Genomic DNA, 115652 nt, shown 5'->3' on the forward strand with positions numbered 1-115652 from the left:
CGCACCCTCTGTTTGCTCAAGGTTTTGTGCGAGTGGAGAGTGTTTTGGGTTTGGCACCGCTTAAAAAAGATACTACAATAACAGGCTCTTGAGCAGGAGTTATTATGTGCTTGGGTGAGAGTGGGAGCTCGTGTTGCAGGGATGGAGTGTTGGCTGCTTCCCAGCATTGTTTGGGGCTTGTTAGTCGCCGCTTACCATAAAGGGTTCCCTAAGTCTAGTTCCTATTTAGAAACTGCTTTTTGCTGCGTCACTCTTAGAAGTGGTGTCACGGGTCAGCTCCGCCAGCTCTCCTGGCAGAAGATGTGTCGGCACTGTGGATCCGTGAAAACAAGCGAGCGTAGTAGAAGATCAGTTCCAGGTTGACTGCATGTGCGCAAGTTTGCCGTATTCTTGTGCAAGATGTATCTCTAATCTTCCCGCGTGTCTGTCTCCGCCTCTGGTCTGGTACGGGCCTCTATTAGAAGCACGCCGATCCGCATCAGAAGCTGCGTGACGGCGTATGGACCTGAGTGACGTCTGATGTATGTGGAACTCCTCTTTGCGTCTCTCATTCATGTGGCGAGGGCAGGATTAAGACTTGATCCAGCCAAGGAGCAAGACCCGGGTCAGGTCTGTCTTGAGTTAAGCCCTGTGTTGCAGCAGGAATAATACGTCCTCCCCCTCCCTAAAAAACCCCTATAAAACTACTGAGGGCAGTGTGTCTGCATGTGTGTGTTTGTTTGCGAAACCAAACCGCCAGTCTGGTGTCCTTTACAGAGATGCAGTGGTCTCTGTTGATGGTTCAAACACAGCTCAGGGCCCCCAGCTTCAAAAGGCGCCCCAATCATCGCACCCACTTACAGCCAACGGCGCATGTCACTTAATGTGGACCACGCTATTCATCAATTATGGTGAGCTCAGGGGGCCGTCCAGCGCCCGCACCGCAGCTCCACAAGGAGAGAGTTGTCTCCTGCTCTGACTGAAGCCCCTCCTCCCCCTCTCCTGGAGACCTCAAAGCCCATCTGTCGCAGGAGGTGCACCATGAGGCAGCTAACTCCTCTGAGCTGACACAGTAATAGAGCTCGAGCTTTCCCTGTTTCTTTCATGCTGCGTTATCTCACCGCAACTCAGAAAAGATTGGGCCTCTTTTTAAATATAGCCTCCTGCAGAGAGCATTAAGCAGCGTGATAGTGCACTTTATCCCCTCTTAATGTGATTGTCATCCCTTATGCGCATCATGCAGATCCCTCTACATTTTCATGCCATTGCTTTGAAGTAGCCTGGTAAAAAGCAACTTCTTGATCTGCGCTATTTGCTTCATCCAGAGTGTCTGGACTCTTGGCTATTGAGAAATGATTGCTTCCTGAAGCCGTGCAGTCTTCTGAAGTTTTACATTTTACCAAGTCGCTAACGTTTGGCCATGACATATGTGTGTGAAAGAATAGACATTAGACATAATTACAACTCCCTCTTTTAATTTATTTAATTTCAATTGAAGACTGTTCTGTGTTGCATGAAAATTATTCATCAAGCTGCATTTCCGCTATTGAGACTGAGGGCGGCAGTAAGCATGTAGTTGCAGCAGTTTGCCTACAGAGGGCATATCGAACAAAGTGAGTAGTCCCGACTCAGCAAGCCAATAGCTGTTGATCAATGGCTGTTGATCAATTTCCGTTGAGCAACAGCCATTGTTGCTCTCATAACTGTCTGCAGACAGTTGTCTGCAATAAAGAAACCCGCAAATTGACACTGGTCCATTATTTACTGTGCAACATTCGTAATGCACCAGTTTGAGGCTGTGCAGCTCACCGGAAATTGCCTGCACTGTGAAGAGAGAAGTGTTGAGCTGAACCGAGAGACTGCTAATGTAAGTTCAATATTTGGAAGCGTGGCCATCACGGTCAGAATGATTTTGCTAATGTTCTCCGCTGCCATTGCTAAAAAGGCAGACTAAAACAGCACAGAAAATCAGAGAGACAGCTAGCTCAATTTGCGGCAGCTAGTAATGGCACCTCCAGTGGCTGGTGGCTGGTTTGCGTAAACGCGTCAGTGATATTGCCTGTTAGTAAATAATTATTTTTGAAATTATGATATTGATTATTAAATCCGTTTAAGACCTGTAATATTTTGACTGTATTTACTTGATGGAAAGTGGAAGTTTCCGGTGGCCGCCATGGCTTCGGTAGCAGCTGACGGCAATAAATTTGGCAATGAAATTTAATGGCAGTGAAGTGATTCTGGCTCAAATTTTTTTTTTTTAATAAGGCGTTACAAGCAGCATGTAGAAAAATCAGATTAAGACTCTGTGGCCTTTAACAGGCTCTTGCTATGGAAAATAAAAATATCATTATTTGAACCTCTTTTTATTCTGGTTAATTTTAAAATGTGTTTGAAGCATTTCGACGTGACAAAAAACAAAAAAGTAGAAGAAATCTATAACGTGGGCAAGTACTTTTTCACGGCATCATATAATTTAATGACCTAATCCTCGTCCTCCTCCTCCGTGTTTATCAGAGTTTGAATTTATTTACTGTCATCCAATTCATGCATGTTACTATGATGTGTGTATTATTGGAGCCCAACTATCCAAGTGACAGGACGTTCGTTCAAGGGAAGATTAATGACAAAGATGTGGCGGCCATACTTTCTTTTGAAACAAACACGATGGCGGCGGCGAGTACAAACATCAACAACCAGACTCCTCGACATTATCCAAGTCTATTCTCTCTCGCCAGCCTCTGTTCAGAAGGAGATGTGCTCACTAACATCTGGATCTGCCTCAGGCGCAAGTCATGGACGTTTGTGGTCAGCGCTCGAGTCGAGCCTCTCCCATTTCTTTAAGCTCTTCAGCTGCAGTTACAGAAGACGCTGTGTTTCTGACGAGTGTGTCATAAACACAGCAGCTCTGTGGGATTTCACATCCATATTGTCTGGAGGGATTTTCAACTCTTTCCTGTTTATGCTTGCACCTTGTCAGTGGAGACTCTAATCCTGCCAATACCAAGTCCCAGCCTGATACTTCATTAATATCAGGAGTTTGAAAAGTCGGTAGCTTTGAAGTCCAGTAAAATATCAGATAACAGTCTTTACTAAAAAGCTCATTGTGTTCAACCTTAACTTGTCAATTTGGAAGAAGCCGTTACTCAAAAGACAAGAGAAAGATTTCAATCTGTAGATGTTAGAAAATGATTCAAATCAATTTGAATTATAAATTGAGCTTAATGTACTGTTGCAGAGCCAGGAAACAGTACATTTCCTGGAAATGAGATTGAACTGAAATGACTTATACAAAGATGTACATTTTTGGATATAGTTTGATGAAACTAAAACTAAAGTTTCCAAAATGATTGTCGTTATATTTGAAAGCATAAACTTAACTATGCAACACCATCCAAACTGTGAAGTACGGGGGTGGGAACCTCATTCTGTGGGAGTTTTACTGGAGAAGGGACTGGTGCACTTCACAAAGCAGGTGTCATTAAGAGGAAATAAACATAATGTTGAAATGTGAAAGTTATATTTTAAGACCTTATGTGGGGCATAAAGGACTGGGACAAACTAGTGAAAGGAGGCACAAAACATTCGACCAAAGTCAGATCATTCAAAAGCAATGCTACCAAAATGCAATTTAGGAAAAAATAACATTTCTCTCAATATTCTCAGACTGGGGAACAATTTAGGAAATCCTATCTAGTCTAAAACACAAAACCTTTATTGAGAACTAGTGTCGGTCTTCAAGAAATTCTTAATGTTCAACAGCATTGTTAGCTGCGGGGCTAAGCTAACGTAAGATGTTAATTCTGTTTTGATCGGATCTGCTGATAATTCAGCGTATAGCAGAAATCATGTTCGGCCAAATAAAACTCAAATCTTATCATGACTTCCACTCATTCTTCTTTGCATTTTATTAGCTAATCATAAAGCCATTTTAGTTTCGTGGAGCTTTTTTTTGCGGCTTGTTTTTTTTTCAGATAGAGTTAACTGTATATGCGCAGTGAACAGTTTCTGTCTAGATAAAAGCATAAAAACAAGCATAAATTAGTGACATTATTCATCTGTAGACGTCGGGTACATGCTGCATTTATGAAGCCATCAGCATCAACATGTGAGATAAATCCAGTTTGCAGCTGGACCAAGTTTCTGAACATAATATTTAGATCCTTTCGCACACACTTTGCACTCCTTTTCGTGCAGAATTAAAGGAAACTCTCAGATGTCGGACTTTAACTTATGTCACATCCTGTGTAAATCTGTTGCAAAGTATGCGCTGGATACACAGGATGGGGGAATAAGCTGCTTCATAAACAACACACACACCGCCGCTCACACTGGGAGGGCGCTTAAATACAGCACTAATAGGAAAAAGATGAGAGGGATCGCAGAGAGCGCTCCAGGAGAGGAAGAGGAGGAGGAGGAGGAGGAGAGCGATGTCGGCTCACACCAACAGCTCCGGGATCAGATAAACAATTTCCCAAAAGTTGTCTATTATCACTGCTGGGTTTCATTTTTGTCCTCTTCCACTTGTGTGATTTTTAAAATACTTTGACTAAATTTACACTTGCGTGCAATAAATGTAGTTCAGAAAGTTAAAAACTTTATTATCGCTAAAAACGATTCCAACCAAAGTGGAGGCTTGAGAAAACTCTGTAGGCTATTTGTGTTTGCGTGTGTAGATGGGAAAATCAAGATTTATGAGCCCTCGCATTACAATTTGTGACAAAAACATACAACTATCTATCCACATACTTGCTTTGATTCTCAATCAACATTGTCTTGTGTTGTATTAACTTTATATTCTAATTTGCTATTAAAAAGTTCTTCAACCTGTATGTCCATCGACACCAATGAACATCCTGGCGCCATGTTTAATTTTTAACAGGAAATTGTTGGTTGTTTTGATGCAATTTGATTGGTCGATGTAGGTTTTAGCCTTGCACTACACCGCCCCCTATGGGAGTGGCATGTTTAAAGCAACCCTCAGGGGCAGGTTTGTGCAGGTTCATGTGGATGAAAACTTTTCTAAAATCCCAGTTTAACGATTTTTTAACTTTTTTTTTTTTTTACAACATAGAGGAGACGTTAGTTTTTATAAAGGCCCAACTACTTGGGTACAAAACGTGACATTTTGTACCCATTATGACTAATAATATACTTTCGCTTATTCAGATTTGTGTCTGTCAATTTCAATTTTTAAGTCTTACCGCAAATTCTTAGTTGCATTTAGGTCTTGATTTGATTTTATCTAAAGTTTAAATGTGCGGTATATCAGCATTAACATAATTTTTTGCCAGCGTTTTAAATTTTTCTGAATTCAATCCTCCATAATAGCACTTGATAGTTTAGGCCCAAACTGTTGCTTTTTGATTTATGTTATTAAATAAGCAAATTTCAGCAGCTTTTCTGTGTATTAAAGAAGAAACATTGTTCAGTCATTTTTTTTCTTTTCTTGTCATTCAGTCACAAACTATATGCTTTTTTTTCATAACAATATTGCATTAATCTAATGTTCTGTGCAAGAAAAGTCACACCTCTCTTTGTAAAAGTATTTTTCTTTGCCCTACAGCCAAATCTTAGCTACAAATGTTGCTTCTTCAACAATAATGAAATGTTATTAAATAGATGATTTCAGAGTGTAAGTGTGCGCTGGATTTTATCTTGGGGCATCAAAGTAAAGAGGGCTGAGCACAGATACATGCTCACTTAGGCTAATTTAAAGGCACTACTTTCTGTTCCCTTTAAATTTCTCTACAGCTGCTCTTATTTTCAATGCATTTTTTTTGTGGCTCTATTTAAAAAAGAAAAATCTCTCATGCTTATGCTTTTAGTTGCTTCTCTATCCAAACTCAACCTTTCAGTCAAATACAAAGAGAAACATCAGAACAGTGTGCCAGCCTCATCCCCGTCGCAGTGATACAGTAACATTTCTGTGGAACAGCAATTCAGAACCGCCTGGCGCGCCTCGGGAAAAAGTGTGTCATCATGTTTGTTTCTTTCCCTACGCTTTGCTGTCTGCGCAATAATAAAATTAAAAAATAAAAAATAAAAAAAATACCGCGGTGGCCGACATCTCCCGCCGGACGAGCCCGCGCGCAAAAACACCGAGCAAAAATCGGGGAACCGTGGCGCGAGTGAGAGGAAGAGGAGGAGGAGGAAGTTATATGGTGTGAGTTAATGCTCGCTCCCTCGAGTGTTTGTGCAGATTTCGGCTCCGATTATGTACACAAACACAAATTAAGTCATAGCCCTCATCCCTGGTGGGTTCCTGTGTCCCAGAGGTGCCGCTGGCAGCCGGCCTTCATTTCTGCTACTTTCCCCTTTACAAACAAAAAACCTCCAATGATCCCGACTCCGTCTCTCTTTCTCTCTCTCCATCTTCTTCCTGATGTGCATCTGCTCAGACTGAATATTTGGACAGGTGTTCTCTCATATACGTTCACTTCAAGAGGTTCTGGTTCGGTTCGCTTGCAAGGGAAAACAAAGCAGTGGATCCTGACGGGTATGGACTCTGCTGCACGTGTAATCCCCGACAATAAAAAACTGTTTAGCACCAATTTTCCTTTACTTTTAAGACATTCTCTCTTCTCCCTCCCGCCACCCAGCCCCGCTGCAGACAAGAGGAGGCCACATCTGGAAGACAGATGTATTCCCATTCACTCACTCACTCTCTCTTTCTCCCATCCCTCCCCTCCCCTCCCCTCCCTCTGCCTCCGCTCTCTTTTCTGGGGGGGAAACATGAGAGCTGAGCTAATTCTCTCCCTCCCGCCCGGACCGGACCACCCACATTCGGAAACGCCTAGCTGTTCTTGAGGCGGAGGCCGCCCGGCAGCTCGCAGAGGCCCCGGGCGAACAAGAAAGATGTAAAGGACGGCTTGTGACGGAGGGTTTTTAGCAGAGTATCAATTACGTCAGTGTCAAGGCTGTAAGTCATCGCGGTGGAAGAGGGAGAGAGTCTGGGAGGCAGCAGGGATACTTTTAGTTTGGCGCTGCTAGCTGTGTTTGTACATATATGATGGGTTTTTTCTTAAAACGTACAACCTGATAAAAAGAAAAGAAAGAAATCAAAGGTAACCACAGAGTCATAGTCGAGTTGTTAAAACAGCAGCTTTTTATTTGCTTGGTAAGTAGTAAACAATCACAGTGAACGCACACGTAAAGATCAACGCCGCCATCTTGTGGATCATTCTTGGTATCGCCTCCTAATGAAGGCGTCGGTTTCAATGTGCCCTAAACAGTACGACGGCGTGTTAGACCCACTGCAGACACAAAAATGGAGTCAATTTCCGCCAGAAAATTTAGAAATTTGGAGAAAAATCTCAGAACTTTCCTTAAAAAAATAAAAAATAAATAAAATAAAATAAAAACTTGGGACATTTCTGTGCTCCAAATGTCAAACATTTTCAACTTGTCGACTTTTGGAGCTCAAAGATGTCAATTTTTCTAGAAAATTTCTGAGGCCAATTTTAAAACTTTTTTTTTTTGCCGAAGATTTGCTACTTTCCCTTCTCTATCTGGAATAGCGCCAATGTGTGAATGTATAGCGAAGCATTCATTTACGTAGAACATTTTTTTCCATGCTTCAACCACTGTCTAAATTGCAGAGGGATGTAGATTGTAACTTTCTCACTATAAGGAATATCAAAACCTACTCAAAGTTGAGGCAGAATAATAACAAAGGGGTTGAATACTTTTCTCAAGTGAACAGAGAGTGTTTGAACAGCAGTAAACAAAGCAGTTTAAGGCACAGCAGTTGAGAAAAATTAGTGATATTTGGGCAAATTATAGCCAAAAATAACTTCCAGTATGTGATCTTTTCGTCCAGCCCAGTTTCAACGTATGTGTTTATTATTCCTAAACTAACAGCAAAACAGCAAATATCATCCCATCTGAGCTTAGCTGTAAGGATGAAATGACATCTTTAATAGATGCAAACATCCTGAGCAGAAACGAACAGCTGGGAATGTACCAGGAGAAGACGTTCTTTTATCTAGATGTCTTCTGTTTAAATTTGATTTTTGACAGTCAGTATTTACAGAAATAAATTTAGGATGCGTACTTCGAAGGGTTCTGGGTCATAGTGAGAAAAACCCTAAGAGAAATGTAGCTCTGAATGGGAATGAGGATTTTTTCCCCCAGGTTTAATACCAGCAGTCTGTCAAACAAAGACGTTATTTTAAACAATGAACTGCAGTGGGATTTGTTTAAAGCTAAATTGTTCGCTGGGTTGACAGTGATTGGGGTTGAAACATACTAAAGTATTTCGTAAATATGAACTAGTATCTTGTCACATCTCCACAAAAGCAGCTGAGTTATAAATAACCAAGAGTGACGATACTTGGTTCGCTTATTTTCTGAAGATATTGATGCAAATGGCGCCTCATAGAAAGAATTCAGACCTCCAGAACTTTTCCACATCGTCACGTTGCGAAAAAGGTCGGCGACAAGTCAGAAAACTGCGATCAGTGCACCGCTACCGATCACCCACAATTAAGGATATTCATGCATCTTACTGTCCACTGATCTGTCATCAAGCTGGAAAATTGGCTGTTCAAAGGCGTTGAGTCTCCAGATGTCGAGACTTTTTATGATTTGCAGCTACATTCCTTAACACAGTTGTCCCCGTTTGGATTCCCAGTCCCAAGATCCCCGTCTGTCCAGGTACTAATTAATAAAGGCCTCCTGTGCCACCAAACCCAAACCATGACACCTCTAACCATAATCTGATGTGAAACTAGATTTTAGATCATATTTATGCAGAAACCCCTTTTCACGCGTCCCTGTGAAGCCGAGTCTTTTAACACGTGTTGCCCAGCAACACAGAGCTACAAATAACTGAACTGCCAAAACGCTCAATCTAACCAAGAATGTTTGGTTTAGTTTCTAGTCCAAATATCTTAATACGCTTGAAATAAGACAAGACTAAATTCCAAGTACGTTTTCGGCAAGATGCGGTTTGTTTTAAGCCAATAGTTTTTTAATATTGTTGAAAAGAACCAGTTCCACTGGCAGATTATTTCACTAATAAGACAATTTCCCCATGTTAGAAGTGACACAATGTGCAAGTGGAACTAGAACTGTTCATCACCTTTAAGAAATTATTGACTTAAAAAAAACTTTTATATATTGATACTAAGTTACTTGCAAGTTCATTTTGTTTTATTTCAAGTAAGATTTTGTGTTTTTGCAGTTCAGCTATTTGTACCTCTGTTAGCAGGGAATTTGCATATTTGTTTTAAAAGTGCTCCTCATTTAGTTTTTTCTGTTTTCCTTCTGCTCACTTCGGTAGCCACTGACCCCACAGTGGCCCCCACCGTGCCGCCCATGGGCCCCCCAACGAACAGGCCCACCAGGGACCCGAGCAGAGCCTCCACTCTCACCAGACTGGACAGCCACCTGACCCAGTCCACCAGCTTCTCCCATAAGCCCCGCAGAAGCGACGGAGGGGCAGAGGAGGGCGAGACGCTCTTCCCATCAGAGGGGAAAATATCATCCAGATTCAAATCGAAATCGCCGGCGCTCCTCTCCGCCTCTTCTCTGACCGCTTCCATTCCTTCCTCCATCACTTCCTGTTGCGAGTTCGAAGCCGAAGAGTTGGCGCTCCGCTGCAGGATGATCTCCGTCTGCCGCTGCCTCACCCGGTCCTCGGCCTCCCGGTACAGAGGGCAGCTCAGGTGTTTGCCTCCGTTCTCCTTCACCACCTGCTCCACCTTCTCCAGCAGCTCCTCCACGGCCCGGCCCTCCTCCGCCGCTCCGCCGCCGCTCTCCAGCGTGTGGTAGCGGTCGCCACACCTCTCCACCAGCTGCTGGAGGTCTTTGCGCCACGTGACGACGTACTGCTCCAGGGTCTCGTCCTCTCCCAGCTCCTCCGTGTGCGTGAAGAGGACGACGGTGTGTCCGCTGACGGCGGCGGGGCCGAACAGCTTCGCCAGGGCGTCTAGCGCCATCGACTCATCGCGAGCGGGCTCGTTCAACGGGACGCAGAGCAGGAAGGCGTGGGGCCCGGGGCTGGACGAGGCAATGAGGGAGGAAATGTGGGTCTTACGCTCGTCTGGGCTGCAGGCGGAGTCGTACCAGGCTGGACTGGAGACCACAACGACCTACGGGGAGGCAGAGAGAGAGAGAGAGTGGCAGCACGGTGGTTCTGCAGCTAAACAGCAGGCAGTTATATGGGAGTCATAGTTATGTCCCGGCAATAAGCTACATTACCAGGACATTAAAATATCCCAGTAAAATATGCAGTGTTTTATTGGGATATTAGGAAACAAATACAGACCACACTACAAAAACAATATTTCACCAAACAATTTCAGTCTGGTTTCTGGTGCAAATATTTTCTAGGCAAAAGAATAATGTAAAAGTATCTTTTCGGCAAGATACAGGAGCTCATTTTGAGTCAATAGTTCTTGAATATAAATAAAACAGTTGCAGTACAGAGGTCTACAAAAAGAAGACTGTATTGCACTAAAAGTGAAAGAGCTGGCTATGCCAAAAATATCGATACCAAGTCTGTATCAGTATCGAATCGATACTGGCTTGATAGGATCAATACTTTAGCTTCAGATTCTCTCATGAAATTTTATGTTATTTCTGTAAGAGTTTCTCGACTCTCCTATAAATAAAAATTTGATTTGGCAACAAAATTTATGTTTGGACTTTATTTAGAATACAATGTACACAAATACGCAGTACTGCACACCTCCACTAAAAATATCTACATACAAGTCTTTAAAATATGAAATTGTCTCCATTCAGTCCTACCTGCCTGCCAGCAGCTTCTCCTCTGTGTTTGGTACATTCCTGAGCTTCGGCGTCCCGCTGGCTCTCTTCCAGGCCCAGGATGGAGCAGACTGCGGTTCTGTTCCCCGGCTTGATCGGGCCCAGAACCACCAGCCTCAGCTCTGCAAAGAAATGGCCGACACCCACGTTTTATTATAACGCTGTTTATGATAAGAGCATGAGCTCTTATTAAGTTTCTCTTGACTCACTTTGACCGAATTGCCACATGCAGGCCGACAATAACACAAGACAATCTGTTGTTTATCTTTGCGCTGGGTGTGTTTCTATATAGTGTGCGTGTGTGTGTGCGCGTGCGTGCGTGCGTGTGTGTGTGTGTGTGTGTGTGTGTGTGTGCGTGCGCGTGTCAACAACTCGTCTGCTCAGAATGACGCTGAATTTTCCAAGAAGTGGCAGCGTCCTTTGCAAGGCGCCCTCTTGTCTCGTCAAGTATCGCAAAAACACCGAAAACACGCAGCGCGAGCTACAGCAAGCCGCGCCCACCGCCTCACTCTTCCGCTGTTGTTATTATTCATATATTTCACTGCTACAGCACCGTCTGAAACGGCAGGGCGCTCTGCCTTACCGGATTGTGTTCCGGATGCTGCCATCTCTGCTCCTCCTCGCCGCTGTGCCAGCGTTGGATCACACTTCCTGATTCCTGCCTGCTGACTCAGCCTGGACTCCAGAAATGAGCAGCAGCTCCATCCAGGGGAGGCGCCAGAGCTCTGCTCAAATAAACCTGAATATGACCGCAAAGTTCGGTTATTTTAGTGATTCCGTTCGAAATGTGAAACTATACGTACATTTGTATCCAGGCAAAGAAAAAGCTAGCATGGGGCCTTGAGCAGAATTTGATCCGGGTAGGACCACCTTCCTTCCCCCCAACTTCAAGATTTACCCAAGATTTAATTGGCGATTATTATCTGTGATAGATTGGGGAAAACATCACTTTAACGTAAGAAATGTATGACGGTCTATTAGGGCCATAAAACATCAGGGGAAAATGTAAATTCTGCCAAAAAACTCAAATTTTGAAATTAATTTCAGAAATGTTCAAGAAAATTTTTTTGGGAAATTTCTGAGCTGGAAAAGTGAAAAAAGAAAAAAAATTGCTTGGAAAAAAGAATTATAAATTAATTTCAGAAAATTTCTAGAAAATACTTGGAAATTGGTGAGATTCAAAACGCCAGAATTTGCCACTTTTAGAAACTTGATTTTCTAAAAGTCCAACCTTTTTCCCTTTTGAAACTCAGGAATTTCCAAGCTCTTATTAGGAGACCTCAGATTCATCTCAAAATGTTCGTTTTTGTCTCACAAATTTTGGACTTTTCAAACTCAATAACATCCTTGTTTTTTATAGAAGTTTCTGGTATTAGTCTGAGGTTTTTCCCCCCCCCTCTGTCAACAATGACCCTAATATGTCATCATAGAAATGTGAGACCATATCTATTTTTTATGAATAAAAGTTTCTTTTTATTTAAATGCTTGTAATAATGTAGTCAAATCATATTTTTGAGTAAGTTTATATATTTAAATGACTGTTAGATGAGCATATATTGGATATCAGTCGGAGAATCGAGATATGAAATCGTATCATGACAGACTTCTGTGATTTTGAGATCGTCTAAACAAATGAATATTTTTATATAGACAAATTTGTACTAAAAGCTAAAGTTTTCATTAGTCTTATTTAATATCAATAATTTTCAAAGAAATCAAAGTTTGAGTTTTTATCAGCTTTAGGCCATAATCATCAAAATGAGCAGCAATAAACAATATGCATTACTCTGCACAATAAATATGAATATCCTGGAAAATATATTTTTTTTTAATATGTTTTGCATATTTTGATCTCTGGACAGTATTTCAAAAGTAAGCGACTCAAAAACATCCCTGTGTCACTGAAACAGTTTAATGTTGCTCAGTTTTAAACTGAAAACGCTGGAGGAGCTCTTCACTTGGGTGAAGTTGCACCAAGAGTTGCGTTTTTGTCCAACATTTCCTCAAAACACAGTGAAAACCTAAAAGCTGCACACACTTTTAAAATGACATCAGTATAAAACAAGTACTTTAAACACAGTCACTATTCACACGTGGGAAATATTTCCTAGTGAGGAGCAGATAACACACAATAAAATTTTTACACGAATAAGTAAGAAAAAAAAAAAGAAAAAAACACAATCATACAACTGGAATCCTATTACGATGAGAAAATGCTCCCTTTCATTCCACACAACACGTTTCATTCAAGCTCTCATAAAACCGACAGCAAAACATGTACAATAAAAAGGTCTTGTTTAAAAACAGCATTTACAAAATTAGGAGACATCGTCTAAAAAAATACTCTTTTAAAAACACGTCGAAACTAGAAATATCTAGATTTCCCGATGCCAAGCAGTGGCTTAAGTTAAACTTTGAGGGTTTCTACAGGACCGGAGTCCGGCTGCTCCGGTTCTGGACCCTCACAGTCCGGGCATGATGTAGGCGATGTTGTCCAAGGTGTTTGACTGACAGGGGGTGGAGAGAAGAAGAAAAGAGTTTAGAAAGCAGAACACTTATATTTATCAACCTTAAATCTGACACCCCTAAATAAAATCTAGTCCTACCAAGTGCCTTAAGGAATCATCTAATTACTAAACAGAAAAACTCCAGACACAATATCTAATTTTGAAAGTATTGTGATAAATGATAATATTGTCGATTTGAGACCCATTTTCAACAAACATAATGATGTAATGGCACTGGGATTTAGAAAAAGAGAAATTCCATGACTTTTCCATGAGTCTCCATGACCTTCGATATAATTTTCCATGACCCATGTACGACAGGTTCAGAAAGAAAAGTGTATGACTGAGAAACCAACCCCACCAGGTTGGACTACAGTAAACATGTAAAAGTGTAGTGCAGGCAGATATTGAGGAAACATAAATGGCAGGTATGAATTGAAAAATGTCAATATATTGACTGAGGAATCATATGATGGTAATGCCGATACATAAACAAGAACACGTTGAAGTAATGAAAACACAAGATGGTACATGTATGTAGAAGTTTGCTTTTACAAAAGTTGAGAACAGACACATAGTTTATGTAAATTAATATTCTTTTCTGTGTTCTGTTCTTGGGGTTAAATCAGAAAGATTTGATCATTTTGGTTATAAAAATAGGGAGTAAATTATGCATCACCAGTCACAATTTGACATAGTTGCCATTGCCAATAGGGGGCAGTATCGCTCCACCAATGATAAAGATGACCGTTGCCAGTTGCTAAGACGGATGTTTGCTTCTAATTGAGTTATTTTGTGTTGCAGAATAAAAGACGCTGCTGTTACACACCAAACGACGTCTCTGCGTCTCCGATTCAGGATGCTGGTGACGCTCCGTGACGCGTGAAGCTAAGAAGCTTCTCCGTCTGAGAGCATTTAGTTTTATCGGTTCACAACACGTAACAGCTGCACAGGAGCACACACACACCGCAACACCACTAGTCTTCTTCAACCGGAGGTTCATTTGACAATTAAATATATATGTATAGATATATGTGTGGGCTTGGGCGCGGGATACAAGTGCTGCTGGATAGAAATACTGGAGCGGATTAAGTGGTGGCGCAGAGAGTTTCCATCCTAGATTTTGGATGAAGGCTGATATAATCTGATACTCGCTTTTTGGTTGATATCGGAACAATTTCCGTTATCGGATAAGGACGCCCCTATGCATATACGCACGTGAACTAAATAAATCGAATAAATAAACCGAATATTCATTATTTTAAATAAATAAATAAAAAAATTCTTACCAGGACGTTTCGGGGGCATCCGTTTAGCTGCGGTATCTGCGCTGTGAGGCACGTCAACGGGCCGAGCGCGCACAAGATGGAGTCCAGCAGAACGGACAAACTCCCAGACACTGCCACCATCCCCTACAAACAACACACCGTCACTCACAGGCTTTATTGGTCTCCAATTGCGCGTTTAGATTTTTCTTCCATGGTTAATAATTTGCGACCCGGAAGCTCACCTCTGTTTCTTGCAGCCGATGGCCGATGAGCGACAGGGACTCCCCCAGCAGCTGCAGGTGAGCCGCCGCGTCGATGGGGTCGACGTCTGGCACCCGGGCCGGGGACAGCGACATGGTACCGGGCGCCCTGGTTGGCGACACCAGCCCCGCCGCCGTTCCTACGACTGACGGCGAAAACCGCAACTTAGACACAAGAGCAACTAGATCGCACAGTGAGGAAGAAAAACAGAAATGCATTTCCTGCATAGATGTAGCAGGAATGCTACAGGCTGGATGTCTCTGCTGAAACAAAAAGAAATATTAGAAAAGCAAAAATCTGCTTGAAAAACAGCTTGAGCAGATTGGATTAACAGGTTTAGATGTCAACAAAGTACCAGTAACCTTTTAATCAAACTGACTAAGAAGCGGGTCCAGAAGATGTTTGTACGCTCAAAGAGGAAACTTCTTGTTTTCACCATTCTTGTTCTAAAGCACCAAGCATGGTTGTTCCAGGTCTTTGGACCCGTTTCATTGAGACTTTAAAGCCAAAATTACAAATTTCTCCTCATTGTTCCACTGACAAAACTAATGTAATGTCTTACAGCCAGGTGTCTCATGTTGGAAACACTCTGAACTGAAGCAAAAACAGAAAAAAACTAAACAAAAACATAAAAAGAACAAGTGGATAAATACTCCAAAATTAGAAAAGTTGAAAATAGCAGAAATGAAAGCTGGAAGAAAGAGCGGAGTCTTTTACAGAATTTCTGCAGGTTTCACCAACACAAGTTAAGACTTTTTAAGACCATTAAGAATGAAATTTAAGCCAGAAATGTATAAATGATAATTGGGTATTTTATAAAGCAGTCAACAGCGAAGACCAACACTGTCCAGCCAGCTGGTGACAAATTTACACTTTGACCATGATAGATGTACTAAAGCTAGCTAGCTAGTAAGGGTATATTAGCAGCTAGTTAGCGGTAGCCACACCTACCTCGAGTCATAGAAAGAAATTATCATCTATACACAAGATAATTACAGACAGAAAAGTCCCATAAGAATAAAATAACATGAGATTAAATAGTTCGGCTACGACTAAATTTAAGACCTGTAATTACGTACTTAAGGCCAACTTGCACAAATTTAAGACATTTTAAGACTTTAACTTTAGATGAGTGCATTTAAGAGTTTTTAAGGATGCACTGACACTTTGTTTTTTAACTATTTGAATAGTTGAAACAGCCCCAAAAATGGCAGAAGCTACAGAATATTTAGCAGCATCCCCCCCGTTAGCTATCAGGCAAAGCGCCCAGGTACCTTTGGTTTTGCTGTCGCTGGAGGACTTCTGCTTCACAGTGGTGGCCTCGGCTTTGTTCTGTTTGTGTTGCAGATACTGGGCCTTCTGCCTCCACACCTGAGAATGAAGCAGAACCGGGAAACAGTCCGTCAGAATTCAGGACCGACCCACATTTCCCCAGATTTCACTCACCCGTTTTAAAAAAACAGACATCATTCATTTATGGCATTGAAATGAAACTTTGAAACTAAATATTTAAATCGAACAGTTAATTAATACTTGTCCAGACCTGAAAAATGCTTCAGTTTACCTCACATTACGTTCAAAAACTCACTAGTTTGTCTTTCTCGGGCATTGCCTTCCACACCTCTGCCAGCTTCTTGCTCAGTTCTCCAAAATCTGCAGACACACACACACACACACACACACACACACACAGCGTTGCTACGAGAGCTTTAGGTCAACATGAGCGAATAATGTTCGCTAACCCACCTAAACCTGGATGCTCTGCATTTATGTTCACCCTGTACTCTTTACAAAACACCTGATACGCTGTTGTTGTCTTCTTCTTGGTCTACAAGAGGGGAAAAAATAACAAAGGGACCAATAAGAGGACAGGAAGCTGAAAAAAAAAAAACAACCCTAAGAAATAAAAACTGAAATGAAACCTTTTCTTTCTCCTTCTCGTGTTTGTCTCTGTCTTTGTCCTCTTTCTTCTTCTTCTTTTCCGTCGTTCCGTCATGGCCTTGGTGGTGGGGAGTGACGGGTTTGCTCATGGCATACATTGGCCCGACGGCACTATGGCTGACAGTGGGATGGGAGTGACTGTGGCTTCTTGACGATTCTGGGGGAAATGGCACAAAGAGGAAGACATGACAGGGCTTTAAGACGGACCACATCTCACACTTTTCTTTTTCCTTTTGGTCAGCCATGAAGTATGAATGTTTATCAAGCGTTTCCATAGCAAACAGTAACCAGGGCAGCTGCAGTCAGATAGGAAAGTATTGCGTTTTGTTGCTCTGCTGCATTTGCATCAGAACTGAGAAGATATTCCAGGACAGGAAGTGATTCACAGGATTGAGTGTTTTTGAGCGTTTGCTCACCTGTCAATGTCTTTCCTAGTAGCTGCCATTTCTTACCATAGCTGGTCAATGTTTAACACTGGAATGCTGTACATGACGTCACTTATGGCTGTTTTTATTGGTGGAATGGAGGCATTCCAGCATGAGAAACGTGAGACACAATCACAAAATCAGAAACAGAGAGAGTGAACAGAGGACTCACCTCCAAAACTTTTGCTGTGCTTCTTGTCCTTCCCACTTTTGTCCTTATCTCTGTCCTTCTCCTTGTCTTTCTTCTTCTTGCTCTTCTTGCTCTTCTTCTTCTTTTTGGACATGTGCGTATATGAATCGTCTATGATCAGTTCCCCAGCCTCCAGTTCTCCACCAGATGAAGAGCTGTCGTCTCCCACGCCTCCTCCGTAATGACCTGATGAGGAGAGGAATCAGCATTTAGAAGAAAACTAAATATAGCAACGACTGCATACCGCAGACTAGATGGAGCAGATTTGAGTTAATATCATATCTGGGACGCGCCGATCTGCTTTTTTCCATTTCCGATACCCGATATCTGAGGTTTGGTATCAGCCAATTCCGATACAATACAGAATTTGGTGCTGAATTGACTTAAAACGTTTCTTTTTATAAACACCAAGATAAATGTACTGAATAACACATTTATTTGATGACTCTGCACCAGTACAGTTAGGAGTACAATAGCTAATGTAAAAAATAAATAAATAACAAAACTGATGAAAACAATGTTGACCATTTTGGTGAAACATCAAAAATAAAACTACCACAAACCTTCTTCAAATTGTTCAGAAAGTATGATTAGGAATTCTAAATATGATGTAAAATAAATAATAAACTGTAGAATTAGCCTGAAGAGCAAAGATGAAAATCTTTCAGTGTCTAGAGATTCGATTCTGATTTTTGGGGTCATGACTTCATAGTGAAATCATTTCTCTATTGAAACGGTCTTGCCTGAAAAGAGGAAACTACAGTGTAAACAGAACATTTAAACCAAAGTTCTGCACCGTAATACAAGCAGCAAATACGTTCGACTTAAACGTATTTTGAAATCGATTCTGGAGGATTCTGAATCAAATCAGAATTTCCAAGATAAGGAATTACGATTCTTTATAGAATTAATTTGTTTTGCACCTGGACTCTCTGGAGCTGCCCATGGTTCAGGCTCATTGCTGTGCAATTTGTTCCCAACATGCAGACCGATGCAGGTATTACTCTGAGATCGGTAAATCTGGAAACATTTACGTTTTGTTTTTTTACCTTCCACCTCCACCTCTTTCCCCACCACGGGCAGCGGCTCTCTGCTCTGCGCCGCCTTCTTCTTGGGCGACTTGGACGGCTGCATCCTGTCTCTGTCCTTCTCCTTCTTCACGCTGACCTTGGACGGGTGCGGCGTCACCGGGAAGCTCTCGGGCTCCTCCTTCTCCGGCGACATGATGAGCTTCATCTTCAGCCCGTCGGCCTCGCGCAGCGTCAGCGGCTCCTCTTTGGGAGCGCCGCCGTGGAACAGGGACGACTTGGAGGAGGAGGAGGACGAGGAAGAGGAGTGCTTCTTGAACGACGACGACAGAGACATGGGGCGGGAGTGCGACGAAGAGTGGCTCCCTTTGCTTCCGCCGCCGCCGCTGCCCTCGCGTTTGCGGTCCTTGGAGGAATGCGAGGAGAACGTCGGGTAGGAGGGCTTCTTGTGCAGGTGGGGGCTGGGGTCGGAGCCCGTCGCCATGGGGGAGGTGATGGCCTGCAGGAGGCCCATCGCCGTGTCCGCCGGGTGCGACGAGGACGGGGAGGAAAGAGGCGGAGAGCGCTCTACTGACTTGTGCTTCTTCTTATGAGGAGGCGGGCCTAAACCGTCGTGATCTGACGGAGACGATGGAATGACAGTTATTCAAGACACTTGCAAAAGTGAATCATTATTTTGTGTTTTCCAGCCACATAATGTCGTTTCCCAGCACAATCAAGTAACTATGGTAACGTCAGTTGTAAAAAAAAAAAAATGCTATTCCTTATCAAATATGACCTAAAAGAATTTTGACTTTGTAATTTAAACACCTTGAAATTGGGCCTCTGTCTCTTTAAGAAGCTCCTGCTCTTTCTGAAACTCCACCTTCAGGAAGTCGTCACGACACGGCTCCTCTTTTAACCCGTTAAGGTTTTAACCAGCGCTGCACCAAAATGTAGACATTATAAGAAGATCGGAAACGGCAGGAGGAACTTCGTCCTGGAAGGCGGAGCCAGAACCACCCGGGTGTTTTGCACAGCTAAATGGTTGCCATGGAAAATAAAAGGATTTCTCATTCAAGGCAGCCCCCCTTTAGCCTGTTTTTGTGAGGGAATAACATCATAACATAACATAAAGCTCAAAAAATTGGTTTTACACAATACTGCCCCTTTAATTATCACATAAAACCACAAAAGTATTCACACTGATGAATAATACCAGTTGGTTGCCTTACAAAATCAAAGTTTAATGTCGCTTTGGAGGGAAATTTATATATAGATATATTAACACAAAATAGTGCATAATTGTGGGGATTGATGAAAATCATACATAGCTTTCTTTCTTTTTTTTTTTACCAATAAAAATCTAAAAAGTGCTGCACCCTTTAGAAGTTACTACGGTGATGGCAGTAGCATGCTGTGGGGACGCTGACAGAAGAAAAACTAAACATTCCGCATTTTCCAGTCTATAAGTCACACTTTTGTCACAGTTTGGCTGAAAAAAATGACTTATATGATTTGTTTTCCTCTTCATGAGGCTTTTTTTTTTGACTGATGTGACTTATAGTCTGGAAAATACTGTAATTTTAATTAGACGTAAGATAATATAGCAGAAATTCTCAACCGCCCTAAACACACAACCAAGGCTACAATCAGAGGATTTAGATGGTAATGAGCATGTGTTGGAATGGCCCAGTCAAAGTCCTAAATCCCTAAATCCAATTAAAATCTACGTGAGGTTCAAAGAGGCCTTCAAGTCATTTTGCATGAGCTTGTATCATTTTGCAAACCAGAAAGCAATAAATAAAATAAAATAAAAATCCTTATTTATCAAAGTTTTAGCCTCTCACCTCGGTAATAGTGGTCGTCACTGTGCTTCTTCTTCTTCTTGTGCAGATCTCCTCCCAGCATGAAAAGCTCTGAATCCTAATTTGAACAAATGCAACACATTTTACACCACTGTAATCAGCATTAGCATTGACTTACAGTGTGTGAAGACAAATCCCATACTTTTGGGCGTTTCTTGGAGGACTTTCGTACTTCTGCAGCGATCTCTTCTTCCTCTCGTAACAGATCCTTGTAGGATCTCCTCTTCTCCCTCTGACTCCGTCCAGCAACGAGGCCCCCGTCTGCCCCCATCTCTAAAATATGACATTTGTCCAAAAATGCTTTAGAAAAGGCAGAATTCCCATCATTGCTTAAGACATTCTTCTACAGCATGATGCTGCTGCCATTACATCTGAAACACAATGGGGAGTGACATAACCAATAATTTCTTTACCCTTTAACTCCTCATATGCCATGGCTTCCTCTTGGTCAGCTCTTTTTCTTGTTTTGGGATGTAGGCAGCCCTGAAATTAGCATAAGGTCCTGTCAAACAAACAAAAAAGATGGAGCCCAAAGTCAACTTAAAGAACAAGTGAGACCAGTTCAGAGTGGAAAAAGGTTCTCTCATTACCTTGCGTGAATTCTAGACAGACTCCAACCAGGACGATCAGGGAAACAGACTCAAAGTGCGACTAACTGCGGAAAATTATTAGCATTGGGATTGTAAATGAAACGTCCGTCATTCATTAAGCCGGTAACGAACTGTGAGCTAAACTAATTCCCGCCTCCTTTCGTTAAGATACACAAACACACCCCCTTCCTTTTCACTTAGACTCTCCACAGCCAGCGCATTCCAGTCTTGCGTCTCTCTGCGCCAGTTTGCAGCCAACTGACCGCTGAAGGCGACTCAGGAAACACTGAGGCTTTGCCTAAAAGCTAGGCCGTACTCGCTGGAAAGTGGACTACAAAACGGGGCGGACATGCATTCACCCCTTTTATGCTTTTATAATCTGTTGCTCAGTAATATATGTACATTACAAGCGCTGAAACGTGAAAAAACCCGCGTTTGTTCAATTTTACTACCTCAATGGAGACCTCCAATTTACGCGGGTCCATTCGCCATCTTTATTGTTGGCAAAACAATTCGTCTGAAAGAGGCGTGGCTTTTGCTGACGCAGCCAATAAGCGTGGGAGAAAAGTGAAACTTTTACATTTACGTCCGCTAATGTTCCGTTGCTACTTTTTGACAGTAATGAGTGACACCGTAGTGTTTTCGTTTATTACCCCGGCAACAAAATATTCTCAGATGAATATCAGTTTGAATAAAGCTGTCAAAGATAGAAACAAACAATCATAGCCAACGTACTGATTTATTGGTTCATACCGACTTTCAAATATTCTTTACAACACAGTTCACAGAGTCATTATGTACAGTAAAAAAAACAAAAGAAATAAGGCAATAAAACAAAGACACTTTGACAAGAAAATAAAAGTTACACCAGTTAAACTGTCAAACCATTATGTACTGTAATTATCACAGTATATTTATTGAGTTAGGCAAAAAGAAACATGTAAATCAGTCCACACAGTAAAGTCATAGTTCCACCAGACTTTAGGGGTTTTGTTGCCCGTTGTTTAAAAGTTGAACGACATTTTCTCAAAGATGCACCAAAAACTGGTGACCAGAACTGACAAGACGAGTCCAGCCAAGCATTACGACCAAACTGAAAATCAAACTTTTTTTTTTCCTGATCAATTAGCCGACCATGCCAAAAGGTCATGCTATCGACCCTCTTCGGTGTAGTAGCCGTTATTGAGAGAAGGTTCAGAGTTACTCTTTTGAAGAGTCTAGCGCTGAAATTTAGAAATGTTAGTTGTCTTCAGAAAATCTTACTTAAGATCACAGCAAGCATCATCCAAGAAATACACAGAGATTGATCGCGTTAGAAATGCTAACCGCACTAACTACTGGCGTAGGATGTGAAAACGACTTAAAACATTGTATTTTTTAAACAATAATGGCTTCCTGTTTTACTGCAGAGCTGAGTGACACCACTGCTCTCTCCGTCTCTCTCACACACAGACCTAATGCGATTGTTGGTCCGGTTCTAACAGAACTGCGTAATGATTGACTTCTTGAGAGTCCTGTACATAGTTGCCGTAAATGTATAAATAATTTAATAATTTGCCATATCTGGCATTTAATTAAAGTTTTTCTTCCTCATTCAAACACTACGTTGGAAACAGCTGCTATTTATACCGAATGCAGATTCCTTGCGGGGATAAAATAATATCTTTCATTGCAACTTCGACATATATTTTGAAGTGTGCTTAAAAAAAGTGAGTTATCACATATGCAGAAGAATTTGGCTGTATTCAGAGTGTTTCTTTACTTTACAATAAACATTTTACGCGGACGGATATATTTTTAATTTATTCAAACCTTGTAATAAATATAGTACTAGATAGTAATACTTATTGTAATGGTAGGTCAGAGCTTTGGAAAAAATCTGACGTGTGTATCTCTGATACTTATCAATACTTTTTTTCTTTTTTGCCTTGGTGAAAATAAAAAGCTGATGTCCGCAGCAGTCCCTTCAATAAATACTGACAGCCAATCCCAGTGCGGCGTTTGGACCTGTGGCCTCCTGGCCTAATACAGACAATTTGAGGCTCTGCATATTTAAAAAGGAGCTGCATGTCGGCTCTGTGTGCAGTCAATCTTCTACCTAGTATCCAGGTTCTGCTTCTGTAGACTAAGCGATGTGAAACTGGCCAGTAAATCAGTCACTTCGTCCACCTGAGAGAGAAAACAGAAAAGTAAACCTTTCTAAAAGTTTCATTGTGAATAGAGTTGAATGGAAAAACACCTGACGACTGTCCAGCTCACCTGCTCTCTGGTGCGTGTGTGCTGCAGCTGTGTTGAAATGTGCTCCAGTCTTTCTTTGGCCTCACTTTGGCCCATTAGGTTCAGGTACTCTCTGAGCATCTGGATAATCTGCAGGGGGGACAAAACGGCAGGTGAAACCGCAGCAGTCGCTATTGGCGACGCGTTGGGAGCGACGTGAGCGAGCCGAGGCCCCGAGCTGATTTTGTACCTGGGTGACTTCCCCTCGGAGGGTCTCCAGGCTGCGCGATTCTCCTTCCTGCAGAATGTTGAGCTTGGAGCGCGCCAGGTGCAGCGGGGTCCGTCCTGCGCGGTCGAGGGCGTCCACGCGAGCTCCTGAAGAAAAACGACAAAGAAGGAAAACCCTTCTAATTTCAGGCATAAAAAGAATTTGATCAACTTACTTTGAAAATCCACCTACATTTTGACAAACATTTTACAGTCTTTCTATTACCTGAAATGTAATTTTAGCTGGATGAGACTACATGTTTGACGAAAAACAATTAAAAAGTTTAGAACAAGCAGTAGCAAAACTTAACAGTATTATGTGTTTTCCAGGCGTATAGTGCTATTTTATATCACAATCAACCAACTGTGGCAACTTCAGTTGTTATAAAAAAGGTATATATTATGAAATAAACTACAGTAAAAGAAATTTGACTTCATATCTTAACACCTTGAAATTGGGCCTCTGTCTCTTTAAGAAATTCCTGCTCTTTCTGAAACTCCGCCTTCAGGAAGTCATCACAACATGGCTCCTCTGTTAACCGTCTAACAATGTTTAACTAGCTCGTATAATGAGCTCAGCAGATGCGCAGTTCCACCAGGTCTTTGCTAATTCCTGCGGACTAGTCTGAAGGAGCTGAGCAGAGGAGGGCTGCTCTGTGAGGCAGAACCTTAGAAACTGGAGGAGGAGCTTCGCTCAGGAAGGCGGGGCTAGATCCATCAAGGCGTTTAAAGGATTTCTCAAGCAGACATGGAAAAAAAAAAACAAAAAAAAACACGGCAACATTCCAGGGATGGTGTTGATGAGGGAATAACATGATGTAAAGCTACAAAAAAAAGTTGATTTTACATAACACTGGCCCTTTAAATAGAGTTTTCCAAGTTGGTGAAAATGATTATTGATTATTGCTTACTCTTGTTTGTTCATTTTTTGCTGTTTTAGTGTTTGACAGTTATTCAGTTTTCATTTTAGCTAGTAGTTCAGTTGAATGCTACTAGTCTAGTCAGTTTATTTATTAATGTACTTTAACTGGAAGGACAAATCATTTTTGAAAATGAGCTGTTTTATTTTGCATGTACAACTCGCTGTTCAAAGATCATCTGTGCTGAACTTGAATCCTTCATCTATTGTATTCAATAGCTAAGCCTCATCAGGCAGGTATTCATTCTTTAGTAATACTCATCCAAGTTACTAACTTTGTTAATAATCGCCTACGGCGTTTATAAATAGCTACTGATAAGCAAACGTATTGCTGTGAAAATAATAAAGTCAAAACTCAAGCATGTAAGTTTTCTACAAACAGTCTCACCTGATCTCAGCAGGGTGGTGATTACAGGCACGTGGTTGGTGCAGGCCGCTGCAGGGACACACCATGAAAATTATAAAACAATGCTACGAAATACGTAAGGTTTACAGAAATATAACTGAAGTATTATTGCTTTGGGCGTTTCTGTGCAGGTTGACCTTTAAGAAAAGCAGCTTAGTAAAAACCAGAGTCAGGCATTTTGTCCTGACCAGTTTTCACAGGTCAGGAGGACGCAGAGGTCTTACCCAGGTGCAGAGGGGTATTTCCCAGGCTGTCTCTCTGGTTGGGGTCGGCGCCATAACTCAACAACAGCTGCACTAAAGCAAGACAAGAATATCTGACATTAAACGTTCACAAGGAGGACGGCATATAAGGACTAATGTAGACAGGCAAAAAAAGGAGAGGAAATTTCCACCAAAAAACTTGAGATTAATCTCACAAATTTGAGAAAAAAAGAGGAAATGTCTGAGCTTGAAAAGTCAGATTTTTTTTTTTACTTTTGAAACTCAGTATTTTACACTTTTTCTTTTGTTAATTTCTAAGAGTAATTTCAACGTTTTTTTTTATTCTTACAGCAAGTTTTTGACTTTGCAAACTCAGAAAAGCCCAAGTTTTGTTTTGTTTTTTTCTAGAAAATTTCTAAGATTAATCCAAAAAAAAAAAAAGTTTGTTTTTTTTTAGCAAGTTTTTGACTTTTCAAAATTAAGTATCTCCACATTTCTTTTTCAAGAAAAATTCTTAAGATTAATCTCAAAATTTTAAAGATTTTTCTAGCAAATCTTTCGCTTGTCAAACTAAAAAATGTCAATTTTTTTTTTAGTAAATTCCTGAGATTAATATCAAAACTTTGTTTTTTTTTTCTTCCCAGAAAATTTTTTACATTTTTTTTTCTATCTAGCCCTATCATGTCGTCGTGGTTACCAGCTGCCAGTAACATACCGATGCTGTCGTTGCCATTGCAGGACGAGAAGTGAAGAGCCGTCCGGCCCTTGTCATCTGCAGCACACGGGTCGACGTCATCCTGCAGGAGCTTTCGCACTTAAAAAAAAAAACAAAAATAAAAGATACACAGAGAAAAAAAACTTAATTATTTATTTTGGTTCCGAACCTTTGAACTGTGTCACCTCGTCACGCGTACCTGTGTCTATGTCGTTGCTGTTGGCAGCTTCCCTCAGTCTTTTAGCAGCTGTGGAAAAAGATGGACAGGATTATGATTTCACCAACAGCCAATGTTACAATAGATAATGTTATTTAGGTAGATATAAATGTAAATTAATGCAATAATAAACACATTTAAAAAAAATAAAGTTTTTAAATTTATTTCCAAGCAACATTTTTACTTCTTAAAAATGTATTTGGTACAGATACAGTGCTAATTACTTTTATCTCCAATGTAATCGTTTTCAGGTTTAATACTAATTTGTAGCGTAAATTTTTGACATGGGTAATATGGCTCTCTGCCCCGGGTGGCGACGTATGAGGGGCCAATGACAAAAAATGAATAAGATATTTTCTGCCATTTTACACCGTGGCAAAGGTTTCTGTTACTGACTTTCACACTCAGCCCATATTTCTACTGCAAACCACGTGTGGCTGAAGTTAGTGTCTGATTCACACCATTAAAGGGCTATTTCAATGTTTTTGAATGTATTTATACATAAATCTTACATATATTCGCTGGTTAAACTTGAACTAAGTAGCTCAACATTAAACCCAGTCAATTTAAGCTTAAGAAAACTTTTATTCTTAATGGAGCAACACAAAACATTGATACTTAAACCTTTAAGTACCAACTTTGGTACTTAAATTATGCATTGTATCTTCTTATTGCCAGTATTATTTATTATTCTGTTGCTTCCTTGTTTTGGATTATTTAAGATGATTATTTTCTGATTTTTTAAGCTCTCAAATGAACAAAAATAAAAAAAAATTGTCCCTGTACACTAATATTACAAAGTGACAGCTGATTGGATTTGTTCAGTCTGAATGTGTCGTCTGGCATTTATTGCATGATTTATAGATTTTTGTTATGTGGATTCTAATTATTTTGGATATACATTTTTAACACGACGGTCCTTCTTACCGTAAATGTCTTTTCCAATGGGACCCAGGTTCCTTACGGCTCTCTGGTGCCTCCTGGCCCTGCTCCCCGCTATCTTCCCCAGCCTGCTCGATTCGGCGACCGGCTCGAACTCACCTCGCCCCGGCTCCCACAAAAGGTGCAGGTACTTGAGCTCTTTGTCGTCTCTCGATCCGACTCGACCCAATACCATTTTGCCTTCCCCTGTCCCACTGATCCCGAACCCCACAGATGCTGCTGCCGCTTCTGCGCCCAAGTCCTCCATCCTTTCTGCGGAGCTCCGCGGCTCCGCTTCCCGGCTCTCACCCCCGGCTACGTATCCTAGCATGCATTCCCCGTCGGAGATGGCTCGGTTATTTTCCGAAACGACAGAGCTCCATCCGTCCATGTTTTTTTCCCCCTTACATAGGTAGCTCAGTTTATAATCGTGTGTCCTTACAAGTTCTACCAGCCAGGAAACACGGCTCTCAATAGAATTTGGAGGCAGCCATTAACGTACCGTCACTAATACGTCTGAGAGAGATTGCATGAAGAGTCATGAACTCTCTTACAAAAGCAGTCCCGTCATATCTTAAGTTCAACTATTAAAACAAAACCTTCAACCAAGATGTCAGCTATTTTACAATTTACATGTTGTTGTGTCAAAGTAGTTACAGAGACAGCTATTGGACAATGATTAGTTTAAAAAAACTAACAACCAATCAGAATTTATGATATTTACACGTTACTCTCCACTAGCGTCAACCCAACAAAACAGCCAATCAAAAGGTACCAGTGGAGGACCAATCAGCGTCCAACAGCCGCTGAAAATACGGTAGCGAGATAAAAGTCTGTACGTCAATGTCGCCGCCATGTTGTGGGTGACGTTTTAGTTGAAACGTGCAAAAAACAAAACAAAACAAAAAAACAAAACATTCTTACTATTCAGGAAAAGGGAAATAATAGGAAAGATTTTGTATTAAAATTCAACACAGTTTATTTAGGTTACACCAGTGTGGCACTGATATTTGGTTCTGGAGGGTACCGTCATGTGAAGGTGAAAAAGACAATAAAAACACAGACAAATTTAGTAAAAAAGGTTTTAGAGGGGGCAATAACAGCTATAATTCCTTTTGGTAAAGGGGACAGGAAATTAAGAGTAAAGACACAAATATGGCAACAACAAAGAGGATTGAAGATAAGAAAGAAAGGAGTTTATATAAAATGCACAACTCAATGTTAGTCAAAAGTAGAAGGAAAGAAATAATGATGAATTTAAGAGTAGGTCATATCTTTTTAAATGACATTTTATGTCTAATTGGGAGAAATACTCACGATTAATGTGAAGGATGTGGGGAGAAAGAAAACAAAAACATGATGAATTGTACAACATGTGAGCCTGAAAGGGAGAAACTGAGAAAAAGAGGAAGAAGGACAGGGCAGGAACTGAGTATGAAATGAATGTTGGGAACTGAAGGAAACATAGTGGATATTTGGAGATTAAGCAAAGCATTATTTATCTAAAAAATAGAATTTAATGAAAAAGTTGAATTAAATCGATGGAGTGTTGCTACACACTCATGTACAGTAGGTGGTGGTATGCGCCTGAAAGTTGCATGTGAAACGCAATAAAAGAAAAGAAGAAAGACATGCATGTACCTGTGTATGTACAGTCCTTAATGTTATAAAACAAACAAAAAAAACATTGTAACTGGCTTTTGTAAAGGTGATTCTGCCTCTCACTGACTGGTTGACAATACTGAAAAAGCATTATAATATACCGTATTATGTATGTAAAACCCAGGTAAAATATGAATAAAACATTTGTGAAACTCAATTATATAAAATAAATATTTTAACATAATAATTGATCTTTGAAGTAACAAGTAACATCTTCCAGTGACTTTGCAACCAGCAGGTTATGACTAAAATAAAAAAACTTGCAAAAGCAAGGCTTCAATGGAAAACCACTTTTGTTGTAGTCTAACATTGCCTAAAAATTAAGGAAAAAAAAAAAAAGAAAGTTTTGAGCTGAAAAAAATTGCCCATGGTGGCAATAAAGATAAATTTCTCTAGCATAAGGATAAAAATATTTGATCTTCCTGAGAAAATGAGAAAAGCTCAATGGCATTTTCCGGCCGCTGTAGACAGGGGGGGAAAAAAAGGGAAGAGTAAATTTCCTCCAAGAAACTCAGAAATTTTGAGATTAAGAAAATTGTACATTTCAGAATTTTTTTCTCGCAAGTTTTTAACTTTTCAAACACATACATTTCCAAATGTTTTTTTTGTCTGGAAAATTTCTGAGATTACTCCCAAAATTTCAGAGTTTTTTTTTTTTTTTTTTTTTTGCAGAAATTTACCCTCTGTTTTATTTTTTACATGCCGTCTACAACGGCTATAATCCGCCGTCGTACAGAACATTATTTTGCGGGTAATACAATCAGAGGTCAGGCGTCCAGAGGACACGGATGCTCCAGCTGATCCCAGATGGCTTGGAAAAGCCGGGTTTGCTCCTGTTCCGGCGGCGATTTGCCCGGCTGGCACCCGGTGGACGCTGCGCTGTGCGACGCCCTACCGAGTCAAATATCCCTGCTGACAAAACAGCGGCGGCTTACGGTGCGTGAGAGCTGAGCGGAAACAGTTTTCTGGAACGCAAGAAGAGACACAAACAAAGATGAGGAACTTATAAAGAGGATTAAAGAGAAACTGAACTGAGGAATTTGCCTTTGGAAGGTTTGGTTCAGAAATCTGAACTGAATGTTAATACAAGACCAGGAAGATGTGCTTTGAACCACTGTGGCGGCAGCGTCAACAAATCCAGGCCATCAGCTGAGCTTCCTTAGAGGGAAAAGGTCTTTACTGGGTGACATCCAAAACTGCCACTGTGTTCTGTTACGACTACTGCAAAACTGGAATTTGCAGTTTTGAGCGACAGAATAAAGCATCTGTATCTAAACTGGATCCATATGATGGCCAGTGTAGAGAGAAAAGAAGGAGTCAATATCTGCCCAAAAAAAAAAATCTCTTTTTTTTTTAGAAAAAAAAAACAACTTGGAAATTTTTTTACTTTAGAAACTCAGAAATTTCCTTGTTCTCTTTTTTGTAGAACATTTCGGTGTTCTCTAGAAAAGTTCTGAAATTAATCTCAAATTTCCTGAGTTTTTTGGTAGAAATGTCTTCCTCCTCCTCCCCTCCATCAGCCCCGCTACACCGTTGTAGTCTTCTGAAGTCCACTTTTTTTTTTTTTGTCAATCCACTCTTACATGAAACTGTATGAAACTGAATGCACACAAGCACATAAAGAAATAATACATGTTCTGCCTTTTCACCATCTGAGCCTTGAAATATGTGCATCTTTTTTATTATTGTTACCGCTTTTCTTGTCTTCCAGATTCACACTTAGAATTATTATTTTTTTTTAATTATATCTTTATTGGTTCTCGAGAAAGTATCATTTACATGACAATAGGCATCACCAAACTAACTTCAACATTAGAAATAAGATTAACATATAAACCATTGCCTTATAACAGTCAAATCAAAAATGTAACTACACTTCTCTGAGAAAGATTTTAAAGTGATTATAAAGAAAAGAAAGTGTGAAAGAAAAAAAACTAAGGAAGAAGAAAGAGAAAAAAAAAAGAAAAAAAAAAGGGGAATACAGTAACAAAACAATATAATATAAAATAATTATAAAGCGTGGCTATTCTAGGAGAGTGGATTGCTGAGGAAGTTTAACAAGTTTGGTCTTTAAAAATGAAATCAGGTCTTTTAGGTTTTACATAGTCTACCCAAATCTTCCAACACTGATCAAATTGTTCAGTCCTGTGATTGAGAGGCTGTTATTTTTCCCATTTCATAGATGTTGAATGTTATGTTAATCCAGTCGTCTAATGTTGGTTTGTCATGTGATAACCATTTTCTTGTAATGTTTTTCTTACTTGCTGTTAATAAAATAGTCATCAGATATTTGTTTCTTTTTATGGCGTCTTGAGGAATTATACCTAAATACATAAGCTTGAACTCCAAAGGAATGTTTTCTTGTAGAGCACTTTTTATCTCTTTCCAGTAATGTTTTATAATTGGGCAGTCCCAGAAGACATGATAATGGTTCGCATTTTGATTTCTACATTTTCTCCAACATGCAGGAGGATTTCCATCATAGTGACATTTCTGAGCAGGTGTGATAAAGAATCTTACCAAATTTTTCCATCCAAATTCTTGCCATTGTAGTGATTTATTATATGTCCATTGATATCTCCATATTATTGTCCATTCCTCCTCTGTTATTGTCAAATTGCCCTCTCTCTCCCATCTTGTTTTGATTTGTAGGGTTGAATTGTTTTTTAGGTCTATAAGGTTTTTATAAATAAGCGAGATAATTTTCCCTTTAATTTTTGATTTATAGGCGTTAATAAAAATTTCCATTAAGTTCATCTTCTTGTCAGTGATTGGTTTAATTTTAAAGCTAACAAAATTCCTTATTTGCAAATATCGATAAAAGTCCTGTTTGTCCAAAGAATATTTTCTTTTGAGTGTTTCGAAATCATTTAAGATGTTGTTGTTCATTATTGTGCACAGAGCAGTGATTCCCTTGGATGTCCATTCCTTAAATCTGGCATCCAGTTTGTTTGGTGTGAAGTCTGAATCATATGCGATCCATTTTATGATTGTCAAGTCGTTCTCAAGTGCATTTTCTTTAACAATAGTCTTCCATGCTCTAAGGGTTGTTTTCATCCATTGGTTATCTATATTATTTATGAAACCCTGTAGATTTGCATCAGCTAGAATTGCCTGCACAGGAATGGGTGTCGCCTTTGTTTCAATAGTTTTCCATTGAGCATTATATGTTGGGTCGCAACAGTATATCAATGTTCTTGCTTGTGCTGCTAAATAATAATCTCTAAAGGAAGGCAAACCCCAGCCTCCCATTTTCTTTTCCAGTTGCAATACCTTATATCCAATTCTAGGTCTTTTACCTTGCCAAATATATCTTGATAGTAGTTTGTCCCATTCATGAAAAACTTTTGGATTTATTTCAATTGGCAAAGTTTGGAATAAATATAACAATCTGGGCAGTATGTTCATCTTAATCGAGTTAATTCTTGAGCCAAAACTTAGAAAAGGAGTAAGATTCCATCTTGTGATATCTTCTTTAATTCTTTTTGTATGGGGACATAATTATATTCAAATAGTTTTCAAAGGTCCTTTGGTATAGTAATGCCTAGATATTTAAAGTGGTCAGTGTGCCAGGTTAAGGGGTACTTGTTTTGGATTTCCTGAGTTGGAGTATAATTATAAGACAGTAACTGAGTTTTGTTAATATTAATTTTGTATCCTGATAGTTGACCAAATTGTTCGAATAATTGCAGCTTAGAAATTTTTAATAACTCGGCATATTGAGGACATTTCTGTTCTAAGGTAAAAGAAAAGATCTTGGTTTCCACTCAAGTGATTCTACCACAACAAGTTGTGATTTTAATATGTTGTTAAATATTGTTCTACCCAGAGGAGTTCTGGGTAGAAAATTTTTTACAGACAAGATTTTCTTTCCATCTTAAATGTAAAATTTCTATGAATTTTTTTGCAAATATTTGGCTTAATTACTTCTGAGTGTCTTGTTCTTTCAGTAAATGGCCTTTTCTCGAGTCCACTTAACGATTAATCGGTTATTAAATTAGTTGACGATTAATTAAAAAAATTGATTAATCAGCATTAATTCGATTAATCGTTTCAGCCCAAGGAGGACAAAAAGCAAAATAGTTTAAATATCGCTCAGCCGTTTGTAAAAGATTTCCTTACTTTTTGGTGCTTGGTGATCAGCCAGTGCTTAGACGTTGAACCTATTTCATCTAGCGATATTATCTACTAATATGTCTACATATGTGCGATAAACAATAGTCACCCCACGGTTGATAACTTAGCAACTTTGTCGTTACTTTCAGCGACTTTTTACACCAAACAAATCTGTATCGGCTTTTTCAAGATCAACGATCGGCCGGAATACTACAATCGGCGTGCCCCTAATATTTTCACTCAACTAAATAGTAGGAATGGTAATTTTGATCACACCAGGAAAAGTTAGGGGTAAATCATACGCTCTGTAAATCATACAGGTCTACCTGTGCTGAAGGCCCTCAGGTCAGAGTGGACACAGTGCTCCAGGAAGCGCCGCAGAGGCTGGATGTGAGACAGCGGAGTGTCCCACTCTGCGAGGAAGTCCTCAACCATGTGATGAATCGCCTTCGGCCTCGGCAAAGGCCAGCCGTGGGGACGCGTCTTCATGTCCTGCTCTGTAAGAGAGACAAAAATAAACAACAATAAACCCAAATTCCTGAACCACAAAGCCTTATCACGACGGCAGCATCTATACCTGTAGGGAGCGAGTCGTAGTAGTATAAAACAGGGTGGAGGAAGTTGGATTTCCAAGCCTCGGTCCAGTCGGTTTCGGACCTGCCGAGCCCCAGGTAGTCTATCTTCCTCTTCCCGTACTGCATGACCAGAACTATCAGTCCCTGACTGGACACGTCATGGCCGGAGAGAGAGGGGAACCGGGGCAAAGCCTGGAGCAGAAACTCTTCCACGTACTCACAGTGGGAGCTAAAAGGCGAGGAAACCAGGCGACACGTGCAAACAGTGCAGAAAGGAGTCACGTTAAATACATGCCATTCGTTTTAGTCTGAAAAATAAAGAGTATGAACGTTTGAAACAGGAACATTTGTAGGAAGCAGGGCTGTAACTAATGATTATTTTAGTTATTGCTTATCGTCACCTTAATAAAACAATGGCCTAAGGATTTTTTTTTTTTTTTTTTTTTTTTTTTAACCAAAAGATTATTTAGGCAAAAAACAAAAAAACACTTGGGCTGTTATGTTAGGAAGGTGACATTATTCTGACGATTTTTCTGAAGATTAATCGATTAATCGGATAAAAATATGGCCACATTTGGCAGATTTTTCATTGAACCTTTTTTAATGTTAGAAATACATTAAAATACGGAAATAAATAACTCAATTCCTTTTTTAAAAAAGCAAATAAACATTTTGTTTTCCAAACTACAATAGCAGTTTTCCATAAGTGAACATGTGACAAGCAGAAAGTTTAGAACTGATCTGTTGATTTTATTTTATTTTTTTGCATTAACTGATTAATAATTAAGTAGAAAAAGGTCCTTAGTAGGAGAATTTTTTTTTTTTTACATATTTTCAAACCTGGTGAAACTAAAACTGCCACATGAGGAGCTCTGGGTGAAACATATACAGACAAATATATATATCTTTTTTCTTTTCATCTTAAATGTAAAATATATCCATTCTTTCCACAGTTTTTTCTGAGTAAAGTTCTTCTTTCAGCAAATGGCCTTTTTTGGAGTCTTTATACTCCAGTTAGTGGTAGATTGGTTGGTGATTATTTCAGTAATTGATTAATCAGACTAATCGTTTCAACCCCAGTTGCATGAATAGCAAAATACAAGCAAAAGTATCCATAAACTCCTGAACTGTTTTCAAGTCATTGGTCAATTCTGACCTCTTCTTCCCTGTTTGCCATGTCCGCTCCATGGCTAACCTCCAAAATGGCCGCCGAGTAAACAACGATTCCAAAGCTCAAGACATCAGAGAATCGTCTCCTCACCCTCGGAGAAGAATAACGTCCCCAAGCGTCTCGAACATCTGGTACGGTCCGGAGGCCTCCCCGACCCGCTTCAGGATCCAGGACATCAGCTGCGTTGTCATAAGTCTGGTCGATGGCCACGTGTTGCCGTGGTGACGGTATTCCAGCACACGGTGAACGGCTCGGGCTGAGGCAGAGAGGTCGAGGGGCATATTTGAACATTTAAATGACGTGAAGGGACGGAAGTGTGGCAGCTGGGCGCTACCAACCACCGTCGCTCGCTTCTACAAATTGGAATCAACGTTCCGAACCGGGCTTTCATCGTATCGTTTATCATTTATTCCAAGACATTTCTTATCCTGATAAGGTTTTGGATTTGTCGCTGTCACAATAAACTCCAATCAATTAATGGTTTTTGTCGTTATCACAATAGGACCACAAATTGTTGTGATAAAAATGTTTCTGAACCTTTTTCTGACCTGTGTAACGGAATCCGTGGACGAAGCCCCCAGCAGAGGATCGGTAGTCTCTGGAGTGGGAGGCAGTTCCCAACAGGAACAAACCGGGGGTGTTCTTCCCCTCGTACCACGCCGTCACACCCGGCAGTCTCCCTTTCGCGTTTTCGCTGGGCGGCGGCCGTGCCGAGCTGAGGAGATTGACGTGAAGAAGCAGAAGAAGAAGAAGAAGAACAAAAGACGTTCTTTAGGAATGAGTCGACAGGTACTCCAGGAAGCTCGGTTCTGCTGATCCATACCTGTCGAAAATGCTGAAGTTGAACCTGAAGCCAAGGCAGCGGATCACCCGGTCGTAGGGTTTGCGCAGAGAGAAGTTGTCGATGTGGTCCGGAAGCTCGTCCCGAGGTTCGTCGGAACCTTTCCCCTCGTCACCGTTCTGCTTGAACTGCCTTAAGTTTAGATAGAACTTGTCTCTCGTCTCTGGATTCGTTCTTCCTGACCTCTTCCTGCCCCTTTCCTCCTGCTTGGTGATGACTACGTCCTCCAAGCGAGCCTCTGCCAGACCGTCAAGAGATTTCAACTGGTACGTGTCTAATACCTCGTTATTAACAGCCCTGGAAAGAATAAATGAAGCAAAAGTAGGTTTTCTCCCAGTCATGTAAAAAACACAATAGTAAATAGTCCTTATCGTCACGTTTATTGTTGTCACCACAGTACCACATCGCCCCCGCCTTAACTCTGAGCCGATTTATCGGTGCAGCCCTACTTTCCTGTGTTTACGCCTTTCTTTACCTGAGGTCTCCAACGTAATGCGTCTGCCAGGCCAGCCGGACGGTGCTGGAGCTGAGCATATGCACCCGGCTCGCTCTCCCCAAGATGCTCTGGGCGGTTTCGAAGGCGGAGTTTCCTTTCCCCAGGATCAGCACGGCCTGGTCCTTGTAGTCGTCAGGGTTGGTGGAGATGGACTCGTAGCCCTCGGCCAGGTCCGACCCGGCAAACTCTACCTCCTGAGGAACCCACAGGCCCGTGGCTACCAGGAGGACGCTGGAGCAGAAATGAACAACTTTAAGATTTTCATTTGAAAAGAAAATTGAGTTCCAGCATCGCTATTCTTAGAAAATACATTCCCTACATGTTGACTTTGAAAACATGTGAGAAAGTTCAATTTGTCTTGTTCTTATGAGTTACCGGCATGAGTAATCTGCTGCGTGTTGATCGGTGAGGACGTAGCTCCTTCCTGTGGCTGACCGCACCGACCTGATCCGGCCGACGTCCACGCCGTATTTCACCTTCAACCCCAACTCCCTCTCAAACGTCGACAGATAGAGAGGAAAGGCGTCGGCCGGCGGGTAGAACTCCCCACTCACCCTTTTGAACAGCAGGTCCGGCTTATCGCTCAGCAGAGAGTTCCAGTCGTGCCGCAGGTTGAACTCTGCGTTGTGTCTTCCTGTGTGGATTTTGTTAATGCTAATCAGCTTCCTGTGCCTGGGATATCTTTAAACACAGAAAACAAGAGAGAGAAAGAGAGAAACAAAACAAAACAATGACTTGCTTTAGAATATGACACCTTCTCATGGATTAAAGGATCTCATAAGGTTTCCCACTTGTTGAAGAAGCTGCCCGGACCGGAGTTCCTCTCCAGGATGATGTAGTCCCGTCTTGCCTTGGAGAGAAAGAACCCCATCTGCAGGCCAGCAGGTCCGGCTCCGAGCACACAGTAGTGGTAGTGGCTGGTGCCATTGTGGAGATAATCGTTGAGGGAGGTTAGGACAAGGCCGACCAAGGTAAAAAGGATGAAACACAGAAGGTTTGCCTCCATAACCTAATGGGATAGGAAGAAGAGTGGCAATGAGAAAATGTGTGATGCGGGTGGGGTATAACGAAGGATAAGGCTTGAATGCAAAATTTCAGTTTAAACTTTAACTGCACAAATTTGTGTACTAATGCAATATTAACAATGTTAACAGAATTCACTTGACACCATATACAGTCATATTCAACAAATTAGAATATCCGTTCTGATAATGCTGCTTTGTCAGGCACAAACCTGGGCTCCGCTAACTAAAATGTTAGCTGTGCTGCTAATCTTAATCATAAACATTAGTTCTGCTAGCACTAAAGCGATACACCAACACGGTATTAAGCGGGAGCTAATGCTAAGGCGCTAACTTCAATTCTAATTACATCTGCCTGTAAAGTCTATAACCTTTCAGCATCAATTTAGCTTTGATATTTTAATTTACATGTTCTACTCTCCCCTTATATATTGTATTTATGTATTTATTTTTTTCACTACTGTCAGGTGTTTATTTTGTTCCTGTATGCTTCTTGTTTTAAGATAATAGGAAAAGAAAAGAAAGCGAACAAAAGAATAGGAAACGGAAATGCTGTGTAAATGCTCTTCACTTCAAAATAAGAGCATGGATATAAACATGTAACTACTTGAAGAAATCAGTCAATAAAACTTCAAAACACACGTTTGACTTTATTCAGCTGAGAGTTAACAAAAACAGCCAGATACATAAAAACAAAAATGTATCCATAAACATTAATTTAGGAGAAGCTAATGTTTTCAAAGTTAGCAAAAGTGCTAACTGGAAAATGAGCAGAAATGCTAAATCTGGTCAGATTAATAGCACCGTTTTAAAAATAGCAACCTTTAAACAGATACTAAGCACATTTTTCATTAAGCTCACATTTATTAAAAGGTTTTTTTTATTAGTCTGATGTGACATTCCAATCTTATATCACATGTTTTTATACATTTAATTAAATAATCAATAACAAACCGGAATAATACTATTCCTGTCTTTATTTGTTTGCTGACACTTGTTTACATGTTTGAAACACAGATTTTATCATCGTTATTAGCTGTATGCGCACAATAATGAAACTTAAAAACATGAGTGATGTGGATAATTAATCTATAAAGTATGCACTCATAGGGAACTAAATTACAAAACTAAATTTAACTTTTCAGTAATATTCAAATTCAATATGACTGTATATGCTGATACTTAACATGTACTAAAATGTTAAGATATATTTTGTGTGGTTTTTTTTTTGTTTGTTTTGTTTTTTTAGAAACTGGCTGAACAGTCAGACAATAGAAAGACCCTTTCATACAAGTGGGGTTGGTTTTGTTTTGTTTTGTGTGATATTTTTAGTGCTCAATAAACGACAGCTTTCTGTGGACCAGTATCCCCCCAGCTCTCCATGAACTCCTTAGCCTCGTTTCCCCCAACCCTGGTCCTCAAGGCACACTGCCCTGCCTCTTTTAGATGTTTCCCTGCTTCAACGCACCCCATTCAGACGTTTTCAATTCAACAAAACCCTGTTAATTAGCCAACAATTCAATTAATGTGTGTTGAAGCAAAAGAAAGCCTAAAACAAGCAGGACAGTGAGCCTTGAAGACCAGGGTTGGGAAACACTGCCGTAGCAGATGCTACGTCTCCCTGCTGGGGATGCGGAGCAGATGAGACGCCGCTGTTAGCGCCACATATCAATCAAAGATGGAGGATTAACGAAAAGAGCGTCACCTTCTACATGAGTTGGCGCCTCTCTCGCCACATCAGATATGTTGAAACGGCAGCATGTTTGCTATCATAAGGCCTTTACAAGCGCGCTGACAGTGCAGTCCTCGGTAAATTTCCACCAGCAGCCGTCTTCCACCCCGGGCCATGAAAACCGGTGGAAACCAATGAGAGCTGCCTGCTAAAGGGGGCGTAGTCAGAGGAAAACCATAGAAAACAGTGGAGCGAGTCATATTTCAAATTCGCTTAAAGAGACCCTTTATACAAAATATCTGACATGTAACAAGCAAGTTGGAGTAATATATAAAAAAAATAATACTGTCGCTTCAGATTTTATTCCATCAACACTCCAGATATACGCTATATGACATGTTGAATAAATCTTTTACATTTTGATGGACTCCCTTTGCTACGGAAGAGGATTAGGGCCATGTATTGTGAAGTTAATTGTTGCGATAACTGAAGGTAATAAAACCACCACTAGAGAATTGTAGTGATAGTTAAACTGTGATTAGTGACTAACAGAGAGAAGAAGCGTGAGAAACACCCATTGTGAGGATATTTGTGCTGAGCAACAATAAAGTAAAAGAGTTTTGTTAGAAGTTTAGCTATGGAGCTTCTGTAAACAATAACAGCACTATACGTGTCAAAATTCCCGTGACGGCTAAATCAGACAATGTGGTCATCAAGACAACATTGAAGAACTACGGCAGACTAAAAGTGAAATAATGTTAAATCTTATGTCTGGTTAGGAACTTACATAGAAAATGTAGTTTTATCACTGCACAAACTTACATATATAATCCATCCATCCATCCATCCATTTTCTTTACACCCTTCTTCCCTAATGGGGTCGGGAGTGTTGCTGGTTTCAATCTCCAGCTACGTCCCGGGCGAGAGGCGGGGTTCACCCTGGACAGGTCGCCAGTCTGTCGCAGGGCAACACAAAGACATACAGGACAAACAACCATTCACACACACACTCACACCTAGGGAGAATTTAGAGAGCCCAATTAACCTGACAATCATGTTTTTGGACTGTGGGAGGAAGCCGGAGAACCCGGAGAGAACCCACCATGCACAGGGAGAACATGCAAACTCCATGCAGAAAGACCCCGGGCCGGGAATCGAACCCAGGACCTTCTTGCTGCAAGGCAACAGCTCTACCAACTGCGCCACTGTGCAGCCCCCACATATATAATCTAAAAGTTTAAATAGGACGTCTTTTATGGGGTTCTATATGTGTCAAAAGTATATTCATGTGCTTTTGTAATGGACACTACATTTGTATGGGGTTCCATTTGTGCTAAAAAAAAAGAACCCCTGAATACTTTTGCCTGTCTTTTGACAATGTATTTCTTCATCAGACTTTTTTTTTGATGTATCAGAGTAAAAAGATTGAGTACATATGCAAGTCATACCTTTTTACAATTCTTGTTTGTGAAAAATGTTTCAAACAAAGTATGCTTTGACTTCCTAACTGTGCTCCGTGTTACTCTGTCTCATAAAATTCCCCCCCAAAAAAACGAGCGACTCCAAACATCCCTCCTTTGAGTTTTGCCTCGTCATGTTTCACAATTTTTGCCGGCTTGTATTTAAGTCTGCCTTGTCACGTTAAGCTGCTGCTGGCTCAGAAACGCGACACAGCACTCACACTTCCCATTTGACTCAGCAGCAACGACACCAGGATGCTATAAAAGAGGCGGCAGGGAACCGAGAGGTCAGACTGGAGCCTTCACAAGAAGAGACAACTTCCACTTATACACGTAGGACTACAGATTACCAAACGTAAGTACAATCTGTTCAACCGATTGCCGTTGCTTTAATGTTGCTTTGAACAAGCACCATAAAGAGTTTAATGTCATCTGCGTAGATGGAGATGCTGAAGAGCGCAAGGAAAGACAACTCGGGTGAAGCCGGCAGGTAGATTGCTTGACAAGATTTTGAAAAATGTTGGGGGTTTTTCCAGCGTGTAGTGAAAAAGATTATTTTTTTTTAAAATTGCATTTTGTTTGCCGGCTGTCTTCAGCGACTTATCCGACCAAATCAAAGCCGCCACTAAGGAAAACCACGTCAGAGCTGAAAACACACAGCTGATGCTTAGCTACCAGAAGGGACAGATTACTCTGCAACAATACAAGGTATGGTGATTCTACTCACCGTATCTTTTATTCATTTTCCTCCCCCCACATCAACTTTAAAACGTGCGTATCCCTCTAATGTACCACGCTAGGTCCTGTTGTTTTCCCTCTACGAGATCTACAAAGCTCTAGAAGAGGAGCTGGACAGGAATTCCTCTCATCCCGCCGTGGCTCCCATCTACTTCCCTCAGGAGCTGGCTCGCTTGGAATCGCTGGAAAGTGATCTGGAGTATTTTTTTGGCCAGGACTGGGAGAAGAGAGTGATTGTCCCCGCAGCCACGCAAAGATACAAACAGAGACTGAGAACGGTGGGTGAAAATGTTCTCTGGTCAGTGGCGGTTCGAGCTTGAACGGTGCCTCCCTTCAGCCCCCCTGTCCGTATTTATTTTGACAAACATGATAAAGGTGGGGTTTTTTTGTAATCTGAGTATGGTAGTGCTGAGGTGAGCAGTCTATAAATTGTTGCTTTCATGTTTAAATAATGTTTAGGAGGCGCCAGAGTTTCACTAATACCATGAAGGTTTCGTAAATGTTAAAGCTCATAAAACTTAAAAATTAGCATAATTAGCATTATTAACAAAATATTGAAAAAGTTTTGGACACATTTGTAATGGAAATGCAGCCACAGTCCACAACCGTGTGTGTTCACGGAGTGAATGATGAATTTTTTTTCTTCTTTTTCACTGGTGGCCAAGTCAACAAACTGGTTTTCCAAAATCAAAACGTGCTACTAAGCTAACTAAAACAACAAACATGTCTTGTCTACTTTACAAACAGACAACAAAAAAAGTTAAAGAAATCTTTTATTTTTTGATTTTACAATGTGAGGCCCCCTAATTTGTGCCGCCCCTTGCAGAGAACCACATGAACCAATATTGAGAAAAGAAACACACTATTATCTGCATTCTCAACAAACTGACTTTAGAAACACTTCTTTGGGTCATTTTTCAGATCGGCCAGGAGAACCCCGAGCTGCTCGTCGCCCACGCCTACACCCGCTACCTCGGCGACCTGTCGGGGGGTCAGGTGTTGGGAAAAATTACCCAGAAATCTCTGGGGCTGAGCAGCAAAGAGGGACTGTCGTTCTTCTCCTTCCCCGGCGTGAGCAGCCCCAACCGCTTCAAGCAGCTGTACAGGAGCCGCATGAACAGCGTGGAGCTGACCGAGGAGGAGAAGGCGGCCGTGCTGGAGGAGGCGGTGGACGCTTTCGAGCTGAACATCCAGGTGAGGGAACAAGATTCCGGGTTAGAGGTCAGTGACCGCCCGTGTCAGCCGAAACAGGAACTGAAACTGTGTGTTCGCAGAGCAAGCGTGTTGAAACTTGGTGATTTGACCAAAACATTTTTTTTTTTTACTTCTTCTCCCGATTAGGTTTTTGATGACTTGCAGAAAATGCTGAGCGTCGCCACAGAAACGGATCAATCAAGAAGCGGCGCGGGAGCCGCCAGGTTCGCAGCGTCTCCCGTCCTGCAGCTCGCGGTGGGGCTGTGTGTTGCCCTGGCAACTGTTGGGGCTGCAATGTATGGGATGTAGAGATGTGGATTTTATAGTCAGCATGCACGTAGAGCACTTTACACACTACATCAAGGGTGTTCAAAGTGTGGCTCGGGGGCCACTTTTGGCCCTTAAAATGATTTTGTTTGGGCCCTGACCAAAAGATTCGACCCCCACAAATCTGGAATTTTTTTTCCCTCTTTTATTAAGGCCCTTTTTATGTTTTGGATCTATAAAGATATACCGATTTCATACAAATTTTGTTCATTGTTAAGCAGGTAAAAAAAATAAAAATTGCAAGAACATTTTCTCAGTTTTAATTTAATGTATTTTGTCGCCCCTCTGGTAGTTCAGCCATTTTTTTTTTGCCTCTTAGCAAAAAGTTTGGAGACAACTGCACTAAATAATTCATTAAGATGGAAGTCTTTACTTGACTTAAACAGAAGAAACAGAAACTTCTTTCCATGTACAATATACTTTACAAAGGTTGATTCTTTCAAACTTTAAATTTGTCTTCTTGTAAATAAACTTTAATGTTTTGGTTTTTTTAGGTGGTTTTATTGTAGTTAATCAACAAAGAAGTGTATAATTGTGAAACGTAATAAGAAATGATTTATGGTTTTGAAATTAGTTTAAAATAAAATTATTTTTTTTTTAAATAAAAATGGTGTTCTGACCGTACTTTTTACTGCACTAATTGACCAGCACTACCAGCACTACCAGCACTAATTGGCTGGACCTCTATTGATTTAACTGAGTTTTATTAGCTATGAATATTTTTGAACTTATTTTACACTATGAATTTTTTATTCATCATTATGTGGCAAAAATCTCTTTTTTTCAAAAAAATTATTTTGTCAAAAATTTTGTTTGTTTTATATAAACAATAAAAAAAAAAAAACAATGGCTTGAATGCTATTGAAAGTCCAATTAAATTCACTGACGTTTCTGGTTCAATGTGAAACTCTCAATGAAAGATGTTTCTACGGAAATGCATGCAGTAATTTGATAATTTCCCAAAAAAACAAACAAATCGGTGCCGTTGGATCGTGTGGTTACGACTTTTTATTTATTTGAACAGAATCTTCACCTCAACAGCGACACCTTTAATCCATTATCTCGGTTCTAAATTGTGACAAAAGTCATTTTCAGAATCCATCCTCAATTACCCGAAAAACAACGCAGACCAAAAACTATTTACAAAAACAAACAAACAGGGCAGAGGCTCCTCTACTTGACCCGGTAGAGGACCTTCCTCTGCATGCGGTGCTGCAGCTCGCCCCTCCGCAGCATCAGGTGGAGGACCTTGTAGATGGCGTGCTCCGGATACTTCTGCAAAAGCGAGAGAGAAGACTGAGCGGCGGGGGATTTGGAAAAGACAAAAATACATTCGTTACGCGGTTCTCAAAAGGTTTTAGCAATTTTGTTGCAGTTAAAAAAACAAAAAAACAAATGACTGATTTTGTGAGTTTTTGTTTTTTTTGTCTTCTGGCTTCATTATAAATTATTATTATTTTTTTTTTAAACAAGCAGTTAGCATTTAGATTCTCTCTCATGGTTGTTTTGACCAAGACGCTGCTACTTGCTGCAGTTCTCAAAATGTACGTTTTTGGAAATCAATTTATTATTTCTTACCATTAGATTTTTTTTTTCTGCCTAACTGAATAAATGCATAAAAATAACTAGTTGAAGTTTTCTCAATCCTACTGCAGTGAATAAAATTAGCTTTTTACTAGGAATGCACCGATTTGAAAACTTGGGCCGATACTGATGTCACGGCCAATAACCGATATTTCAACCCATTCTCTCTCCCGACTTGTCACATATTGACGCATGGAGTTTTACCATATGCCTTACCGTACTTTTTGCCCTAAACCTAACCAAATCGTGGGGTTTTAAAGGTTCGGCGGTGTTTGCGAGAACCCTTCGCGTCAATAATCCACGTAAAACATGCAACCTTCCCAAATCGTCAAAATGCGACGCTGAAGGAACCTGCCCAAGTCGTCAAATATTGAGGCGAGGGCGGTACCCTTCGCCTCAATATGTGACGCATTGTCCAAATATGTGTTGGAAATTTACAATGTACTGGGGAAAAAAAAAAAAGAGAGAGAGAGGGAGAGAGAGAGAGAGAAAGAAAAATGACTACTCTGATGACATCATTCCTTCACTGAAACTCCCCACAATCCTTTGCTGCAAGAATATTATGTCACATGATCAAACAAATAGCACATAACCAGCATCAAGTTGGTGATAAATATCGGTTGTCAATATTGGCCTAGTTTTGTTTATTGGACCGACATGTTAAAAAGGGACAAAAATTTAAATAAAAAAAAATCAGCCGATACCGATGTTGTTGTCGATATGTCGTACATTTCTAAAGCGTGTATAAACAAAACTGAAAATTATTTTATCAATTTTTGTCATTTAACAGCTCTGTTGTACAGAAAATGACTGTCAGTCGAGGACGATGTAAGAGCCGACCTATCGTGCATCTCAACTTTTCCATAATTTGCTGGTAGCGAGTCGGAAATCGCGTCAATTCGTGCGTTTTGGACTCTGGCTGACCTGCTTGGTGAAGTCCTGGACGATGCTGTGCTCAGACACCTGGGAGCCGATGGCGAAGCGCCTCTTGAGCTGCTTCTCCACGCGGGACAGCATTTCCTGGTCTTCCTGCGAGGTGAATCCCTCCACTCCTGGACTCAACAGCGAGAAAACGTTTCAAACAATCCGTCTTGATGAAGAACAACGACCGAACTGCGTGAACGTCCGGCTCCGTAGGTCTCACCGGAGAGGCTGCCGGACAGCGCCGCGTCCAGCGTGGACACCTGGAAGAGCCTCAGGGCCTCGTCCACTTCTTCTTCTCCTGCCACGGCCTGCAGCTTCATCTTAGCCAGAGACTCGGCGATGCGGACGATGGCCTCCAGCTGCCTGGTGGGTAAAACAATCGGGAGAATGTCACCAAAAGATATTTTTAAAAACAGAATGCGCGACACTATAGAGGCCACGCACCTGATGGTGATGGGGATGGAGGGCCGCTTGGTCGACTCCCTCTCGTGGTCCCTCGCGCCGCTCCTCATCACCACGTATCGGTTCTTCAGCTTCTCAGCAGCCGCCGCCGACAGCCGAGGGCCGCATTTACTGCCAAACACACACAGACACCAACACTTTACGTTCCCCCCCTGTGGCTGGGAGCAGCTCAACTCAGACAGACGGGTTGCAGGGAGCGCTCACGTTCTGGCGTAGGCGATGTACTTCTTGAACGTGGCGAGAGGAATCTCGCCCTCCACGCCTTCCGTCTGCGTCTGGGCGCTCAGGTGGACATTCATGACGTGGCGAGCCAGAGTCTGCGGTCAAAGTCAGAGCGAGACTGACGGTGAGGGCCGGGTCAGAGGCTTACATTCACTTTGGCATGAATGACAATCATCTGAGTGTCTACGGTGACACGGTGAAACGGGTCTAATACCGCAACTGTTAGCAAATATGGCTGCATCTCCGTTGACCGTGGAACTGAATAAACTGAAATTACGAAAATGAATTTGCTTAATAGAATCACGGCAATTTTATTTTTGCAATATGACGAGGTGTTTACTTTTTTTTCCTTTTTGGCCATATTAAAATATATTAACTGCGCAAATCTTTTTTCATATCTCACTAGTCTGTAACCGGACGTTACTACTGGAGGAAATGATGAAGAAGACAACAGGAAGATGATGGATTTTTAATGACTTATTGCGTGAACAAACTTATTCACGTTAGGTTTTAGTTGTGTTTGTTATTTAAGGGAAACAGCACAACTGCAAAATTGTGCAGTTTTTTTCCCCACATTAGCGGGATATCGGACATTTGTAAAGGAAACGCAGCTCCTGACAACCATTTATAGGTCAAGCTGCTCTCTTTTCCTTGACTCGCAGCACAAAACGGCTGCCTTTCCGTTGACTGTAGGACTGCGCGAATGCAAAATCTGAAGATGAATTTGCTTAATGGAAACGAGAATTTTGAGAAATTGGAACCGGAACGTCTGCGACAGACTGGCGACCTGTCCAGGGTGAACCCGCCTCTCACCCGGAACGTAGCTGGAGATAGGCACCAGCAACCCTCCCGACCCCAATAGGGACAAGAGTGAACAGAAGATGGATAGATGGACGGACGGAACCAGAACATTGGATCTGTGATCTTTGAGAAGATTGGCTAGAAAATGGCTGTCGTTGTGCCCCAACAGAGAACTGAACCAAATTCCTGAATTTTCATCAAACTTGTTGAATCATCAACATCAAACCGAGCATTTATAAAAAAAAAAAAAAGCTGAATAAAACCCTAAAATGACGCAGCGCTGATGGCGCTCACCATGTCCCTCTGCTGGTCGTGCTGGTCCTTGATGATGAAGATCATGTCGAAGCGCGACAGGATGGTGGGCATGAAGTCGATGTTGTCCTCGCCCTTTGTGTCGTCCCAGCGACCAAACACAGAGTTGGCGGCGGCGAGCACCGAGCAGCGCGAGTTCAGGGTGGTGGTGATGCCGGCCTGGGAGGAGCACAGATGTTGCGGTTACCACGGCAACCCTCTCAACGGTGGTTTTGTATTCCAACCCATAGTCTCCGATAAACACCTTAGCGATGGAGATGGTCTGCTGCTCCATGGCCTCGTGGATCGCCACTCGGTCGTCTTCTCTCATCTGGGAGACAAAAACAGAACTTTCACTTCTCCTAAACACTGGAGGTCAGAAAACGACTTCATGGAAACAGTAAGCGATTGCCGTTGTGGAGTAAAGCAGCATACGATGTGCAGTGGGGGATGATTCGCCGGCCGATCCTCAATGTGACATGAGACTTTTTCACAAACACTTTAGCGCAATAGAAAACGGGTAAAGATAAAAGAAATAAATGAATACAAAAAGAAAAAGCCACAGCTTATTTAAATTAAGCACCAATCATATTTACTTAACAAAAAAAACATCCTACATCTATGGAAGAGGATTAGGGCCACTATCAGGAGAAAAAACAAGAATTCTGACTTTAATCTGAGATCAAGTCAGAATTACGAGTCAAAAAACATCAGAATCTGAGATTGAAGTCATTTTTTCTCAGTGGCTCTAATCTGTAATCTCTAATCTGTATGAATCCACTTACTTTATTCTATTAAACTTACAGTTGCTAAGCTACACTAAAACATCCACTAGGCTTGGTTTTATTGAGCGCTAGAGAAACCTTCACCAAGTCAGCTGATCATCAACCAACTATCTCAATTGGAAAAAAAAAAAAAAAAAAAAAGTTTGATGAAAGTAAGTTTCCCGTTTTGCTCCATTCTGGCTCAAACACAAGAACCCCACCAGAACTCGGTTCCCGCCTTACCTTGTCGAACTCGTCGATGCAGACGACTCCTCCGTCGGCCAGCACCATGGCGCCGCCCTCCATGATGAATCCTCGGGTGGCGGGGTCCCTCATCACGGAGGCCGTCAGCCCGGCGGCGCTGCTGCCTTTCCCGGACGTGTAAACCTGCGGGGAGGCCACAGAGATGCAGAGGCTCAGTCTCGCGTCGCTCCGCCTTCCCGGTGCTGCTGCGGCGCCGCGGAGACGATGACAGCTACCCCGATCGGCGCGCATCTCTCCACGAACTTCAGCAGCTGTGACTTGGCCGTGCCGGGGTCTCCCAGCATCAGCAGGTTGATGTCGCCCCTGCGAGTCAGGCCGTCGGGCAGCCTGGAGGAGACGACACCGAGACGGTCAAACGCGGAGAGAAGCCGGACCCCGAGGCAAAGCGGGGAGGACGGGGTCGGGCTGCCCACCTCTTCCTGGAGCCGCCGAACAGCAGGCAGGTGATGGCCTTCTTCAGGTCGTCGCTGCCGTAGATGGACGGAGCCACGGAGCTCGCCAGGGAGCCGTAGACGCCGGGAGAGGCGGCGAGCAACCGGAGCTGCTCCTCCTCCTGTGGAGACACCGAGCCGGTGGCGCCACGGCCTGGAGCGGGCGGAGAGGGGGACGGAAATAAAAGAAGACCTGATTACTGAGGGGGCAAAACAAGAAAAGGATGACCTGGTATGCAGAAATTGATCCAAAGCATTTCAACCGTTTCGTAAATCAGAGGAACCGATTCCGATTGTTGCCAATGCCAATTTTTATTTTTATTTTGTTTTTCCCGCAACTTTGCCAAGTTGGCAATAGTTTGAGGAATGTGGGTGGAGGGGGGAGAGCGCCGTCACTGAGATCCAGAGGGAACAGTGGCTGATTTCCAGAGCTTTGCAGCGGTCGATAAAATCGGTTTCTCGCCAAAGTGTCGGCCGATGGCCAATCTCCCAAAAATGAAGGAAACCTGGGCCGATTTAATTGGTGCCGTCCTATTGAAAATCCTCCAACATTTACTTTTTCAAAGCTTGCAACCACAGATTTCAGTGCATTTTTATTGGGATTTGTTGCACATAAAGCCGTTTACTGGCTGAGGATAAACTTATGAGGCTTTAGGAATAATAAACATTCAAAAATAAAATTAAATAAAATGTTCTTCCCAAGATTTCCAGCATCTAGCAAATAGAAATAATTTTGGCAATTGTAGAAAAGTTTAGTCTGATTTCACTTCAGAGGGTGAGGAATGTGTTTGTGTATTTTTATTATGCTATCAGGTGTAATGACTCCTTTATTAAATTAATCAAACACTTTATCGCAAAAGTGTGCAGTTTGAATTTTCAAGCACTTTCAAGGACTTTATAAAGAAATCCAAACTCTGACAAACACCAAATTGAAACTTGAGCATTTCAAGCACCAATGGGAAACCTGTATGTAGACCCGGAAGGGACAAAATAATTTGGAAAAAAGCAAATATCCCAAAATGAATAAATAAACCATTACGATTGCGATTAAATAAACCATAGCGATTACCTTCTACTCATTTTAACAAGATAAATTCATTTAAAAATACATGCAATTTTAAATAGAGAGAGAATATGTATCTTTTGGGGGTCGCCTGTGGATTCGGGAGTTTGGTAGCTGCAGGCGGAAATGTTTGGGATTGAAACGCGTGTGGCTGGTGGTTGCCGCGGCGATGTACTCGCCTGCTCCCTCCGTGTCCATCTGAATGCCGACCACTCGCAGGTAGGACGAGCGAATCCCCACGCCGACGCCCTTCTCTCTGCCGGCCTTCTTGGCAGCCGCCACCTTTTTGATGGAGTAGATCCCCATGATGGTCACCCTGTTGCCGGGCACCACGCGGTCGCACAGATACCTGGGAGGAAACGAGGAGCGAAAAAAAGACAAAGAACATAGAACCTGTGTCTGCAGAACATGTCGCCACAGCGGAAAGCCGGCGGCGCCCACCTACCGGTCGCAGTACAGCTGCATGTGACGGGGCATCTCCCCGTGCGGCACGGCGTCTGGCGACTCCTGCAGGCGCAGCGTCTGGAAGTCCACGCAGACGCAGCGGTCTGGGATGATGAAGTACGGGTCCATGGGGCAGTTCATCCTGCCGGTGTTCCCACTGAGCAGAGACACAGACAGAGAAATAGAGAGGGAGAGAACGTAGCGACGTTTAGCACGAGGCGCAGCTGGAAGGCGCCTCTCTCTCTCTCTCTCTTGCCCCCCAACCCTGAACTCACCTGTTGCACTTGCGCGGCAGAGCGTAGCCCTGCAGGCCCGGCGGCAGCGGGATGTCGGTCAGGACGCCGCGGCAACCGCGGCACTGCAGGCACACCTTGGTGGCCTTCGCCTTGACTGCCGTGGCCGAGATGACGATGCCGTGCACCTTCACCAGGCGGGACACCTGCTCCGACTGACACGGGAGGATTCCATGATTAAACTCTGCGTTTTCCACGATCTTACTGAGTTGATGCAATTGCGCTAAGAAGAATGTTAGTTTCAATAAACGGTGTCTCTATGAACTCTTAAGGGGACAGTATGTTGTGTTTTCCATCATATCAGTTTACAGCACAGTCCAGTAACTATGTTACATTCAGCAGTTATAAAAACTGCTGTGTATGTCAAATGTGACTTAACAGAAATTTGAACTTGTAATTTAACGCCTTCAAATTGGGCCTCTGTCTCTTTAAAAACGCCTACTCTTTCTGAAACTCCGCCTTCAGGAAGTCATCGCAACATGGCTCCTCTGTTAACCCTTTAACAACAGTTCACTGAGATGTAACCCGTATAATTAGATTAAAAAAACCAAAAAAACACCTTCAGGTTGCGAATTGAAGCATGATGGGCGTCGCTCTTCAGCATGACCTGGATGTCCTGCACCGTCTCCTCGCCAACGGGCCGGGGACGGGTCACCTCGTCCGCTACCTCTTTGGCAGCTTCCTCCAGCTGCAATTTAAAATAAACAATAAAAAAATAATTAATTAATCAATGTGAGGAGAAATAAATCACTGTGATTTAAAAAAAAAAACTGAAAAAAAAAAGAAAGGTGAACTGACCAGGGGCAGGTTCTCGGTGGGCAGCTTGTAGAGGCAGTCGGACAAATCTTCGTCGAAGCTGGCGAGGTCCTCCATCTCCACCTCCACCCAGAACTCCCCCAGGGTGTAGTGCCGCTTCAGCTCATCCCTGGTTTATGAAGTCCATTAAAAACACTCAGGATTATTTCTGTTGTGAAGCAGTGTTTCTATAACAACCACTCCAAGCATTCTACCACGTTTCCACAAAATGCTTTCTGCCTTTAAAGAAGTCCAGATTCAATGACTTCACAATCAATAGCGGTTCTGAAAGTGGCTTTAGGTATTTGGAAAAAACTACCCCCTGCTGAAAATGATGCTGAAGTTTGCTTCTGATTGTAACTAAAGGCCCATTCCACCTAGTTTTTCAATACCTCAAGAGTATTCAATGTGTTCTAGTTTAAAAACTGAAAGACTCAGACACAAAAATCCTATACTAAATTAATTCTAAACTGATAGAGGAATATTTAAAACAAAGTTTTATTTTTGGCACCTTTGTTTGATTTGTGAAACGTCAATAGAGGGCGATTCCAGCTATTTTTATGCATCTGGACCACTTTACAAATGCTCCAGCTCCAAAACTGCCACATCTTGAAATCAGATCATAAAGGTTTCACATATCACACACCAGGTATTGGATACTCTACTATTATTACAGAATAATTAAGTCCAGGTTTGTAGTATCTAGATGTTGTAGTTTTGCAGCGTTTCTAATGTGGGCCGGATGCATAAAAAGTGCTGAAATTGCCCTCTTGTTAAAATTTTCACAAACTTTGTTTTACGCATTCCCCTACGAGTGTAGAATAACGTAGACCAGGTTTGAAGTGTGTCAGTATTTCAGTTGTTAAACTAGAACAGATTAAAGACACTCCAGGGAGCGAAAAGTAGCTTTTTAGTTGCAATCGGAAGCCAACTTCGGCTTCGTCTGCTGAAGTGGATCAAAAACAGATTAATTTTTTTCTTCCTTTTGTCCTGATCCGGAACAGATCGGGAGCAAAAAAAAAAAAAAAAAAAAAAACGCCTCTCAATACCTTCTTAAATCAAATTTCTTCACCTAAACATCCAACAACACCTAACTTTGTAAGTTTACAATAAATATTCTCAGAAAAGTGCGATTGGATTATTGTTATTTTTTTCTGGTTTGCTTGGCTACACTAAATTCCGTTATTCACCTGTATTTGTACGAAAAGCCGGTCCGGTCGGTTCCCACTCGGAACTGGCGCAGGAACTCGCGGAACCTCTTCTTGATCTGGACGCGCTTCTGTCCGCCTTCGTCCCCGCCGGGAGCCTCTCCTCCTCCGAAGTTGTCGCTGTAGTAAACCCCGGGGTCGTCGAAGCCAGACATCCTGCGGTGAGCTCGGTGAACGGCGACAGTAAAATACAGTTAAGAAATAATAATCCGACGAGAGGAACCGAAGCCGGCGACCAAGCTGGACAGATCTGGGAGTTTCGCGGGAAACAAATGACTGACTTCCTGTCTAATTTCCCGCGAACCGCTCCCCCCACCCCTTCCACAACGTGCCGCCGCTGCCCGCTGATTGGTGGTAGCGAACGGCGCCTTTTTCTATTGGTTAAAAAAAGGTGCACAGGAAGGCGCGTCACGAGACGGGAGGAGGAGTTTAAACAAGAATGGCGCGAAATAGACAACGAAAGGGGCGGAGCTACAGACCAGCACGCGCTGCAGGAGATGCACGTGGAAAAAGAACCGAGTTAACTTTTAGTTCATGCATTTATGTCTGGTCTTGCCTCTTCTCTTCACAATTTTGGAAATGTCTTTTTTTTTTTTTTTTTTTTTTGCTTTTTGACTTCTACGTGTATTGAACCACGTCTCTCCCTTTGCTTTGAACTTATATTGTTTGGTTTCACTGACAACAGAAAAACTATTTTAAATTATTTAAATTTAGCCAAATTAAATAATCACAAATGCCGATCCACTAATCGAAGATCACTTGTTTCCATTTTTTTTTAAAAATAACTGATGTCAAACAATGTATAAAAACTATTAGATATTCCACTAAATATTTAAGCCATTAAGTATTGAGCGCTAGTAAGTATTATTAAGTATTATTAAGCTTTTTTCATAAAAACTGACTGGGTGTCTCACAAAGATAGAATTCTTTCTCCACCTTTCTGTCTCACACACGACAGTTAGCAGAGGATTGATTAGCATAGCAACGGAACACAGGAGGGGATTGGCTGCTGGTTAAGACTACAAATACGCATCACTGTAGTTCTAACACTCAGTTAACACTCGGTTAAAACAGAGGGCTGAGCTGCCATTTATAGGAAGAGTATGGACCTTACCAGAGGGGCCGCTTTTCATTGGCTGATGCCCATTCTACGTGGTTACGTGCGTGGCCGTCTCACAAACACGCTTCATTCTGAGATTGAAGTCAGAATTCTGACTTTAATCTCAGAATTCTTTTATTTATTTATTTTTTTTTTGTGGCCCTAGTCCTCCTCCGTACATTTAGAACTACGGGCTGTTCTGGCCAGTATTTAACTGATTTTACCCAAACACTGTTACTCATAGGATTAGTGTAGCCCCTTAAAATAAAGCTTACTAAAAATTTCAAAATAAAAACCTGAATATTCCTCTTAGGCCTTTCAGACAAACTAACGTCTTCAAACAGTATTTAGTCTCTCCCTGTGTGTTTCACTCACATGTCAGTTGAGCTGCTCTTTAGAACTACAAAGACGGAAGGTTAGAACTACAACATGGCGGAACTGTCAATTACTACAGAGGAGGACTGAGCTGGCCTTTAGAACTACTTGTGTTTTGAGCATTATAGAAATGATTTAACCCAACCACTGTTACACATGGGGTTTTTACTGAAGAGCAAACTTCCCCAGAGGTTTGCTCTTCAGTAAAACTAGCAGAATCCTCTGAAAACTCTCTACAAACTACTGCTGCATCTTCTCCAGCTGGAGAATCCAAGGAATCCTCCTCTGGATTCCCAGCTGGAGGAGAAACGGTGCACTCGTTCTCAGAGCTGATGTTATCCTCAGAGCAAACTTCTCCAGCTGGAGAAGGTCTGAAAAGATATTCATCAAACTCCTCGTATTCGATGCACTCGTCCCTATAATTATTTGTCTCAAATTTTACGTGAGGAAGCAGATGGTTAACTACCTTCCTCACTCCGGTGGTGATCAAATAACCAGTAGCAAAACTCAATGGGAAGAAAAACGTTGCTAAAACTTTCTACATGGTAAAAATCACAGTGTTATCTCTTAAGGAGCTGCTAGTCTAGTGCCTGATGTTTAGAGATGAAAGCATTTATAACTCTAGATGTCATGGCAACAATGACGTCACTGTAGTTCTGGGGGAATGTCCTGCTTCTGGTCGTTGCTATGGAAACGGTCAGGTCAGTCCTTCATGACTCAAACTATTAACCCTTTGCAATTGAGTCACTTAATCATTGGAGGCGAACGATTAATCATGACGGACGTTGGAAGTTTATATTTCATGAGTCTGGAGATTAAAACGGATTTAATAGTTAAATATTAAGTTTAGATTGACAATGGTTTATTAAAACCATTAAGTTAAGTAGGTTTTTCATCATTCTATCAGGCTTAAAACTTTGAATCATACTTGACTTAAAAAGATCTTAAAAGTCAAATTAAATGTAACTTACAAGCATTTGCTGCTGCTGTTGCTGTAAAATGTGACGAGAAATGTTGCCTGCTTGGAGAAGAGCTACAAATAAATGATTTTGGTTTAATAACTTTATAACTCTGTTACTACAGAGGAGGGCTGAGTCAGCAGATAAAAAACTACAATGATGGAGGAACTCTGAGTTTCTCCAGAAGGAGGCTGAATGTTAGAATTACAGAACATCTGGGCATTTTATAACTGATTTAACCCAACCACTGTTACACATGGGATTAGTTTGGACCTTTGACATGAAGCTTACTGAAAATTTCAAAATAAAAGCCTTAACATTTTTTACATCAAGTAATTGCTATTTTGGGTTTATGTGACTGGTTTAAACAAACCACTGTTAGACATTGGATTAGTCAATCAATCAATCAAACTTTATTTGTATAGCACATTTCAGCAGCAAGGCATTTCAAAGTGCTTTACATCAAATCAAACACAAAATACAATGCAACATAGAATCAACAATAAAAACACAACATCAATAAATTTGCAATTGATTACGTTTCGAATACAACTCTAAACAGGTGGGTTTTTAGTTGAGATTTAAAGGAAGTCAGTGTTTCAGCTGTTTTACAGTTTTCTGGAAGTTTGTTCCAGATTTTTGGTGCATAGATGCTAAATGCCGCTTCTCCTCGTTTGGTTCTGGTTCTGGGGATGCAGAGCAGACCAGAACCAGAAGACCTGAGAGTTCTGGAAGGTTGATACAACAGCAGCAGATCTTTAATGTATTGTGGTGCTAAACCATTCAGTGATTTATAAACTAACAACAGTATTTTAAAGTCTATTCTTTGAGCTACAGGGAGCCAGTGGAGAGACTTTAAAACTGGTGTTATGTGCTCTATCTTCCTGGTTTTAGTGAGAACACGAGCAGCAGCATTCTGGATCAGCTGCAGCTGTCTAATTGATTTGTTGGACAGACCTGTGAAGACGCCGTTACAATAATCAATACGACTGAAGATAAACGCATGGATGAGTTTCTCTAGATCTGGCTGAGACATTAGTCCTTTAATCCTGGAAATGTTCTTCAGGTGATAGAAGGCCGTCTTTGTGACTGTCTTTACGTGGCTCTGAATGTTCAGGTCAGAGTCCATCACTACTCCCAGGTTTCTGGCCTGATCACTGGTTTTTAGTTGTAATAACTGAAGCTGTGCACTGACTCTAGATCGTTCCTCTGTAGGTCCAAAAATAATAACTTCAGTTTTGTTTTTGTTCAGCTGGAGGAAGTTTTGGCACATCCACACATTTATCTGTTCTAAGCATCTGTTCAGCGATTGGATGGGTTCTGAGTCTCCTGGTGACATCGTAATGTAGAGCTGTGTGTCATCTGCATAGTTATGGTAGCTAATATTATTTCCTGTTATAACCTGAGCTAGTGGAAGCATATAGATATTGAATAAGAGGGGTCCTAGGATTGAACCTTGGGGTACCCCACATGTGACCTTTGACCTCTTTGATGAGAAGTTTCCAATTGAAACAAAGAAATCCCTGTTCTTTATGTACGATTCAAACCAGTTAAGCACTGGACCGGAGAGTCCAACCCAACTCTCCAGTCGATTCAGTAAGATGTCATGGTCAACAGTGTCAAAAGCTGCACTGAGGTCCAACAGAACCAGCACTGTGGTTCTCCCACAGTCCGTATTTATATGGATGTCATTGAACACTTTTACGAGGGCAGTTTCTGTGCTGTGGTGAGACTGGAAACCAGATTGGAAGGAGTCAAAGCGGTTGGTTATCGTTAGGAAGCTATTTAACTGTTTACACACAACTTTTTCAATAACTTTGCTGATGAATGGGAGGTTGGAGATCGGCCTGTAATTCTGCAGTAGTGATTTGTCTAGATTGTTCTTTTTTATCAGTGGTTTGATTACTGTCGTTTTCAAAGCCTGGGGGAAAACGCCTGATGAGAGTGATGAGTTTACTATTTGGATCAGATCAGTAGCAACAACAGGCAGAACTTTCTTAAAGAAATGTGTGGGTAGAACATCCAGACAGCAAGAACTGGAGCTGAGTTGACTTATAATTTCCTCTAGGGTTTTATAATTAAGTAGTTGAAATTGGGTCATTTTTTCTGTATTTGTTTTGTTTGGGCACAGCGTTGGTACTGACTTTATAGTGGATGTGCAGATTAATCCTCTGATTTTTTGAATTTTCTCTGAAAAGAAACTGGAAAACTGGTTGCAGGCAGCAATAGACTGAAATTCAGGTGGTAACGTGATAGGAGGATTTGTGAGCCTGTCAACTGTTGCAAATAAAGCTCGAGCATTGTTAATGTTTTTGTTTATGACATCTGCAAAGAAGGCCTGTCTTGCATGTTTGAGTGTTAAATGATAGTAACGTAGTTTTTCTTTATAGATGTCATAATGAACGTGAAGTTGAGTTTTACGCCATTTTCGTTCTGCCCTACGGCAGAGTTGTCTTGCAGATCGAACTGTTTGTGCATTTCTCCAACTGGATTTATCATGTTTTGTGTGTTATTTTTGATTGTTTGTTTTGGATTTTAACTTGTATGTAGCCACGAGTTTCATGAATGTAGTGTGGCCATTTAATATGAAGCTTACGGTTTTTAAAAAATAAAAGCCTCAATATTCCTTTAAGGTTAGTGGTGGTGCAATATTAGCTTGTATTATCTTTTTCTCTCAGGTTAGGGAACAGTTCATTAGCATTAGCCTGTTACCTTAAATAAGCTTTTAGCTATTTTATTACTTACTAGCCATGTTTAGTAAACTGAATGGACTAAGTAAAATACAAACAACATGCTAGCAATGCCCCACATGCAACTGACATCATTCATGCTAACATTAGTATTTTGGTTAATTTCAGCTGATACACTTACTTTAAAATACTCAATGGCAGTGTTGGAGAAAGTACTAAATAAATATACTTAAGTAAAAGTACAAATACACAGACAAAAATGTAACCTAGTGGAAATAAAAGTCCCACATTAACGTTGTTACTTGAGTAAAAGTAAAAAAGTACTGGCTTTTAAAAATACTTAAGTATTAAAAGTAAAAGTACTTTCTGAATGCATTACTTAATCTCTAATACAATATCATTAAGTGGACCTATCGTATTTAATTTTAATACATGAAATATGTTCCATTTTAATGAACAATGCAACAGATAAATCATGTTTTTATTGTGTTTACTCTCTGTGACAGTTTAGATTTAGATTTGTGATTCTATGCATCATAATTTCAGGGATGGAAACATCTTGTCTCCTGTCCTCACATAGCATGAACTTCATCTTTTTGCCACTAATGGCATTTATTCTGAAAGAAATCCAACAGAAAGGGGATGGAAAGAAGGTGGATGAGGGAGAACATGCAACCAAGGAGCCACGTAGCAGTTTTGTAGTCAAGACCATCTAACCTGAGACCAAGACCAGCACCCCGCGCTACATGACACAATAAAATTAAATGCACCTTTCTAAATTGTTTCTCAAATTGATTTGAAAAATCCACATTCCCATAAAAACACCGATATTAAATACTTAGAGCTAAATAAATGTAACCAGTATCATTATCAATTCAAACTCTTCTTCATTTTGCTTTGCTTCCATCTCTGTGGCACAATCTGCAGTCGTTTCCTACCAACCCTAAAAGATACCGCCCTGGACATTCGCCCATATCACCCATGTCAGAAACCACAACTGTCTGCTCCATTAAACAGAGAAATTAAGGCAAAGCACCAATGGTAAACAACGCTCAACTATGAATACTGTCCAAGGTGCAATAAGCAAGAAGTAACCAAGTGGAAGGAGCACCGTGACTGTTCTCACCCTGTTCTTAACTCCTTCACTTTTTAACCAAAACAAAATGCAATGCGACTTGGATGTAACGACTAACGCGACGGTTTTGTAGAAATATAATGAAGTACAAAGTACAGATACTTACAGTAAAATGTAGTGGAGTAAAAGTCGAAAGTATCCATCATTAAATATACTTAAGTAAAGTACAGATCCATGAAGATTGTACTAAAGTACAGTAACGAAGTAACGAAGAACTTGTACTTTGTTTCTTCCCACCACTGATCGAATGTGCACAAAATCTTTTTTTTACTTTGGGAGGAAGCCGGAGTACCCGGAGAGAACCCATTCAATAACACGGAGAACTAAACCTGCCATGTTAAAAATCTGCAGCATGACAAAAGTAACAGGCTGTGACCTAAAATAAAATGCAGCATTTTTTCTTATCCAGACGTCTACGCTGACTTTTTGTCATTTGTGCGCGACGTCTTTTCTCCTCATTACAGAGGTCACAGCGTGGTGACGTTTCACCACCGGTATATTTCAAATGTTTTGCAAGCCGTTGCAGTTCAGCCGTAGTTAAATTGTGGTGCTGAACTGTCGGATTATGAGAGCAAACTTCCCCAGCCGGGGAAGTTTGCTCTTCACTACTACTAGAAGAATATTCAGAAATAGTATAATATACTGCTGCATCTTCTCCAGCCGGAGAAGTTTGCTCTTCGCTACAACAAGAAGAATATTCAGAAATCGTATAATATACTGTTGCATCTTCTCCAGCCGGAGAAGTTTCCTCTTCACTAACACTAGGAGAATCCTCAGAAAACTCTCTGCAATGTAATGCTGCATCTTCTCCAGCTGGACAATCCAGGGAATCCTCCTCTGGATTCCCAGCTGGAGGAGAGACGGTGCACTCGTTCTCAGAGTTGATGCAATCCTCAGAGTGACCTTCTCCAGCCGGAGAAGGTCTGAAAAGATAGTCATCAAACTCGTCGTAGTCTGTGCACTCGTCCCTATAACTATTTGGTTCAAATTTTATGTGAGGAAGGAGATGATTAACTGCCTTCCTCACTCCGGTGGTGATCAAATATCCCGTTGCAAAACCTAGCGGTAAGAAAAACGTTGCTAAAACACTCTCCATGGTAGAAATTGCTGTAAAACAAGTTATCTCTTAAGGAGCTTCTAGTCAAATGCCTGATGTGTAAAGATGAAAGCATTCAAAACGCTAGATGTTCTTTGATCTATGACATATATCTATGTCATAGATGATGTCATAGCAACAATGACCTCACTGTCGTTCTGGGGGAATGTCCTGCTTCTGGTCGTTGCTATGGAAACAGTCAGGTCAGTCCTGCATGACTCAAACTATTAACCCTTTATAGCTGAGTCACTTAATCATTGGAGGCGAATGATTAATCATGACGGATCCATGATTAATCTCAAGATCCCCCTCAGGTTAGTGCACCGCTGTAGGTGCTACAATAATATTAGCCTGTATTATCTTTACCTCTTTCGCAGAACGTTTGAAAACAAAGAAACACCTAAAAGGCCAGAAGTTTGTGACAAGCGTACGTAATAAAAAGTATATTCATGTCACTGATATTTGATACTGATATCAAGTATTTGGTACTTGATTTCAGACAAATACAAAAGTACGCAGAATCACAAACCTCTGCTTGATAATTCAATGATATGTTTTCCCCTATTTAAGCAGAAGCAGCTAAAAAAAAAAAATAATTTTTTTTTAAATTCAAAAGAAAAGTTTATTGTTTTGGCATAAAACAACCTATGAAATCATTATTATATTAGTTGTCAAACATCACTAACGATCGCACAAAAATCACATTCATGGATCCCAGAGAAACATCCTCTCTCTTATAAGACATAATGCAGCAGAAGTTGGATTTTCAGCCCTTACTGTTACAAATATAAACACCTACGCTCCGGCAGAAACACCAAAATGTAACATTCATTCTCATCGACCTACAGGCGTAACTAATGTTTCCGTCTCTGCTCTTCATCAGTAACAGGCAGCGTGAGCGGTTAGCTCCTCTTCCTCCTTCAGGAGACGACGCCGTGTTTCCTTCCCGTCTGGATGAAAGCGTCCACGCAGTGGTCGATGTCGTCGTCTGTGTGGGCCGCCGAAATCTGAACCCGGATTCTGGCTTTGCCCTTCGGCACCACCGGGTAGGAGAAGCCGATCACGTAGATCCCTGTTGGAGGAGGAGGAGGAGGAAGAAGACGGGTCGTCAGCCGAGGTTCTGCGTCAGGACCCACCCGTCGAGGGTTTCGCCCCGGGCGTTTCCGCTCACCGTGCTGCAGCATGTCGTCGGCCATCAGAGAGGCCAGCCGGGCGTCGCCCAGCATCACAGGGCAAATGGGGTGGGAGGAGCCTGCGATGGTGAAGCCCGCCTGCGTCATCTTGTTCCGGAACCTGATTGGACGATGTTCAGAAGAGATTAAAACAAAACACAAAAAAACCCACAAAGAAATGTGTTGGGTAGATCGATGGGCTTCGATTTTCTTAATTGGGCTGATGACATGTCAACCTTCAGACATGAAAATCAGCCAATGTTCCCTTTTTGCTGACAATACTCACCCCAATGCTGCCATTGAGCAACTTTTCAGCCGAAAAAATATAGTAAAAAATTAGTAATGCAAAAATTGGAATCATCTGGTTAGGGCTGGGCGATAAATCGATTTTAGTGATTAATTGAATTTTTGGGTTTCAATCTTTTTTTTAATTTTTGGGGGGGAAAATTTAAATTTTAAATCTTTTTTTTCCATTAATGCTTTCCTTGTGTTTCCATAGTTCAGAGTGATGTCAGTAGGCCTGTCACGATTACATTTTCTGGACAATATATTGGCCCAGACGTTACTGCGATACACGATAATATTGTTGTTTTGAGGCAATTTCCAAGTCAAAATAAAACAAGAATGAAGTCAAAATAATATTAATGGGAGAAACAAATTGTTTCATGAGAACTCAAACAAAAAAAATATTTTCTTACTGAATGGAATCAACAACGTTTTTCCGACATTAACGGAATACCGACAAAGTTTTTGCTCACACGCAGCTAAAAATGGAGGAAAAGTTGGCATGACGTCTGCAGGGCAAAACGCACCTCATGGTTTTGGCCGTCATGCTCTGCGCGATCTCGTTGGAGGCGAGCAGCAACTCCACGGCGCGGGTGGCACAGCCCACCACGGGGGGCGGGAGGGCGTTGGAGAACAGGTAGGGCCGGGACCGCTGCCGGAGCAAGTCAATGAGGGGCTTGGGGCCAACTGTGTAGCCACCTGAGCGAGAAGACATGGCAAAAGAGATTTATTTAGAATTTCTGTCCACGAAAATTCACACAAAAAACCCCCAAAACAACCGATCCACGTGTTATTTAAGCTAATAGGTTCAAGTGATGCCAACTCCCGCCAGCAGGAGGCAGCGGATCTTATTTTTACAACACCAATGAGGGAGCCTCATTTGATGTTTGAGCTCAGATTGAATTGTGGCCTCAGCCTCCAGGGTTCCCACTTCTCCACACATTTAAACTAAATCCGTTGGAGTCTTCATGCAGTCGAGTCATTTAGACGTAGACAGTGGAAGCAGACGTACCTGCTGCTCCTCCCAAAGCTTTTCCCAGAGTGGAGTTCACAATCTGGACTCTGTCCATCACTCCCAGGAGCTCGTCTGTCCCTCTGCACACCAAAACATGGACATTTAGACGTAGAAAGGGGGTTTCAGTGGGTTGTCGTCACTGAAAGGCGACAGTCAAAAAAAAAAAAAAAGGCTCAAATCCTCAATATTTCCTTTTTTATTTTTGATTCCAAGTGTCCAAATCTTCAGCAGCTGCACATCTCAGTTGTTCTTTGCCTGTATTTGTGCCTCACCTGCCCCGAGGCCCCAGGAAGCCGGTGGCGTGGCATTCGTCTATGAACACCATGGCCCCGTAGCGCTCGGCCAGGTCGCAGATTCCTCGCAGCGGAGCCACGTCGCCGTCCATGGAGAAGACGCCGTCTGTCACCACCAGGCGCATCCGAGAAGACTGAGGAGGGAAAACACACGAGAGCCTCGGCATCACGTGTCAAAGTCGAGGCTGGAGGGCCAGATGCGGCCTGCCGCAGCGTTTTACGTGGCCCCTCCGGACTCCACAGGTCGTCGGTCGCTTTGGTTTTTCACAATTCTGCAACCGTGGAAATTCACGCAAAATCTCCACATTTTTTCACGTTAATGCATAACAGACTTTTTTTTTGTTGTTTGAGTTTTTATCCATCATCTCAAGCACACTTGAGTTAACAAGCTGCAATATCAGTGGGGGGGAAAAAAAACCCCACACACAAAAAGTGAAATTCGATAATTACACAAGTTCAGGTCTGACATAATTCAGCCATTTTGATCAATAGTTTTGAAAAACTACCACTTGTGACTTCAGTCTAAAGGTCATTCATTCCTTTATGAAAATATATCCAATCAATCTTGAACCGTTTTTGAGTTATGGCTTCTTTTGGCCACCACCAACACTGCACTAAGTAGATATTCATCTTTTTGTTTCTAGTCCAAGTTGATCAAAGTTACCAAGGTAACATAACTAAGTTTGTTGCACTTTTTTTTCTTGCAAAAATGGTAAAAACTTTGGGCGTAAGTAATGCCAACTCCCGCCTACAGGTGGCAGTGTTTCTTTTACAATACTTCTGCCTCAATCTCACTTATTGTCAAGTTATAGTCATGGTGTTTGACACAAAGTCACATCTAATGCCATAAAATAAGTGCAAATATCACAAAATTCCTCATGAATATTTAGAAATCAGCATAAAATTTGTGATTTTTGATTGAAAAAAATAAAAAAGACAATTTAAAAAAAACAAACAATTTTGAAATCCTGGAGGGACTGATCAGTGCAAAAGATACTCAATATTATTTTAAGAACTACTTATCAAAATTGGAGACAGCCATCTATTCATATTTGAACTGTTCGTTAAAGGGTTTTATCAATATATTCGGGCACCTTAGGAGCATAACACACACACACACACACACACACACCTGAGCCTCTTTGAGCTTGACCTCCAGGTCACTGAGGTCCATGTGTTTGTAGCGCAGCCTCTTGGCCCGGCACAGGCGGATCCCGTCGATGATGGAGGCGTGATTGAGCTCATCTGACAGCACGGCGTCGTCTGGGCCCAGCAGGACCTGCGAAAGGTTGGTTCACGCTTTACTGACCACAGCGGGCGATGCTTCTTTTTGCCCCGCCCCTACCCGGCGAGTATCGATAGACATACTTCAAACAGCCCGGCGTTGGCGTCGAAACAGCTGGCGTACAGGATGCAGTCCTCCCGCTCATGAAACTCGGCCAGCTTCTGCTCCAGATTCTTATGCAGATTCTTGAAAAAAAAAAAGAGAAAAAAGAGAGACCAAAAAAAAAAAAGCTGCTTTACAGTTATGAAACCAAACGGCGACCTGGCAAAATATTAACTACAAACCTAAACACAACATAGGGATTTGCCAAATTTGGTATAAAAATATAAATCAACAAATAATAAATGTATTGCTTGATGAAGTAATGAATGTGCCAAATGTTGATTGCGTAAAGAAAGATTTTACATAAAATCAAGAAAATTATGGACATCCCTGAGCTTAATGAGGCTGTTAAAGAAAAAAAAACCAGAGTGTGTTCAGTCAGAGGCTTCTTCAGATTCGTTGTAATACAGACTGCTACAGGATATTCCTTTCCAAAGATTATTGCATCACCATCTGCTATAACTAAGAATCTGGAATTAAAATTAGCAACAAAATTGAATTTCTATGTCAAATCTATAACATATTTTGGAATTTGAATCCAAAAACTTTGATTATACAGCACAACACGAATCAATATAAATAAGTTTTTTCAACAGTATTAATAAGCATAAATTTCCATTTTATTTCCAGTCTTGTTTTATTATTTATTGTTTATATTTTCCTTATTTGCATCTTCTGTATTAATTTAATCTTACAAAAAAAATGTCTTAACTGTCACATTTTATTTCGGAACTTTTTTTTCATATTCTGTATTTAATTTTATGTTTACAGTCACTGAAAAAAACCCCATTATGCACTGATTCATTTTCCTTAATATTTTCTCTTTGCAGTTTCTCCCTTGCTTATTTACAGATTTTGTTATTGTTATTATTATTATTTCTATCTTCACTTTGGAAGGTGTAAAATTAAACAAGGGGAAGGGAGCAAAGACAAAATAATGAGATTAGTAAGAAAACAGAAAATGAAATAATGTTGAAAATGACAAACATTATTTCATGTCACAACAAATAATAAAATAAGTTGGAAATGCTCTTATTTTTATGAAATCTTTATTTAACGAGGAAGTGAAAAATTTATATATATATATATATATATATATATATATATATATATATATATATATATATATATATATATAAATGTAAAACCGATCCACGATCCACATATATATATGTAAAAACTCATCTAAAGAGTCTCTTTATGTTTTTTGGATGCAATATTTGGCACATTAATTACTTCATCATGCCATTTATTTCCTGAGAATTTTGGCAACATTAGTCCTCCATATTGAATTTCGTTTTCAGCTGGATACCAAGATAAATGTGCACTTTTCACATCACTCAAAATGATGCATCAATGGCCTCCCACTTCACAATCGTGCACGTTTTTATGTTGCTCTATGAATCCCAGAAAAGATATAAGAATTTAAGGCTTTTCTGGCTCTGAACGCATTAAGCACCGCCTTACCTGCGTCCCACAGATGAACCTCACAGAGCTCAGTCCAGCGCCGTGCGTCTTCAGCGCGTCTATTCCAGCCTGCACCACTTCCGGGTGGCTGGACAGGCCCAGGTAGTTGTTGGCGCAGAAGTTCAATATACCTAAAACACAACGTTTTTCAAATTAAAAAATGAAAAAGAGGAATAAATAATTTCACAATGAATGAAAGAATCTGGACGTTTCCCACGTGTGACAGTTTTGCGCATGTCGGGTCATGACCTTTAACAAGCGGGGGTCAATGTCTGGGAAGGGGGTCAACGCAGAAATGTCAGCAACGCCACAGTGGGTCTGCCTCGCTAGCAGGACGGCAACAAGGCAGAGATTAGAGCTGCTGTCATGGAAACTGAGCATTTTATAAACGGTTCCGCGTCACACAAAACAAAAAGGAAAAATCTGCGACAGTGGCGTCAATTAATAAGTCAAAGAAATCATATTATGTAAAGCTACACTAGACATTTTCACAAAAATCAAATAAATTCATAAACATCATAGCTGTCAGTTTTTCCTATTCATTTTGCTTTGTTTCAAAATGTTTGTCCAAAAACAAATTATATTGTCTTTAAAAAGTGTTTTCACGCACATGCCGCTGATGACATCACAGAAGGCAACTTTTTTATGGACATAAATTGTCATAAAAATGTTAAAACCTGACAAGCAAATTTAATTCAGTAATTGCATAATTTTTATCTAGTGTAAACGTGTTCTGCTTCTGATCATCTTCTGGTCTACTCCTAGAAAATATGGCGTAATATCAAAATTACCTTATCAAAAATAAAATAACTAGTCATTAGCAACATGTATCCATATTATAAAACAACAAATATACAAAAATTACTTAAAACAAGGAAAACTCAGGTACAGAAATCAAAAGGTGCAAAATGGTAAAATAGCCACCCCATGAATTGTAGTGCCTCTTGTGATGTCATCAACTCATAATACAAACAAAGCACTCAGCATTTTTTTCCTGCAGTGTTCCTACTTAAAAAGACATTTATGCTATGTTAATACATACAGTATTTCATAATCTAATTGGTTTTATTAGATTTGTATACCTGTTATTGAACAGAAAATACACCATTACAAAAAAAACCCCTTAATTTTTCCCCAAGAAAAATAAACAAATAGGTCTAGAGTTTACACAAAAGATGTAATAACAATACTATTAAAAACAATAATGTGTGCACTGCTTTTAATGCAGTCAGCTGCAGATTTTAGGAGCTTCTTGCATGGAAATGCAAAACTAAATTAAACTAAATTAAATTAAAACTTATAGGATATTTTTTAGACACTTTAGATATCTTTTTATTAGCTCTTCGTCATGTTTGGCTAAATTATAATTCCATTTTATCTTTAAACAGTTTGTGAAGCCCCCCGGTGACGGCGTACAAAAATAAACTACTAAAACAGAAGTAGTGCTCGTGTTGCTGCGCAATCTTGAGTACTTTGCTCAAGTAAATCTACTTTTCGAGAAGGCTCATATGACGGAAGCAGGACTTTTAAATGGTGTAGAACTGGATTGAATTTGACTTGTGAAACTTACTAAAGCTGAGTACAGCCCCCTTCATTTGGGCCGGGGTTTTTCGGGTTGCTACTTTATATAACTTGTGGATGTTGTAACCAGAAAGCACTCACTGCCACGGCTGCCTTCCACGTTGATTTGTGGACCCTGCTTGGAGGTAATGATCCTCTCCGCTTTCCACGTGCCCGCGGCTCGGATGGAGTCCAGCTCGTGCTCCAGTACTGCTTTGGCCTCAGCGACAGCCGCGTAGCTCCGTTTCAGAGCCGGTTCCGAGGACGCCAGGAGCCCCCGGGCCGGTTTTATCAAACTCCGAAACGCTGTGCCGAGAGACATGTCGCTCCTTTGCTGTCACGCAGCACTACCGTTGAGATTCTAGGCCTGCGCGATTGCGTCACCTAATGCTGATGGGTGTATTTGCTCTGGACCAATTATATGTCGCAGAAGAATAGCAGGTGGGTCTTTTCGTCCAATCAGACTCAGAGCTTTTTGAGTACGTTATGCTACGCTAGCCGGGCGTTTGTGAGATAAACTACAGCAGTAATAATTCATTTATCATGAAAATAATTCAGAGTTTTTTTTATTATTATTATCGTTTACTATAAAAACGCACAGTAATAACTTTTAGCGCGAGGTGTTGGTAATAATAACAATGTTCGGTGCATCTTCCTTATTAGCCTAACACGTAAACATAAACATGAACTCACGGTGACCCTTAAGAGCAAAAATGTTAGGCTTAAAGCATTTGCTTTACTACGTCATATTCATGGTTCCTAAGATATAACACTTTGTGAAATACTTTCATTTTTAGAAGATCGATGGAACAGTAAAATTAGTTTTTAATGTATCAGAAAAAGGCAGTTTCTAATTACTTGTTCATTTGCGGGGGAATAAAATGCTATCCAATGGCAAAATAACACAAAACTGATTCATACTTTTAGGGGAAAAAACACAGAGAGAAATAAATAACCTTTGTTCGTGTGTATATATACAGTATATGTATTATTCCCTCTGGTTTTGGATGCTGGGCAGATGGAAGAATCTTCAATCCAACATTTTTGTTTTTGGACAGTTGCTATGACGTGTAACCATTCATTTTTTCTTTGGGAAAATTGAATTGGACTGAATTTCTTTTCTTCTCTTTTTCTTGACCCAACTTCTACCTTTTTGAAGCATGCTCAGATTTCACAACCACTATTTCATAGTAAACAATGTGAACCGCAGAATAATAAATTGTAAGATGAAAATAACAGTGACAGTTTGGATTTGGAGGGAAAAAAAGGAAGACAAGACAGTTCTGATGTCCAGTTAATAGCTTTAGTTTAATATCTGGCAGCAATCTGTCATGAATTTCTGTCATTATGCGGAAAAGCTGGAAGTACAAAATCTGGAATTTTTCCACATCCAACAAGAAAAATAGTGAAGCATTAAACAATAACAGTATGTTACATCAGAGCTTCACTTACAAGTTTACAGTGTTTTTTTAAAATTATTTTTTAAACTGTATTTTTACCTTTCATGTTACCAATATATATATATATGTATTCATATATACATTTCACAGCAGTATAATACATAATACATCCTGCAAAGTGTTTCTTTGTAACATTATCTTTTTTCCCCCTCTGAATGCCAGGAATGTAACCATATAGAAAATGTGCAAAAGTTTGCTCGCATACAAACCCCTCAAGTAAAAACATTCCTTCACCAGCATGGTTTTCATCCAGTTCCCAGCTCATTTTCTCGTCCAGCGTTGTCCCTCGAGTGTCACTTCCACGTAACGACCCTCCACTCAGTGATAAGTAGGGACGTTCCGGCCGGTGGCGCCGGGGGGGAGGCGAGGGATGGAGGTGGCCCACCGAATGGCTTTAGGACTCGGAGTAGCTGGCGTCCTGTGAGGAGCCTCGCAGGGATGGCAGGCGCTCCGCCACTTTTGCTCTTTCTGCCAGGAACCTGTCGAACTCTGCCGAGAGCCAAAAAAAAAAAAAAAAAAACACGATTCAGGGTTTGAGTCATGGCTGACAGCTCCAGGTTAACTGGAGAGGAACATTAAAAAACAACAACACATAGAATATAGAGAAGGTTCGTCCTGATTACTTAATAATTCTAAATCCTGCTGGAAAGCGCCATCTGCTGGTGAAATGCATGAAACGGAGAAAGAACGAACTGTAATTGTGTGATGAATTAAAACAATATAAATAATTTCCACTCACATGATTTATTGTTTCTCTCTTTTCTGTCTCTCTGGATGACAAAAGTCTTCAGGTTTTGAGCTTTGGTCTCAACTAGACCTTTTTTTGAAAGACAATTTTGTTTACAGAGACTTCATCATTTATTTTATTAGTTGTTTCTGTTGTTTTGTTTATTTACTTTCCAGTTCCTGTATTAAATGTTCAGTAGAATTTAAAATTTATTGATCTTTGAGAATTACATTACTGAAAAATGGTCCAAAACAACAATATTATCGTTTATCGTGATAACGTTTGGGAGAGTTTATCGTCCAGCAACGTTTGTTATTGTGACCAGGCACGTTCAATATTTCTATAAAACAGAAAACAAACCAGACTGCGCCCACTGCTTTAAAAATAACAGTTTCATACATTAGCATCAGAGAATGTTTTCTATCTAATGGTTCCACTGGTAACCATGGCAGCCGAATAAAATGCTAGCTGGAATCAGTGAGTCATTCAGCAGGACTTAATGTTTTCATCCTCACCTTCACTGGTCACACCCTCCGAGTCTTCATAGTCGTCGTACTGCATTGCAGAAAAACACACCCACACAAAGTAAACATTTTCATTCACTTACATTGCTGTAGTGTTTTGTCAAAGTGCTGGCAAAATGATTTCAAATAAATCCCTTTTTTGTTAATTGCAGCATCATTAATATACAGTGAAAGTGAAAGAAAATTCCAGCTTTCACATTCTACTGTTATTCCTGGAGTGTCAGAAAGAGCAGAAGCTTCTTAAAGAGACAGAGGCCCAATTTCAAATGGTCAGATTGTGAAGTCAAATTTTTTTCAGAGTCAAGTTTGATGTTTATGCAGCATTTTTATAATAACTGAAGGTAACATAGTTACTTGATTGTGCTATAAAATACCATTATATGCCTGGAGAATACATACAATTGCTCCTTTAATTTGAGTATATTTCTTTAGTTGAGGGGTGAAAATGATCTCTCATTAAAATATAATTGGTTTGGCCATAGGTTTTAGTTGCCAGAGGCTTTGGAGGAGCATATTCATCCTTTGCTCCACATCAAACCAACTTGGAGAGTTAGATTGGTGAAAAAATCAAATCAAATCTGGAACATCATCCAAATGTACAGCAGAAAAACAGAAGTAATGGGTTATCAAATTAAAGTTCTTAGACACTTTCATTTGCAGAAAATTTAATTAAAATGCCTAAAATGTTGTATTTATTCCAGAGGGATTGTTGTGAGTAATTGGTGATTTTGTTAAAAAAGAAATTATTTCCTAACAGGTTTTTTTTTTCCTTCACCCTGAAAAAATTTGCTCAAACTAAATACAATATCCTGCTGTTTTCTAGCTGCATAAGTTATTGTACAATAAAAATCTTTCTCAGAAAAACCAACTAAAAGTTTCTCCAGAAGTCGGCTTGTTTCAACAGTGTCTGCAGTTTTACAAATGTAGAATTTTTCGAGAAGACTGTGTCTTTAATATTTAAACTACAATAAAATAGGTGTAACACGTCAATTGGAACTTAAACTAATCAGCTTCATAAGATCTGGTCGCTGACCTCGTCTTCCAGCTCAAGCCATTTCTCGACATCGTCCATGACATTGGACTGGTTGATGGGAATCTGAGGAGGAAAAGTAGAGCAAAGGGTCAGAGGAGCCAGAAGTGAAACAGCAGACTCATCATGCCACCAAACCACCGAACACAAATCGAAAGCGAAAAGGACAATAGACTCAAACGGCATCGCCAACCAAAACAAGGAACGGAGAAAAATCAAGAAGTGAGGAAAAATGTCGACACGTCCCAAACAATGAGGTCGTGCCCTCGGAATCAAACACCAGCATGCAGACCATTGGGACTGACCTCAAAAGAAAAGAAAAAAAACCAATTAAATAAATAAAAATATGGTTATAAACAGAAACAAAAGTCACCCACAAGACGAGCGAATACAGGGACAAAAAGCAAGCGTTTGCACGCTGGCTGAGCATTCAGACCCACCATTCCCCTTTTAATCATCCAATCTAACTTTGGTGAAGAGCTGCGGGTCGAGGCTGGACTCTCATCCTTCTCGCACGCACGCACACACACACACGCACACACACACACACACAGAGTTCATTGAAAAGGAAACACTTAGAGAGACATAACTATTCCCCCCAAACTCACCACTGTGTTCATAGCACAGACTCTATGAACACCCCGTTTAAAACCTAACTTGACCCATTTGACTTTTTATTTATTTATTTTTTTTAACCATTTTAAGCTGCATTCACCTTAATGTGCTTAAATGTCCCATGACAGACAACAAGTTTAGTCTTGTGACTCTCAAATCTGTAGGAATCCCAAATGCCACTGTGTTTTTTTTTGTTTTCTTCTTCTTCTTACCAATCGGGAGTTTTGTAAACTGCTGCCCTGAGCTCGAGCCAGATCGTCCGCTGTCACTTCATTCGCATCACTGAAAACAAACGTTTTGTACATTAATTAACTGCAATTAGAGTCATTTACATAAGAACAAGGCAAACCGGGTGAAAAGTTTTCAGCAGAAAACGCAACTTGCCACAAACAGGAAGAATTACGGAATTTGATTCACTTTTATCTGCAACTAAAGGGTCTTGCATCGTGCGCTTACAACATTTTTCTCACATGGTTGGAGTGATGCGGTTATGCCGGATGTGCATTAAGACAAGTTTGGATCCTTTGGATTCTTCTGGCCAAACAAATCAAGAAGCTTTCCATCTCTAAGTTGCAGGATAACAAGATGACTTACATGATCGATATCTGATATTTGATATTAATATTGCTCCTCTAACTGATATATTCATTTCTTATATACATTTGCCTACACTTCCAGTGTTTTGCAGAAGCCGCTCTGCTTCAGCTAACCTCATCCCTCCAGAAACACATACGAAAGCAGCAACAAGATGGAAATTAATATTGTTTATGAATATGGACCCAGTTTTATTTATCTGATATGCTAAAAAAACATGAACACCACTGGCAAATACAGATGTTTGATGCAGATATGTCATGTATCCCTAGTTTTAATATTTGGATTTATTTCTATGCAGTGGGGGGTGCTGATAACTAAAGCAGTAGGCTAATTAAACATTTTCAAAGTTAGCAAAAATGTTAAAGCACAAAACCTAAAAGAAAATTGCTCTGCTTTTAGTGGATGAACACACATGTGCCCACCACTGTTGGCATGCTAAGAAGAAAGTTACTTGTGCTAATCTTATGGCACTAATAATACATTAGTTCTGCTTCTGCTAACACAAAAGCACCACAACCAACACAGTCTGGAAAAAAGAACTTAGGGCAAGATAATTGGGTTAGCCGTTCTCAAAGCTAGCAAACGTGCTAAAGCGTTAAGGACATTTTGTTTCCCCACCGTTAGCCCACCGCTGCTGCTCGGCATTGCAACTTGTCAACTTTATCTTCAATCTTGTTAAGATGCGCAGCAAAGTAATTGGCAGTTTCACTGCTGGATCTGGGAATGTCTTGAAAATCCTAGAGTGAAGATGAACGACTGCTTTATGCTCACAAACTCTGCTGTTTAGGTGCTGCTAGCCGTGCTAACATTGCCCATTCTGCTAATATAAAATGCTAAACACAATAAAAACTGTTCATTCTAAGGTCATTTCGCCTTTGTTTTAAAACAACGTCACTACTTATAAAATATAAATAAGAGAAATTCAAATCAGCTAAAATCAGTAATAAGCAGATAAAAAATAACGAGAAATTGGAAACAAAATACTGTTCAGTGCGCTGCTGGTTTGAGCCTTTTAGAATTGATTTCTAATTTTTTTTTTTGTTTACCTTGTTAGTTGCTGACTTGAGATGTTTATTTTCTGCGATAACATGTCGTCTGATTCGCTTGTACCTGAATATGAAAAAAGAACAGGAAGCGATGTAAACACGACGGTACAACAATGTAAAAAGAATTAATGGTAAAACCTTTAAATAAAATATTCAACTGAAAATGGTACAAAAACAACATGTTTCATATTCATACAGAAGAGAAATACATAGCTCTCCACATTTATTACCTATGTAAAAAGATAAACAAATAAATCTATGTTTTTATTAAAGCAACATATTACACTTAAACAGGCACATGAATTCAATGAGAAACAATATTTCCAAATTAAGAATTGTACTGACTTGACTTAATTGATTTGTGTAATTAAAAAAAACCTAACACAAACTTAAACAACTAGATGATGCTCTACATCAAACACCCGGCAACATTTTCAGCAGGTGCTACAGGCAGAATATAAATGTCACTCCATAATATATGTATAAAAAAGCCCACAATATTTCAGTTTTATCACTTTATGACTCATCTTTGCACCATTTATAGCTATGAGCGAGTTAACAGAAAGCGAGCTGCGATTCAGACGCAGTGAGAAATGCGGCACTTACTCAGCTTGGCCATCAGGCTGTACAAACTGTCTGGCTTGGACAGACTGAGGGAGCTGTCGCTTTTAACTGAGGCGATCCCTGATTGGCTGACGGGTGAATAAAGGTCGGACAGGTTCATATAGTTGTCGCTCTGCAAGAAATCAAAAGAAAAGTGTAAAGTCCAACTGATACACGACACTAATATGAGGGTAATGCTGCTCTTTACCTTCTGCTCTGTGCTTTGACCGTTCGTTAATCTTCTTTCAAACCTGCAAATGGCAAAACAACCAATCAGGATTAAAAAGCCTTATTGAAGAGTTTAATAATAATCATAATGTAGTCACCTGTGGAAGCGAGTGAAGGCAGTGTTCATTTCATCGTTGGTGGCCAGTAATTCCTCGATCAGCTTCTCCTCGCTGAGTCTGGGGATGATCTTCACAATCCTGTCTTGCATTTCCTTACATACAGTGTACAACTGCTAATGACACAACCAGACAGAGCATGTGTGGGTGGGGTGGGGGGGGGGATTGAAGGGCCAGATGTAGCACGGAGCGCATGAAGCACTAGATCAGTTAAGGGTACCGCAGCGTCGTCAAGCGACAGGAGAGGGAGGAAATCCACAGTGACGCAGCGAGGAGCGCATTCAGCTCCGGGACGGATCCATTTTTACCTCCAGCAGCTCCATGTCTGCCTGCTTCGCCGTGACCGGATCCAGCTGGCTCATCATGTCCGACATGGTGGACAGGTTGCTGCGCACCACGCCCAGCTCCGTCTTCAGCATCTTCACCTGCAACGACACGGCGAGTGAGTCGAAGAGTGCAGCGACAATCCAAGATGCGCTGAGAAATCGGTTGGCGACGGCCAACCTAGGGACGCACCGATCCACTTTTTTTCACTTCCGATACCGATATCTGAGGTTTGATATCGGCCGATTCCGATCCGATACAGGAAAACAAGGCCATGTTGACCTAAAATATTTCTATTTTTTGGAAACGCAGACATAAATGTACTGAATACAACAGTGGCTTCACAAGCATGGTCAAAGAAATGAACATAACACAACTTTGATTTGTTCAGTCAGTGAATTTAGGAGTAGAACAGCCAATAAGGTAGAAACTGAAATTGAGAAAAACAATAGATTGGTAAAACATATAAAAAAAATAAACTTTGTTTCCAGTGGGTCAGTGGGTATAATTCAGAATTCTAAATATAATGTAAAATAAATAATAAAGCTTGACGTGGCTCAGAGCACAAAGCATAGAGTTACACTGATTTAATCTAGAAATTTTTGTTTTGATAACAGGACGATACAGATATTAGTATCGGATCGGTGCATCTCTGGACTAAAAGGTTGAAAACAACTAATTACTTTTTCAAGCAGTGACTCTACCGTAGCTAAGCACTACATTACTTTGCAGCCACACTTTTCAGTGTGGAAGTAGGAACTGTAGAAACAAGACTCAAAGTTAGTGAGGTGACTTAACAGGAAGTGAGGCTGCTGCTTTTAACTTGGGGTGAGATTTCAGGAGTGAACCGGAAGCTGAACGTTTTAAAGTTTTCCTTTTCAACAACTTTATCCACCGTAGATTACGCTGGATTAGGAAGTCTTGGGAGTTTTAGAAGTCTCTGATCTTAATATGAAAGTAAAGTAAATCCACAGATACTAGTGCTAATTGTGCTAATCATGCTAATCAGATTAAAATTTCAGATCTGTGATCACTTGTCTTTGTTTCAAAATAGCAGTGGAATGGTGCATATCTGCAGAGCTGTGTAACACAGACTGCTCACTCACACGCACAGTGTGACGTCGCCTCTGCTCCAAGTGTAATTCAACAATCATCTGTCAGTGTGGAGTTTCAGAAGAAGGAGATTTTAAAGAAACAGAAGCCCAATTTAAAGGCATTAAATTAGGAAGACAAATGACTTTTAAGTCATATTTAACACGTATAGCATTTTTGTAACAACTGAAGTTAACATAGCTACTTTGTTATGCGAGAAAATGCCAGGAAAATACTGTCCCTTCAGAAAGGTACATTTTCTATGTTTTTGTTTAAAACCCCTAAATAGAAATTAGCTAATTAGCTAAAACTTGTTGGAAGGTCAGAGCTTCACAGACCTTATCAGCCACAGACACTCCTGCTGGTTGAGTGACTCAATTCGTAGTGAAAGGAAGGATGAAGGTTAAAGGCCAAAGCAAGAAATAGAAATAATAAGCAATTGTTAAACCACCATAGCATCACCTTCCTGAAATAATGTCATTTTATCCCCCCAAATTTTTGGCAAAAAAAATAATTTGGCAAGCTGTTTCTGTCAAATTTTAGAAGAAAAAAAAATGACTCGGGCGGTTATTTTAGGAAGGTGATGACAGGAGAAACTGAACTTGTCAGAGCGCGGTGACAGTCGGCTGTTGTCTTCCGGCTGCATCACCTGGCTGGGAGTGAAGGCACCGGTTCCCTCCAGGGCCAGTCTGAGCTCAGAGGTGTGAGCAGGGATGAGAGGTTTAGAGGGCAGGCGCACAGCAGATAGAGCAGTGACAGCAGGCCCGTTCGCAGGTAAAGTCTGCCGCGCGCAGAGGCAGCGAGAAGACAAGAGAAAAAGGAATGAGCAAAAGACAAGAGGAGGCAGATCGGAAGCACAGCAACGGCGCCTGCACCTTCTTCGGAGCCTGAGCCGCCGGGTAGCCGTCGAGCTGAGCCGCCGGGAACTCCAGTCCCTTCCGCCGCAGGTCTTCGTACACCGACACCACGCCCGTCAGGTCGGGCGAGCTGCGGAATGCGTCGGCCCACGCCTTGTTGAGGGAAGAAACCGCAAGTTACTGTCAGGCAATGATGCGAATAAGACCGGCTCCAGCCTGGGCTCTTTGTTTCACCTCAGCTCCACCTGCAGAACCTGGCACCTAACAGTGGCACTAGTTCAACATATTTTACTTAAGTGAAAAGTCACAAGTAGTTGTCTAAGAAATTACTCAAGTGACAGTGGAATAGTCTCGAGTAGTAACTGATAAAAAAATAAAAAAAATAAATCATTTAATGCTTAAAAATTACAACATCAAACTGAAGCTATGTGGAAATTTTCAGATTTTAAGGACCTAAAGGTTCTAAATAACATATTTACAAAATAGCAAAATCAGGCGAAAGGAAAAAAGAGAATCCAAATCTGTTTATATCAACATAAAATTTTAGGTGTGTATCTGTGTCTGGTGAGATTTTGGTAAAAATTAAATAAAATAAAATAAAATAAAATAAAAAACATAAAAAATTATGATTTTGTTATTTTGTATTGATTTTCATATTAGTCATTAAAACAAACTAAATTTCCACATACTGTAAGTTTATATTTATTATTTTGTAATTCTCTTATTTAGATAAATTACTTTCTTTTTTATTCCTTAAAATACCAAAATTTGCTCAGAACTTTCTATTCTGACAAACTGAATGACGTCAGCCATCAAAATGCAAAGTTATGCGGAAAAGTTGGTATTTTAAGGACTGAAATTAAAATTAATCTAAATTACATGATTACAACCAAATCACCTCTCTGTTTTGTGTTTTACCACAAATTCACCAAACAAAGATGCACACCTAAAATTTTTAATTAAAGTTTGACATTGAAAGAAATTGATTTGGATTTCCTCCCTCCCCCATATTTACTATTTTGCAATTCTCTTCTTAAGATGAATTGTTTTCTTTTTGATTCCTTAAAACACTAACAGGTACACATAACTTTACATTTTGACAAACCAAATGACGTCACACACTAAAGCATAAAGTCACGTGGAAATTTAGGTTTGTTTATTTTTCCCCCACCAGAGGGTCTTTTTGTGGGCTCTAGTGTCCCTTATATGACAGTAAGCCTACAGGAAAGGGGGAAGGAGAGGGGAGAAGACATGCGGCAAATGTCGGTCGGGTCCGGGAATCGAACCCACGACGGCCGCGTCGAGGACTCAAGGCCTCCAAATGTGGGTTGCGCTATCCCCTACTACGCCACCTCAGCACTTTGAATTGAGGTATTTTAAGGATATGACAATAATTCATCTAAACAATATGATTACACACACACACAAAAAAAATTCAGGCAAAAGAAAAAACAAATATTCAAGATTAGTTTCTTTCAAAATAAAACTTCCAGAAGTTAGCGACACTTCACAATAAAGTCCCTCAATTAAAAGCAAAGCGTAGTAAAAATTCTCCCTAAGAGAACATATTTCCCAAAAAGTTTACCCAAGTAAATGTAACCAGTTACCACCGAACTCGGCTCACCTGAATAATGCCGAGGACTCGGTCATGTACGATCTGCGGCGGGTTGTTCCTGGGGATGATGGAGCGCACCAGAACGCCCTCGATGAAGTCGCGCGTCGTCACCGAGATGTGAAACCTGTAGCCGCAGTTCTTCACACACGTCTCGAGGACCTGCGCTCGGAAAGAGGGTGAAGTGGGAAATCCAACAGAAAACAAACCGAAAGATACCAAGCTGCTTCAATTCCAAGATTTCGCACGACGAGAAACGGAACCGGCGCTCACAGTAAGAGCCAACATGACCTCCTTGAAGTTCTTGTTCGCCACAATCCGTTTCTTTATGGCTCTGACTGCGTCTCTGGGCCTGGAAGTCAGAGAGGTGGCGACGGTTAGACGCATGGAAGCTCGAGGGAAGGGCATGTTTCTGATGATGACAGATAACACGCGCACACGGAAACACACCCTTCTTCTGAGCTGTTGATTATGTCACAGATTTCCATGTTGAGTTCCCAGTCTTCAGATGGTAAACTGGAGTTAGTGGCACGCTCTGTAAAAACACCCCAAAAAGTCAAGAGACGTAAAACAGCCTGTTAATGCTAATGCTAATAACAACAAATACGACATTAATCCATATTTATGCGTCACATTTTTTTTAGTATACCCTTAGCAGCTGGTCATTTTTTTTTATTCTTTAGCTTAAACATTTAGCTACAGTTCTGGACATTTTGAAATGAGAAACTGTACATGAGCAATGCACCGACAGGAATATTAGTTAGCGAATATTAGTTTAATGTTATAATTATATTATAAAATTAATTCTTTTCAAAGGGGAATGCACTCAAACGTGCTGAAATGAAAGGATAAAATACTGATGTGAAAAGAAACGGCAACGTAGCATCAAGCTAGCTAATACATTTAACTCAGTAGTACTTCGTGTATAATCTGCATGGTGGGCGTGGTTTACTTCAGGAGGCGAGCGCCATTGTGGAGACCCACATCTTCATTATGTGGGGATATTTATAGCTCCTGGCTGCCTGGATGAAGGATAAACGATTTCCTGTTTGACCCAAAAAACCTGGAAGAATCATCTACAGCTCCGAAGAGACGGCCTGGATCAGATAAGTCTGATGAACACTAATCAGTGACGACCACAGGAAACCTAAATGTGCGCAGCTATGTGAACACATACATTCTTCTTTGGAGCAGCACACTCCTAGAAAAAAACAAACAAACAAACAAACAAACAAAAACAAAAAAACAGTAAAAACTACCACAATTAATGTGGAAAAATTAGTGTGTCAATTTCCTTTTTTTGAGTGACAATAGAATAGAACAGCCCTTTGTTTATCACTAAGATGGGAAATTCCCAGTATAGTAGCTTGATTGATAGATAAATTGAGAGTGGGGGGTTTCTAGACCAATTTTGCCAGGAGAGGGCTTCAGGGCGGGTGTGTCTTCAATGGGACACAGAACAAAAGAATAAAAAAATACGTAAATAAAAAAGGGGCAGTATTTCATTGTTTAATATTTTAAATCAGCCACATTTCGCAGGTTGCAGACACCTGATATAGGAAGTGAAAACTGGGATCGTATCTCAATTATAGATGCAACGATCCAATATTAATATCAGATATCGGCCAATATTGAAAAAATTTTCTACATTGGGTTTTGGTGATGATCCATAAGGGCAGATCTATAACGTCTAATTCTTTGCCTTGTGCTCTGAGTGTCGTCATTGTTTGTTGTTTATTTTACATTATATTCAGGATTACTAATTTTGCTTTCTGATCCAATTGAAAGATTTGTTGCAAATTATTTTTATATGCTTCACCAAGGTAGACAACCTATTGTTTTTTTTTTTTGTAGCAGTTACAGTTTCTTTGCTTTTTAAATTGGCTATTATACTCCTAATTGAACTGACTGAACAAATTAAACTTGTGTTGATTTTGCATGTTTGACCGAGCTTGTGAAGTTACTGGTGTATTTAAGTTTGCCGTGCAGGTGCAGAAAAAAATCAATTGATTTTTTAGTAATTCAGTACATCTATGTCTGTGTTTGAAAAAAGAAAAGTTTTACGTGAATTCAACAGATGGATCGGTATCTAAACCTCAAATATCGGTACTGGTATCGGTAGTGAAAAAAAGTGGATCAGTGTATCGCTAATCCCAATAAAGCTGAAGGGTAAAAGTGATTTTTTTTTAAATTCAATGTTAAAAAATAGCTTCAAGGATAACAGTTGAAATTGGTCAAAAGTAGCACTTAAGATCAACAACAATAATAACATTTTCATAAACAATTGAAAGAAATCCACGATGTATCAGAAACTTGAAACCCCCAAGTTGACAGGCTTACAGAAAGATGAAAACAGGCCCACTAATAATGCTTTAGCATGTTGTTTGGACGGAAAACCCCACCTGTTTACCCTTAGCATTGTTTACAGGCGTTACATTAGAAAATGTCAATATAGGTGTATGCGCTTCCTGGTTCCCAAGGTTACCACTGTCTCTTTAATAAATGAAAACGAGCTCCTTAATCGTTGATATTAGAGCAATAATAATGATGATGATGATGTTTGAAGCCGTCAGTTTGCGTATACTAGTGAGTGAGTAGCACAGAAAAGCCAGTGTGATGTAAATGTGCTGCAGCCTGCTCTCATTTGGGTCAGATGGGGTGGGGGTAGGTGGGGGTGGGATGTCCGGCTCAGCTCGGTGCAGGTTAAAAACGGAGCCAACGGGGACCGATCGGTCTCCCAACACCTCCCCCGCCTAATCATTGTCTTCTCAGGGCGTCAATCACGCCGTAAACCGCCGCGCCTCCATCTGTTTTCAAGCGTTTAAGTTGTTGTTTCCCCCTCCGTGGTGAAACGCACCAGGTCTCGGAATAAAATAAAATAAACAAATAAATAAATAAATAGAAAACAGGTTACAGAACGGAGTAAATGGCAGCTCGGTGGAGCCTGGGCGGAACGCTTGAGCAAAGCCAGTGATCGGGTTAAAGCGCTTTAATTTTTTTTTCCCTCTCTTTTTTTGTTGCGTTGAGAGCTCACCGATTAACTGGCCCACCGGCGAGCTGAACGGATTCCCCAGCAGAAACTCCATGATGGTGGACGGTGAGAGGGTCCAGCGAAGCGCCGACGTCTCCGGGCCCCCGCTGCTGCTGCTGCTGCTGCTGCCGCCGCCGCCGCTGCTGCTGCTTTCTCCAAAGTGGAGCACCGAGTGCGTCAGGCTTTAAAGGGAAAGCAGCCTGCTACTTATCAGATGCTCGCTGTTACAAGGTCGGTACGCTGTAACTGCGCCCCGCAGCGGCTGCTTGGACGTCTGCTCCATTAAAAAAATAAGTAATTAAATAACAGAAGAACATATTTGCATTTACATTAGCATACAGTAACTGTCCGAGCTTGCAGTTACTGCATGCTAACAGTATGCAGTTATGTATACTGTACAATATACATACATAACTGTATACGGTATACAGTTATGTATGTATATTGTATGCTAACAGTATACTGTATGCTAACTGTGTTAAAAAAACCCCTCTGAGGATCATTTGCAGATCCTCACAACCGAAAGAAAAAACTAGAAAAGAAACTATTTACTAAAAAATGATGGTTTGTAGTGCATAATAGAACGACGGAGTATTGGACCATACTAGGAAAAATTTTGTTAAAAAATGCAATCCATAATTTCTGAAAACTACCTCCCATTTTACAATCATACGACGGAGTATTAGGGCCACGGGAAACAATTTAAAAAAAATACAATTACGAGATTAAATTAATAAAATTACGATAATAAAATCGAAATAATAAAAGAAAACAAAAATAATCACATTTCGAGAATAAAGTCATATGTCTAGTACAAAGTCATAATATGAAAATAAAGTTTTAACAGTATTAATAAAGTAATTTTTAAAGTAACAAAAGTAATTTTCTCTCGGAATACTACTTCATTGTTGTATATACGACTTTATTCTCGTAATTTTATCTTTAAAAAAAAAAAAATTCGTGGCTCTGATATTGATATAGTCGTAAAATGAAAGTGGTTTTCAGAAAGTGTGGACTGCGTTTTTATTCAGTCCCCATGGTGGAAATTTTGTACCTTTTTTTTCCTGTGCAAAATAAGTTGCCACATAGTGTGAAGCTCTGATCTTGTCACGTGTCTTAGATAACTTTGAATTAATCGTGATTTGATCACGGTAAGTGTACGCTCATGGAGGGAGTTGCTGAAGAAACTGTTTTACTTTGAGACGTCAGATCGGACAGAATTGATTTTTAATCACAGGAATTGTGATTTTCTGGAATGTGTCACATCGATGTGTATTGGCGATTGTTTCACTTTGTGGGGCATGTTTGGTAAAATATGCCCCAAATAAAGAAATATGAGAAATAAAGAACGTTCCAAATGAAAAAGTGAAAACTTAGCTGAGGCAAAGTTCTCACTCAAAGCAGCAGGGGGACAAACAAGAAATGAGTGAGCAGAATATTCCAGATTGAAATGTTTTTGAATACTTAACATCAGGTTAACGCCATAAATCAGTTCAGTCTGTAAAACCCAAACATGGACGGCGTTGGTGTCAGCATGACTGCTTCGATACGGAGAAGAACTGGTGGGTTTGTTGTGTTTCACCACACGGAGTGTAGCTGTGACTCAGAAACGCTTACTGCCGATGCACTTCACTGCCATCACCAGCAGGTGACGCAGTTGTACACGTTTAGAAGACCTGTTCAGCTGCTTTCTATATCTTCTAATTATCATCTATGGGACGTCCATCATTTCTTACTAATTATTGTCATTTTATTGTGACAAAAAGGATACTCTGGGATCTTTAGTGAGATTATTGTGGAAACATGATAGATTAAAAACTTCTGTGTGGCGGATTAGGGCCGCACTAGCCTATATTGAAGCTGCTGTATGTAACAAAATATATATATATTTTTACAGATTTATTGGAAAGGTTGTGACAGTATGTCATGAGACAGAAAATCTCCGAAAAAAAAAAAATCGAGCTCCTTTGCCTTGTCCCAGTGCTAACTAGAAACAACCAATCAGGGTCAGGAGGCGGGTCTTAGCACCGTCAGTCATGCTTATGTACAGCTTCCCCCTTGCTCTCTGCCATGCTACAGCTTCTTCCTCATACCAGTTGTGAATGGTAAAGCTAGTTAGTATGTCCACCACTGATGGTGGATGGATGGTTTTCCTGTAATGGTAAGTTTCTCCCACATTAGCACTTTTAGCAGCCAGTACATGAGGATAGTTGGCAGCACTAAGACACTCCTCCTGGTTCTAATTGGTTGATTTTGGTCAGGTCAAATCAATAGCTATGCTAATCATTTGGAGAGATGTAATAGCTCAGAGAATAGAGGAGACCAATCTTTTGACAGATTATCTATTCTTTTCTATTCTATACAGTATGTAGTGTAATATATCGCCCAGAACTGGAAATTATTCTTAGGTTGCAGCAGAACATTGATACTAAATCCTATTGAACAACAACAAAAGAAGAAATCACAAAGTTGGAACCGTCCAGCCAGGGCTACGTTCAGGAACAAACCGTGTCCTTTCTTGCTTCCAATTAGCACGGTCTGACCGTATGACTGTCTGTGTATAGCAACTGTAATGATGAAAGAACAACAAAACACACTTATGGAGGGGGTGGGGGGAGAAAGGAGGAACTTTACAGACCGAAAGAAGGAGAGCCTTTTAGAAAGAATTTTCTCGATGGCGTCCAGCCTCATGGAGCAATTAAGCCGTAACTCGTCAGCGTGAGTCACCAGTAGGTCACCAGTAGGTCAGAGGGGCGAGAGAGCTGAAACCATCTGCTTTCATCCTCAGTACAGAGAGCAGCGACACTCCCAGCTAACACCTCCCGATCCTGTCGTCATGGTAGTGAAGATGTAGGACAACAGAGGATGTTTTTACTTGTTTCTTTTTACAAACACATTTGATATATTTTAATTGGATATTTGGTGATACGCCACTAACTGTGGCACATTTGTCAAATAGTCAGAAGGGATACTTTTCAATTTTTTTATTTTTTATTTTTCCCCACCAGGGGGTCTTTTTGTGGGCTCTAGTGTCCCTTATACCACAGTAGGCTGACAGGAAAGGGGGAAGGAGAGAGGGGAAGACATGCGGGTCCGGGAATCGAACCCGCGACGGCCGCGTCGAGGACTTAAGGCCAAACGTGGGGCGCGCTACCCTCTACGCCACCGGAGCACGCCCCACTTTTCAATTTTTTAAGGTAAAAATCTCAAAAGTTTTAGTCCTAGTGTTATTTAAAGGCACAGTGTTGCGTAAAATCAACTTTTGAGCTTCACATCATGTTATAATCATGTTATTCCCTCATCAGAATCATACCTGGAGTGTTGCTTTGATTCTTTCATTCATGTTTGAGAAATCCTTGAATCTCCTTGGGAACCCACTCAGCTCCTTCAGACTAGCCATCAGCAATTAGCAAACACCTGAGTTTATTATAGGAGCAACTACTCAATGCAATGCTGGTAAAACCATTGTTAAAGGGTTAATAGAGTAGACATGTTGTGATTCCAATTTTTCCATCCATTTTTCCATTTTTGTTGTTTGTGTTATTGGCAACAAGAACAGGATCCGGTTCCACACCAAGTCAATCGTAGGGCAACAAATGGACTCTGGAAACCCCCCATATGTTGTAAAAACGATGCACAAATGTTAGTTTTGGATTCATCACTACACTTGAATTTCATTTAAACCATCACTTCATCTGTGTAAAAACAAAGACTAGGGTGCATTTACACATATAAATGAAATTATAACCAGTTACAGAATTGGTTCTTATAATTTAATAGTCACTCGACAGAAATTAAGGTTGGCAAGAGTGTTTTTCTCCCTCTAGGGATCTACACTTACTCTGTCTGATACATCACAGATGGGCTAATTAAACCACCAGGGCAGCCATAATCAAACCAATAACTTTAACTGGAAAGAGAGATGATTAGTAATGAAGCCAATTAGCATCACTTATGCTAAAAGAGATTGTGTGAATGAAGCAATTTATAGAAACCAACTGCAGACCATATGTACAGTCATTTTCAAATGTATTATAAAACAAACCCTTCAACTTTTTCCACATTGTGTGAGGTTACAACCACTGAATTTATTGAATTTCATGCTGTAGACATTTATTTAGGTAATTACCAGCCAACGCTCTGGTCAGATGAAAGCAACATGTAGATTGGAAAGTGTACCCCCAGTTGTCTTAGTTTCATAACAACATATTTTGTATTTGCTTGGTGATTTTGATGATGGGATTTGACAAAATGTAACATTAATCGCTACATTTTGTCAATGTATTGCATGTTTCACAACTGGTTGCTGAAATGTGCTACACAATTAAACTTTACTTTTTAAATAATTAGTGTTTATTTTCCTAAAAATCCCCAAAATATTAATACAACTCACCTGATGTGGGTCTAAGAGTTTTATATAAAGTAAAACGTTTGCAAAATACACATTGATAAAAAAAAAAGAAAAGTCTTTGACGCCCCAGAATTTCCCACAAAAATGATGCCCTGGGCTACTGCCCCCTGTGAGCACTTTGTGAAATCTGGTCCAATTTCCATCCAGTTTGACTGAACTTGTGCTAGTTTGTCAACTCCAGTTGCAGGAAAAAGTTGCTGAAAACAAACGCACACCGCACTTTTCACATTTTAGGTGTACAGACATTCAAACGCCACATCTCGCAATCATGTTTGACGTTTTGTTTTTCTGTCCATGAAACTCCAGTGTGGCAGCGATGCGGTAAATGCTCAAGAGGTTGAACACTTAAAGAATCATTTGTCATTAAAGGAAACCCACAGAACGGCTACGTAAAAACACTGAGGAGTCCCGTTTGTGTTTCCACACACACACACACACATACGCACGCATACACACATGCAGTATTTTACTCCTTCACATGACGGAGCAGGTGAAGCCGCAGCAATCTTTCAGCAATGTCAGTCCGGCTTTAGTGAGAAACGGACTGGACGTCTGCTGGGATTGTGACGCAACCCTTCGATCTCGCAGAGCACCTGAACGAGGCAAAAGAACGGAAAATCGTTATTACCCACGAGATCTGAATTTCTCTATTCATAGAATGTAACTTCCCGTGGAGCAGAGAAAGATGCAATGAGTGGGAAAACAATGTATTAAAAGTTTGTCTGTCGCATTTATTTTCTTGTGATCAAATGCAACTTTCTCAGTGCATCGGCGGAATCCCGGTTAGTCACGTTGTAAAATTCACATCTTCACATAGCAGTTGTATTCCGTGACTTGTTTAACTCACCTTTTTCGGCCAAAGAACTAGGAAATTTGGACTCCAGAAAAGCTGCCATCTCCTTGTCTTCCTCTCTTTCCCTGAAGAAGACAATATTTTCCGGACCTCACTGTTCTGCGACATGGTTTTAATGCTTCATTTCATGCACCGGTAAACTACCACAGACGGGACCGGCAAACCACTGGGCAGCTCTGTTCTCATTTTGCGTTTTTATTTCTGCTGTAAATACTCACCACGCAGCCTATGAAGCGTCCCAGCGGAAATTGAAATGTCACTCAAAGTCATTTATTTACACCATGTGCTGTCTTATCGGGCAGACAGCTGATTTAACCCCACAAAATAAACAAATGGCAAACAAAACATCAAAACTTACACAACACAAAATTGTGCATATTTGACATTTATATTTGGAAATTATTTTATCAAATGATTTTATCAAAAAATGTATATTCTTTCTGCAGGAACATTATGCAGTCTTCTACTTTATAGAGACGATTTAGCCTTTTTATGTGAAATTCGCCCTCAAGAACAATGAATATAAAACTAAGTTAGGATAAAATGGCTGGTTCTTTAAAAAAAATTGATCATTTGAACAGCTCTTCCCCGTTAAAGACCCATAAGTCCCACCATTATTGTCTTGTTAGACATATAAGATTGTGTCATCAGCATAGTACGAGAAATTTGAGCTGGGGAAAACATGTTGATGTTGAATAAAAAGGGATGAGAATGAAACCCTGAGGAACCCCACATGTGAATTTCAAATTCAATTTCAGTCATTTTCAAAAATACTTTTTTGTTTGTTTGTTTTAAAGTATATTTGAATTTGAATTTTAAACTCACATGTGGAGTTCCTCAAGGCTTCATTCTCGGGCCACTTTCATTCGACGTCAACATGTTTTCCCCAGCTCAGATTTGTCTTCTCTTTGAGCCGTTTTTTTTCTGAATTTTGTTTGCTCGGATACTATGTTTATTTAATGCAAAGTGAGACAAAATAGATCAATTCCTGCAAAAATATCAATTTGTCACAGCACCCAATAACAATAGCAATAAATCTCTTTTGCAAAATTGAAGATTTCATTTTTATGGTGCAGGTCATAAAATATTTTAGCAAGAGCAGTTAGAGGAGCCGACTAATAAGGAATGAAGTGCATGAACATAATACAAAGAACAGCTTTGAAGAGAGGGGACCAAAAAAAAAAAGAGTCCAAGTAAATAGCTGACTCTAAAATAGGTATTTTACACAGTGAAAAAGTAATTTATGTCAAACATTTCACTAAATCTTCTGATAGATTCTGTCACCACGAAACTGATCCAAAATGAGCCAAGACACTAAAAACTTGAAGTTAGTGAAATCACCTATCTAAACTAAACATCTTCCTCTGTCAACTGGGATCTTCTGCTTTCACAATGAAGCTTTTCCGTTCTGGAACCTCAAAGTGTTGTTGGTTCGTTAGCCTCACCTGAGCCGTTCAAACTCCACATCGTCCACCAGGAAGTCTCTGGTCTCCACCAGCTTGTTTATCTGCTTCAACAGTTCCTCTTCCTTCTCTCCGTCTTCTGCGGACTTGTCTTTATCTGTTTAACAGTCACAAGACGGGCTTCATCATCCCAAACAATTCCAGGTATTCAAATGAAAACTACGGATGATTTGGGATTAGTTTGTAAATTAAGAGAGATTTTTTTTCTATTTGGATATTTTCCACTTCCGTTTGAAATAGTTTACCGTTCCCGTTTCAAAATCTAACTAATATCATTTGGTTGGACTGAAACCGGATCACAAAAGGCTCCATTGATTAGTGATATAAATCTGAAATGTTGAAATAGCATTTTTTAAATAATAATAATAATAATAATAATAATAATAATAATAATAATAAAAACCCTTTTACTGAGCTATGAAAAGGCATAACTCAAAACTTAAGGAATTTCTTTACTGGTCTGAAACGTTTGAGGCACAAAATGTAAGAAAATCTGAAATTAAGTGAAATAAAAAAAAAAAAAAAGAAAAAAAGAAATCTGGCTCAAATTCAAAACGACCCGGTCTCACATACTTTCCAAATGTAATCTCTGCTTACAGCAATATAGAAATTCATAACAGATTAGAAGGTCAAAAGCTCTCTTAGCTGGACGCCTTTCGTGAAAAAGATGTGAGTGGGTTGGCAAGAATGTGTGAAATGACTGCACAAAGAAAGAGATTTTAAAAAAAAGGACAACATATTTTTCAATTTACCTGGAGTTGTGACGAGTTTCTGCAGCTCCTGTTTCAGCCTTGTAATTTCTTTACAGAGCTGGATGTCATCCATCCTGAGCCAAAAACCAAAGAATTAAAAGGTAACCATGCTAGACATGAGCAGAAAAATGTTGCCCGGAAATATCCGTGTGTCTTGGTACTGTAACATGCAAATATATTCTAAAAATTATGCTTTGAAAAATTTTATGGGGTGTTGAAGCGTAGAGGCCAAATGAGCATGTCCCCGCCGACCAACGTTAAGTTTTCACTGAATATGAAACCAGTAAAAATAGCCAGTAACTGCATGTTATTTCTACTGATATAAACATTTTTATAGGTAAACTTTAACCTAAATTAAAGAAATATGAGAAAAATGCATGAGTTATTTATAAAATAGCACTTTCTAATCATGTCCCTCCAGTTTTGTTCAACCCTGTAACAGCATACCAATCCCTCCTTTTGATAAATTATGGTTCAGTCCAATTTCCTCAGCAACCTGGAAGTGACATCATTAAGTCTTTTCTCCCTCACACTGTAAAGAGATTTAAGTGTTAGGAAAGTTTCTTGCCTATATTGGATTATTTTTATCCATAAATCTTCATCGTCAAGCTCAGCCTTTCAACACCGTTGCGCAGGTAAATGATATTTATTGTTGTTTGGGAAAAAGTAAAGAATTGTCTTTGAAAAATATTCGAAATTTCTTGTTTTCATCATCAAATGTTGCTCCACACCCCAGCTGATGTGAACTTATGACAACAACTTTTAGTGAAAATCTTCAACCCCGTTGTAAAAGCCCGTTAGGTTATAATAACAGCAAATATTAAACTAATATTTGTTGGACTGTATGCAAAGTTTGAAGAATGAGACAAAAATGTAAAAAAAAGCCTGGTTTAATATTTGTTTTAAAGTGTATTTTCATGATTTATTGAAAAGCACTTTTACATCATGTTGCCATATTCTACTTATCAGTTTAATTATTATGATTCACAATCAAACAAAATATACTTACAAGTATTTTAATCAAAAGGACAGGTGATCTCAAAGGAACTGGAAAAATGAGTTTAATTATGTTATTGAGTTATACTGATAGACACGGAAACTTGGCTCATTGATAAAAATTGACAAGGCCCCAAATTTCTTTCTATTTCTGTGAAGAATAAAACAAAAACAAAACTATTATGTGGAGGGCCCCCTGTCGGTCAAGGGCCCTTAGAATTGTCCTAACTCCCCCCCCCCCCCCTGCTGATAGAGGAATGAAATTGTCCCGTTACGGGGTTGAATTTAAAGCAACCTAAATAACAAAGAAATTCGTATTAATGTTTTGGGATTTCATGCATAAGGTGGGGAGACATATTTTCTTGGAGGTTCAAAGAGTCCTTCAATAGATGCGGTGTTCAAAAACACAATTTTTTGTGGTATATTTTTTAGTAACCTGGTAGCCCAAAATGCACCGAATTCAGGGAATCACCCACATAGCTTAGCATTACAGCTAAGCTACAGCAGAAAGCTAACTGCTGTCGTGAAGTGCTTCTTTTTATTAATTTGTTCCTTTTATTTTTAGGCCGCCTTTTGTTTTTGTAAGACACTGACTTGGATAACGTTCTCAAATGAATGCTGTCCTGGCCGAACATCATCTACGTAAAGCTAAACGTCACGTAGCGTCAAAGCAAGATTGCTGACAGCTCAGATAGACGTCCCAGGCTAACCTCTGCTTCAAGAAACATGAGCTGAGTTTGATTAATGGTGTTTACATAAAATAACGCCACCGGTCTGAAAAAAAGAAAAAATAATAATAATAGGTGCATTGTCTCAATCACGTTGTGCCTCCATTACACCGACTCCAACATGCTTCCTAATCACTAACCGCCTCCAACCCCCTCTCCCTGTTGCAAAGTGTCAAAAATAATGAGGTCTCTGCAGAAAACGAGCAAAAATAATTAAAAACAATGAGAGGGTTCTGGCAGCTTGCTACAGTTTTAATGATGCCCACGGTCTATTTTGCTGTCGTGCACATGGCTGCTTGTGGCGCTTCACAACTTCTTCCCGAAGGACAGCGACGACCGTCTTGGGGGTAATCAGGGGATTTTAACACAATGTTTTGCTGTGCTTGAGGCAGCAAATGAATAATAAGTAGATGATGAAATGATACCAAAGACACGTTTTGTCCGTCAAGCCGATATTGTTAACAGCGTCAAGTTAAAGCAAGTTTTGGCTCCATTTCTCTCATTTGAGCTTGAACAGCTCAATGTATTGTTTCAGATTAATATTGAGAGCAAGGACGATTTTTACTTAAATTATTTGTCTGTAGCTAAGTTTCCACTACGAATGTGCATAAAACTTTGTCGATATTTTGCTAAAGGTGAAAAAACTAAATTACACAAGGGACTTATTGTGGACAAACATAGTCGCACCTGAATACGCTTGTTCACGCAGTAGTCATTAAAAAAAAACATGCCGAATGAAAAATAAAGTCATTTTGTGTTTATTGATGAGGGACATGAATGCAAAACATTTTCATATTTTGTCATTTTGGAACAAATTTCACTGATTTTTGGGAGGGGATTTACATAAAGACAATTCAGGGTGGAAGTAAAGTGAAAGCATATTAAAATGTTTTGTCATTCATGACTGCTGATCCACAGATAAAACAAATAAAGACTCAAAATGAAATCTGGGGGGAAAAGTAAAATAATTGGAAATAGGGGCGTGCTGTGGTGGCGTAGGGAATAGCGCAACCCACATTTGGAGGCCTTTAGTCCTCAACGCGGCCGTCGCGGGTTCGATTTCCGGAGCTGGCGACATTTGCCGCATGTCTTCCCCCCTCTGTCTCCCCCTTTCCTGTCAGCCTACTGTCATATAAGGGACACTAGAGCCCACAAAAAGACCCCCTGGAGGGGAGAAATCAATAAATAATTGCAAATATGCTTGCTAATCTATTTAGCATAAACAAAAACATTTTACATGTATCTTAGCTCTGATTCTCTTCGTACGAGGATCTCGCGTATCCGTTCAATCTTGAACAACTCCCCTTCGATGTCCTCCACTGTGACCGTAGAGTCGGCCATCGAGATGACATTTTCTGCTGAAAGGCAGGGGGGGGGGGGGGGGGACACAAGACGAAATGAATCGACAAGCAGAAAAATCAAAAGATGAGGAGTTTTAAACTTTGAGAAATGTGTTAGTGTATCGAGGGCAAGAAATAATCAGGTTTGACTGCGTTACTCTCAGATTACATCATGTTATGCTAGTGCTATTCTGCGGTTTGGTTGCTCAAACCCCTCAGCTGTAACAAGAGAATGAATAAAACGTACGTAAAAAAAAAAAAAACAAAAAAAAAAAAAAAAAACATAGCTTTTTAGATACAAAACTTCATAAATATAACCATGACAGTGGCCTGGATATGTTCTCATCAGTAGTGTAATGATTAACTTAAGTGGGTGTGGCTTACAAAAAAAAAAAAATGAGGAGAAAAACTTTACACCAACCTTTGAAGGTTGAAAAACAATTTCCAAATGTCATCTTGTTCTAATAATGAGTATAAATTTTCAGGAAATATTTCTCACAAGTACTGAACAGTTCCTATTATTGATGCTGTGCTGAGTCCAAAGGTGCTAAGGGTACTTTCACCAGTTCGAAATCGGAAAATGTTGTTACATTTTCAGCTGGTGCGTTTCACTTTCGCACTGTCAAACGAACTGAACCCTTCGAGAAACCTTAGATTTTCTCAGCAATAAGGGTCAAATTATTTTTTAGAATTTACTTTAATAATAATAATAATAATAATAATAATAATAATAATAATCATTATTATTATTATTATTATTATTAATAATGATAATAATAATAATCATTATTATTATTATTATCATTATTAATAATAATAATAATAATAATAATAATAACAATTATTATTATTATTATTATTATTATTATTATAAGCCAATAAAGTGTTTCAGACAGTGTAGTACATTAAGTGACTCAAAAATCACGCTCCCTTAATGTAAATAATAAACAAATAAAAGTACGTATAAATGTAAATAAAAATGATTCCAGTCAGATAAACTCACTTGGTTTCTCCGTCACTCCGTGCTCGTCCAGCGCTCCGTACTGTTGAGAGGATCTCCTTTCTTTTTCCATGTTTGTAAAATAAATGGCGTCTTTTGTTGAGGCTGCAGAGTAGATTCAGACGTTAAGTCTGTGTAGTGTTATCAAATACAAATCAACAGACTCCGTGCAGTGTTGGAAGAAAATGAGAGCGGAGCGGCCAGATGATGAATCCAGTCAGCGCTCAGCCTCTCCGGGTAATTATCTGTTCTCAGGGGCGCCACCTACTGGTACATTGTCGGAAACTTTCCCACAATCCAAAATGCTTCACAACTCACATTTACAGGCTTTCCAGGGACCATAAACCACCAGCCATCTTCTTCTTGTACCTCTGTGTTTTACATTATCACCTGACTGAATATAGCTTTCGACAGCATGCTGAAAATTGTAGCACCAGTCTTCCAGGGAGATCGAAGCAAAAATTAATCTGCATGCAGTGGAACCAACAGGTTATATACACTGTACAGGCAGAAGCCCGACTGCTTATTGGGACTTTTCCAGCTACATAATGCCATTTTATTGCATAATTAAGTAAGTATGGTGACTTCAGTTGTTATAAAAATGGTGTGCATATCAAATACGACTTAAAAGAAATTTGACTTAGTAATTTAACGCCTCGAAATTGGGCCTATGTCGCTTTAAGAAACTCTTGCTCTTTCAGAAACTCCACCTTCAGGAAGTTGTAACATGGCTCCTCTATTAACCCTTTAATGATTTTATCAGCATTGCACTGAGAAGCAGCTTGTGTAATGAGCTAAGTGAACCACCACGTGGTTTATAATTGCTGCTGGCTAGTCTTAAGGAGTTGCGAGAGGGGAGTCACGGGGTAGGGGTGCTCTGTGAGGCAGAGGTTTCCAAAAGGTGGAAACTGCAGCTCCAAGGAGGAGGAGGAGGAGCGAGAGCCAACCAGACGTCTTGCACAGCTGAATGGTTGCCATGGGAGATTCAGGGATTTCTCAAACATGGATTAAAGAATCAAAGCAACACTCTTAGTATGTTTTTGATGAACTAGCATCATGGATTACTTTCCTTTCTCTTAATAATTTGCACTATGTTGTATTGACTCAATTAAAAATGCATCACAATCTTAATCTCTATGAAGAATTTTAAGGGCTTTTGGCCTCAAGAATCTCTCGTCACAATGCGTTTATGTTCAAATATATTTATTAGACTGTAAATACAGTATAAGAGATATTAATTTGGCATCAATGCATAAACAGAAATCTCAATTTCCATTGCGCAACAACTGCCTTTGCACATTGATCAGCATTGATAGAGGTGGAACGTTAGACTTCCCAGAGATCCCAACACTTGCTGACAAGCTTCAAGTTCACGCCTGTTAACATGAACAGATCAAAATAAAGCATCTAACACGAGGTGTCTCTCGCACAAACTCATTTTGAAAAACAGCTTTGACAGCAATGTCCAAAACAGATGCCCAGAAGCAATCATCTAAATAGTGCTTAAGTTAAAGTTAAATATATACAGTCAAAGAACGAGCGCATCTCCGTCTGTTTAATCCTACATTTTCACAGTTTAGTGTCAAGTGTGAGGGACAGAAAAGATGGCTGCAGCAGTCAGAGGTGGAGGAGGATGAAGAGCCCTGATTGGGTGGGGATGTAACAGGATGCTAGTCCAATTTGGCCTAGCCCTCTGAACAAGCCCTGAGTTTACTCTGCACTAAGAGGCTGCTGTGTTTCTGCTCTCATGAGGTCTAAGCTGTTGAGCTGAGGTTGGATTTTTGGTCCTTATAATCTTGCTTCTTTGTTTTTAAAAAACGACTAATCCTATGCAACCCTTACCTTTGCAAATATGTACATCTAAACTCTTACGAGGCTCAGAGATGAATAGCAGAATCATAATCAGTTAATTTAGTTATTAGAGTTATATAACCAGAATCATTCAGTAGAGCTTGAAGCTCTACCAAAAACTCTCAATCTCTTCATCCCTTCCTCCCCAGAGCATTTTTCTTTTTCACTAGAAAGCTTGAAGCTCTACCGAATTCCAGCATCTGCAGGATGCTGGTAAGGTTTTGCTAAAATTAAATTGCAATGCAATTCTGGATGGTAATGGGACCAGTCAGGGGAGAAAATCAAGTATCGTCACCTGGCGTGTGGTAATAAGGGGTGACAAGTCAGGCAATGTTGCAAATCTGATGGGGAAATGTATCTATTCCAATGCCGACATAAACTGTCTTCTAAAAATATATTTTGGACAAGTTTGATTATAGATGCACCAACTGGACTTGTCTAGGCTGTTGCTCACTTACATTTGATCTCTGATTCTAAATTTGAACCATTTTATTTTTTATTTTTTGTAACGATAATAAAATAGTCAAGAAAATATGTCACACATATTTCAAAAAGGAAGTAGTTGCTGCCTCTAAAGTACATGCCCCTAATTATTAAAGTCAAAATATGCCTTACTGGACACAATGCATATGAACCTGAACACATCATTACCACCACAAAACGTGGCGGTTGCCGCATGTGGGGGATGATTTGGTTCTGCAGGGATGGAGCAGTATCAAGAAAAAAAAATAAAAAATTAACAACCCTACCTGTTAAAAAGGTAGGGTTTTAAAACATGTTCTACACATGTTTATGTGTCGGATTGGCCCAGTCAATGTGAAGACCTAAATCCAACTGAGAATCTCTGAATTTGACTCAAAATATGATCTTCACAAATGCTCTCCTTCCAACCTGACTGACTTTGAGGCTTTATTCAAAGAAGAATGAGCAAAAGTCTCAGTCTGCAGATGTAGAAAGATGGTACAGGCATATCCTGAACGACTTGAAGAAACTCAAATAGGCAATTAAGGGAAGTGTTGTCGTTGGTGCAACACCGAAAATGAAGGACATTTTTAGCTCAGGTGGATTTAACCAGTTCATTACTGATCAGAGCTAATTCTGATCTCAGTTTTAGTGTCCGATTCGCCTTTCGTAGTTGTTATTGCCTCGGTCGTCCTCCATGGCCTTATCCAGCCAGTCTCTCTCTGGCTCAGATTCGGAGTCACTGGCCTCGCTTGCGTCGGCTGCCAAAAGGCGCGAGTAGTTAATCCTGCGCTGGAGTGGGGCTTTCCACTGCAGAAGAGGAAGACACGCACACCACGCCATAATTCCTATGGCAACCCCTCTGAACAACCATGTCACCCCAAATCTCTGCGCCACAAACCCGCTGGCAAAACTCCCGAGTCCACTCCCAAGGTGCAGGCACAGGCAACCGTAGACCCTCCTGACGCTTCTTTCGGCCCCTGGTGTTGCGACGTCCTCGGATTGGATCCTCACAGCCCACCAGACGGCGCCGCTGCTGAAAGTACTCAGCACCTGTGCAGGAAAGGCCGCCCAGGGTCCCCAGAGGAAGGAGTAGTAGAAGCACTGCAACCCGAGACTGGCGGTCCCAACGACGAGAACCCTCCCTGGGCTTAGAAGTTTGGATACTCTCCCAGCTAGGAGGGGGAAGACTGCCTGTGAGAGCAAAGAAAGAGCGAGGGATAGTCCCATGTGCAGCTCAGTGCTCCCGTGATCCTCCATCTGCCAAAGGAGGAAGTTCTCCACAGCCGAATTCACCACCCCGACCAGGACGATGGTGAAGGCGCAGAGTAGAGCGTGGGGGGAGCCGTGAACCAGCTGCACACCCTTAAGGAGCCCATTGGCCCTGTCTCGCTTTCTGTTCAGGTACAGAGGGAGGTAGACGCCTACAGGCAGGGCTAGAGCTGCCAGGCCTGCGTAGGAATAAAAATGCACCGCGCTTCTGGAAGCGTGAGTGGCTGCTACGTGACAACTGAGCTGGGCGACCACAAGCCCGGCTCCCCCGACCCCGCATACCGCCCCGAGCAGACCCCATACATCGGCGCTGCCATGGCGGTCTGAGGCGTCTGCGTAGTCCAGATACTCATAAAGCCCGTCATTGGCTGTCCACTCAAGAGGAGCTGATGCAAACTCCCACACCAACACAATGATGAGCGTCAAGTAGAAGAGCTGGTTCTGAATGTCCATCTCCTTAAGGCTCGCGAGAAATCCCGAACTGCCCTTCTGTTCATCCTCAAAGCGGTCCGATGTGATCACAGACCTCTTATTCCTTGCTGAAGTCACTAAGGAGCTGACGGTGGAATGCTCAACACTCGCTACTGTCTGACTGATGATTGGCACGTCCGATGAGTTTCCTTGTGAAACAGGAACTTCAGAGTGTTCTGTATGATTACGATTAGGCGGAGTTGTTACAGGACCAAGTTTCCACTCATTGATAGAGTTATTAGGCGACGTCGCAATGACTAAATTTGTATGTGTTGGCAACATCTGACTCCTAGTACTAGGGGTAACATTCAACTGACTTTGGCCAGAACCAGAGCTCAGGTTAGAGGTGTTACAGGTGCTGCTCTGTGCGCCAGGCGTCCCTGCAGACGGGAGAAGCAGCAGCAGCAGAACGGCCGCAGCAGAAAACACGAGCGAGCAATTTATCACCACCCGTCTCTTGTTGTAGCGCTTGGAGAGGAGTCCGGCGGCTGGACTCCACACCAGGGTTACGGAGTGCTTGGTGGCCATGACGATGCCAGTCATGGATGGAGACAGGCCCAGCTGGCGGAAGTACAGGGTGAGGAAGGGGAGCAGACATGCTTTAGAGCAGCAGCAGAGGAAGCTGAAGGTGGCCGTCAGAACGAGGGCGCGCTTGACGTCGATCTGCGTGGTCCGCCTCATGGTTGTCCTCCAGCAGCACAGTGTCTCTTAGATGATGTCACATGGAGCAACTGGTGGGGGTTCAGAAAAGCAGACACAAACAGGAAATAACTTAGTGAGGTGTTTCTTTTTATACAAAGTCTTTGAGAAATCCTTTAATTTCCCGTGGCAACCATTGAGTTGTGCAAAATGCCTGGGTGGACCTAGAATCGCCTTTGAGTACGAAGCTCCTCCTCAGAGCTGCAGTTTCCAAGCTTCTGCCTCGCAGACCAGCACCTCCCCGTGACTCCTCCACTCAGCTCCTGCAGACTAGCCAGCAGCAATTAGCAAACACCTGGTAAAACTGTGCATCTGCTGAGCTCATCATATGAGCTGCTTCTCAGTGCAACGCTGGTAAAAGCGTTGTTAAAGGGTTAATAGATAAGCGATGTGACGGCTCCTTCAAAGCAGAGTTTCAGGAGTTTTTAAAGAGACAGAGGCCCAATTTCAAGGCGTTAATAACAATGCCCATTTGGGCATCATTGTGTATTTTCCAGTGCCATCTAACAGCTCAATCAAGTGACTATGTTACCAAAATAGTCCAAAGATGGCAAAATGGCTCTTAATAATGTTGGCTAAAAATGAAAGAGAACCAGCCAGTGTTTTGAAATTTAGATATATATCTCTACAATATTTTCACTGAATTCCCACAAAGCATGACACTAAAAGTAGTATTAATTAGATCTGATTTTCTTATTAGATGTAAAATAAGATCTAATTATTAGATTAGATGAATCTGCACATTGCCATCCTAACCTGCAATAATCTATTATCTAGAAAAGATCCATCCTTTTTTTTAATCTTCATTTTAAATTCTCAAAATAAAGATAAAATGATGGTTCTTTAATAAATTACAACAAATTTCCTATCATAGATATTTAAAATTATGGGGTTTTTTTTGCTTATGTTTGTTGTTTTTATTTTTAAGTCGTGGTAATTGCAGCTCGAACTGAGTTTTATTTTGCTGACTGGAAAGTAAAAATGCCAAACCGTTTTGACATGTTGGAATGGCCTAGTTAAAGTGAAGACCTTAATCAAAGTGAGAATTTGTGAAAAGAAAGCGAATAACCTGTAGGAAATGAAAAACCTCATAGGGTGTGTAGACTTTTGAAGTGGCAACGTGTCAGTGGTTTTCCTGTGTAGATTCATCACCACATTACCATCCCCATATTCAACGAGGAAGTCCCTTGTTTAAAGTCATAATGTTAATATCACCTGCAATAATCTATTATTTGGAATATAAACGATCAAAAAAACATAAAACACCCTCAAATAGACAATTCAAATGTTAGAAGATTTTATCATGTCTTATTTGTTGCTGTTAGTTTGTATATAACAGGAAACAACGCATCTTGTTGATCAGGTTTACCACAGTATAGATAAAAGAACAAGACGACTTAAAGGCACAGCGTATGAAATGTCTGTTCATGCTTAACATTATAGCAAAAACAACAACAACAACAAAAAAACACAACTTTTTATTTACATTTAGATACATGAGCATCGCACCTCGAAGCGCAAATATGTTAGTTTAGAAACAAGGAAGAGAACGGAGAGGAACACCTGTCAGGCTGGATACACCTGTCCCAGCAGGACGTCAAGACGTACTGTACAACATTTGTCCACGTCACACCAAGCCCGCAAGATAAGAAGAGAAAGAGTGACACAAAGTTAGAAATGTATGCCTTACCCGGTATTTTTCCTTTTCCTTCCTCAAACTCCTTTACTTTTCATTTTCCACTTTTGGTGCCGACACGACATCCAGAGGGTTTTCTTCTCCTTCGTGTTTAGTACAAAACACACCTGCTGCAGTCAGGGGGGCGGTTCTTGCTGCCAGTCGTGCTTAGTAGCTGCAACTACAAGTAGACGCCTGACGAGACATTTTCATAGCTACAGCTCCTCCTAGTGGCCCGGATGCTGCAGTGCGCCAGAGAAGCCGCCAACGTTTTAGTGTGAAAATTAAAGTCTACAACTAATGCGAAAGTAAAAACAGCACTGGTTAAACAGGCTTAGTAACTGATCATAACAACAAATTTAATATTTAGAAATTATGTTATCAGATGGACTAAATATAAAGTTACGTGAAAAATCAGGTATTTAAACAATTTAAATAAAAATTTTAACATAATTACAAAACAAATCTAAATCCAAATCAAAATTTTGAACATAAAACATATGAAAGCAATATACATCAGGTAATGTAAATATATTAGGCCAGACTAGGAAACTTTATGCGATAATACCAGGATAAAGAGTAAAACTACTAAAAAAAGAAGTTATTTTTCCTCCCAATACTTAAGAATTTTATGTGATAAATCAAAACAAAGTAGTGGATGATTGTAAAGTTGAGGTAAAGTGATACATATTTTTCAAACACGTGATTCTGTTTTGATGTAAATGATTTCATTGAAGCTCTGGCTGTAGGCTTATGTTCATGTGTTTCACTGAATTTATGTCGATTTAAAGACATTTGTAAATAATTCAAATGTCTATTTTTTGTCCTCATAAGGCTAAAAAAAGATATTTTTGTGATGGAAAAAAATCTGATTTTATTTGACTTGAGAATCAATTAGGAATTAATCAAATATTAACTATATGATTACGACCTTTGATTAGATTCACATGGAAATAAATAGCTTACATGATCATACACACATATTGGTTATTGACTTTAAAACAAAATTCCAAAATATCACCAAGTCAGTTTTCTATGAATGTTGGCAAATTAGTGACACACAGTAGAGGCAGCAAGTTTTAATTTATTCTTTATACACATAAATACTATATTAAATCTGGGCTTTCAATGAAGCGTTTCTTATATAACAATCAGCTTCTGTGATTCGTAAAAACAAGAACCAGATGGACAAATATTTGCAAATATTTTTTTTTCTCCATTAGTCTGACTTCAAATCAAATGTAACTTTTTTGTTTTAGGTCACTTGGGATGGTCAGAATTATTATTTTCTAAATGCCAGAATAATGTGTGAGAATTTAATCTCAGGCATTTACTTACAATTTTTTCATATCTGCCTTTTACTCTGAATAACTAAAAAGACTTTGCAAAGTACAAAGATGGAGTTATTAGGCCAAAATGACAGAAAATTTTTTCTCCGGGGATTAGAATTTCTCACCTGAGAACAGTGTTGATGAGTAAGCACCTCATTTAATTTCCATTAAATAGTAGTTTTGAACTGAATTGAACTGAGCAAAGTGGATAGATTGATAAATAAAGACGGACTACTTCTAAACTCTTCAACTTGACCAAAACTACCACAAAAATCACAATAAATATAAACTTGTGTAACCTGATTCGTGCTATTAGACATCATTAAAGTCGCATGTTGTCATTTCAGGGAAAACAAAACAACTAAACATCTAAACATTCCTACAGCGATTATAGCCATGAGGAGTGTCTACTTTTGGCTGAAACTGAGGAAACATTAGTGACGTCTTCATCTGAGGTGTTGAGTAGACTAAAACTACCACACATAAAAAAACTTTGGAAATATTACAACCTGTACCTTTACCAGTTTTTGGTAACAACCAAGACGCCATTAGAGCACCAAATTTTGTTTTCTATTTTTAAAAAACTACTGATGTAAGACAGTGAAAAATACAGCTTTTAACACCAAAGTGTTAAGAAAAAAAAACAGTCAATTATTTTTTTTTCTTTTCCAAATAATGATATGGACATATAAACAGCACAAAATGTATTTTTAATGTTAAACTGTTAATAAATAGACATCGGCTTCTTGTAATGAAATATTAAACCCTGTTCTTTGTCCCTATTCTTTGATTTTCCCCACTCGGTGTGTTCTTTGGGTCCTGGATGGTCAGACGGAGCTGGGGTCAGGGGTCAGCAGCGGAGAAGGCAGTGATGGGAAGGCAGAGCAGGGAGCAGAACGTCGGGTGGAGGGGCTGGATTTGGCCCGGTAGTGTTTTGTAGGACCTCCAGTCCGAACTGCTGCCTGGTTTGCTGCACAGCGACACCTCGCACCTAGAGACCGGACAAACAACCTTTAAAAACGCATTTGTTTTTAAGAAAGTTTGCTTTGGATGGGGGGGAAAAAAACAAACAAAAAAAAACACGTTCCGCTTCTCTCAACCCAGCGACGGACTTCGTTACCTCCTCACACTCTGGATGAACGTCTTCTTGTCTTGATCCAGGCAAACAGCAAACGTGCTCCCACTCCCCTGAGCAGTCACTTGCATCTTGTCCACCTTCAATTCTGATATCAAGATCTGCCCCGAACACAAGAGTCAGTCCATTTCTTTTCTTTTTTTTTTAAAGGAACTATTCACAAGTTTTACTGATGAATGAACGAGAATAAAAATGGAGCTGGGTAAAGAAGTATGGATTTTCTCCACAGGACTAAACAAAATAAAAGGGGTATTAAACAGAAGCGAATAAGAAAACCCACCGAATACTCAGTTGTTTCTATTTTTGTTAATGACATCACAAGAGGTACAAGTATTGAACTGCACAGCTGAAACCAGTGTTTTTGGCAGAGTAGTGACTTTCGTACTTGCTGCTGTTTTTACTAATTTGTGGCCTTTTCAGCTTCTGTTTTGCAGCTTTCCATATTTGCTGCTTTTCCCCTTTTGCTTCTATTTTTGTCTGTAGTTCCAGCATTTTTTGTTTTGTTGAATGAATGCATTTTTGCTTCTATTTTCCGTGATTGCAGCACTTTTTATTATTATTATTATTATTTGCAACGTTTTTCTGTTGCATTTTGCTTTTTGTATTTGCATGTTTTGGAGTTGGCAGCCCGTTTCGCTGTTTGCGCCTCTCGGGTTTGGCTGCAGCTGCACAGAGCGCAAGTAAACACTTTTTAATGCGGAGTTGGTTTAAAAACATACGAATACGGAGGAAAAAGCAAAAAAAAATATGCACATAAAATTACTCAAATCAATTGACTTGTTGCCTTCTGTGACGTCACTAGAGGAAAGTGTGCATGCAGGTTTGTTTTCAGGAGGGTGGATTTGATCCTGATTAAATAATGATCTACTCTAAAATAGAGAAAAGCTGACCATGACACGATGTTGTGTAGGTGGTTCACTGTTCCTGATGTGAGATTGATTGGTTGTACTGGGTTGTGGCTTTAAAACGGGATTGCAAAGTAGAGTTTGTAGCTATAAAACCACCCTTCACCTGGTTGTAACCCTTCTTAGATTTGGAGCTCTGCTTCTTCACAACCTCTGTCATCGTCAGCTGCAGGCCCTCTTTAGAATCTGGATACAGGAGAGAAAAACGCAAACCAACAAAGAAAAAAACAAAACAAATCGGAAAATGAACTTTAAGCGCTTCATATAGAAGGTGAAGCAGCAGAGTTGGGGTGTGGCTGGAGTTAAAATGGGGCCATAAAGGTTGTTCATAGGAAATCTTTTTTTCCCCCCAATTTTGAATTCTTTGGCTTTTATGTCCCCAATTTAGCTCCGTAGGTGTGAAGACTGACCCAGCTGCACGGAGTCTCTGCATGTCTTATGAAGGTTGATGGAGGTGCAGACCGCCTCTTTGTGGACCCAGTGGCTCCTCCCGCTGACGGCCACCTGTAAACAGGACGTCGTTGGAATTAGTTTGGGGCTGGCGGAAATAGAAACGCTTGTTTGCAAAGCAGGAAGGGTGCGTAAAGGAACAATACCTTGTTGTAGGCCACATTCAGGGTGAGAGGAACAGCCTCTCGCTCTTCATCTATTCCCAACCTTTTGCTCACAGCGCCTTCGGAAACAATGCCACACATATGAATCTACACAAACACGTGTGTTGTCGTTGCTTTTGTTTATGTGCGTGTGTGTCGCGGAGTGTGACCAACCCATGGCTTTAACAGCTCTGGCTCCAGCTGTGTGTCCGAGCTCCAAGGAATGAATGAACACTTCCTTTCTCTTCTCTCCCCCTTCCAGGGTCAGCTGTGCAAAGGAAGGACCCAGAACATTTAAGACAGGGGGCGGCGTCGATGTGTTTGATACGTGCTGCTGCGTGAGGTTGACCTCTGACCTCAGCCTGGTAGAGCTGCACCAGAACAGGCTGATCGGCGTGTCTGCAGTAATAGAGCACCAAGTCAGCCAGCAAGTGGAGGCGGTGCTCCGTGGCGCCGGTGTCGCCGGAGACGTCGTCCTCCTTGGGAGCGGCCTGGGAAATTAGGGGAAAAAGAAACAACAGCAAATTTTGCTTTTAAAAACAAATACCATAACTAAGGAGTGCCAATTTTGGACTGCTCCTCCCAGAATTGGCAATAAATATTGAAATAAATAGATGACATGATAAAGTAATTAATGTGCCAAATATGGCTGCACAGTGGCGCAGTTGGTAGAGCTGTTGCCTTGCAGCAAGAAGGTCCTGGGTTCGATTCCCGGCCGGGGTCTTTCTGCATGGAGTTTGCATGTTCTCCCTGTGCATGGTGGGTTCTCTCCGGGTTCTCCGGCTTCCTCCCACAGTCCAAAAACATGACTGTCAGGTTAATTGGTTTCTCTAAATTCTCCCTAGGTGTGAGTGTGTGTGTGAATGGTTGTTTGTCTTGTAAGTCTTTGTGTTGCCCTGCGACAGACTGGCGACCTGTCCAGGGTGTAACCCGCCTTTCGCCCGGGACGCAGCTGGAGATAGGCACCAGCAACCCTCTTGACCCCATTAGGGAAGAAGGGTGTAAAGAAAATGGATGGATGGATGGATGTGCCAAATATTGCGTCTAATAAAGACAGTTTCCATACAGTGGACAGTTTACATCCTTCACCATCATCATCACTGCTGAGATAAATGAAGCACCCCAATTAGCTCTTCACAATAAACTGCAATCTTACATTTTCAGCCTGCGTTCAAACTAAAAAAAAGAACCACGATTTGCTTCTAGTGGTTCTACAAAAACAAGTGTTATCAATTCCAAGTAAACAAACTCCTAGCCTATATCGCCTTCTGCAAAAGAATGATAATTCTGGAGTTATTTACCTCACAGAGAACTTCGGAGGACAAGCTCAGCAGACTGAAGACATTGCGCTCATACCAGGGGTCCATCATACCCAACATCTGGGCTATATCTGTTGTACTGTCCTCCACTTCTTGGCAATTTGACTCCTGTCACAATGTAGAAAAATGAAGTAAAACGCCTTAAAGGTTTCTCTGAAGAAAAAGCGTCAAATCTCTTGCGGAGAGGTTGCAGTACCTGCCCTTCTGCAGGCGTATGTCCTGCTCCTGGACTTACAGTTTTCCTCTTGGTGGGAACAAAGTAAAACTGCAGTTTGCACGTCCTCGTGAGCTGGGGACACTTTCTCTCTTTCTGCTGCAGGTCGCTGTACGCCCGAGCAAGCCTCCCAGCCTCTCTGTCACCCCCAAATGCAACCACCTTGACGACGGTCAGCACTTCCGGCTCATTCGCCTCGTCGCAGCTCAGAATCGGCCTCCTGCGGACGCAGATGTGCCTGTGGGGAGCGGAAGCATCTACGGGAGCCGAGGACACATTGAGATGATGAATATGTCTCATGGGGATCCCCGAGTGTTTGAGTTGTGCCCCCGTCATCAGGTAGTCTTTGGTGATGTCTCCGTTGTAGCCCATGCTCTGGACGCGGCGAGATGTGCTTGGACTGTGTGGAGTCTTGAAGAGCAAGGAGAATCGCTCCAAACCCAAGAGGGATTTGGACTTTTTCTTGGGTTTCTTTCTGACTTTTAGATGGCTGGCTTGCCCTCCCTCGGTGTCCTCATGCGCTGTGTCCTCGCTGAAGTCGCTTTCCACTCCCGACGAAGCAGACGGCATGGACCAGCTGGAGGAGAGAGAGTATCCCGAGAAGGTAGAGTCTCTGGAGGAAGATGAGGCGGTGGAGATCCGATGGCTTTGAAACAGATCGTCCCGTTTGCTCAAGGAGTCCTGCTCGTCTTCCTCATCGATGCTAGTGTCAAAAGTGTCATCCTCGTCGATTTTGGGGGAACATTCTGGAGGGGAGTCCAGGTCAGAGTCGACTAAAAGCAGGTCTTTTAGAACATCTGGATGAGCGAGAAAACAGGAACGAGAGTTGGGGAACCAATACTGATGCAGAGCAGCTAAGGGTAGATGGAATATGTTGAATTACCGAAGTTGTCCTCATCCCATAAGCATGTGTGGCATTTGGGGTAGGGCAGCGTTAGGCTCTCTAAAGACCCTAAAATGAGAAAGAGATCCTTGGCTCAAACAAAAAGTTAGAATATATACATCACAACTTGGTTTCAGAGAACTTTGTATAATTTACAGGGCCTTGCAAAGGTATTCATACTCTCTGAAAGAGTATGAATACTACCCCCCTACCAATGAAGGGTAGAACATCATTCTGAAGAATCTAGAAAAAATTTTGTAAAAATTTGAAATTCAATTTGCACATGGGAATTTCCCCCCTTTACTCTGATACCCCTAAATAAACTCAGGTGCCTACAAAGTCACCTAATTAGTAAATAATTTAACCTTGGTGTAAATCAAACGGTTCTGTGAAGGTCTCAGTCTCAGAGGTTTTACTTGAGAACATTAGATAACAAAGAACACCATGAAGACCAAGGAACACAGCAGAAAGGTGGATCTAGAGCGAGGTTAGGTTACAAAACAATATCCTGAGCTTTGATGAATGGTTCAACAGCAAGCTTACTATAATGCAGCCATCCACTGTTTAGGTGGCTTTGGATTCAAAGCAGCCAATTGTGTAGAAGAAGTTGCTCTGGTCAGATGTGTCATAAATGTAACATTTTGGGATCAATACAAAACACCACATGGGGCAGAAAACTGCTAATGCACATTGTTCCATAGACACCATTTTCTTCAGCAAGAGCAGGAAAGCTGGTCAGAGATGATGGAAGGAGCTAAATCCAAGGCAACACAGGAAGAAAACATTCAACAGACTACAGAAGCCCTGAGAGGGGGTTGGAGGTTCATCTTCCAGCTGGATGACAACTCTAAACCTATAGCCAGAGAAATGATGGAATGCTTTAGATCCAAAACTTAGTCATGTTTAGAAAAACCCAGTCAGTCCTATTGAGGAACTGTGGCAAGACATCATAACCACAGGTACTTTCCAACCAATCTGGAGTTTGAGCTATTTCTCAACAAACAATGGAAATCCCAGAAGTATCAGTCTCTGAATGTGTAAAGGTGGTACAGACAAACCACAGAAGACTTACTGTCCTGTCTCAAGGAGCTTGAATGCATATACATGTGGAGAAGACATTTCACAAACCTATGCACTACTTTGTGTTGGGCCACTATACAAAACCCCAAAAGAATACTCTGAAACTTGAGGATGCATCACAACTAAGTTTGGAAAAGGAGAATAGTTTTGGAAGGCACTGTATACGGGGCTTGTCTTTGTGCCTCACCAGTCTCTGAGCAACCGTCACCGGAAGGGACAGAGAGACTTTCTCTGATCTTCTCCAAGCTGCGGAGTAGTCCGTCCCTGGCAGCCGCGTGATCCGCCCCAGAGGTTGCCGTCTCCATACTGCCAGTTATCGTCTCATAAAGCTGCTCCAGCTCATACAGCTCTTTCTCCTGAGATCAAATCAAGAAGGACGTTCTTTGACAAAAGACAAGAACAAAGTGGCACCACAACCAAAATGTCATCCGTGTTTTCGGGTGTTTACCTGCAGGGCTGTGTGAAGAACCCGCAGGTCCAGCTTGGTACCGAAAGCAGCCTGAAAGCTGTGCAGGATAAGAGTTGTTATGATGTTCCTGCTGGAATAATGCATGGTACTGAGCTGCTCAGAGGTCAGCTGGACCTCCTGGGGGGCGTCAGCATCTGGACTCACCAACAGGACCACTCTGATTAAGACATTTACAGATATTTAAGATGGATCCAATCTGTAATTTCGTTTTTGTTACCATGAAGCTGAACTTACAAGGTTTTAGAGCAGTTAATGTCAGGGGAAATAGCCTGCTCTTTCCTTACCAGTCGCTGAAATGAAATACCTGCAATAGAAAGGCAATAAAGTGTGAACAGGATCCAATAGCTCTGCAAATGTTTTAATAGTTCGTACTCCACAACAAAAAACTTCTCAAAGCAAATTGATGGAAACATCCACAAGACAGCACTGGGGTTCATCAGTGATTCTCTTTGTTTCATGGTTCAAGCAATATTTTGCACCAATATTTTAGTTGTTTTTGTCAAAATTCCCGCGAATAAGTTGGAGTTAAATGCCACCAAAAAAATATATAAAAATCTGCATAGAGACGGGGGATCAACTGTCCCGGTGGGACGTGCCCATATTTTTGTACATCTGAGTTGAAACTGCCAGTATGTCGTGACAGTATAGTTTGAGACAGACAATCTGTGAAAAAGTCAACCTCATCTGCATTCTCCGAGTGCTAACTGGAACCAACCAATCAGAGCCCAGAGGCTCTTGGCATTGTCAAGACTAAAGTCAAGACTCTCTGCTTCTATACAGCTTCTCGCAGTTAACAAAGCATGTCATGAATGCTATTGCTAGTTAGTGTAGCCAATATTGATGGTGGATAAACAGTTTTCCTGTAATGATGAGGTGTTTCTCCGCATTAGTACATTTAGCAGCGTCTTCACAAGTGTAATTGACAGCACTAAGACCCTCCTTCTGGCTCTGATTGGTTGTTTTTAGGCAGGAGCTGTACATTTCTTCAGAAGGCAAACATAGGTCAGATTTTCTGTCTCACATTATACAGTCATGGCATGGTGATAGTTTTGACAATTATGTAAAAAAAACAAAACAACAACAACAAAAAAACAAAACAAACAAAAAAAACATATTCTTGTAAAAGTTCCATTCTGCACTTTTAATATGGACTGTCCTGGCCTTAAGAAATAATAATAATGAAAAAAGTGAAAACCTGAAGTGAAACAAAATTTTTTGAAGGTTCAAAAACGTTTCTAAGCATTTTTATATAAACGTTTGTTCCACCTGGCGCTCGAATCTCCTGCTCGATGACGACCAGTAAACGTTTGCTGGCGGAGCTGCAAGGCTCGGGCCAGGCCAGGAACTGGTGGAACAACAGGTAGGCCTCCTGGAGAACACCGCATCCTGCGCCTAAATATGGGCTCTATAAAAGAGAAAGGGATAAAGAAAACGCTGACTGAAAGCATGAGCAAAACTGAAAAAAGAAGAAAAAAAAAGGAACAGTGCGCACTTGTTCCTTTTCCTCAACGCAAACAATTAAAACTCACTTTGAGAAGAGCAGCAGAGAACAGGAGAGTCAGGGGAACCACCAGCTCATACTGGCACTCCTCCAGTACCTGCGGAACAATTCAAAATGTGAAGTGAAACAGATTTCAGACGTGGAAGCGGGTTGCGTGTGTTTTTCGTTTGTTTTTTTTTAAACCTCACCTCCTTTGCTTTTTGCAGTATTTTCTGCAAAAGGATGAGGAAGTTGTGGGGATGCCGCTTCACCAGTTCCTCCAAACACCAGCGGCTTATGCACAGTCCAGCTTATTCAAAAGGCAAAAACAGACACAACTTGTGAGCCGAGGAGCCGTTATCTCTCTCTCTCTCTTTTTTTTTTTTTTTTTGTTCGTGGGGTTTTATTCTGATGTAAATCCGTTATGGTGAATGCCCCACATATCAACCACCCTCCAGTTTCTCTTCTCTATGACTTTATGAATGAAACTAGATATTTCAAAACTGGTGTGGGATGATTGCGCGCGCGAGTCACCACTTTCATTTCCCACTTTCTCTAACCGGACAAGAAGTTGTCATGCAGCTAGCTTTATCTAGCTAGTTGTCTCCTAATTTTCATGTGGATACTTTTCATCCTACAGACGTTCGTTTCATAACATTAACAGTGAAAGCAAATATTTTCCTATCTTACCGTCCCAGAGCTTCTTGTCGGGAGAGTTGACTCCCAGGTGACAGAGGCAGCGCTCGAGACTATGCTGGATACGATCCTCCGTGCACGAGCTCTGCTCCATCGTCTGTAAGACCATCCCAACATCCACAGATGTAAGAAGAAAAAAAACCCCCAGAAAAGACAAACAAAGAGGAAGTCCTTTCCGTTTGCCTCTGTTCCTGGTGAACCGAAAAGGTCCCGTCAGTCGACCCAACTTCCTGCTGCTGACGGTGTCAGTAAATAATAATCATTGTTTGCTCTGACACAGCGACGAAAAACAGACCGAGCTTGACATGAAAGGCAGAAAACAAGCGCTCGGACGCAGATGTCAGCACTGAAACCAGCCTGACACTTCCCACTAGTGAGTCACAAACCATCAGAGTGGACCGGAGATGAGCTGGTGGAAAACAGACGACACAGCTTCTACTTTTTCTGCTTAAAATTAGTCGTCCGCATCAGATTTTTTTTTTTATTTATTTTTTTTTTTTTATGACTCAGACCTGGGATGGAAATATTGCAGGTCTACTTCCTATCAGATTCTCCTCGAAAATTTTTTCCATGAAGCTACACTTGAAAGCTCAAAAATCAATAAAAAGACGTAACCAAACTGTAAATCTTCGGGAACACGTTTGACTCAGTGACTCGAAGGTTGTGGTTTCTGTATACCACCAGTCCGGCACTGACAAAGTTATGACTGCTTTAAATAGCCAGGGCTGGGCCTACTGTACTCAAGAAGGACTGACCAGATGTCAACAAGAAAGAATATTTGGCCTGCAGGACTATAAATCTGCGGATGACTTAAAGAATACATTTTACATGATTGGGGATAAAAATGTACAGTCAAGTAGAGTTTGGGGTGAAATCCAGCCTTTTCTAGTTATGGTGTTTGTTAAAACTTAAACCTTTTCTGTGTAAAAGATAACTATGACGTTCTGCTTTTAGGGATTAGCTTCCCTAACTCTACTGATGCCACCACTTGATTTTTATGACTGGTCCAGTTAAAAAAAAGATAAACATTTCTCCAACACTTCAGTTTGTGTCTATGAATTCAATGTTAAAATGATTCCAGTCCAATTTCAGATGCTTTCAATGGTTTCACTGACAAATTTGGAACTTGATGGAGTTTTTGTTGTTGCTTCCTCTTCACGATGGATGGACTTGTCTTATGTTAATTATTTATTCCTATTTCTAATTTTTTCCCCTTACTTTTTACTGTTCATTTCCTGACCTGCTTGTACGTTACAGTGAGTGTTCTTCTACAAGACTTTAATCAGCCTTGTTGTTGAGCTTAAAGTGCTTTATGACTGGAACTGGAAGGGTATTTACCCAACGATTTAAATAAAATATGATCCAGTTGTAATGAACAAACAAACAAACAAAAAAGCAGCTTACTGAGTATAGTTCTTAAGAGTGCTGTCTAAAAGCCTTTTATTTTAAAAATATATGTCTTTTTTTTTGTTGCATATTGGTTAAAACAGTGACAATGTCGTGATGGTATGAGATAATATGTGAAAAGAATCTGGCTCCTCTTCCTTCTCCCAGAGCTTCCAGTGCTAACCAGAAACAACCAGTCAGAATCAGGAGGAGGATCTTAGCGCTGTCGATCAAGCTAAGGCTAATTAGCTGATGACGGTGTAATTGACAGTTGTCCTGGAACGGTAAGTTGTTTCTCCACCATTTGCACATTTTGCAGCACATTCACAAAGTTGATTGACAGCGCTGAGACACTATCCCAATCGCTGATTGGTTGTTTTTGGAGCATTTCTTCAGAAGGTCAGGGAGAAGGTGGAGATTGATCTTTTCACAGATTATCTGTCTCATATTATACTGTCACAACAAAGACATTCTTGACAAATAATTTTTTTTTGTAAAAGCTGCATTCTATAGCTTTAATAACATCTTTTTTGTACTTTGGGGTACACTTTACCTTCCCCTTGACCACAAATTATCCTACTCAGTCATTTCTTCAATAAGTGTTGTTGTTTTTTTCTTAGGCTGTTTATTTCCCCCTGCCTATTTTCTGTTGTCATATTTTTACCTGGTGTGAATCTACGCGCTCCGACTTGCTTGTTGTTACTTTTGCACCTGAATTTTTCCCGCCGAGGGGCGATAAAGGGTTTTCCTATTCTATTTCACCCTTCTCACTCACCTGCTTTCTTCTCCTACTACTCTCCAATTTTGCGTTACTCGCCGGCGTTTCAGCAGTCGACTTAATGTTGCCTCTCGCGTGTTTTCTCTCCACAGAAGCTGCATCTGGCCTGGCGATCTGTTTGACGGTTCTGCCTTCCTGGAAGAGGGCTGACATTACGCCGCCAGCCACTAAGTGTTGTCCTTCCACTGCTTTAAACTCTGTACTACTCTACCACAGAGAAAGTACTCTTACATCAGTTTCTTCATTTTGTTTTTGTTCTTTTGTGCCTCTCTCCTCTGTCTTCTCAAACCACCAGTTAGTTGTGGCAGATGGCCGCAAGCCTTCAGCAGTTTGACATCTAGGTTAAGAGTGACTTTTAAATATATTTCCCACTCTCAACTTCTCCTTCTTCAAAAGGTGCCCGACATGTCCCACTTTGACAAAAGCCAGACGGTGAATTGTCCAGGGAGGAAGCAGGTGGGGATCTGTTTGTAAGTAAGCCAGGGAGCATTGTCCGGCACTACTGTGTAAAAACCTGACCTGTCACGAAGCGAAAATGCCGACGGAGGACTCACATCGTCAGGTTTGAAGACTCACTAAGTGTTCAGGCTGCTTAATTGAGCCCCAAAATATCAAAATTCATGCGCGCACAAATGTGGGACGTCCTGATCAAACTTGGCACATACTTTAATAGGAAGGGGAACAGGAAACATGTAGGGCTTGAAAAACAGTATGCAGTTGTGTGAGCTTTTTGAAAGAGGCTTGCTTCTCCTGCAGAGAGGCTGCGCAATAAAACTAAATATATGTATATATGAGAAATGTAATTTAAAACACCTAAATCAGACGCAGTACAACTTAAATAACATCCCTTTCTCCCATCCTCCGTAGGAAATTAAGTTATTTGAAAAAAGCAAAACTCTTACCACTAATTATGGCCGTCCTGGATCATCCTCTATCAACTACAGTTGAGAGGCGCTGGTAGGGGGAAATACCAGCGCCACATCCTCCTGTTGGTGCTTTTTAAAAAAAACAACACAAAACAAAACAAAACAAAACAAAAGAACGGACCCTTTAACTGCACGCTCAAGATGGCAAGTGCAGCAAAACAGGAACTGTCTGAGTCTTTTTGCTGAAGTGGTTTTATATTATGCACAGCTGCTGCTGGAGGTGGGGCCTACTGCCTGACAGCGGTCATCTAAGCCAATCAGGACCAGGAGTAGCCCTGGCCCCCTGCTAGCTTCTGCTCGTGTTCAGACAAAGGGGGAAAGAAGGTTCATCTCGCTTCTGGTCTAAGGTTTTAGCGCAGACCTCACAACAGACCCACACAACAGATTGCACAGCGTCGATTTTTATCAATAGAAAAATCAGATGCCAATGGAAAAGCAGCGTGTGACTAAATGAGCCAACCTTTGCTGGCTCGACCGGATTTCAGAAGAATGCTGTAGATTTCTACTGACAACAGTGTCTTGTTGGAACCAAGACAACGTGGTGCCAACATTGTCTTTCTCCATATTTGTTAAAGCTGTCACCATGTGGTGACAGTTTGCTATGAGACAGATAATCTGTGAAAACAATCAATCTTGTCCACCTGCTCCCTGAGCTACTATTACTGGTTAAAGTAATGCAACGTTCGACCAAAACAACCAATCAGAACCAGTAGGACGCTCTTAGTGCTGTCAATCAACCTCATTCACTCACTGCTAAATGTGCTAATGGTGGAGAAACAACTTATCATTACAGGAAAAATGTTTATCTGCTGTCATTGGTAGCTATGCTAATTAGACTGAGCATTCACAACAGGCTGCGCTAGCTAGCTGTAGCATAGGGATGAGCAGCAACATGAGACTGTGATTGACAGCACTAAAACTCTCCTGTCTCTGATTGGTTGTTTCTAGATTGTACTGGGAGAAGGCAGATGAAATAGATTTTTAACAGATTATCTCTCATGCCGTACTGTCACAACATAATGACGGTTTTAACAAATATGCAAAAAAAGTTTTTTATAAAAGTTACATACTGCATTTCAATCTGGACAGACTCAGGCGGAGAAAGACAGCGATTAAAAGGGTTTATTGACATCCATGAATAAAAGTTCTTTGGTGCTCGGGTCCCGGCTGAGGACATCCACTGGTGGTGGAAGTCGGTGAAGGACGAAAGCCTGGAGACTGGAGGTGGAGAAAGGGCGGAGGAGGGTTGAGCGCAGCTGGAAAGCGGAAGATGCCATTCATGGAGGTCCTTTTCAACTGGGGCTTGGTCTGCTGGTTGATTGGATGATGCAGGTGGGGCTAGAGTCTTCCAGTTTGGATTTACGCCTAGGCTTTCATCTTTAATTTCACTTAGGAGAGGGCAGGTCAGGAGGGACGTGGGGTAGAGCTGCTGCTGACTGACTCATCTGTTCAGTAGTGATGGCCAAATGAAGCCTCATGAAGCAACGAAGCTTCCCGGCCCAGTGCTTTGCCCAAAGGTTGATTACTCGATGTTTCATTCATTTCTCACTAGTGACACCTGCTGTTGAAACTGTGGCAGCCTTGTCACTCAGACAGACATATTTAAAAACAATTAGTAAATGCAATATTGTCACAAAGTTTTTGTCAAACTCATGTTTAGTAACAGGAGAGTCAATACTTAACTTAGTCAGTAGAGTCCTACTTAACTAATCTTTTTTATTTATTAAAATTATTTGTTTGACAATAGACATTTGGTTTAGTGTTCTCGGAGTGCAGTGCTTGTTGGGGCAGACAGTATTCTTTGAGTTTTAATTTGCCTCCTGAAAAACTAAAATTCTTCAAAAGTTCTCTTTTTCTTGGATTTCTATTGGCTCTCTGAACTGATCCCTTATACTTTTACTCATCGGGCCAGAATTTTACTTTTCCAACAGCTTTAAGTCTGTTTCTGCTGTGCTAGACTGATATATTATTGCAGAACAAAGAAATAGAGGACATTTCAAGAAGGTGAGAATTTTTTGAGGTGAAGGGTGCAGCGGCTCATCACGCTTTTATTTTGAAAACCGACACGCAAAATGAAACAGTCACGTGACCCATGCAATGCGAGGCCTCGTTTGTTGCCAGTCAACGTGCTTTTCAGCAAGACAACACAAACCTCGAAGCCTGGCTTCATTTAGCCCAGGGGTTTTCAAAGTATGAAAGGGTGAGCCCCCCTTCAAGGAGCTTAATGCCTGCTGCGCCTCCCCCCGAGTTCTAAAAACTCCACCTTCAGCCCTGCTCTGGCCAAAACCAGTGATGTCATAGTTACTTTGAAAAAGTAACTTTAATCGGACTACTGATTACTCCTTGAAAAAGTAACTTAGTTATATTACTGACTACTTGACTTGGAAAGTAACTAAGTTACTTTCCAAGTCAAGTAGTAACTAACTGCAGGAAAGTAACTAACTGCAGGATTAAGTAACTTTTTAGTTACTTTCAGCAGCTAACAACAACGCTCCGCCTCCTGTGAAAATCACATTGAGCTTTGCCAATATGTAATTGTAAGTTATTTTATAATGGTAACATCAACAATGTGTCTCCACTGATAAGGTTGAACTGAAGAGGAGATTGTACAAAAAATAAAAAACATGAGTAATTTGTGTGGTCCACTGTTGTCTGGAAAACTCTAAGAAGGATTTTAAAGCCCCCCCTCCCCCCAGCCTCCAGATTCTGCGTTACGCCCCTGAGTTTGATGTCGCAGCGCACAGAGCTCCTCCTGCAGCTCCACAGCTCCGATGGCTGCGACACTTACCGTAATATTAATAATTATAACGGTGCTAACTTGCCATTATAACTATTGCCAACTACGGACACGTTTATTCGTGGCTGTTTTCACGTTTATTGCGCTGTTTATATTGGTCTCGATGTTTGCAGTTTTCTGGAGCGCAACGCGAAGCTCGATGTCAGTGAGAGGTAATAAATTAAGTTGACATTAACAAAGACACAGCGGGACGGATCAACCGGGAAATGATGAACAGGGAGAGACGGAGTAAAACTACCTTAATGACGGACAAATTCTGGGATTTATTGTGAGTCTCTGCTTATTTCCAAGCCCAAATGAGCAACTTCACGTTCAAAAACGAGCCCAAAAAGGCGCAACCTGCCACTCATTAAATCTGCAAGCGACTTTAAAAAAATGAAGCCCAAAGCCGTTTATAATAATCGGACTTGTCGACAGAAACTCAAAATAGTTCCAGTTTTTCCACCAACAAAATGCGCATCTCCCTCCATTGTTTACATTTCTGTCGCATAGAGACGTCGGTCACTCGACAAGACGAGTAGAGGAAATACGATTAAATAACAAAAGAAGATAGTAACGCACAGTAACGCAAAAATGATTTTGATAAGTAACTGTAGTCTGACTACTGGATTTGAAATAGCAATGCGTTAGATTACTCGTTACTGAAAAAAGTGGTCCGACGTCAGTAACGTTACTGACATCACTGGCCAAAACATCCTCTAAGGGGGGAAACATTTCCACTGATCCCCGCTCCACGCGCACCCCACAGTACCAACTTTTTCCTAAATCCACAGAGTTGATCGTGAGCGTAAAAGACGTTTCTCTCACATCAGTAGACAGCAAGCAGATAGCTTTTCCGGTTAATTTTTTCCCTCGCACCGCGCCTCCCCTAAAGTGCTCTGGCGCCCCCCCGGGGAGGCGCGCCTCACACTTTGAAAACCGCCGATTTAGCCCATCACTACTATTAAGTGTGGTAAAAAGGAACAAGTTAAATATATGAATATGTTGGTAATATATATTCTTAATTTATTAAATGTCAGTGAAAGAGAGGCAAACAGTAGCTAAGCTAACTATGCTGAATGGTTGATAATCTCACACAGTCTACCCACCTCTCGGGGAAAAACTGGGTTACAATTTGACACTTTTACCTTTTTTTTTCTCTCTGTCTCTTTACTTTTTGAAAACCTGACTTTATAATTTTTCTTAGCAGCATAGTAACAGCCTCAGTCGTTCTTGTCTTCCTCTCTCTGCTGCTGAACACCGTCACCGTCAAGCGCTCCAAGCAGGAACGAACCATTTCATGCAGATCCGGGGGGGTTCAGGGTAAAATGTAGATGCCTGCTTTTTGGTCTGGGAGTAGGAACATTTAATTTTTACTGCTAAAACCAATTTTAGAAAACTCAATATAATTAATTTTGTAATTGAAAGGGCCCCATTTTCTTTTATTTCTATGAACATTTTTTTAAAATAAATAAATGAAACTTGTGGAGGGCCCCCTGTTGGTCAGAGGCCCTCGGAATTGTCATAACTTTTTCCCCCTATATGGCGCCCCTGGTTATAATACATTTTTAAAGTCTTGAATTCAATCATTCCACAACAGGAAATAATTATGCATAAGTGGAAGTTACCCGTCTTCCCCAGAGTGTCCGTAACAGGAAAGACGGTGCGTTGCTAAGAGGTCTTGTGTAAGTTCATGACATCAAAATTAGAAAAAGACTGTGTAATCAATAAGGAAAAACTATTCCCTTTAGTAAAAACGTGAGATCAGGACTTTTGTTTGCAGAAGTTGCGACTGAGTGAACCAGAAAACGGGAACAAA

At 40.8% G+C, this 115652-nt stretch overlaps 11 protein-coding genes across 23 annotated transcripts; 1 reads left to right on the plus strand and 10 right to left on the minus strand.

Annotated features, from left to right (window-relative positions):
- Positions 1–7061: 7061 nt before the first annotated feature.
- Positions 7062–11508, minus strand: si:dkeyp-69e1.8 (uncharacterized protein LOC100001340 homolog). The gene is made up of 3 exons (XM_044100503.1): positions 11336–11508; positions 10735–10874; positions 7062–10073 (listed from the first exon to the last, which is right to left on the minus strand). The coding sequence occupies exons 1-3, from the start codon at positions 11358–11360 to the stop codon at positions 9222–9224; spliced, it is 1017 nt and encodes a 338-aa protein (XP_043956438.1). The 5' UTR covers positions 11361–11508; the 3' UTR covers positions 7062–9221.
- Positions 11509–12648: 1140 nt separating this feature from the next.
- hmgxb4a (HMG box domain containing 4a) lies at positions 12649–21409 on the minus strand. Of its 3 annotated transcripts, none has more exons than XM_044100500.1 (13): positions 21262–21409; positions 20633–20702; positions 20362–20492; positions 20202–20277; positions 18394–18990; positions 17327–17530; positions 16711–16886; positions 16535–16616; positions 16377–16441; positions 16063–16159; positions 14770–14933; positions 14549–14671; positions 12649–13259 (listed from the first exon to the last, which is right to left on the minus strand). In XM_044100500.1, exons 1-13 carry the CDS (start codon positions 21292–21294, stop codon positions 13215–13217), a joined length of 1863 nt encoding a protein of 620 aa, XP_043956435.1. In that variant the 5' UTR covers positions 21295–21409; the 3' UTR covers positions 12649–13214. The 3 variants fall into 3 exon arrangements, with proteins under 3 accessions (XP_043956435.1, XP_043956437.1, XP_043956436.1); XM_044100502.1 differs by having other exon boundaries at positions 20810–21408; XM_044100501.1 differs by having other exon boundaries at positions 20633–20721; positions 20810–21408.
- A 120-nt stretch (positions 21410–21529) lies between these two features.
- ankrd54 (ankyrin repeat domain 54) lies at positions 21530–27534 on the minus strand. 2 transcript variants are annotated; one of them, XM_044100505.1, is made up of 8 exons: positions 26681–27534; positions 25736–25783; positions 25537–25635; positions 24843–24914; positions 24601–24648; positions 23277–23401; positions 23069–23176; positions 21530–22978 (listed from the first exon to the last, which is right to left on the minus strand). In XM_044100505.1, the coding sequence occupies exons 1-8, from the start codon at positions 27063–27065 to the stop codon at positions 22904–22906; spliced, it is 960 nt and encodes a 319-aa protein (XP_043956440.1). In that variant the 5' UTR covers positions 27066–27534; the 3' UTR covers positions 21530–22903. The 2 variants fall into 2 exon arrangements, 1 of the variants encoding a protein (XP_043956440.1); XR_006369105.1 differs by having other exon boundaries at positions 22838–22978; positions 24843–24909.
- Positions 27535–27635: 101 nt separating this feature from the next.
- Positions 27636–38489, minus strand: foxred2 (FAD-dependent oxidoreductase domain containing 2). The gene is made up of 10 exons (XM_044100498.1): positions 38263–38489; positions 36327–36544; positions 35911–36216; positions 35515–35766; positions 35022–35336; positions 34747–34913; positions 34289–34454; positions 33030–33256; positions 32779–32949; positions 27636–29301 (listed from the first exon to the last, which is right to left on the minus strand). The coding sequence occupies exons 2-10, from the start codon at positions 36539–36541 to the stop codon at positions 29228–29230; spliced, it is 1893 nt and encodes a 630-aa protein (XP_043956433.1). The 5' UTR covers positions 36542–36544; positions 38263–38489; the 3' UTR covers positions 27636–29227.
- Positions 38490–39911: 1422 nt separating this feature from the next.
- On the plus strand, positions 39912–42625 carry hmox1a (heme oxygenase 1a). Its single transcript, XM_044100507.1, has 6 exons — positions 39912–40044; positions 40130–40179; positions 40286–40397; positions 40490–40705; positions 41349–41621; positions 41769–42625. Exons 2-6 carry the CDS (start codon positions 40130–40132, stop codon positions 41928–41930), a joined length of 813 nt encoding a protein of 270 aa, XP_043956442.1. The 5' UTR covers positions 39912–40044; the 3' UTR covers positions 41931–42625.
- A 313-nt stretch (positions 42626–42938) lies between these two features.
- On the minus strand, positions 42939–51863 carry mcm5 (minichromosome maintenance complex component 5). The gene is made up of 16 exons (XM_044100506.1): positions 51477–51863; positions 50290–50416; positions 50051–50179; positions 49474–49646; positions 49200–49355; positions 48934–49103; positions 47674–47845; positions 47476–47587; positions 47240–47383; positions 46498–46563; positions 46236–46412; positions 45123–45235; positions 44901–45029; positions 44677–44819; positions 44457–44584; positions 42939–43223 (listed from the first exon to the last, which is right to left on the minus strand). Exons 1-16 carry the CDS (start codon positions 51647–51649, stop codon positions 43122–43124), a joined length of 2214 nt encoding a protein of 737 aa, XP_043956441.1. The 5' UTR covers positions 51650–51863; the 3' UTR covers positions 42939–43121.
- Positions 51864–59444: 7581 nt separating this feature from the next.
- gcat (glycine C-acetyltransferase) lies at positions 59445–66417 on the minus strand. Its single transcript, XM_044100508.1, has 9 exons — positions 66130–66417; positions 64468–64598; positions 62982–63083; positions 62746–62892; positions 61593–61747; positions 61318–61400; positions 60833–61004; positions 60020–60141; positions 59445–59920 (listed from the first exon to the last, which is right to left on the minus strand). The coding sequence occupies exons 1-9, from the start codon at positions 66347–66349 to the stop codon at positions 59769–59771; spliced, it is 1284 nt and encodes a 427-aa protein (XP_043956443.1). The 5' UTR covers positions 66350–66417; the 3' UTR covers positions 59445–59768.
- Positions 66418–67316: 899 nt separating this feature from the next.
- Positions 67317–80069, minus strand: tom1 (target of myb1 membrane trafficking protein). 7 transcript variants are annotated; one of them, XM_044100515.1, is made up of 16 exons: positions 79893–80069; positions 77309–77393; positions 77132–77210; positions 76871–77020; positions 75265–75399; positions 75039–75170; positions 73282–73398; positions 72956–73086; positions 72838–72880; positions 72633–72762; positions 72027–72090; positions 70596–70665; positions 70209–70274; positions 69772–69834; positions 68730–68769; positions 67317–67976 (listed from the first exon to the last, which is right to left on the minus strand). In XM_044100515.1, exons 1-16 carry the CDS (start codon positions 79942–79944, stop codon positions 67882–67884), a joined length of 1452 nt encoding a protein of 483 aa, XP_043956450.1. In that variant the 5' UTR covers positions 79945–80069; the 3' UTR covers positions 67317–67881. The 7 variants fall into 7 exon arrangements, with proteins under 7 accessions (XP_043956450.1, XP_043956449.1, XP_043956453.1 ...); XM_044100514.1 differs by having other exon boundaries at positions 72956–73089; positions 79893–80068; XM_044100518.1 differs by lacking the exon at positions 70209–70274.
- A 3832-nt stretch (positions 80070–83901) lies between these two features.
- Positions 83902–91494, minus strand: zgc:171844 (uncharacterized protein LOC100151763 homolog). The gene is made up of 7 exons (XM_044100522.1): positions 91436–91494; positions 90854–90893; positions 90330–90447; positions 87369–87442; positions 86599–86713; positions 85148–85218; positions 83902–84893 (listed from the first exon to the last, which is right to left on the minus strand). The coding sequence occupies exons 2-7, from the start codon at positions 90885–90887 to the stop codon at positions 84775–84777; spliced, it is 531 nt and encodes a 176-aa protein (XP_043956457.1). The 5' UTR covers positions 90888–90893; positions 91436–91494; the 3' UTR covers positions 83902–84774.
- Positions 91495–94179: 2685 nt separating this feature from the next.
- On the minus strand, positions 94180–98039 carry mfsd6l (major facilitator superfamily domain containing 6-like). Of its 3 annotated transcripts, none has more exons than XM_044100511.1 (3): positions 97878–98039; positions 96352–96457; positions 94180–96219 (listed from the first exon to the last, which is right to left on the minus strand). In XM_044100511.1, the coding sequence occupies exon 3, from the start codon at positions 96167–96169 to the stop codon at positions 94394–94396; it is 1776 nt and encodes a 591-aa protein (XP_043956446.1). In that variant the 5' UTR covers positions 96170–96219; positions 96352–96457; positions 97878–98039; the 3' UTR covers positions 94180–94393. The 3 variants fall into 3 exon arrangements, with proteins under 3 accessions (XP_043956446.1, XP_043956447.1, XP_043956448.1); XM_044100512.1 differs by having other exon boundaries at positions 96322–96457; XM_044100513.1 differs by lacking the exon at positions 96352–96457.
- An 897-nt stretch (positions 98040–98936) lies between these two features.
- Positions 98937–111211, minus strand: LOC122822106 (phosphoinositide 3-kinase regulatory subunit 5-like). 2 transcript variants are annotated; one of them, XM_044100510.1, is made up of 18 exons: positions 111034–111211; positions 107962–108064; positions 107481–107581; positions 107321–107389; positions 107058–107196; positions 106026–106095; positions 105771–105948; positions 105510–105678; positions 104243–104311; positions 103342–104156; positions 103128–103253; positions 102183–102317; positions 102001–102094; positions 101830–101906; positions 101644–101737; positions 101340–101419; positions 100314–100429; positions 98937–100184 (listed from the first exon to the last, which is right to left on the minus strand). In XM_044100510.1, the coding sequence occupies exons 2-18, from the start codon at positions 108059–108061 to the stop codon at positions 100037–100039; spliced, it is 2580 nt and encodes an 859-aa protein (XP_043956445.1). In that variant the 5' UTR covers positions 108062–108064; positions 111034–111211; the 3' UTR covers positions 98937–100036. The 2 variants fall into 2 exon arrangements, with proteins under 2 accessions (XP_043956445.1, XP_043956444.1); XM_044100509.1 differs by lacking the exon at positions 111034–111211 and having other exon boundaries at positions 107962–110987.
- Between the last annotated feature and the right edge of the window lie 4441 nt (positions 111212–115652).

Source organism: Gambusia affinis, linkage group LG19 (genome assembly GCF_019740435.1).
Source record: "Gambusia affinis linkage group LG19, SWU_Gaff_1.0, whole genome shotgun sequence".
Lineage (NCBI taxonomy): Eukaryota > Metazoa > Chordata > Actinopteri > Cyprinodontiformes > Poeciliidae > Gambusia > Gambusia affinis.

Bases quoted from the DNA above. Each gene is read 5' to 3' on its own strand.
- si:dkeyp-69e1.8 (XM_044100503.1), bottom strand. From the start codon at position 11,360: ATGGCAGCATCCGGAACACAATCCG. The intron at 10,875-11,335 runs GTAAGGCAGAGC...ATTTCTTTGCAG, and splicing joins AGCATCCGGAACACAATCCG to AGCTGAGGCTGGTGGTTCTG. The intron at 10,074-10,734 runs GTAGGACTGAAT...GCCTCCCCGTAG, and splicing joins GAGAAGCTGCTGGCAGGCAG to GTCGTTGTGGTCTCCAGTCC.
- hmgxb4a (XM_044100500.1), bottom strand. From the start codon at position 21,294: ATGGACCCGCGTAAATTGGAGGTCTCCATTGAG. The intron at 20,703-21,261 runs GTAGTAAAATTG...TGCTAATTTCAG, and splicing joins AATTGGAGGTCTCCATTGAG to GGCTGCCTACATCCCAAAAC. The intron at 16,617-16,710 runs GTTTCATTTCAG...CCCCTCTTGTAG, and splicing joins ACGAGAAGGAGAAAGAAAAG to ACCAAGAAGAAGACAACAAC.
- ankrd54 (XM_044100505.1), bottom strand. From the start codon at position 27,065: ATGGACGGATGGAGCTCTGTCGTTTCGGAAAATAACCGAGCCATCTCC. The intron at 24,915-25,536 runs GTATGTTACTGG...GTCTTGCTTTAG, and splicing joins CAATGGCAACGACAGCATCG to TGCAGCTGTTGTTGAGTTAT. The intron at 24,649-24,842 runs GTAAGACCTCTG...GTGTCCCTGCAG, and splicing joins AAATACCCCTCTGCACCTGG to CGGCCTGCACCAACCACGTG.
- foxred2 (XM_044100498.1), bottom strand. From the start codon at position 36,541: ATGGAGGCAAACCTTCTGTGTTTCATCCTTTTTACCTTGGTCGGCCTT. The intron at 36,217-36,326 runs GTGGGAAACCTT...CTGTGTTTAAAG, and splicing joins CCGGGCAGCTTCTTCAACAA to ATATCCCAGGCACAGGAAGC. The intron at 34,914-35,021 runs GTATGGATCAGC...CAATCTCCTCAG, and splicing joins AACTTCAGCATTTTCGACAG to CTCGGCACGGCCGCCGCCCA.
- hmox1a (XM_044100507.1), top strand. From the start codon at position 40,130: ATGGAGATGCTGAAGAGCGCAAGGAAAGACAACTCGGGTGAAGCCGGC. The intron at 40,180-40,285 runs GTAGATTGCTTG...GGCTGTCTTCAG, and splicing joins AACTCGGGTGAAGCCGGCAG to CGACTTATCCGACCAAATCA. The intron at 40,706-41,348 runs GTGGGTGAAAAT...GTCATTTTTCAG, and splicing joins ACAAACAGAGACTGAGAACG to ATCGGCCAGGAGAACCCCGA.
- mcm5 (XM_044100506.1), bottom strand. From the start codon at position 51,649: ATGTCTGGCTTCGACGACCCCGGGGTTTACTACAGCGACAACTTCGGA. The intron at 49,356-49,473 runs GTGAGTTCAGGG...GTCTCTGCTCAG, and splicing joins CTGCCGCGCAAGTGCAACAG to TGGGAACACCGGCAGGATGA. The intron at 45,236-46,235 runs GTGAGCGCCATC...CTTTGACCGCAG, and splicing joins ACGACCAGCAGAGGGACATG to ACTCTGGCTCGCCACGTCAT.
- gcat (XM_044100508.1), bottom strand. From the start codon at position 66,349: ATGTCTCTCGGCACAGCGTTTCGGAGTTTGATAAAACCGGCCCGGGGG. The intron at 64,599-66,129 runs GTGAGTGCTTTC...GTTGTGTTTTAG, and splicing joins CGTGGAAGGCAGCCGTGGCA to GTATATTGAACTTCTGCGCC. The intron at 63,084-64,467 runs GTAAGGCGGTGC...TTTTTTTTCAAG, and splicing joins GGTTCATCTGTGGGACGCAG to AATCTGCATAAGAATCTGGA.
- tom1 (XM_044100514.1), bottom strand. From the start codon at position 79,944: ATGGAGTTTCTGCTGGGGAATCCGTTCAGCTCGCCGGTGGGCCAGTTA. The intron at 77,021-77,131 runs GTGAGCGCCGGT...TTCCGAGCGCAG, and splicing joins AGGTCATGTTGGCTCTTACT to GTCCTCGAGACGTGTGTGAA. The intron at 72,763-72,837 runs GTAAAGAGCAGC...GATTTCTTGCAG, and splicing joins GTCAAAGCACAGAGCAGAAG to AGCGACAACTATATGAACCT.
- zgc:171844 (XM_044100522.1), bottom strand. From the start codon at position 90,887: ATGACATTTGGAAATTGTTTTTCAACCTTCAAAG. The intron at 86,714-87,368 runs GTAAATTGAAAA...ACTGTTAAACAG, and splicing joins GAAACTCGTCACAACTCCAG to ATAAAGACAAGTCCGCAGAA. The intron at 84,894-85,147 runs GTGAGTTAAACA...TGCCTCGTTCAG, and splicing joins TAGTTCTTTGGCCGAAAAAG to GTGCTCTGCGAGATCGAAGG.
- mfsd6l (XM_044100513.1), bottom strand. From the start codon at position 96,169: ATGAGGCGGACCACGCAGATCGACGTCAAGCGCGCCCTCGTTCTGACG.
- LOC122822106 (XM_044100509.1), bottom strand. From the start codon at position 108,076: ATGGTCTTACAGACGATGGAGCAGAGCTCGTGCACGGAGGATCGTATC. The intron at 107,582-107,961 runs GTAAGATAGGAA...CTTTTGAATAAG, and splicing joins CGACAAGAAGCTCTGGGACG to CTGGACTGTGCATAAGCCGC. The intron at 102,318-103,127 runs GTAAATAACTCC...CTAATTTCCCAG, and splicing joins CCTCCGAAGTTCTCTGTGAG to GCCGCTCCCAAGGAGGACGA.